Source organism: Pituophis catenifer, unplaced genomic scaffold (assembly GCF_029215685.1).
Source record: "Pituophis catenifer annectens isolate HBS135680 unplaced genomic scaffold, rPitCat1.0.hap2 SCAF_2, whole genome shotgun sequence".
In the NCBI taxonomy this organism is placed as follows: Eukaryota; Metazoa; Chordata; class Lepidosauria; order Squamata; family Colubridae; genus Pituophis; species Pituophis catenifer.
This window is the reverse complement of record NW_027256882.1, coordinates 171,349,886-171,484,363: the sequence shown is the minus strand read 5'-3', so window position 1 is coordinate 171,484,363 and position 134,478 is coordinate 171,349,886. Positions and strand designations below refer to the sequence as shown.

At 40.2% G+C, this 134,478-nt stretch overlaps 4 protein-coding genes across 4 annotated transcripts; 1 reads left to right on the top strand and 3 right to left on the bottom strand.

Moving 5' to 3' along the window:
- Positions 1-24,294: 24,294 nt before the first annotated feature.
- On the bottom strand, positions 24,295-45,843 carry COLGALT1 (collagen beta(1-O)galactosyltransferase 1). Its single transcript, XM_070935040.1, has 12 exons — positions 45,623-45,843; positions 43,637-43,747; positions 42,813-42,930; positions 40,298-40,432; positions 39,001-39,205; positions 37,693-37,812; positions 34,642-34,718; positions 33,615-33,721; positions 31,964-32,096; positions 30,162-30,289; positions 28,905-29,111; positions 24,295-26,708 (listed from the first exon to the last, which is right to left on the bottom strand). The coding sequence occupies exons 1-12, from the start codon at positions 45,841-45,843 to the stop codon at positions 26,441-26,443; spliced, it is 1,830 nt and encodes a 609-aa protein (XP_070791141.1). The 3' UTR covers positions 24,295-26,440.
- A 22,363-nt stretch (positions 45,844-68,206) lies between these two features.
- PGLS (6-phosphogluconolactonase) lies at positions 68,207-75,126 on the bottom strand. The gene is made up of 5 exons (XM_070935039.1): positions 74,684-75,126; positions 72,507-72,614; positions 71,679-71,780; positions 69,557-69,697; positions 68,207-68,755 (listed from the first exon to the last, which is right to left on the bottom strand). Exons 1-5 carry the CDS (start codon positions 74,984-74,986, stop codon positions 68,618-68,620), a joined length of 792 nt encoding a protein of 263 aa, XP_070791140.1. The 5' UTR covers positions 74,987-75,126; the 3' UTR covers positions 68,207-68,617.
- A 2,153-nt stretch (positions 75,127-77,279) lies between these two features.
- On the bottom strand, positions 77,280-114,847 carry SLC27A1 (solute carrier family 27 member 1). Its single transcript, XM_070938028.1, has 14 exons — positions 114,757-114,847; positions 111,739-111,811; positions 103,824-103,991; positions 97,862-98,256; positions 94,876-95,037; positions 94,430-94,499; positions 92,350-92,441; positions 92,108-92,217; positions 89,151-89,360; positions 87,430-87,556; positions 85,727-85,864; positions 84,505-84,669; positions 81,729-81,875; positions 77,280-79,227 (listed from the first exon to the last, which is right to left on the bottom strand). The coding sequence occupies exons 3-14, from the start codon at positions 103,988-103,990 to the stop codon at positions 79,070-79,072; spliced, it is 1,941 nt and encodes a 646-aa protein (XP_070794129.1). The 5' UTR covers position 103,991; positions 111,739-111,811; positions 114,757-114,847; the 3' UTR covers positions 77,280-79,069.
- A 12,275-nt stretch (positions 114,848-127,122) lies between these two features.
- On the top strand, positions 127,123-132,634 carry NXNL1 (nucleoredoxin like 1). The gene is made up of 2 exons (XM_070935038.1): positions 127,123-127,448; positions 132,340-132,634. The coding sequence occupies exons 1-2, from the start codon at positions 127,123-127,125 to the stop codon at positions 132,632-132,634; spliced, it is 621 nt and encodes a 206-aa protein (XP_070791139.1).
- The last annotated feature ends 1,844 nt before the right edge of the window (positions 132,635-134,478 follow it).

Here is a 134,478-nt window from a genome sequence, read left to right as displayed (position 1 = left end):
CAATACTGGACCAGGTTCTATTTTGAGTGTAATTTGAATAATGTAGGGCTTCTGACCAGAATTGTTTGCCTAAACCAGCATCCTCTAATGTGCATCTAATCATGGTTTGTAGTGTGGAATTCTTTCTCTCTGCAATCCCGTTTTGAAACGCAGAAAATGGATTGGACGTGAAATGTAGCATTCCCCTATCCTTTAACCATTGGGAGAATTCTTTAGACATGAATTCACATCCCCTATCTGTCATAATTTGTTTTATTCTGATATTATGTTGTGTTTCTATGCGTTTGTAGAATTCCTTAAATTTCTGAAAGGTTTCATCCTTGTGCTTTAATGTGTAAACAAAACCATAGCGACTATAATCATCCACTATTGTTAGAAAGTAACGTTTTCTATAGGTAATTGATGGAGTTAATGGACCAACTAAATCCATATGTACTAAGTCAAAAATATTGTTAGTTGATCTGTTAGATTTTTTTGGTCTGGGACTGGTTTTTAGTTTGGTGGATTTACATACTGAGCATTCCAAATAATTTTCACAATTTTTTATTTTGACACCTTCTGCGTGTTCAGTCATTTTTTGAACTACAGGAAAGCTTGCATGTCCTAACTTCCTATGTAAGATGTGAGCACACTCATCATGAATTGGTTTACCTATTTTTGGTTTCTTCTCATTGTGTGTATTTTTGTGATCATGAGATATTTTACATTCATCATTGTCACTGTTACTAACATTTTTATCATCTGCTTCAATACAATCTTCCATATTTGAATCAATGTTATGTAACCTTCTTTCTTTCGTTATCAGATAGGGTAGACCTCCTTTTATCATCACAGTGCCTATATTTGTTTTGTCCTTCTCTAAAGTTGCTTTCCCCTTTGAGAAAACTATATTGATGTCAGAATCTCTGCTTAGTTTTATAGCACTTAGTATGTTATGAGGTATTTCTGGGATTAATAATACCCCCTCTATTTTACCTAAACCAGGCAAGGTCACATTTCCTCTGCCTAATACTTGAACCTTTTCTTGATTAGCTACCTTTATCACAAACTTATCTTCTGTAAATGAAGATAATATACTTTTGTTGTTAGTGGTGTGATTGGTTGCACCAGAATCAATAAGCCAATTATTGTTCTCATTTTGTTGTGTTTTGGTGTTTTCTTGTTTGTTTAGTCCATTTAGTGACCCAGATTTTCTCTCTTTTGAATTTTCTCTACCCCCTCTACTTTCTCTGTAATTTGGTGGGCTTCTATATTTGTGTCTATCTGTGGAAGACTGTCTATAATTGTATTTGCTCCTATATTCTGGCCTATGTCTCTCCCTTGAGACTTTGGGACAGTCTCTTCTACTGTGTTCCCTGGACCCACAATTGTGGCATCTAAAGGCTTCATTATATTTTTCTTGGAAAGCTACTTTCCTAAAAGATTTGTGTTCTGTTTGATTACTGGAACGATTTTTTCTTGAATTGTCTTCTGCTATCAATTTGTTAGATAGACTTTCTATGGTTAAATATCCTAAATTAATAGTATCTAAGTGTGACATAAAGCTATCCCATGATGGATCAAGTGAATTGATAATAACACTTTTCATTGTTTGATCTGAAATCACTTCCCCCCTCAATTGCAGCTCAGCTCTTATTTTGTTTAGAGATATCAAATGCTCACTTATAGAAACCCCTGGTTTCACTCTAGAAGAAAAGAAATCCTTAGACATTCTTGTAGTTGTAGCTACGCTATCGCTGTGAAATAGATTAAACATGCATTGAATTATTTCTGACACAGTTAGGTTTGATTTGATGCTATGATACATTGCAGGAGATACGCTAGATATTATTATGAAAAATGCTCTATGATGTAAACAATCTATTTTTAAAGTCCAAGGTCTTCTTGGAGGACTAGTTATAAAGAATAGTAAATTTTCTTTCATAAAGACAACCTGAAGCTGTTGATACCACTCTTGTAAATTAATGCCATCAATTCTAAGTTTTGGGAAGTCACTGGGTAAGTTCCCCACATTATTTTGTCCATTACTTACAACCTGAGGCAGTCCGTGGTCTCGCAAGTGCAGGAAATTACAGAACGGCATGGGGATGCTCGCAACGAGTCTGCGCGGTTCTCTGGCCAGTTCAAGTCTTTCGGGGCCGTCTACGTAGCTTTGCACATGCGCGTTGCTCATTTCTTTCTTGGCGTCGTCGTGGAAGGTTCTCTCCATTTCAGCTCTCTCGTTCCGCTCCTCTTCAGATGAGTCGGTCTCTGGTTCGGTTTTAGGGGTTCTGGTGGTGGCGACAGCTCTTCTCTTTCTTTCGTGTGCGTTGGCACTTGATCCGGTCTGCGGTGTAGGACGGAATCGGCATGGCTCTCTGGGCTCAGGTGTCGTCGCCTTCGAAGTCAGGATGGGATCGTGCAGGTCTCGAGTTGTCGGTTTGATCTCTTGCTTCTTCGTTGGTGCCTTGGAAATTTTCAATCTTGGCCCAAAAGCAGCAAAAAGCGTTTTCATTGCTGACTTTACTTGAGACTTTGTTAAATCGTCTTCACTTTCTGATTCTGGTTCTTCTGAAGAGTTTGAGTCTTCTTTTTCACTTTCGTCGTCTGATAGCGTTTTTCGCGCCAGAAATTTTGAACTGAGCGTTTTGATTGGCTCTGCTCCATTCTCTTTTGAAGTTCGTTGAAACCAAGATGGCTGCCATTCAAAATTTCGCGCGGGATCACATCTTTTCTTTTTTACAACGACTTTCTCAGTATTCATTTCACTCACAGTTTTTTGATCTTTGGGTTTTTCTTTAACGACGTTTTTCTCTCTCGCTGCTCCGTTGTTCTTCAGCATTTCTTGGAGGTTCGCGATGAGGCTTTCATCGTTCTTCTGGCTTTTTAGTATCTTCAATATCTCTGACCTGAGTTCGTTATTTTCTATTTCGATTTCTTCCTGGTCATTATTTTCATTTATCAGTTCTTCTTCTTCAGTGGTGTATTCTTCGGATTCTCTCGAAATCGCGTTAGTGGATTCGTTGATCATCTCTTGTTCAGTTTCTATTTCCTTGCTGTAGGCCCTGGTGTTGGGCCTATCTTTCTTAGACATTTTTAATTATTTATTGAGTCAATTAACCATCCTCTGCTACCAGCTTGTTGCAATATTTTCAGGATCAGACTCAATAAAGATAATAAGAATTAGAGATTTAAATATATTTCTCTTTAATAATAATAGGCATTCTATATTCGCTGAATATTCAAGATAGAAGCAAGGAAAATGGTGAGGGTGGCTCCTTATATATACAAGGGGTGGAGCCAGGAATGGGAGTGGTAAATTATGAATACATTAAAATCCAAAGAATAAGTTAACCCCTGATGTCCCATATATACATTATTTACACAATAGAGAATAAGGCATTTACATCTGACATATATTATCTAATACGTACTTGACAAAATAAATAAAATAAGTAATTAAACAAACTGTTAAAGCTTTGGTGAGATGGGATGAACTAGAAATGGAAAGAAATAAAGTTCTAGGATGCTATTTAAATGAATTAAAGATCAAGACTTTAAATATTTATTTGATCAAGATTAAAATAGATATTTTATTTCTGGTTACCCTTAATGGACTTTTGCTGATTAGGACTGACATGATGATGGGATATGGATTTGTTTATAGATAAAAAATGGGACATAGAAGGAAGAGTTCATTCACAGTATTTAAGAGAAGATGATAAGTTACTAAAATTATTTGCAGTTGTAATGAAGGAGAACATCATTTATACACAGGCAGGAAAGTTGCATGTTCTACTATGTATTTTGGACTTGAAGTGGTTTATAGTTATTTTTTATAGTAATCATATTAAAAGTACAATAAAAAGATAAAATTAATACAACACTTAAAAAGTAAAAAAAAAAAAGTCGAAAAGAAAAAAGGAAGAAAAATAGAAAAGAAAAAATATAATAAATAAAACATATACATATTTTATTTACTTTTTTGTATTTTTCTTCCTTTTTTCTTTTCTGTTTTTTCTGTTTTTTTCTTTTTATTCTTTTATTTTTTTAGTGTTGTATTAATTTTATCTTTTTTACTGTAATTTTTAATACCATTACTATAAAAAAATAACTACTCAGCCACCTCCAGTCCAAAATACACCATAGAACATGCAACTTCCTTGTCTTCTCATTAAAAATAATAATTGTCTATCCAGAGGATTGATGTAACAAAGCTTATTAGCGAGATGTACCCTTTAAAAGTATACTTTATGTGACAGCACCATGGGGCCTTATTAAAACTTTGAGGAAGTTTCTCACATAAGGTAGGATGAGGGAAGAGAAAACTTATTTATAAATTCTCAGGGGAGGCCTCTTTGTTTTAAAATAAATAGGCTGGTTCCATGGATGCTAGAAAGACTGGTTTAATTTAATGAAGCAGAAAAGAGTTACAATCTGGGACCTTCACATTTAATAAGAAGATCCCATGCTTGTGTAGATGAAACTTTTAAAAATAAATAAAATTTACAATTAGCACTGACAGGATTTTATTTAGCAATTTTCACTGATTCAGAGTTACAAACTGTCTAAAACATTCAGGTAGATTTGGCCTAAAGCATCCTTTCTTTGAAGGATGTCTAATTCCAATCCTCTCCTGAAAAATGATAGAAATAAACTGTCAGATATAAATGCCTTATTCTCTAATGTGTAAATAGTATATGAACGGGGTATCAGGGGTTAACTTATTCTTCACTTCTTAATGTATTCATAATTCACCACTCCCACATATAGCTCCACCCATTGTATATATAAGGAGCTACCTACATCCTTTTCCTTGCTTCTATCTGTGAATGTTCAGTGAATATAGAATGCCTATTGTAAATAAAAGGAAATATATTTAAACCTTTAACTCTTACTAATCTTATTGAGTCTGATCCTAAAAATATTGCAACAAGCTGGTAGCAGAGGATGGTTAATTGACTCAATAAAAACTTAAAAATGTCTAAGAAAGATAGGCCCAACACCAGGGCCTACAGCAAAGAAATTGAAACAGAACAAGAAATAATCAACGAATCCACAAACGCAATTTCGAGAGAATCCGAAGAATACACCACTGAAGAAGAAGAAATAATTGATGAAAATGATGGCCAGGAGGAAATCGAAATAGAGAATAACGAACTCAGGTCAGAGATATTAAAACTATTAAAGAGCCAGAAGAATGATGAAAGCCTCATCGCGAACCTCCAAGATATGCTAAAGAACAGCGGAGCAGCGAGAGAGAAAAACATCACTAATGAAAAGGCTAAAGACCCAAAGATAGTGAGTGATATGACTACAGAGAAAACCATTGCTAAGAAGAAAAACGGTGATCCCGCGCGAAATTTTGAATGGCAGCCATCTTGGTTTCAACAGGCCTCCAAGGTGAGCGAAGCAGAGCCAATCAGGAAGCTCAATTCAAAATTTCTGGCGTGAAAGACATTATCAGACAACGAAAATAAAAAAGAAGATTCAAACACCTCAGAAGAATCAGAATCAGAAAGTGAAGATGATTCAACAAACTACCAAATAAAATCAGCGATGAAAACGCTTTTTGCTGCATTTGGGTCAAAACTAAAAATTACTAAAAAACTATCGAAGAAACGAGCGAGCAAGCCAATGCCTCCAGATCTGCCCGCTCCCATCCTGGCTACGAGAGCGCCAACGCCCGAACCCAGAGAGCCCTGCCGATACCGCCCTACGCCACAGACCGAAGAAAGCACCAACGCACTCAAAAGAAGAGGAAGAACAGCCGCCGCCGTCAGGACTCCCAAGATCGAACCAGAGACCGATTCATCTGGAGAGGAGCAGAACGAGCGAGCCGCAATGGAGAGAACCTTCCACGACGACTTCAAAGAAGAAATGGACAACGCGCATGCGCAAAACTACGCAGACGGTCCGGGAAGACATGAACTGGCGAGAAGACCATGCAGGCTCGTTGCGAGCATTCCCACGCCGTTTTGTAATTTTCTACATTTGCGAGACCACGGACTACCTCAGGTTGTAAGTAATGGACCCAATAATGTGGGAAACTTGCCCAGTGACTTCCCAAAGTTAAGGGTTGATGGCATTAATTTGCAAGAATGGTATCAACAGCTCCAGGTTGTCTTTATGAAGGAAAACTTACTGTTTTTTATCACTAGTCCCCCAAAAAGACCTTGGACTCTAAAAATAGATTGTTTACACCATAGAGCATTTTTCTTAATAATATCTAGTGTGTCTCCTGCAATGTACCATAGCATTAAGCCAAATCTGACTGTTTCAGAAATTATTCAATGCATGTTTAATTTGTTTCACAGCGACAGTGTAGCTACCACCACAAGGATGTCTAAAGATTTCTTTTCATCTAGAGTAAAACCAGGGGTTTCCATAAGTGAGCATTTAATATCTTTAAACAAAATAAGAGCTGAGCTGCATTTGAGGGGGGAGGTGATTTCAGACCAAACAATGAAAAGTGTTATTATCAATTCACTTGATCCATCATGGGACAATTTTATGTCACATTTAGACACAATCAATCTAGGATACTTATCCATTGAAAGTCTATCCAATAAATTGATAGCAGAAGACAATTCAAGAAGGAATCGTTCTAACAATCACACAGAGCACAAACCATATAGGAAAGTAGCTTTCCAAGAAAAATATAATGAGACATTTAAATGTCACTATTGTGGATCCAGGGAACACAATAGAAGAGATTGCCCCAAAATTTCAAAGGAAAGACATAGGTCAGAATATAGAAACAAATACAATAATAGGCAGTCTTCCATTGATAGACATAGATATAGAAGCCCACCAAATTACAAAGAGAATAGAGGGGGCAGAGATAATTCAAAGGATAGAAAATCTGGTTCACTGAATGGATTAAATAAACAAGACAACGCTAACGTACAGCAAAATGAGAACAATAATTGGCTTATTGATTCTGGAGCAACTAATCACACCACTAATAACAAAAATATATTGTCTTCATTTGCAGAAGATAAATTTGTAATAAAGGTAGCTAACCAAGAAAAGGTTCAAGTATTAGGTAGAGGGAATGTAACCTTGCCTGGTCTAGGAAAAATAGAGGGGGTATTGCTAATACCTGAAATACCTCATAACATATTAAGTGCCATAAAACTAAGTAGAGATTCTGACATTAACATTGTTTTTTCAAAAGGAAAAGCGACTTTAGAGAAGAATAAAATAAATATAGGCACTGTGATGATTAAAGGAGGCCTACCTTACCTGATAACAAAGGAAAAATGGTTGCATAATATTGATTCAAATATGGAAGATTGTATTGAAGTAGATGATGATAATATTAGCAATAGTGACAATGATGAATATAAAATATCTCATGATCACATAGATACACACAATGAAAAAAAACCTAAAATAGGTAAGCCAATTCATGATGAGTGTGCTCACATCTTACATAGGAAGTTAGGACATGCCAGTTTTCCTGTAGTACAAAAAATGACTGAACACGCAGAAGGTGTTAAAATAAAAAATTGTGAAAACTATTTGGAATGCTCAGTATGTAAATCTACAAAACTAAAAACTAGTCCCAGGCCAAGAAAATCTACTAGATCAACTAACAAAATTTTTGATTTAGTACACATGGACTTAGTTGGTCCATTAACTCCATCAATCACTTATAGAAAACGTTACTTCCTGACAATAGTGGATGATTATAGTCGCTATGGGTTTGTTTATACATTAAAACACAAAGATGAAACCTTTCAAAAATTTAAAGAATTTTACAAACGCATAGAAACACAACACAATATCAAAATAAAACAAATCATGACAGATAGGGGATGTGAATTCATGTCTAAAGAATTCTCCCAATGGTTAAAAGACAAAGGAATGCTACATTACACATCTAGTCCTTTTTCTGCGTTCCAGAACGGGATTGCAGAGAGGAAGAATTCTACATTACAAACAATGATTAGATGCACATTGGAAGATGCTGGCTTAAGCAAACAATTCTGGTCAGAAGCCCTACATTATTCAAATTACACACAAAATAGAACCTGGTCCAGTATTGTAAATAAGACACCATATGAAGTGATGTATAATAGAAAACCAAAATTAGCACACATGCACATATTTGGAGTCACTGCAGACGTACACATACCTAAGCAATTAAGAAGAAAGGGAGAAAACGTATCCAGAAGACTCAGATTTATGGGATACGAGACTGGCACTAAAGGGTACAGATTCATTGATAATAATAACAAATTTATAGTCTCCAGAACAGCTGTATTCCATGAACAGGCCAACTGGTCTAAATTACATCTTAACGAAATATTTCCAAATAAATATAAAGATACAAAATCTCATGAGAAAGGGGCCATAGAAGAGCAAAATATCAACAAATATAAGAACAAAACCAAAACTTGGACAAATAGCCAACACAAAATAAAGACAGACACACTAACAAAAAAGGAAGCAAGATATTTGCATGATAACGATAGTAAACCTGAAAAAACCATTAGAAACACCAGAAATCAAATGCCAAATAAATACAAGGATTATATAATGCATATGGATGGTGAGCCAACAACACCTAATACATATGAGGAAGTGTTAAAACTCCCTCGTGAAGAAAAAGAAAAATGGGAATTAGCTATGAAGAAAGAGATGGAAAGTTTGCAAGGATTAAATGTATTTACACCTGCAATTGCACCTAAAGATAAAACAATTATTGGTACCAGGTGGATATATAAAATTAAGAACTTAGAGGGAGGCAATACTCTATACAAAGCTAGACTAGTTGCACAAGGTTATGCACAGAAATATCCGGAGGACTATACTGACACGTATTCCCCCACAGTAAGAACAGAGAGTGTCAAAACAGCTCTAGTGGTAGCATCAGCACTCAATCTTGATGTATTTCAATATGACATACAGACTGCGTATCTACACGCAAAACTAGATAAGGAAATATACGTAAGAGCACCTCACAGTCAATACACAAACAAAAATGAGATCTGATTGTTAAACAAGAGTTTATACGGGTTAAAACAATCTGGTAAACGATGGTATGATTGTTTAGTAAAAGTACTTAAAACTATGGACTTCAACGCTACCACTGCTGATAACTGCTTCTTTGTCAAAAAGGGTGATGATTACATTGAATTTGTATTGATTTATGTGGATGACATTTTATACATAGGGAAACATAAAGAGAGAAGAGAAACTTTTGTAACTAAGTTAAATGAACATTTCTCGTTGAAATCTCTAGGCAAAGTAAACAAATATCTTGGTGTCCAAATTAATAAGACTAGAAGAGGATTCAAACTTACTCAGAGAGATAAGATCATAGAACTTTTAAATAAATGCAATTTAAACAATGCCAAACCTTGTGATACTCCTATGCAAACTGATTTTCTAAGAAATACTGATGAATCTTACCCCGAATTCAAGGATAACACATTTTATAGATCAATCATAGGTTCACTTCTTTATATATCTAATTGGACTAGACCAGATATCGCCTTACCACTCAATTTATTATCCAGACATGTCAGCAAACCAACAATGTATCACTGGGAAGCTGTTAAAAGAATTTTAAGATATCTGAAAAGTACACTAGACTTTTGCTTAATGTTAGAACCTAATGATGATAAGGAACCAAAAATTACATGTTATGCAGATGCAGACTGGGCTGGAGACACCTCATGTAGAAAAAGTACATCTGGTTATATATTTCTCTTAAATGACTGTCCAATTTACTGGTACACTGGTAAACAAGAACTAGTGGCCACTTCAACGACAGAAGCGGAATATGTTTGTTTATCCAAAGCTGCAAATAACCTTGTATGGTTTAATGATTTAATTTCAGATGTTTGGAAAAAACCTGCCTTGCCTTTTGTTATGCATGAAGACAACAAGGCAGCCATTGAAATATCTAGATCTGATGCCATTGGACAAAGGTCCAGACACATAGATATTAAATTTAAACATGTGAGACAATTATCTCAGGATGGATTTATCAAAGCAGTGCATTGTGATACTTCAGAACAATTAGCTGACATATTGACAAAGCCTTTACCTTCTAAGCAACACAAATATTTAACTTCCAAGTTGTATGTTTTGTATTGTCCTGAATCTGAGTGTAATTGGTGTTGCATAACGAATCGGCATTTAGAGGGGGATTTGTCAGATATAAATGCCTTATTCTCTAATGTGTAAATAGTATATGAACGGGGTATCAGGGGTTAACTTATTCTTCACTTCTTAATGTATTCATAATTCACCACTCCCACATATAGCTCCACCCATTGTATATATAAGGAGCTACCTACATCCTTTTCCTTGCTTCTATCTGTGAATGTTCAGTGAATATAGAATGCCTATTGTAAATAAAAGGAAATATATTTAAACCTTTAACTCTTACTAATCTTATTGAGTCTGATCCTAAAAATATTGCAACATAAACTTTATTTCTATCATGCGGGAATTTGTTCCAGCATTTGGCCCTACATTTAAGCACGTTTAGCCATGTGTTTAATGAGATTTTTTTAAAGAATTGAAATGAACCTAGCTATTCAATCGTGGCTATTGTATCTATCTGATCTATACAACACCCTGTGGAATACTGTGGCTTCATGCCTAAGGTGGGACTAGAATTCCTGGTCTCCCAGTTTCTAACCTGGTTTCTAAATACTACACCAAGCTTAGCTTCATCACTTTACATAAATTGGTAAAAATGTGATCAGTTGTGATCTGTTATAATGTACATTGCCACAACAGGATTGTTTCACCCTCATTAATTTATGAATGTTAATAAGTATAATGCCAAATAATGCTAAAACTGGAACGAATGGATATTAAGGATAGGGGTGAGCAATCTGTCATCAAAATGCTGCATGTACTGTATTTTTCGGAGTATAAGACGCACCAGAGTATAAGACATACCTTAGTTTTTAGGGAGGAAAATAAGAGAAAAGCTGATTGGTGGGTGGATCGGCCTCCCGGAATACCCTCAATCAGCTGTTCCCAGAGATGAATTTTAGCAATAGGTGCCTTGGTTGTGAGCTCTGTGCCTTGCCTTTTTTTTTTTTTTTTTTTTTGCTTTTTTTTCTGCCTCGGAAACTTCTGAAACTCGGTTTCAGAAAAAACTTTTTTTCTTGCCTCTAAAAGCCTCTGAAACAGAGCTTCAGAAAAAAAAAGTCTCTGAAGCTCTGTTTGAGGACTTCTTTTCTGAAGCTTCATTTCTGATGCTTTTTTCAGCCTCTGAAACCTCCCTCAGCAGGGCTGCATTCAGAGTATAAAATGCACCCAGATTCTCACCCTCTTCTTTAGGGGGAAAAGGTGCGTCTTATACTCTGAAAAATACGGTATGTCTTCTGAGACTTTGGGACAATTCCAAAACAATTTTCCTTCCTCATTTCAGTAATCAACAAGCTATGATGGCTAGGTAATGACATTATTGCTTAATAATAACATTTATTATAAGATATAGTCTTAAATTACAAACATTCATTTAGTGACTGAAGTTCCAACTACATTAAAAAATGACTTATAACTGGTCCTTGCACTTTTGACCATTATAGCACCCCAAAGTCATGTGATCAAAATTTGGGCACTTGTCATTTTTCTTCCGGTTTGACATCACGGCGAGACAGTCGGGGAAATAGCAGGCTCTGATGAGCCGCGTGAAAATCCCGGCTGCCGAACCACCACCGATGGATCTTTCGACCGGAACCGTCCTGCAGGGATGGGGATGGAAGAGAGGTGCCTCAGATGACCAGAGGAACCACATTTCCAGAATACATAACTTTTTATGCATTCTTCACATTTATGGGATCCCACTTCTCCAAAAGTGCATCATATGATTGTTTTTCTTCACACCAAATTTCAACTTCACCCCCCCCAAAAAAGGAACAATTTGTGGGAAATAAATTGAATTAGAAAGTGTGTGTGTGTGTGACTGGCCTATAATCACAACATATTTTGCACAGCCCTTTGGAGATATAAATCATAGCTCTCCCTGCTTCTAATCAAAGATTAAGTTAGGAGCAAAGAATCTGTGAACCTTCAGAAAATCTTGAAACATAGCAGAAGAAAAAAATATTGCAGTGATACAATAGGAACTAGGCTCTCCAGATGTTACTGCACTACCATTGCCCAAGCAGGCCAAATCAGGTGGAGGACTATTAGTACCTTTTCTCTTTTTAGGATGTTCTGCAATATAAGTTTAAGTATAAATTTAAGTTTAATGCAATTTATATGCCGCCCTATCTCCAATGGACTCAGGGCAGCTCACAACAATAAAATGCACAATTGCACATTAAAACAATATGAAATTAAAAGTCCAAATTAAAACAGTTTAAAATCAATTTAAAACTATTAAGAAACCCCACCCCACCATCAGTCCAGGCTATGAAACAACCAGGTCTTCAAATCACGGCGGAACAAGCGAAGGTCAGGGGCCATCCGGAGCTCCAAAGGAAGTTGGTTCCAAAGGGTGGGTGGAAAGCTCTCCCCCTGGGGGAAGCCAGCCGACATTGTCTGGCCGACAGCACCCTGAGGAGGCCCTGTATGTGGGAACGCACCGGGCAATTGGAGATTGTTGCTGGCTGCAGGGGGTCCGACAAGTATCCCGGGCCTAGGCCATGAAGGGCTTTATAGGTGATAACCAGCACCTTGAACCTCACCTGAAGGGCAACCGGTAGCCAATGCAGGTCGCGCAGGAGGGGTGTAACATGGGAGTGTCGGGACACTCCCATCACAACCCGCGCAGCCGCATTCTGCACCAGTTGAAGCCTTTGAGTGGTTTTCAAGGGCAGCCCTAGGTAGAGAGCGTTGCAGTAGTCAAGACAGGAGGTGACCAGTGCATGAGTATTGATGCGTAGGGCATCTTGGTCCAAGTAAGGGCGCAGCTGACCACAAGGCGGACCTGGGCAAATGCCCCCCTGGTCATGGTCACTACGTAATCTTCCAGAGACAACTGTGAATCCAGAAGGATACCCAAGTTGCGGGCCCTATCCACGGGGTAACACCTCAACACCTCACCCCCGATGGTCAACGATGGAATATCTCGATTGGACCTAGATGCCAGTACCCACAACCACTCGGTCTTGGCGGGGTTGAGTCGGAGCCTGTTCCTCCCCATCCAGGTCCGAACCGCTTCCAGGCAACAGGACATCACGGCGAGGATATCACTAGGCTGGTTTGGGGTGGATATAAAAAGCTGGGTATCATCAGCATACTGATGATACCGCACCCCAAAACCATGGATGATCTCCCCAAGCGGCTTCATATAGATGTTGAACAGGAGAGGTGAGAGAACCAACCCCTGGGGCACCCCACAAGTGAGGGGCCTCATAGTCGATCTCTGCCCCCCTGCCAACACCGCTTGCGTATAGCCCGAGAGATAGGAGAGCCACCGTAAAATAGTGCCTCCCACTCCCAATCCCTCGAGTCGTCACAGCAGGATACCATGGTCAATGGTTTCAAAAGCTGCCGAAAGATCCAAGAGGACCAGAACAGAGGAGTGTCCCCTGTCCCGAGCCCTCCAGATATCATCCACTAGTGCGACCAATACCATTTCCATGCTATGCCCCAGCCTGAAACCCGATTGGTACGGATCCAGGTAGTCTGTTTCCTCCGACGGTAGCTGCCAAGCCACCACGCTTTCAACAACCTTCGCAACAAAGCGAAGGTTGGAGACCGGATGAAAGTTATTCAATATGGTTGGATCCAAGGCAGGTTTCTTGATATAAACTAATCCTCTCTGGAATGGATTGCTTTGTGTGCAAGTCTCAACTTCTGTTCATAACTTCCAAACAGTAACCTTTCACAGGTATTAATTTGTGGGTACCAAGTCAAGATTAAGTTTTGAAAGCAAGCTTAATATAGACTTCTGGTTTGGCATCGTGGTGAGACAGTCAGGGAAATAGCAGGCTCTGATGAGCCCCGGGAAAACCCCAGCTGCCGAACCGCCGCCGATGGGTCTTTGGACCGAACCCATCTTGCAGGGACGGGGGAAGAAGAGGGGTGCCTCGGACGACCGAGAGGAACAGGCAAGTTCCTCAGAGGTCAGAGGGAACCCTCTGTGAGTCGGCAGCGGGGGGCAGCAGCCATGGTGGCTGCCACGAAGCTGGGACAACCGGGCAAGAAAAGTGCTGGAGGAAAGCAGAGAAAAACGGAGCTCTTTGAAGCCGGGTGAGTGACAACAGCCCAGGCTTGTAACAACGTTTGGAGCATTATTAATAATTAGAAGACCCCTAGTTTAAAACAGCAGCTAAGCAACAAAGGGGCTTTGGAAAAAAATTTAAAACTACAACATTAAAGAGACAAAGACCCGAGAAACAACTAATTTTGGAACAGAACTAAGAGAATTAATCTGGAGATATGGTTAAAAGACTAAACACTTTAAAATTTTGAATTGGATTTTAAAAAGAAAAAAGAAGATTTGATACTTTTTTAATTAAAAGAAGAAATAAATTGGATGGTTATATAATAATAAATAAAATGGAGTCTTGCATGACTAATGGAAAATGTGGATTATAGAGGGACACCATCTGGCATAAAGAGGAACTTTGTAACTTCTCTTTGTTATGGGAAACTCTGAATTTTACAGATAGAAATTACTGAACTCTGTGGAGGAGGATTTTCTTTCCTGTATGCAGGTGGTTTGATTATGGTGAAAAGAAAAGAAATCTACAATGGAACTCCTACAGTTGAAATAATAATAACTTAAATGCTGGCGCAGGAGTAGAAGAAGGATTAAGCGCAGCCTCAAAAGAAAAAGATTTGATATATCATATCCGGAATAAAAATAAGAAAAGAGAATTAGCTTGATTTATGGAGAACAAAATTAAAAACTTGGAAAATGGAAGGAAATATAAGTTTGCAGGCGAGGAAATGAAGATAATGTGATTAAAAATAAAATAAAGATGGATTGTAATAATAAAAGGGAGGTTTTTATAGAAATCAAGAATGTTAAAAGAAATTAATTAATACAGGTAAAGATATGCTTGATGCAAGAACTATGTTTTAATGTCAAAATGTTAAGGAAAAGAATAAGGATAAATATGATTAATTGAAAATGTTAAAAGAAATTTATAAATACAGTTAAAGATATTGAAGGGAAACAATAATAAGGATATAATAAATAATACTAGAATATGATATACTGATATACTAGATTCTGTAACCATTAGGTTCCTGTAATACATATATGCCTTTGTATTTGTATCACATATATTATGCCTTTATATTTGTATCTCCTGTAACAAACATATTCTTTTATTAGGCCTCTGTAATGTATCTGATATTTGTCAAACATATGTTCCTGCCATTTGATCTGAACCCATATCAATCTTCTTCCTGTTTTTCTTGTGCCATCTAAGAGCATGGTATGTATCTCAGTTGGAACTGCAGACATCATCCGAGGGATAATTTACACTTCAGCTCTAATTTACACCTTTGATCTGTATAAGCTCATTCCTTGCAGAACCAGGGGGCCAAATGAGCAATTGGGAGAACAAAGGAATGCTCAAGGAAGAGATAATGCTAATTGGGAGGCTTCTATTCCTTTGCAGGGCAACAACGAATACACAAACCTAAACTAGGAGGCCAGAATTGGGTACTAAGCTGATGTCTCTGAGAGTATAAAAAGGACGCCATACCTTCCCCAAGATGTATCTCCTCACATGCACTGTATCTGTATGTTCTGGATATCGTCCCACCCAGTATTTTGTTTTTCGCCATAAATAAAATCTGTTTGTGTTGTTTGTTTGTTTTTTTTTTTTGTTTTTTTTTTTGCAAGCCTCGTCTTTAGTCTCTCTGGCATTCTGGTGACTCAGGTATATTTTGGGACCTTACAATATGTTTTAAGCAAGAACCATGTCTCAATGTTAAAATGTCATGAATGTCATGAAAAAGGTTACAGAAAAATAAGATTATGTGAAAAAGCAATGCATAGAAGGATGGAAACAATAAAGAAAGGTTTAAGTAGAGATTGATAGTTAAACCAACTATGAATATGCTGTGTTTAACAGCCAAAAAGTTATAACATGCTGTGTTGAACAGCCAAACAAAATGATTTTGTAACAGCCAAAAAACAAAAATGAATATGCTGTGTTTAACAGCCCAAAAAATGGAATATGCTGTGTAACGGCCAAAATATAAAAATTAATATGTTGTGTTTAACAGCCAAACAAGAAAGGGCATGCTTTGTAACAGTCAAAAAAATAAAAAAGGATATGCTGTGTTCAACAGCCAAAACAAATGGTTATGCTGTGTTTAACAGTCAAGAAATAAAAATGATTGCTTTAACAACAAAGATAAAGACAATAATGCTGGGTTTTTTAAGGAAAATATAAAATGAGGTGGAATGATTAAAGTGAGGAGATGTATGTTGAGAGTGAAAATTCGTTCAACGTTTGCATTTGATACCGGAATTGATGCACAATACTGGAACAGTTTCAGTAAACTCGGAGCTGGCTCTTTCTTGAAAAAGTACGTCCACTTATCAAGGGATGAATCGCCCTGCAGATGAACATAAACTTCTTCTAAGGCAGAAATTTCATTGAAGAGTGTTGGGTGGAAGTTCTTCTTGCCATGGTGATAATAAGCAGATGTTCGTCATTTCTTCTAAAGTTGGAGGATTATTGTGATCAATTAGATTGAAACAACTTAGCGTCTCATATACTGAATCGGTGAAATTATACCACTTTTCTAGGTACGCAATGGCTCTTTGATACACGTTGATGGCTTCTTTCTTGAACTTTTGTACGGCATTCTCAGGCAAATGTTTTTTACGTAAGGCAAATAAAACTTTCATTCCAAAAAACTGCTCATCGTATTTTTTTTGCAAAGAATCACGCAGCTTACACATGATAATGTGAAGATCACATGCAAGAATTTTCTTGCTTTCCAGCTTCAGTAGGGTGTCTTGCATTATTGATATGAAGAAGTGCGTGAAATATAAATACAATTCTGAAATTGTTGGTTCATCATCCTTTGTGAGTTCATTTTTCGATCCGAAATAAGGTTCCAGATAACCTTATGGCATTCATCAGATCCAAGAGCAATAAAATACGATTTTAGAGGTATCCAGTTTAAAAGAAGTCTTTCGACCGCTTTAAACAAACTTAACCAATGTGTTGGAACATGGCGCAAAACTTCATGGAATTCTGACTTGCAAAACTCAAAAAATGATTTCAACTCTTCTCGTTTCTTCGCAGAATTCGAAAATTTGGCAAAAACCTTCAGCACTACATTTTCGACATCAAAAGATAACTGCTTTAATGCATTTTTTGCGCTGTTGTGTAAAATGTGATTATTGCAATGAGCATTCGATCTTTGTCTCATTCTAACTTATGAAAAAAAAGACAAAACGCAATTCTCCTATCCTTATTCTCTTAGACTGTACAGCTTTAGATTACATACCATTTCATCATAAAGCTTTTGAATAAAAAAAATGTCCACTATTTTGTGAAAAAAAATAGTGAACATAATGTGAAAAAAGTGGACTGTCCGCTCAAATAGTGGACACCTGGCAACCCTAAGCTCTGATCTAGAATTCTCAAAGATCTTCTTGGTGGCAAAGAAATCCGGAGTCAGATAGCAACTTTTCTGATTAACAACTTTTATTAAAAGTCAATTTTCTTAATTGCAGCTCACCATCAGATATGATAAAGAAGTAAGACTCAAAGGTGCTCTTTCCAAAGACAAGTGGGCTTTCTTTTCCTTGAAGACATTTCGCTTCTTATCCAAGAAATTTCATCAGTTCTGGAAGGATGATTGGGGATGGGGGGGAGATGGAAAAATTATTTCTGAGAGGATGGGGAGAATGGAAGGATCACATTTCTTTGCAGTCATCTGTTCGTTAGCACCCTCTCTGAGAGCCTGAGGCCACTTGGATGAGATGAAGATGAGATGAGATTAAGCTTCTTGGATGAGAAGCAAAATGTCTTCAAGGAAAAACAAAGAAAGTCCAGTTCCCTTTCAAAAAAAACACCTTTGAAACAACCATGACCTGGATGACTGAGAATCTCCATAGGCATAAAGAAGTAAGAATTCTTATAACGTGTAAACCGAAAAAAGACCAAGCAAGTGCTGCCATCTGCTGAGATGTCTTACCTACAACCAGATCACAATTCTCATTGTTTCCAGTTAGCATCAGAAATGTTAAGAACGAAGTTCAGCAACATCTGGAAATGCTAGATTGGGAAAGACTGCATTGTGGCAAGAAAGAGGAATCCACATTGTCTTCTATATGTCATTCAATTACAACACATAACAGCTTGGCCAGTGGCAGGAGATGCTGGAATATGTGGTTTCAACAACATCTGGAGGACCATAACTTCCTCTTGTATGGTTAGCTTTCCATTAGAGAAGTTCATTATTTTCAAGATTAACATGAGGGTGGTGCATAAAGCTGCTTGTTCTTTGCCCTTCAACCCTGATGGTTTCTTCCTCCCTAGCTGCTTTATATTCTGAACTTACCAGGGCAGAGGGGATCCATCAGAGAAGAGGCGTAGGAAGCAAGGATCATAGAGAAGTGGCTGGTAGCTAAACTTGCAATTTTAGCGGCTGAAAGTTCAGTAAGGAAAAGACCTCTCTGATATAATCTACAAATAAAGGAAACAGGGCTTGGATTATATATGTTTAACTGAGGAGATAAGATGGGGTGGGATGATGAAAATTTGAAAGAAGCAACTGATAGTCTTTACATTGTTATGTATAAATCAGTTATTTACACCACATTTATTCTGTTTGCTTCATAACTAACATAATAAAGTATTGCAGAATGAGCTGCTTCTCTTTGAAATGCCAAGTAAACAGTTTCAGGTACCTTCCACCAGCAATTTTCTTACCTCTTCCTGAGAATCCAACACCTACTCCACTTTCTCACTTTAAATTTATCTGATTTGGAGAATAAATCAAAACCACCACCCTCATCTCTGTGGCTGCCCCTCAAGTACTGGAAGACAACTATCACATCATCCCTAATCCTTCTGTTCATTAGGCTAGGCATACTTAATTCCCTTAACCATCATCATGTGATTTAGCCTCCAGATCCCTTATCATCATTGTTGCTCTTCTCTGCACTCTTTCTAGGATGTCGGCATCTTTTTTTAAATTAAGGTGACAAGAAGTGTATGTTCCAAATGTGGCTTCACTAGTGCAGTATTAGAGCAGTACTGTCACTTCTTGTGATCTTGATGCTATCTCTCTGTTGATGCAGCCTAGGATGGTATTGGCTTTTTGGAGGGGAGCTGCAGCACATTGCTGGCTCATACTTGATCCGGATGTCCCTGATCTGGATATCTACTAGAACATCCAGATCAGGGATGGTATTCAGCAGGTTCTGACCAGTTCTGGAGAACCAGTAGCGGAAATTTTGAGTAGTTCAGAGAACCGGTAAATGCCACCTCTGACTGGCCCTACTCCCATCTATTCTCTGCCCCCCCAGTGCCAGCTGATCGGGAGGAAATGGGGATTTTGCAGTAACCTTCCCCTGGAGTTGGGTGGGAATGGAGATTTTATAGTATCCATTCCCTGCCACGCCCACCAAGCAACGCCCACAGAACCCGTATTAAAAAATTTTGAATCCCACCACTGATCCAGATCCCTCAGAATTACCACTGTTGAACCAGATATTGCCAATTCTATACCTGTGCATTTGGTTCTTTTCTGCCTACGTGCAGGACCTTGCATTTCTTACTACTAAACTGCATCTTATTGGATAGGGCTCATTGCTTTAATCTGTCAAGATCCTTCTAAATCTTAAGTCTCGCTTCCAAAGTGTTAGAAATTCCCTCCAGCTTAATGTGTGCAAAGTTGATTAACTGCCCTTTTATCCCCTCCTCTAGGTCATTTATGAAGATGTCAAAGAGCCCTGGGTTCAAGATGGAATCTTAAGGCACCCCACTGCATGCTTCTCTCCAGGAAGTTCCATTGAGGTTACACACTGAGTACAATGGCCAGCCAATTTCAAATCCATAGGGTGGGAGTACTATCTATTCCAACTATCTTACCAAGAAGTAGGCTGTGGTCTACTTTGTCAAATGCCTTACTGAAGTCTGAAGTGTTCTTTTACTCTTTTTTTTTTTTTTTTGGCCTATTTTGATCTTCTTTCCTGTTCTGTTTCCCACAATACTGCTTTTTGTAGGTTAGACTATTTTTCTTTTTGCGGGAAGACAGATGCCAAGAAGGAATTGAGCAGTTCCTCTTTTTCCCTGCTGCCCATCACTGTCTTACCATTTTCTCCCATTAGTGGACCTATCATTTGACTTATTCCTTAATATCGAAACTTTTTTGGGCATTTTTTGACATTTGTTACAAATCTTAGATCATTTTAAGCCTTAGCTTTCCTGACACCATCTTTGCAGATTCGAGCTATTTGCTGGTATTCTGTTTTAGTTATGTGCCCTTCTTTTCCATTTTTTAAACTTGACCATTTTGTTCCTCAGTTTGTCAACTCTTTATGCAACCATGCTGGTTTTGTCTGGATGTCTTTTTCTTCTTTTTTTGTGGTATTGCATTTGATTGGGCTTTAATAATCTTGTTTTTCAGTTTTCCAAACATCTTTGTTTTTCCCTTCACCCTTGTGAAGTGCCTGTCTTGCCAGAAGCCCTTCTTGTAGGTAATGAAAACCATGGTCTAGAAATCCAAAGTTCTATTGATGGCGCCATCTCTTGAGCCAGTGGTTTACTTCTTAAATCTTCCGTTCCCTCATTGGAAACTTGACTACAGTTAGTACTATGGAAGAGAAGACTAACTGTGCCCTGTTTTGTTTTGCTTTCCTACTAAGGTGCTCATAGTCCCTAGATAGTATTTCCAAACTCTTTGTTCTATTGTTCATCCCATCATGAAAGAGGAGAAAGGGGTAATAATCAGTGGGCTTGATTATTTTGGCAAGACTCTCTGGTGCATTTTTGATCTTCGCTCCAGGCAGGTAACTTACTTCTTTTACTTCCCTAGATTATCTAGTTTATAGATTTCTGGTTCTGTTCCTCTCAGAAGTGGGGGAACCTATCACCAATACATACTTTTTTTTCTTTGGAGAAGTCTAAGCTACTGGAAGGAGATCCTTCTCCCAATGTTTGCATGTTTTTCTCTAGGTGGTGGTTATGAAAATTATTGTTCAGCTCCAGTGGTTGTGGGGACTGTCTTCCAGATTTTTTTTGTCCTACAAGTGACATGCTGCCAATGGTCTTGCTCTTTGGGTTCACTTTTTCTGGTATTTCTTCACTGCTTTGCTCAGTTTGGATACAGACCTCTTGGGGTTTATTTGTCCTAGTAGTTCTTTCTTTATTGCTTTGTTCAGTTTCAATACAAGTATCTGCCTTCACCAGGAGTTCATAAGCACATAATTCATAACCATGTAATAGGTGCTTAGATGCTGAACCACAATTCCAATACTTTCTAACCTTTGGACATAATACTGATGGGAGTAGGAGTCTGTTTCTATGTAGATACACACTCAACTTGTGCCAGGCATTGTTACCGTGCTTTGATGGTGGGTAATGAAATCCAAAATGGATCTGACTTCGCATATCCCTATATTGCTATATTAAAAGAATTAGTGGAAAGAAGAACATCCACTATCACTCAATTTCTGATTTAAAAAGAACTTCAGATTAATGTGAATCTGAATGTACCAGCGTGGTATAGGGGTTTTGGTGCTGGGCTGACATCTTGGAAACTTGTTAAATTCCCATCCCCACCCTGAGTCATGGAAACTCACTGTGTGTCTTTAGGTCAGTTACTGTGTCTCACCCTAACCAACTTCACAGGGCAATAGTTGTGGGAAAACACTAGAGGCAAGAGTTCCACATTTGCTATCTTGACCTCCTGCAAGAAAGGGATTATATAACTAACAAGCAAAGCAGCTCAATTTGAAAATGTTCAAAGGGAAGCACTGGAATGATAGATGGAATGTAACAATTAAATCAACCTTCCCTAAACCTACTATGGACCAGATTTATTGGGACTGCAAATTCTGAATTCTCAGCCAGCATGACCAATAATAGCTGGGACTCCTGGCAATTGGAGTCTTGATATAGCTGGTAGGTGCCCATTTGTGAAAATATACTAGATACATGCAACATTCATTCATTCATTCATTCATTCATTCATTCATTCATTCATTCATTCTACTTTATTGTTATTGCACCTCGTACAACGAAATTGAATGCCATCTTCAGTGTACATTATAACTATAAAAATAAAACACAAACACACATTCTTCACATTCTATACAATTGAATTGAAAACCCGATATTGCATTAATATTGCACTATACAGTAGAATTCAATATAGTTACTGCCCTGGGATAGAAGCTGGTTTTCAGCCTATTTGTCCTTGTTTTTATCATCCTGTACCGTCTGCCAGATGGTAATAGTTCAAAAAAAGGGTGCCCAGGAGGAGATGGATCTTTAAGAATGTTTTGAACTTTCTTAAGGCAGCGGGATCTATAAAGCTCTTCCAAAGAGGGGAAAGGGCAACCAATGATCCTCTGGGCAATGATGTTAACCCTCTGGAGTGCTGTCCTATCTGCCACTGTGCAATTGGCAAACCATACACAGGTGCAGTAAATTAAAATACTCTCTATGGTGCAGTGGTAGAAGGTCACCAGCAGTTTTTCATTCAGCTGTTGTTTCCTGAGAAGAGTCAGGTAGTATAATCTCTGCTGCACCCTTTTGACCAGTGCTGCAATGTGAGTGCCCCAGGTTAGGTCCTTTTTTATGATAATACCCAGAAACTTAAAACTGGCCACTTGCTCCATTCGGTCTCCATTGATAAGCAAGGGCTGGATATCTGATCTATTCCTTCTATAGTCCACTATAAGCTCCTTGGTCTTATTGGTGTTAAGGACCATGTTATTGTCTCCACACCACAAAAGCAACCGGTCCACCTCATCTTGATAGGCAGACTCATCCCCCCTTGGAGATGAGTCCCACCACTGTTGTATCATCTGCAAATTTAGTATTTGCAGTATTACTAGCATGAGTGGGAATGCAGTTATGCAGAGTATAGAGTAAGGGACTCATTCATTCATTCATTCATTCATTCATTCTCAATCCAAATTAATCCACAACAAGGAGAAAACTTTTAATTCCTTGCTAACATCATTGATATACCAAAAGTTGGTTCTAGTTAATACCCCTTACATTGAGTTATTATCTGCTTGGTGTGGTTTTTTTCCGGGAACTTGCTTTTTTGACAAATCCAATTAAAATCTCTTAGGGATATAACTAAAATTGTACCATCCAGCACAAGGGGAAGGTATTAGAGGCTCGAGAAAATCTTGATTGCTACAATCCATATAGCACTACAAAAATCAGGAAAATCTGATCACCTATACAGATAAAAAGGCATATATTGTCATATGAATGCCAGATTATTTTAGTGTATTGATTGCTCTAAAAAAGAGAACAATGGCAGAATATATGGGTGTTTTAGAACTTGCAAATCATTTTCACGTTCAAAAGAAATGTATTTCTTTCTAGCACGAGTCAACCTTCGTGAAAGCATTATTCTACAGATGTCATTATAAAAGCTGGAGAGAATGACTGCCTCCATTTCTAGGCCTTTAGCAGCTTTTAAATATTAAAAACTGTCAATCAGCTTCAACTACCACAGGAAAGAGAAACTAAACACCCATTCCCTTTGAAAAAGAAGAGACATGGATGGAAGTCCCAATAGCTCCACAGAACACTCAAGGGAATGCAGAGGAGATATGACCCAAAGCTGAATATTTTAAAGCAACGTTGGTCTTGCATCTAGAAAACTATCTCTTTGCCCAGTCATGTCATCTCATTCTAAGTCAGCTGCATTTGTTGAATAGGCAGCTCACTGATTTATCCAAAATTCTGTGAAAATTGTGAGAGCTCTGCATGTTATTTCTTCTTCAAATTAGTGGTCTATGCAAGCTGACGCAGAAAGTCCTGCTGATGCAAGATCAAACAACACTTGGGTGCTTGTTCTTCATACCAGTCTTCAGAGATACCAAATTTCTGGATTAGTTCTAGCTTTTGTTTTATCTGCACAAAGAAATGTGAGGTCAAAAGACATTACCGCCATCCCAAATTAGTCAAGGAATGATACAACATTAGATGTTTTTGTATTCCATCCCTCTTACATTTCTCCTAAATAGCTTCTCTGATATTTTTCCAAACAGGGCAGGCAGGTGCTGTGATCCTCCATCAGTCATTGAACCATAATCCCCAGCAGTCCTTATGCTGTAATAAGATTCTGCATATTATAATTCTCCACTTCTGCTGATGATGTAGGCTTCCCCCTTCCCCATTACAAAGCACTGTTGAAAATTTACTATAATTATTACCATCACTCGTAAGTTGTTTTTTTTTTAATAAATTCTGTGGCATCCAATTCTATTAATGTAACTACAAGTATCAAAACAAATTAATCAAAGGCTACTCCAAATATGTATATTAGACCCATGCATCATTCATTGCTGTACCAGCATATGTGCTAAAGAATACTTCGCTTAGAAAACAGAGGCAGGAAAAGATGGGTATGTCATTAAATTCTTCATATCACAAAGGGGACCAAGTGAGACATAACTAGAGGACTACAAGTTTGAGTGAGAATTTCCTCTCAGACATAAATAGCAAGAAGCAATGAGGCACTTAATGTGTGTGTGTGTGTGTGTGTGTGTGTGTGTGTGTGTGTGTGCGCGCGCACGCGCACGCGCGCAAGTACATGCATGCGTATCTTATGAGTAAGTAGGATGTTCAGAAATTTGGGGCCAGAGGCTTGACATATCATGTACAGAATACAGAGGCAAGAAAAACTGGAAAGAAAAAGCTTTATGTGAACTGCAGCACTCACCTGCATGTGAATGCCATGTCTGAGGAGATTTCTCTCAGAGGCCTCTGAGCTATATCATCTGCATTGTGGGCTGTCCGTCACACAACACTGACCGACCTTGTGACAAAAATATTGTTATAGGAAGAGCCACATCCCATACCACCAAAACCTGGGTGAGGCTTGCTAAATAAAGCAATCACACCTGCACATGCTGGGGCATCTGTACCATCACCAGAAGCTCAGTCCATGGTGGGAACATCAAAATTGTACCTTGCTTTATCCCACATGGTAAAGGAACAGCCAAACTGCCATAGAGAGAGAGACAGCTTTCCATCAATTCTGGATCCTGTGGGACTTCTACGTTCAGACAGGCAGGCAGGTACTAGCCAATCAATCAGACATCATGGTAGTAGACAAGGGCCAGAAGGCAGCGGTGGTGACAGATGCAGCAGTGCCAAGTGACAGCAACAGGAAGAAGGAGAAGCTGGAGAAGTACCAGGGCCTGAAGGAGGAACTATAGAGGATATGGAAAGTAAGACCAAAGTGGTCCCAGTAGTGGTAGACATTTGTGACTCCTAAGCTTGGAGAGCGGCTCCAACAAATCCCAAGAGCAACATCAGATCTCTCTGTCCAGAAGAGTGCAGTGCTAGGAACAGCTAAGATACTACGTAGAACTCTCAAACTCCCAGGTCTCAGGTAGAAGACTCCGGATTGAGGAAGATACGTACCACCCATAGGGCTGAGAAGGGAATTTTTAATAAACTGTACCAAAAGTCAGACCCCATAGACCAGGGGTATCAAACTGACGTCGTCACGGCAGCGTCACATGATGTATCATGACCTTTCCCCCCTTCCCTAAACTGGGTGTGTGTGTGTGGCCAGCATGTGACGCATCTGGCCCGCAGGCCAGGGGTTTCACACCCCTCCCATAGACAATTTACAACATAAATTATATTAAATATTTGAGTTGGTTACCATTCTCTTCTAAACACTTACATATTTGATTCATGACCTTTGAATGTTCCTAAGTATAGTAACATTTTCTCCGAGGAAAAAAAACTGAATAAAACATACTGTGGTTGACTAATAAGGCCTGACTTTTGGTAGCCCACACTTGAGACTTCAACACAACCCAAGGAACCAGGAGAGGAAAAAAAATCAAGATTCTTCCGGAAAGAGATATGAAACTGTCTTTGGAAGAACGTTTATATAAAATTAACCGAAATATTTATACTGCCTTAAACCAAGTGAAATGGTTTTGCCTGACATGGAGCATCATGGCATCGAAACCTGCTTAAGCTGAGCTGCATCTGTTCAACATGTCCCTCTCCCAACATAGAAAATCCAGGTAAAAGGCCTATTATTTAGAGAATAAAACTTCTCAAATGAGTATTGCCAGACTGCCTCTGCCCCACATTTGCACACAGAACAGGAGAGCAGGAGATGGTAGAACTAAGAAGATGGCACCATTTCCATATAGGGTTCCTCAGGTTGTAAAGGACTGAGGCTTTCCATAGGCACTGCCAGGAGGTATGATGCACCCCATCGTTGACATCTGAGAGAATCAACCCATCAACCCTGAGAGGAAGAGAAAAGCTTCCCCTTGAGCTGTCTCTCTCCCGGTCCCCCTTCCTCAGGCATCCACGCGAGGTCATAGCTCATCCCGGGCTGTCCTGTCAAGTGAGGACTGGAGCACGTCTGAATTCCTGGCTTCATTCCTCAACTCCTGCTGCTCCTTCATTTTCTGGGACTTGGCCCGGTCCCAGTCTGTTTTGACATTCTCATTGTTCCACACCACGGAGGTCTCTGTGTCGCTGACGTAGCCATCATCCCCTGTATAGTGTGTTGGATAAACCAGCAGGGGCTCCACGGAGAAGGCCAGCAAATTCCGGTTGTCAAAATGTTCCATGTATTCAGTTCTATTGAATAGGAAATGAAAGTCAGGTCTGAAAAATCTTTTCCGTGGATTTGGGATTGCTACAAGAGTGAGTTAAGAAGCAAGTGTAGAAAACTACAAAATAAACAAGGTATTTGGGGTGGGGGTGGGGATTGGCTGGAGGGACAAAGTGGCTGTGACATGAGTCACAGCCCATATTCATTTCAAATTACAAGGACAGTATTACCACTCTCCTTTTTGTGTAGAATTATCACGTATCAATCACCTTTCTGTCTAATTTATATGTCAAATCAGTCAGAAAGATATTTCATAAACTGAAGGGGATGAATATCAATGTATACCTTGAAGATTCAATTCATCCCTCCCAGAGGTGGGTTTCAGCAGGTTCTGACCAGTTCTGGAGAACCGGTAGCGGAAATTTTGAGTAGTTCAGAGAACCGGTAAATATCACCTCTGACTGGCCCCGCCCCCATCTATTCTCTGCCTCCCGGGTTTCAGCTGATCGGGAGGAAATAGGGACTTTGCAGTAACCTTCCCCTGCAGTGGGGAGGGAATGGAGATTTTAAAGTATCCTTCCCCTGCTATGCCCACCAAGCCACATCACACCCACCAAGCCACGGCCACAGAACCGGTAGTAAAAAAAATTGAATCGTACTGGTCTACAGATCCAGAGAGATAATGTTTACTCCTTTAGGAATTTCTCACCAACATTTAAAGTACTCTACTTGGTGCATGGAAAGTTTGGTTCAGCTTTGCTCTGAAATTACTTAGTAATTAGGACACCCTATGCTCTAGAAAAATCAGGATTTTTCCAAAAGACAAACGTCAGGAGGGAGAGCAAAACTTTATATTTAAGAGCGTTATTGCTTAACGCACTGTAAGCCGCCCTGAGTCTCCGGAGAAGGGCGGCATATAAATCAAATTAAAAAAAAAAAAAAGAGCCATCCGATAAAAACCTGAGAGCCAGTATGGTGCACTATTTAAGGTACCAGGGTAGAAGAATATGAATTGTAGTCCTATCTTAGACCCAAAGTCAGCTGGGTAATCTTGGGCTAGTCACTTTGTCTCAGCCCTGGGAAGGAGGCTATAGCGAACCACTTCTGAAATCTTGCCAAAACCCCCGCAGGGATTTGGTCAGGCAGTCACCAGGAGTCAGGACAGAAAAAAAATGAATCAATATATATGATATTCTACGTGTCCATTCTCAACAACACAGTAATCTACCACAAACACACACACACACACACACACACACACACCATATAACCAATTCAACTTTTCGGGCTATAAATTCCTTACAATAATGAGGAGAATCTGCATTTTCTAACTGGAATGGACAGCCATATCTACAGCATCGGCCAAAATTGTGGAAACCTTTTGGGAAAAGTGTATTTTTGAGGTTTGATGGCTAATAACACCACTTTTTTTGACTTTCAAAATAATCATATTCCACTGCTGGAATGGCCTGGGAATAGCCCAGACCTTAATCCAATTGAAAATCTATGGAGCCAACTGAAGAAACTTGTTAGCCAGAAGCAACCCAGCAATAAAACCCAGTTAATAGAAGCAATCATTCAATCTTGGTTTCACATTATAACAGCTGCAGAACTAAAAGACTTGGTTTACTTCATGGGAAGATGTTGTAAGGCCTTAATTCATGCTAAAGGTTACCCAACTAAGTATTAACTGACATGGTGATAATTTTTATATATCTCATTTTTTCTACATGTTTCACTTTTCTTCTTTATACTGTAACTGCTATTCTAATAGCAAATCCTTCATAAAAGTTATTGCATTACATTCTTCATTAAATTATCTGTCCATTGATATATAATTTTATAGTACTATGGTGGTATTATTAGCTAGTTTTAGAAAATACACTTTTCCCAAAAGGTTTCCACAATTTTGGCCACTACTGTATTTAGGAGCTTCCTCTCCTAAAGCAGGCAGAGCAAGCAGTGATAGGGACCGAATCAAATCATCCGGTCTGTTTCTAAAGAGCCAAAACTGCTATTGACAATGGCTTTTATGCTGCCAAATCTAGGAGATTCTGGGGGCTGCACAAATAGGGCAAGGAATGCTGATTGCACTGCCCATCCTGTCCTACCAGATGGAAGTCATAGGAAGATATCTTCTAGTTCCATTGTAAGAAATACAAAACTTATGCAAACTTCCATAAAGTCCCTGTTTTGTTTTTTGACAAAAAGGCAAGTCTTACACAGGGTGTTTGTTAAACATGACTGGAAGAAACTCATCCACTGGTAACATTTTGGAGAGGGGCTCAGCATCCAGCAGTTTCTTGGCCCCTTGGAGGGAGATGACATAGCCCAGGGTCCAGTAGGAGTAGTCAGCTTCCACCAGATTGCGGATGTGGGGCACAGCTTTCTCTGGATGCTCTACCTGCATGCGCTTCCGACCAATGTAGCTAGAGGGGGATAGAGAGCAAAAACTCAAGAAGCGTAGGCATACCGTACATTTTTTTTATTATTATTTGATTTATATGCCGCCCTTCTCCGAAGACTCAGGGCGGCTTACAATGTGCTCAGCAATATGAAGTTGTTGGCTTTAAAAGGATAAGTAGATGTCGCCAGCGACTGAAAAGTTCCTTTTGGACATTGTCTTGATTGTTGATAAATACAACAGTGGATTTAGGATTTCCTGATAACGCATCAGGAAAAAGGAGCAGTCTGTTTAGAACCAAAGGTGCTTTTTCAAAAGGCAACTGGACTGTCTACCAGAAAGTCCAGCTGCCTCTTGAAAAAGCATCTTTTTCAATCATGATCTGGATGACTGAGAATCTCCATAGACGTTTAGTCTGTTTAGAACTTAACTGCCAGACTCTCCTTTCCCTTAAGGTAATTATTAGGTTTGAAATTAATACGGTTTCATTCAAATTTTCATTAATATCATTGCATTATTCTGTTAATTTTTCACAATAAAATTGTTTCTAGTTTTTATTGCTATTTGACTGTTGTAATGACAATGTAATCATCATGTATGGTGCTACTCTGTAAGCAAAATGTCAGAAAACTGGTTGTCAACAACCTTATTTTGGTACAATTCCAATTCATGTGTTTTGGGCTGCAGTCTACAAAGGGGCTCTGAAATTCAACTTGTACAACCCCATATTAGGATTCTTGCTGTTCCCATGTGTGACTGAAACTGCCCTCAATGAGTTTAGGCTTTAATTCCAAATTTCAGCTGGAACCTTCTTAGAAAAAGTGCATTGCTTTGTCCCCACTATGGTTGATTTTAACATTTAAGGTGCCTATTTTAATCATACTCAAGTTCAGCCACCTGCATCCATAAGGTCACCAGTTCACTCATTCATCCCCCCCTCCCCCAATGATATAACAGATGAGGTTGTATATTTGCATAAGCAAGGAGAAAAAGAAATTATGTTCTGCGAGGAGGCAAAGGGCCCTACTGCCAAGATTTCCTAGCCAGCAGCAATCTCAGCATGTTTTGCACTCACATTAAATCCCAGTCCAGGCCCTCTTCCTCTAAGTCAAACATGAGGTTCATCATGCGCCGTTTGAAGAAGATCTCAAAGCGTAGGTCGTCCTCAAACACCATAGACTTCTCCAGGCCTCTCTCAACAACCTGTCAAAGCAACAGAATGATGCTTAGCTCCTTTTCTGAGGATTCAATGTACATAACAGAAACATTCTTATCTTGGCTTTCTCAGCAGGTTTAAACCATTCAGCTGCTTCTCCTCCCTCTCCCTTTATTTCCCAATTCAGTTCAATAAATGGGCTTGTCTCACCTCGTTCTGACACCAAAGGTCTTCTGCAGACCCTGTCTGTCAAGAAATTTCGGTTCAGAAAAGCTTTTTCTATCACGATCCTCTCCCACCCATTTGACCTTCTGAAAGGGTCTTAAAACTAGACTCTGCCATTAGCTTGGGGCCCTGATGAGGGCACTCAATGCTGAAAGTTATTGGTGTGGTGCAGTAACAGAGAAAATGCCACCTTCGCACTATCTGTGCCCTTAGTTTTAAATATTTATTTAACCAATAAAAGTAATTGTAATTCTTTTTTATATTTATGTTTTTATCGTATTGTAAGCTGCCCAGTTTGAAAAGTGAAGAGGGCAGCATACAAATTTAATAAATACATAAATAAATAAATCAGGTGTCCGTAATCAAGTATCTTCCACGTAGGCAAAATTACATTTCTCTTAATCCCTAGAGCTACTACCTAAAGTTACAAAGCAGCATACCAATTTATTTTATTTTATTTATTCATTAAATTTTTATGCCGCCCATATCCCCTACAAGGGACTCCTAGGTAGCTTATTTATTTATAAATGGATAAGTTGAAAATTCATACACTGGAATTTGGATACAATGAAAATTGAGGGACATTCAGAATAGGGAAGATTAGGGTACCCTTGCTCACTACATTCATGCATCTTGCAGTTAAAAACATGGGGACTTCTATTTGTCACTGATGGAATAACTTGAGCTGGCCAATAGATGGCAGCCCAAACCAAGAGAAGCAATAAGATTCAGATCCAGTGAATTAGTTCCTGAGTCTTCATGTATTCTTCTTGCTATTTTGGCAGACAGTGAGAAATCCCAACCACAGTTTGGCTTTTCTGCCAAAAAGAGCCAACACCCCAGCAGTGAGAGAACACCATCTGCAAAGGTTCTTTTCAGTGCTTACAAGCCTGAGCCTGAAACAGCTTCTTCTTCTTCTGTTAGCTTCCCTGCCTCTCTGCTCACTGAAATAGTTGACACAATTTATGTAGAAGACAACCAGAACATCCTAGATCAAAGATATTCAATAGCTCAAATTAAATTCATCCCCTTTTAGGCTGGTCTATGACTGTAACAAATATTTCATCTGATTAAACCCATTCATTGAAATCCTGATCCTCACTCCACAATGCAAAGGGTGGAATTCTGCAAATTGTTTTTGCATCATTTATTCTGTATAATTTCTTTTGCTTTGCTAGGCAATGGAACGATGCCTGGCTCCGATTCCCCAAACTCTGGTGGAATCCTACACAAGACTCTTATTCTAAGGTTTCTTTTTAAGTACTCAGCAAGCATTGCTACATAGTGGCAGTGACTGAATCATCAAGTCACAGACAGTTTTTTAAATGAACAATGGAGATTTGGGGGGAATTGGATATACAGCTATCCCAAGGCCCCATAGTTCTCACTGCATACCTATGTGTCTGTTTGGAGATGCACAACATACAAAATCCATCTTTAAAAAAAAAAAAGATAATGGTTTCTGGCTTTTACTTTGCAACATAAACACTGGTTACCTCTTTCCAAATTTTATAGTGGCTGAGGAAGCAACCCAATTCTCCCTTTGTGAGTGGACGTCCATGGTATGGGTCCTTATAACCCGGCAACATCTTGATGCCCATGGCATTCACTTGGCTGTTATTCATTGCCCTGAATCAAAGAGAATAAAAAAAAGAGAAAAGGCGTAATTGTGAGGAGAGGCACTACCTGAGAACTGGATGCAAACTCAGCATAGTTTAAATTTCTACCTCTGGCGCAGACACCTGCTGGCGAAACAGAAGTAATGATTTACAGGAAAGCAATTTTATCTAGATCAGCCTGGGAATTTTGGAAGGTGTCAAGTTGGAGAAGTCCACATATCTCAACTTCAGATGGAGCAGAAGCTTCCCATCAGTATAGAATTCTTCACCGAAGTAGCTGAATATCAGTGCAAAATTCAGGATAACACAAAAACGTGTGTGCTATTAACCACCTGAAGATCATTTGCCAACCACCATCTGCTCATGGGTTGGAGCAACAAGCTTTTGATTCTCTCAATTCAGACAAAGAGAAGACGTTGATGTTCATCAAGTTAGATGTGCCCCAAACGTTTTGCTCTTTATGAACTGTGGCTCAGAAGCCAACACTGACTTAGTGCTTCTAGCAACCCCAGAAAAGCATCTTCCATGGTGAAAACTTCTACAGGGCTCACCTACACCACAAAAAGGAAAGGGATGGTCTTCCTATCTGCTGATTGAGATAAAAGTGAGGGAATCAGCATAGGGTTTTCAATATAAGCAAGCTGGGAATCTTTCCCCTAGATTTGAGCTACTGTACCGGAGTATAAGACGCACCAAGATTTAGAAGAGGTAAACAAGAAAAAAAAAGTTTTTGCCCTTCCTGAGCCCCAGGAACACTCTGCAGGCCTCCCAAACTCTCTGTGCATCCAGAGGGTTTGGGAGGCCTGAAGAGTGCTCCTGGGGGCCAGGGAAGGCAAAACCGTAACGTGTGGGGGGTTTGGGAGGCCAAAAACAGGCCAGTTTTTTATGAAAAGGGGCCTGCAGAGGGTTTCGGAGGCCTGCAGAGTGCTCCTGGGGACTGGGTAGGGCAAAAACGCAATGCATAGGGGGCTTGGGAAGCCAAAAACGGACCCATTTTTCGCAAAAACAGGATGCACAGAGGGTTTGGGAGGCCTGCAAAGTGCTCCTGGGGGCTGGGGAGGGCAAAAACACCCCCGTTTTTGTGAAAAACAGGCCCGTTTTTGTGAAAAATGGGCCCGTTTTTGGCCTCCCAAACCCCCCATGCATCACGTTTTTGCCCTACCCAGCCCCCAGGAGCACTCTGCAGGCCTCTCAAACCCTCTGCAGGCCCCATTTTTGCAAAAAAACAGGCCTGGTTTTGGTGAAAACGGGACACGCGGAGCGGGTTTCGGGAGGCCAAAAATGGCTGTATTCGGTGTATAAGATGCACCAACATTTCCACCCTCTTTTAGCGGGGAAAAAGTGTGTCTTATTCTTTGAAAAGTACAGTTCTTGTTCTAATTGCTTAAAGGTTGCCTACTCCCATTGAATGATCTAAGAAGCTTCAATCACTGTGTGATTGAACTTTGGCTCCCTATTCTATTCTGGGGACAAAGTTGGCTAAAGCAGCTTTGTGTTCTCCAGCAAGGCTTCATGTGACGGCACTCACTTCCCATCCACGGCTTCAACAATCTTGCAGTCAATCTCCTGCTCGTAGAGGGCTTTCAACATCCGTTCCCGTCGATCTGTCCGACGTTTGAGGTTAATCATGAAGACCTGAGGAAAAGAAAAATGACAACATGGTAAAGAGAACTACAGAGCAAAAGACACCCCAGGCAAAACTAACAATTCAGTAATAATTAGGTAGAGGAATTCCACAGGAATAGGCTTCCTACAACTTTCAACAGCTCTGGCTGGCACTGGTAAGGGATGCTATGAAAGTCACAGCTTTCTCCTTCCCAATCCAGAAACCTTCCCAATGTAGCAATTTATTTGCAGGTGTCGCTTTTATGCAGAGATCCTCCCCATTTTAGTTCAATGATTATTATTATTATGTGTTTAGTACAAGTTGCCCAAGTCTAGCAGCCACAATTAGAATGAAGCAGTCACTGAGTGAAATCATAGCAGTGCTTATGATCTTACTTCAGCTTTTCTTTGTTTAGAGATCTTGGTTGTAAGGACAAAGATAGATCATATTTTTCATCTTAACTGTGAGTGGTCACTAAACAAGGCAATCACTAAACAAGGCTAACCATACTGCATCCTAAGGATGACAGACCTATATTAGAGGCATTTTACACAAATATTCCCCAACCTGAGATCTAATTATATAAACTCCAAAATATCTAAAGCAGGGGTCTTCAACCTTAGTGACTTTAAGACTTGTGGACTTCAACTCCCAGAATTTCTCAGCCAGTTTTGCTGGCTGAGGAATTCTGGGAGTTGAATGCCACAAGTCTTAAAGTTGTCAAAGTTGGAGACCCCTGATCCTTGGCCAATTCTATCACAGAGATATGAATCAAATCCCTATTCGGATCTGGCAACACAGCTCAAAAACATAATATAATGCACAGATATAATTTTAATATATCATGGTTCAGAGAGCTAGGTTAAGCAAATTAAGTTCTACTGATTTGTCTGTCCTAATTATTTATTTATAATTTCTATAAATCGTATCAGAATTCTGTATTTCTTACCTCATCAAATCCCATCTTATCTGGGATTTTGGGAAGCAGAGACAAATACCGAGAAAGTTCCACGGGAGGATTCTTAACTGTAGAGAAAGTCAATACAGTGAGATACATAGTCTCTTCCAAGGAGACATTTGTTTTTAAGGAGAAGCAGCTCCGCCCAGATTCTTGGTCCAATTTTAGGCATAAAGTAAGTAGACCAATTAAATCCTTCTCTATGAATAGTGATGAAGCCAAACAGCCCATGAGGCAAATTCAGATGAGATTTTAAAAAATGGATTTCCTACTCGAAAATTGAATTTTTAACTTCTTGAAGCTTGGGACTCTACCAGGGTTAGGTTTACGCCAGGACTGTAAACAGAACTTAGATGCCTACAATGAATTAAATTATGTACAAATAAGCAGTGAAATTTTACAGAATGTAAAATACAAGTAACATAAAATTATGTTGATACATTAAAAAAAATCCTGCAATTGGATAATATTTTTTATTAGGACTAATCAAAATGACACAAAAGTATGTACAAGTGCGTTTCAAACCAAATGTATTCCTATTTTAACTCGACCTTATGTCAGTATTTCATTTTCTCTCACATTCTGTCCACATTTCTCAAAATGTGGCTGTAATTTCCAGTGTAATTCATAACTGAGTAGAAATTTGAACGTAGGCCTCTTCAATTTAGGCAGGCTTTTAATGTGGACTAGAAACTTCGATGGACTATGACAAGGCTTACTTTTTCATTTGAAGATATACATTACCAAAAAAGGCTGCCCTCCCATAAAGGGGGAAACCTCAAACTGGATGGAGAATTTGTCCTTAAAGATCATTATCCAAGTGACAAAATACTTTCCTCAGACTGGAGGTTCTCCCATTTCAAAACAGGCTCCTTTAGCACAGACTTTCATAATGTAGATCGCACAATTTTCCCTTCCTTCTCTTCCTTGAGTCAAACTATTATCACCCATTATGCTTTTCTCATACCTCCCTCTTCAGTGCCTTCCTACCATGTGAAGTTATAGTTTTATTCAAACCTGCATGAATAAAAATCTATCCAATAATAAAACTGAACATCATCCCTTTGTGGAGATGTATGGACAAAACAATCTAGATGCATTAAAAAAACTGATTCTTTTCAAAGAAAAGGGTTTGAATACATGCCATTCATTCACTGCATGCTAAATTCTTTCACCTAAAATTAATACAGGTAGTCCCCCACTTACATCTGGTCACCTAGTGAACATTAGAAGTTACAACAGATCTTCCCAAGATTATTTATGACCTGAATTCAAAATTCCAATGGCCACCCTTCCCGGGATCATATGATCACATTTTGGACACCTGGTAACTGGCCTGCATTGATGGCCATTTGCCGTGTCCTGCAGTCATATGACTGGTATTTACCACAGTTTTGGCCAGAAACTGGCATTTATTTCCGGTTTCTGGCAGAGACACCTATTATGGACAATGGATTTGTTTAACGACCACAGCATTCACTTTACACCCATTAGATTCATTTCATGACTGCCACAAAAATTGGTGCAGTCACATGGTGGCCCATTTAATGACTAGAATGACTTCCTCTGTAATTTGGATTCAATTATGGTTGTGAATTGGAAACTACCTATATTGCAGTTTATTTATAAGCACAATAATAAAAGAAGCCTCTACATAGTTACATACAGAGACAATGGAACATTAAAAGCAACCTCCACTGATTGTACAATGAAGTCTATTAAGCTACAGAAATGCTCGAAATAAACAAATAGAGGAATGTCCTTTCATTAGTTTTGTTTTCCAAAAGGAACAAGTCTTTAAAAAAAAATTCCAACATCCCAGAGCTTAATTTTTTGCTCCCTGATGGTCTCCCAGGTTACATATGCAGAAAGGCTTGGACATCTGAAAGCTTCTGTGTAGCCTCACTAAATACATATATCTTAGAACAGGGGTCTCCAATCTTGGCAACTTTACGACTTGTGGACATCAACTCCCAGAATTCCTCAGCTAGCCAAGCTGGCTGAGGAATTCTGGGAGTTGAAGTCCACAAGTCGTAAAGTTGCCAAGATTGGAGACCCCTGTTTTAGAAAAAAATCCTTTGAATAGACTCCCTATCTACTGTGACTCAATAGGGTGACCTGTTGTGTTTAGACTTTGTGAATTCAATATAAACAGACAAAGGCGGGGGGGGGGCAATATTTGGCATACTGAAGCATCCTTTCAGTTCACAAAACAAACAAGTTCTCAATGAAAGGTGATTGTCCTTTGAGCTAGGTCCTCTTCCACATTGACTGTATTTTCTCAAGTGGTGGCAAATTCCCCTTTAAAGGCAGTTGAATTTTATAAAAGGACCATTGTGGAGCCAAGGACATACAAAGAATGACTGTGAGACATCCCCACAAGGAAAATTCAACCAACTCCTTCAGACAGCCAAGATGGTGGGTTGTCTCAGAGGCCTCCCTGGCAACAGAGGACATTCCTAGGATAGATCCAGACTGTCCAATGGCTGCCATGCTCTCTGGCCTGTAGATCTGCCAACTGGAGGTGGAGGAGGGACAGAATTGGCCCTTTACAGAAAAAGCTTGCCAAGCCCTTATCTAACCCATTGCATTCTTCCACTGATAAGCAGTCGAATTATACAAAACAGGAAAAATGGAAATCTTATCGGTCATATAAGCATGAATAAACAACTCAGCTTTAATAACAACAAACCTGAACTGCAGCAATGCCAGATTCTTATTCCTTGATCTTTGCTCCGTGGTCACGTGGCATTTTCTAGAACAGAAGTGGGAAACTATGGCCCCTTTATGACTTGTGGACCATGCTGGCTCAAGAATTCTGGGAGTTGAAGTCCACAGGTCATAAAAGGGCCATTGTTCCCTACCCCTAGTTCTAGAAGAACCAAGTGGTGATATCACAGTAGGGCTAGCTATCTTGCTGTTCTCTAGATGAAGCTTCATAACTACCTTTGTGTTGTGGAAAGGTGATGCTTCATAAAGGATCTGATTTCCTTAACTGCAATTTCCCCCTTTAGGTAAACTACTATTTTACAGCACACTCACCCATGACCTCCAGCTGCACATGCATGAAGCTCTCAATTTCATCACGCAGGGTGCCGTGAGATCGTAGTGGCACCGGGAGAAAGCCATATTCTTCTTTGTTGCACACGTACATCTGAACTTCTAAACAAATTGGGAAGGGTGGAAGAGTGAATGCACAAAAGCAGATGACATGAGGCAATACAAAATCCCAATGCTCTTTCCCTTGGCAGGACTGATCAACATCATCTTTCATCTCTATTTAATAAACTCGGGCAAATGATTTAAGTTATTCCCACCACACATAAAAAAAAAACCAACCCTCACTCGGATTTAAGTGGGTAGCCAATTAAACCCAAATACAGAAGCTACCATATTTCCCCGAAAATAAGACCAGGTCTTATATTATTTTTTGCTCCAAAAAATGCATTAGGTCTTATTTTCCGGTTAGGTCTTATTTTCAGGGAAATATGGTAGTTGAATAGAGAACCAGAACTGTTAAGGCTGGACATGAGATGCCATTCTGCAGGAGGTCATCATGCAAGTGCATGAGGGGGAAAAATCAGCTTGAAAATCTGTTTGTTTGGGGACTTTTAGCATGTCATACAGAAAACCCCACTGACACCGAGGTGAAGATTATAGTCTTTAAGATTTATTTTTTTTAAATTGCATTTGCAGATTCCCAATCAGCTTGGATTGATAGATATTTTTTAGAGGTTGTCCTAAACTGAATTGAGTGAGGCAGCAGATTAAGTTTATCCATGCTGCTCTTCACTATCCATTCTTTGCCCTTGCTGTTGCCACTCAGGTCTCACACTATTACAGCTCTCTCTCTCACATGCATACCTTCATCCAGCTAAAGCCAAAAGGTAACTGGGAAAACATAAAGATGTTTTGGCAACTGCGTTTCTTTCTCTTAGAAGGAGACCTGCAAGGTTTTAGATCCCAAAGCAAGACAAATTAAAGCCATCACTTGCCAGAATCCTGCTGTTTACAAGTGGGAGAGAATAGCCTCAAACTGCTGAACCATTTCTCCTATGACAGCCTTCCACAAGCTGAAGGAGGATGAGAGTTGTGAGACACCCCAAGAGAATTGGGGAAGACTGACCAGTTGCAAATGGACAAGATTGAGGCTGAGAAGCCAATTTAGCTTGGGATGACACTCATACGCAAAAAGCTCTGTAAGGCAGCCCTCCCAATCAAAGAGATGATTTGTCCTAACAAACAATGTCTCTGGCTTAGCTCCTGAAAAAGGGGAGATGCTTGTTCAGTAGATTGACCAACAGGGTTGGTGGTGTCCTCTTGACCAAGGAAAGGCAGCATTTTGCTCACCAGCCTGTCTGCAGGCAAAGGCAAAGACGATGATATCATCAAAAGCCCAGGTGTAATCTGGGTGGGGAGGGTAGAAAACAAGGTTTTGCGAGGCCTCTTTCTGTAGGTTGATGAGGAAGGTAGAGTGCACCATGGGTACAGCAAAGCAACCACGACGATCCCGCTTCCGGATGGGGATGTAAGCAGGGGTGCGCTTATAATAGCCCTAAGAGGAGAAGGAAAAATTCCAGGTGAGTTTTGCTGCAAAGAAACAAATGGGGACCCTAGCCTAGGACAACTTAACAACTCTTGTAACAGCAGCAACTGGAAAAGAAATGCAAAGCCTCATCATAAATGTAAATAAATAATATTTTAACACTATAATCTTAAGAATACGTAATTCAGGACATCTGCCAGCATAGGAAGAATCCACAGGCCAAGGTAGGCTATGGGATGATAATGTTCCAAAGCTATCTGGTTAACTATCATTTCTAAGCATCTCACAACCCAGGGCTATGTCAGGAAAAGGAGAATCTGCTGTGATTCCTGGTTTCATTCTAGAGTGGCTTACTGTCCTTGAGGCATCACTGAGGTCCATATGAGCAAGGATGGTGGGGTTTATCGGGTACCAATTGTCCGCAAATTACTTTGCAATGAGGCAGCACAATCAATCCTGCAAGGTCTCCTAGCATGGAAAATTACACCCTTGTCTAGTGTTTTACATGCTTGTAGCTGACATGGAGAATTCAGAACACATTAGGGCTGTTAGGGCCTTTTGCCAATTCTGCTTCCCTATTAGATGAGCTGTTAGTCTCTTGAGTAGCAACGGAGTCCTTAGGACTTACTGGAACTGGTGGAGTTGGACATTCATGGATGGCAGATCTATCAAGGAGAATTAATCTTTGAAAATTCATTGTTATCTCCAGACTGGAGACAGCATGCCTTCATACACCATATGCGGGGGAATCACAACAAGAGAATGCTACAACTCCAGGTCTGGCTTGAAATAGCTCAGAGGTATTTGGCTAGCCACTAGGAGAAACTGGATTAAGAGGACCCAGCAAAGCTGCTCTTGTGTTTCCATCCAAGGGTCATCCTGAGGAATCCCTGGTAGCCATGAAAGCCACAGGTGAGTCCAAATAGGTAACTGAAGGAACTCTAGTCAGTGAGCATTGGCTTGACCTTGTATTTTGTTGGAGAAAAGGAGAACACAATCTGATTAGGTCTACATTGCCATCATTAGCTGTGGCCTCAGCTGCCAAAAAAAAAAAAAAAAAAGAAGACTTAGAATTCGGCCATAGCTTCTATATCTGCATACCTGTGAGGTCATCCCGCACCAGAAGTTTGAATAGGCTGCTCGCGAGTCCAGCATTGGTGCCACGATAGTCTTGTTCTCTGCTATCAAAAGGCCCAGGGTGTCGGGATTTGTTAATAGATTGTCTGCATCCACAAACTGCATATCGGAGCATACAAAAAGAAAGCAAAGTGAATTCGACATCAGCGATTTCTACTGACAGTTACAAGTTTCTGTAATAACTGATCAGGATGCAATCTTAACTGATCAAGTATAGATTAAGTAAGTAAGATATTGGGCTAAGAGCAGGGAGAGCCAGGTGAAGTCTATCCTTAGTCACCATGTGTTAAAAATACACCGAACTGGTCTTGAACCATAATAAAGATACTACTGCTATTACCACTACTATTACATTCCTGTGGACCAGTCACTTTTCTCAGACCAAGCTACCTCATGCATAGCTTTTCATTAGGCAGTATGGAAACAAAGGGTTACAAATGCCCAGAAGGATCTCTCTCTTCAAATGTGGAGTAACAGAAATACATGATTATGTTGCAGTTCAGCTGTAGGGGATACCCTGCACAGCCTGTACATAAATCTCAGACAATGAAAAATCATTCAAGGATGACGCAATGTAACCAGAGCCCTGGTTCTGCTTCCAGAAGCTCAGTCGCAATGTGCACAATGGGAGTTCTATCAAAATAAACCCGCCAGTGTGAGTTCTACACAAAAAAACCCTCAAAGAAACCTGCCAGCAGATCCAGATACAATTACTGTAGGTACTACTGCTTTTCACTCATTGGCAGAGAAAACATAATCTGTATTTAGCCTCAGTGAGAAAGATCCATTTATGCAAGTTATCCACTGCCAACATTTCTGGGCTGGAGACCAAGTCTTCATTCCAGAACGGAAGTATCAGTCATGACCAGCCAAGAAGCCGACCCCATCAAGGCCAGCTGTTCTACTGGCTCCCCCTATACTCTGAAATTTCAGGGCAGCTGCTCTTGTTGGGAAAGACAACACAGAAAAAGAATGGGAGGCGGGAGGGGAGGGGAAGGGAGAACACACAATGGACAGGCTAAGGAACCTCAACTGCATTCACAGACCATGAAGTGTCAGGCCCAGCCAGTTTCAGAAGGTAATATCCAAACCAAAGGGAAAACATTCAGCCTTCAGCCCTGAGTGATATTAAATTCCGTATATTGTGAAAGTTAATACCGCCCAATACATGCACTTGTCATACTCTACATCTGATAGTTTTCTTTCGGATGATTTTGATGGTATTTCAGAAAACATCAAATGGGCAAAAGGAATGAAGTTGTAAAAAGCACCATGAACATAGAGGGACGATGACTAACGAACATTAAAAAGAGACGACAGGAGGTTTTAAATTTTATTCCCATCTTCCACCCTCAGGCATTTTCTATCTCCTTCACTCTCTTTTTTTTTCTGCATGGCAAAAAAAAAAAAAAAATGAGCATCCTGGTGATACTTGAGAAACACCTGGATGAATTTGGCTTCCTGGCCAGTTAAAGAAAACAGGTAAAACACAATACAAAATAGAAGATGGATTTCAAAAATATCCACTCTGTTCCAAGCAAATATATTTATTCCATTCCAAAGCTAAGATCTCGAATTAGTTAGGAAAACTAGAGTCCTTCAATTATTTTGGATAATAATTCTTATAGTCCCTTACTGCTGGCCATAGTATTTGCAGCTAATAAGAGCTAAGTCCAAAATAACTGCAGGCTACTAGTTCCTTCTCCCAACTTAAGCAGAAATTCAAGATGCAACAGACTGAGTACCCAGCTCCTAACAAATCTCTTTCTCAGTTGACATGTCTTCTCTTCTTTAACTAGGGTCACATCAAAGGGTGCTCCTATTTAAAGTGGAAGCAAAGAAGTGTGTGAACGCATATGTGTAACACATACAGTCGTATTACTGAGAACTGCAAATTGGCAAGCATCATCATGGGAAGCAGACCCAGGAGGAAGGACTTGACAAAACCTTTGCCTCTGACAAAACCCGCATGCAAAAAGCAACAAAACGCACTCTGGCACCAGAAACTATTTTGGACCTTACACAAAATGAAACAGCTACGCAACACCCCACCCCACTCCACACACATATACATCTGACTCAAGGGCTGAGTTTACACGCTGAGCCCAAATTAGGATTCTTTGTGGCTCAGTGAGTTGTGCAAGCCCAACCTTATTGGCATGATGCAATGACCCTAGTACTTACTTACAGCTTAATATCTGACAAGCAGTGGGCAGAATCTAAACAGATAATGTAACGGAATGAACTATAAAAATTTACACATTATTTTAAATGTGGACAGGTCCCAGTGCCAAATAGGGACAGTCTGGAATCTCTGAGCCTCTCAGCAATCACCTAGCTGAGCAGAGGATCAAATACAGGATTATACAAACCCCAGGCCTACAACACAACCTGTGCTAATGATCCCAGAAAGACAATAATCCAAACCGATCAATGCACTCAGTCCTGCCACTAAGCTTCCTTTCTGAACTTTCCTTACCAGGATGTAGTCAGCCCAAATGTCTCGGGCAGACTGCAAAGCTGCTTGTCGGAGCTTCATGACATAGTCATAGCGTGAATTGGACCAGTCCTTGGGACCTTCCTCATCTGGGTAGAACCTGCAAGGAACAATGAAGTTTGAGGCTTTGGATGCATACGGAAGATGTACATTTATGTGTACTTTTTAAAGTTATGCTTTTAGCTCTCATGGCCACATATTCACTTAAAAAAACTAGTAAGAACACCTGCTGAAATCTGAGAAATGAAAAGAATAGTTTAGGACAATTGGCAATAGCAAATTTGACAGTTAAAATACATTAAGCAAGAGAACACAAATTATAGGTATATGTGCAAAATAAAATGACCAAGATACATACTAAATCACTTAATGTATTTCTACAATGAGTTTTTGTGGTGAAAATGCAATTACTTGGCATTCAGATGTGCTTCAGTGCAAGGAGCCTTTCCCAAATAATCCCATGGAACTTGGCCACTCTCTTCAATTCACTCACTGCTATACACCGAATAGTTTTTGGATGGGATGGGCTACTGGTAATCTCTGGTTTAAAATCTTGTATTCCTTGTCCACAGGTCCCTCAGTGTAAAAAGGTGCTAATCCCAATCTGTATGTACGCAATGTTGCCATTTCTCTTTTTGCAGGTTATCCATTCCAACAAGGCTATTGAAACTCTAACACATTTGCAGTTATTTCCGTTTCTCCTTCAGAACTACCATAGTTCCATTTTGAAATCCACCCTCCATTTTCTTTTTGCCTTCCCTGCATGCTAAGAGGCCAATTCCTGTGCCATCCACCCCCAAGCTCACCTGGGATGATCCATCGGCCGCCACTCCACTGAGTGATACATGCTCTGAACGTTCATGAGCCATTCCCGAAGCACTGCGGTTGTGTTATCCACATTGTGATCCGTTGCCACCCTAAGGAAAGAGGTTTTGAAAGATGAGATACCATCCTGCACTGAGCAGTTTTGCAACTTACATCAACTGCCAAGGAGAAGCTTTTTTTCCCCCTCCGATCTCCATGAGGGTCAGATTTAATATCCGATTTGCTTTATGCGATTCTGAGCATCGGATGTAGTTTGGAGGGCATGCCTAACTTCGCTTTGAACACAGTCAGGCATGTAGCATCCGTTGGCAACACTTCTCTGAGATCATGTAGCATCTGCAAAGGTCAGCCATACAGTCCCAGGAAAAGATGTACAGATAGTCCTCGACTTATGACCACAAATAAGCCCTTGATGCTAAGTGAGTTTTATGACTTTTCTTGCTAGAGTTGTGAATTACCGCAATTAAATTAGCAAAACAGTTGTTAAGTAAATCTGCCTTTCCCATTGAATTTGCTTTTCAGAAGGTTGCAAAAGGGGATCACCGCTGGACACTGCAACCGTCATAAATATGAACAAGGCATCCCAATTTTGATCACATGACCAAAGGGATGCTGCAACGGTCGTAAGTCTGAAAAATGGTCATAAGTCACTTTTTTCAGTGATGATGTTAACTTTGAATGGTCACTAAATGAACTGTTGTAAGCCCTGTACTACCTGTACAGGAAAAACAGACAGACATTGTCTGACTACCGTATTTCCCCGAAAATAAGACCCTGTCTTACATTTTTTTGAACCCTGAAATAAGCACTTGGCCTTATTGCTGTGTGCTCACAAGCCCGATTGGGCTTATTATCAGGAAATGTCTTATTTTGGGGGAAACAGGGTAGAAAGACAGGAGATACAATAAGGGAAGGAATGAGATTCATGCTACTCTTTAAAGCCATTCCTGGAGACTAGATGTGTCTCTCTAGGGCAAGGGTGTCAAACGCTATTTCATTGAGGGCCACATCAGGGTTGTGTCCTTCACTGTTTCCAGGGCAGCCCCGCAGGCCAGATCTAAGCACCCCACGGGCCTGATCTGAACCCCGCACCTTGGGTTTGACACCCCTGCTCTAGGGGAACTGCTGTTTTGCAGGCTTATTTTTAAGCCTTTCAAATCAGCCGTCTCACCGCTCAACAAACTCTGAAGAAAATGCATTTCTACCTGTCTTTACTGACACACCTTAGACACGTGGGGGTCCTTATTGTTCTCTGAGCTTGCTTGTTTTTCTGGCAGACTTTTCATCACCCAAACTAAGCAACATCATCACTATTAGCTCATCAACCCTGAGCTACCAATTTTTATTAGTACCAGACAAGGAATAATGAACTGAAAGTGATCAAGGAGAGATTCAACCTAGAAATAAGGAGGAATTTTCTGACAGCGAGAACAATCAACCAATGGAACAGAAGTTGCCTTCAGAGGTTGTGGGAGCTTCATCACTGGAAGCTTTCAAGAAGAGACTGGACTGCCATGGGTCTGAAATGATGTAGGGTCTCCTGCTTGGGTGGGGAAAGGGGTTGGACTAGATGACCTGCATTGTAGGTCCTACAAGGTCCCTTCCAACTCTGTTATACCTTGGACGCGCATTCCTGAGGGAGGCCAGCTTCAGAGAGGCAAGTCTAGAGGATCTACTGATGTTAAACTAGTGCTCTAGGGTCTCGCCAGCGAGCAAATCTTTCTGGCCCCAAGTGGATCGCCGCGATCCAAGGGAAGAGAGAGCTGGAAAGGCTACACGTGGAAGGTAACGTCATCTGCAACCTCTGGGAGAATTCCAGGCTCGGGTGGAAGCCGCCACCCCACCCCCCAACTCTCACCCTCCTTCCCCCACCAAAGCGCAGCCTTCTGGCGCCGAGGCATTGGGCGAGCAGCGAGCTCAGCGTCCGCCCGCCAGCCAGCCAGCCACTCACTCACTCGCTCACTCACCAGAGCGCGATGCGGTCCTTGGGATAGCGGAGCCTCTCCAGGCAGCCCAGCGTCGCCGGCAGCGAGTGAGCCGCGTTGCGAGCGAGCAGGGCCAGGAGGACGCGCGGAGGCCGCATCGGGGATTCGGGCACCCAGCGCTCTTCTGGGAAGTAAGCGCCCGACCGGCGGGCGCTCCATGTCGCCAGCGCCAGGAGACAGAAGCAGAGCCACCGGGGCTTCATTGCCGCCGCCGCCGCCGCCGCTCCCTCGCCTGCCCTCCGACAGGAAATACGGCCTTAAAGGGGCAGAGGAGAAACTCCTCCCAATCCTGCCCTCCGACAGAAACGTGGAAGGAAAGGCTTTGCCGAGGGCGGTGGGCAGATCCTCTGAGGAGGAGTTTTGTTCGCCCCGAAGCGGTTCTTCCAGCTTTCTCGTCTCTCCTTGTTGGCTTCTTTCCTCAAAGTCAACCGTGCAGACTTTTTGTTTTGAGGCTTTTTTTGGCTGCAAAAGCCACGCTGGCAGGAAGGGAAGGAAGGAAGGAAGGAAGGAAGTCTCGAGTAATTGCCCTGTCTTTAATGAGTTTTAAAAGAGGTCGCCTTTAAAACCACTCAAGTTAGTGGCTTTCAGCATGTCTTGGTCTTGTGAATTTCTATTTTTTTAGTCACGTGTTATGTGGAGTTCTTTTCAGTTCAAAATCTCCTTTCAGTCAGCTTCTACTGGATGGTAGTGTTTTGAAAGATTTATTTATTTATTTATTTATTTATTTATTTATTTATTTATTTATTTATTTATTTATTTATTTATTTATTTATTAGTTCGATTTATATGCCACCCTTCTCTGGAGACTCAGGGCGGCTTACAATGCATTAAGCAATAGACTTCATACTTTTGTATATACCTGCTTAGTAGGGCTTTCGGGGCCCCCTAAGCGGTGTTCTTTTTTATACAAAGTCAGCTCATTGCCCCTACAATCCGGGTCCTCATTTTACCTACCTCGAAAGGATGGAAGGCTGAGTCAACCTTGAGCCTGGTGAGATTTGAACTTGCAGTAATTGCAGGCAGCTGGCAACTAAGTGCTACTTTAACAGCACTTAGTCCACTGTGCCACCAGGCGAAAGATGGAGAGAAACTTCTATTTTCTTACTGTCCACATTTTTTTTTCTCCCTCCCTGTTCATTTTCTCCACGCCGTACAAGGTTTTGCACACTTGGTAATGTTTTCCCCACAGTCACTTGTTTTCTAAGCATGAGTGTTCCAAATCTTCAAACTTCTTCTCATAAAGAAAGTTCTCCAGCCCGTGATTTAGCCTCCATGATGAATCCTGACATTGTGTTCAAAACAGGTCTCTAGAGGTGCTACAAGCCATTACTGAAATAAAGAATGTCTTAAAACATCTTGTGAAGCCTGTTTCTAACTCCTTCTCAAATCAAGACATTGAACGAGCTTCAGAAGAATTCAGATTGAAAGTTGGTCTGTTTCAGAGGAGTGCTGCTTCAATCTGAATATCTCTTTGAATCAGCCTGATTTGATTCAGCATCAGGTTCAATACTATTTTTTTTCTGATTGGTGAAAGCTGTCCGCATTTCAGGAAGCAAATTGTCTTTTTCATCCTCATCCCTTTGGCTGGAAATGTATTTATTTATCCAATTTCTGTAGCCACCCATCTCAATTCAATTGACTCTGGAATTGCCAAAAATAAATCTGGGATCCAGTGTATATAAAGATAGGCTCCATCACTGTGATGAGGCATTAATTCACAATTAATATATTTTTGTACATATTGGACCGGTTAATATAAAATATTTAACAACAGATGATCCCCAACTCCAAGAATTGTTTGAATTCTGCAAACATGCTAATGGATTTTGCATCCAAGTCCAGAATCTGGAGAAATATTCCATTGCTCTAAAATTTTGATGCCAATAGTCTTGTAAAAAACTAACTGAAAAAAATACAGGATTTGAAACTGACCCTCTGCAAATGTGGACCTTGGGTTCTGGCGCATTTAAGATTTCGTCTTGCTTATAAAATCTTTTAATTAAACATTTTTCTGTTTTCTGCAACATCTGTATTGTTAGGAACTGTCAACTAGGCATTTTCAGCCTCTTGATTCATTTCTTGGAATTATTTGGTGGCAGAAACTGCAGCTGCAACCAGCATCCCATAATAAACCCAACCCCAGTTAATCAGGTGGGTAGCAAAGCCATTGAATCAGATATTATGAGCAAAACAAAATCATAGTTGACCTATTTGAACATCTGGAGTTGCGTCAGAACAAATTTGTGTTCCAAGCACACTTTCTCCCAGGGCATTCATAACAATTTCCTTATTCAGCCCCTGGAATGACAATATCCTAGTTATACACATCAAAAGGCTGTCCTGTCCAGTGCCTGTTTTTTTACAGTTTAAAACTCAAAAAGTATTTTGAGGCATAATGAACTATTTATCTTCAGCTAGTTATCTTATTGTATGAAAAGTCTGCTCAGAGGGAAACTACATTCTTAATACTTTGTCCTGCCCGTGTTTAATTAAAAGTAAATATTACACAATTTAAAGTTGCTTTGTTGTAAGTCGAGGACTACTTGTATATGCACTGCATCAGTGGTGGGTTGCCCCTGGTTCACACCGGTTCTATAGAACCAGTAGTAAAACCAGCGGGAGACTCCACCCACCGACCCCGACATCAGCAAAACACTTCTGCGCTTGCGCAGAAGAGTGCATTCTGCGAACTGGTAGTAAAGGTAAGTAGAACCCACCCCTGCACTGCATGGAACATAATAAATGCATCCTGTAGAAACATGGGACCTTACTTTAGCCATCCTTGACGAATCAAAGCTGATTATCAGGAAAGATTTCAGTGTCCCGAACAAGGTGATGTAATAGAGCAGACAATCTCTGGCTTTCTCCTGTTCCAAATATATTGGATTACAATTTGCAGAAGTTGGCATCATTTGAGTAAGGATGTCACACAGAAGAACAAACTTGCACAAATTGCACTATTTTGTGTGATGATACAAATGATGTCATTTCTGTCATTGGAGTAATGACATTATTATACGAATGGTGTAAGTCACAACAGAAATGCTTGTCCCTTGCAATGTCTGTGACACTGAGGTACAGTAAGCCATGGTTTCAATGTACTCTTGAGCGAATAACGTAGTTGCAAAGTCAGTGGTGTTAAGTTACATAAAGCATTTCTTAAGAGTAAAGAGCTAATGCATCTCTCCTGTTATTTGCCATAAAGTAAAAGACAGAAGAGCAAAGTGGCACAAGGAGGAGACGGAAGAAGGAGTACACTTCCAGGCCTGCCCTACTGTTAGGCAGAGTGAGGCAACTGACTTACTGTAGGTGGAAGATGCTGGAAGTGGTACATACCTCTCCTCATTCTGCCTGAATAGGTTACCCTGCTCTGTGCCCCCAGTCAACTATGTAAGGTAAAGGTAAAGGTTCCCCTCACACATATGTGCTAGTCGTTCCTGACTCTAGGGGGCGGTGCTCATCTCCGTTTCAAAGCCGAAGAGCCAGCACTGTCCGAAGACGTCTCTGAGGTCATGTGGCCAGCATGACTAAATGCCAAAGGCGCATGGAACGCTGTTACCTTCCCACCAAAGGTGATCCCTATTTTTCTACTTGTATTTTTTACATGCTTTTGAACTGCTAGGTTGGCAGAAGCTGGGACAAGTAACGGGAGCTCACCCCATTATGCAGCACTAGGGATTCAAACCGCTGAACTGCCAACCTTTCGATCAACAAGCTCAGCGTCCTATCCACTGAGCCACTGTGTCCCTAGTCAACTATGTTGTCCTATTACTAATGCTAGAATAAAATTTAACTGACCCTGTAGTGCAGATGCATTTTTGCATATAAAATTGGGTGTATTATCTGCCTCTATGCTTTGGACAGCAAAATTTGAAGCTAGTTTGATCTAGTGGTTAAAGGCACCTGGCTAGAAAGCAAGAGATAGTGAATTCATGACCTGCGGCAGCGATGAAAGCCAGCTGGGTGACTTTGGGCCAGTCACTCTATCTTAGTCCAGCCCACCTCACAGAGTTGGTGTTGTAGGTAAAATAGGAGGAAGGTATGCTGGATATGTTTACCTTACTTGGAATTATTTGTAAAATAATAAAGGTGGGATAGAAATAAAATAAATAAATAAAATGTCTTGGGCTTAGCTCTGTGAAAATGCCTAGTTTGGAAGAAAAAGCATTGTTTCAGCTTCATGCATTTAACATATAATTCTGACTGAGCCACTATTCTGTTCATGGTATCAAAAGTTGATACCATCTTCTAGAATAACTATGATTTCCCAGTTTATGTTCCCACCAAAAGAACCAGCAGATTCTATTTTTGAATCAGCATGAGGCTATTAAAGGTTTAAACATTATAGCAAACAGAGAGGAAGCTTTAGCAATGTTTATGAGTGGGGAAGGCAGGGTAAATTCAGATAAATCTGGTAATCCTCAGTGAGAAACAAAAGGTGAAAACACAAAAAGTTCCTTGTTTCTATCTTCAAAACATTGGACCATCTGAGCTTGTGCACTTTGCACTTCCAATTAGAAGTCAAGCTCCTTCCAAAGGAATCTTTTTCAAGAAGATTATGGCTCCGTAGCTTGCTTTCTTTTTCTAACCAGTTATATCCTAGCCAAATTCATCCTTGGCACAATATTATGGTTGAAAAAAACACATTGAGGTCAGTTCCATTATACAACAAATAAAATTTGTTAGTAAATCTGTATTTTGGACTTCAGAGAATTCTGAGTTTAGCAATATTTTTATGCTGATTTTTAGCCATAATGATTCTTGCACTGTAATCAAATTAGAATTATAGACAATATTGGCTTGCTAATTATGGATGGCTTAGGTTTTTTGGCATCGAGAGGCGTTCTCCAGCTTGAGGCTTTTCAGATATATTTGAGAAGAACATGCCTTGGCACTGGAGAAGGCATTTCCTTAACATCTTCCTGCTGGAGGAAAAGCAGTCCTGAAGCAAAATAAAATGAATCTCTTTCTTAAGTCATCTTTTTGGGGAATAGGTGTCAAACAAATTTTTGCTCTTCCTCCACCAAAGATGATCCTTGGTATGCTTTGGAATGTTGTTTCCAATAGTTTTGCTCACTCTGGGCAAATGGCATCACTGTTATCTCATTTCCATTGCTACCATTTAACTTGGCGCAGGACAAGTGGTTTATAATTGGAAACTGGTTAGATTTTTAGGACATTCACATTCAGAGGGGAGCACATTGGCGAAGGTGGGTCTAAGTCAGTGGTGAGTTGCTCCCGGTTCAGTCCGGTTCTTGCGAACCAGTAGTAAAAGTGGCAGGAGGCTCCGCCCACCCGCCCGGACGTCAGCATGGATGATCTGCGCATGCGTGCACTCCCGTTGCAAACCGGTAGTAAAGGTAAGTAGAACCCACCCCTGGTCTAGGTGGCTCCTTAGGAAGAACCAAAGAGCACCTCAGCCAAACCAATTGAAGGGAACAACCATCTTTTTCTGATATAGTCATATGTTGATGGGCATTAAGAGAGATCAGAGCCATCATAATGGAGGACTGCTCATAGCTCAGCAGAAAAGTATGCTTTGCATGGACACATTGCTGGGATAAGTTTTAGTCTCTGATGTGATCGAGGCTTTGAAAAGATGCCAAGCTGGTCCAGTATTTTGATCATACTTCATATTTTCCTATTCAACAAAGGTTCACGTAATTGAATCCTGAAACTTATAAACATAATTATCCCAAACTAGCTATCAGATGAAGGAAATGTAGTGCTCTCCTGAACATACACATAAATATTCCCATCACCAACATCAGAGAACATTTTATTCCAGAAGCTCGCAGCTACAGTTTCAGAAGCAAGTTAATCCACCTGAAGTTTGCCACCTTTTTGGCCAATTGTGAGAAGCAGGCCCTCCATTAGATTCCAATTATTCTAGACTGGCATTTTGCAATCAGAAATGTAACTCTTCCAAATCGTTACATGATTCCATGATGAACAAACATGTTTCTACAATGATGTGCCACGAGTCAAAAAAATCCTAGAAGAGTACACCTGGCTGGCTTTCCTGCAAAAATACAGGAATGGTTATATACTGATTGTTTAAAAAGCTATAATTTTGTGCTGTTTGCAGAAGTAAACCCTAAATGTGCATCTTTGTAATTTTCAACTTTTATGATTATGCCAAAGTGATTGGTACCAGATGATTCATAATTGTATGGGGGAGAGAAAATGATTATTTTTCACAAGTGCCTGAGGCCATCGTCCAACTTCTGTCATCTAGCAGTCATACTTTCCTATTTTCTATTTCTATGCCTAGGATAACTTCAGCAATTCAATGTTCACATTTGTTAATATTATTACAGCTAGTCCTTGACTTACAACACTTCATTTAGTGATTGTTCAAAGTTACAACAGCATTGAAAAAAGTGACTTATGATCGTTTTTCACTGTTACAACCTTTCCACCATCCCCATGATCATTTGATCAAAATTCAGATTCTTGGCCACTGGTTCATACTTATGACCATTGCTGTGTCTCAAGGTCATGTGATCCCCTTTTGCGAACTTCTGAAAAGCAAAGTCAATGGGGAACCCAGATTCACTTAACAACCATATTACTAACTTATCAACTTCAGTAATTCACCTAATAGCTGAGGCAAGAAAGGTTGTAAAATGGGGCAGAACTCACTTAACATGTCTCACTTAACAACAGAAATTTATGGTTCAATTATGGTCATAAGTCAAGGATACCTATATTCTGATGATTAAGAAATTATATCCCATTTTTTAAAAAACAAAAGCTAAGAACCCAGGCCAACAAAGAAATAATGAAAAGCAATTTACTAGCAATCAAATAACAGCAGTTAAGAAGTAATAACTTATCATTCCAATCATTTTTATTCATTATTATCACTTCATAATGATAGTAACATACTGCCTCCATCAAACTAAAATAGGTGCTAAACTGTACAGGATACTGAAGAAACAATTTTTTTGCTTTAATAACATTCTGTTGTGTTTTGGAGATGTTTATTTTGCTGCATATTTTCAAACAGCGAGTTCCAAAACAGAATATCTTTTCAGGGTTTATTATTATTATTATTTTAAGTGGGATTGGCTTAATATCTTAAACCTTAGGGAAATGTTTGTCAAGGTCGTCGAAAGATACCAATGCTATTGTTTGTCATTTACACCAAATGTAACTACCATTTGCTACATTTCATGGCTATGAAATGTTGCAAATGCAACATTTTAGTTTAATATTAAAAGAAGCCAAGACTGCGCTGGAACTTTTTTTAATGCATGAATCCTCTTTCTTCCAACAGTCACACTTGGAAATAACTTTACCACAGAAGCCATGAGGCATACACTTTTAGAATATAATTTAAGCAGAATTAATAACCACAGTTTATGGTCTGAAATGTGTTGTAGTGCTACAAAAGAATACAAAGAGAGCAAGTATATTGTGCTTGCAAGACTCACTTAAAATATTCAGTGAGACTCCCTCAAAACACAATTCCATATTTTGGGCACTAATACCACTACAGGCCAATGCATTAAAATAAGTAAATAAGGACTGTATGGGAGGTAAACTTGATTTATGATTAAAAATGCATTTAAAAATTTCAAAGCATCCAATAGGAAAGCTACAGCATTTATAATGCAGATTGACACACAAAATTAGCACATCTAATTTTTACAGTTGTAAGATAGGCAGGAATTCAATGAAATGAAGTGGTGTCCATCCCTTTAACGCCAGAGCCAGAGAAAATTCACCCATTGTATTTTTGCATACTATAAAAGCAGCAGAATTCACCTTAGGCAAATGTTTTAATATCCATTGTATTTTCCATTAATCGAATTTCGCCTTTCCAGTTTAAACAAATTTAGCATCTGAAATTTATTTATTTTTTATTCTGTTGATTACAGCTAACGGTGTATTGCTGCTAGTCTCCAACCATTTTAGTTGCAAGTGAGTTTAGTTGCATTGCTGTCCTACTAGAACATGGAAGAGAAAACAAAGCCAGAGGAATCCATAAATCTTTTCCTTAGTTTAGCTTGTAATAGATTCCCATAATCTTCTATGATGCTGTTGCATAATGGGAATTAGGAATGTAGGCAATATAGTTTATGCAAGGAAATGATAATATTTTTAACGCCTTGTATAAGACCTAATTTTCTTGAGAAGTCCATAATCCTGGCAAAGGTGGAAGGAAAGGGAAGAAGAGGCTGACCAGCAAAAACAAAAAGCTCAGTTACAAGCAGGATCCATGTGCACCATTGGAAGATCTGAAGGATCTGAATGGAAACAGATCATCTGTAGCAAATCTATCTATCTGTTCGCTAAGCACCAATAGCAATTTAATGGCATATAATCAAATGGCATTTTAGTGCAGCCCCCTTAAAGAGACTACAATATACTGTGGAGAAATTATAGGAAGCAGAAGGAGATATATACTGTATAAATGGAATTGAATTAATTGGGTATGATTTGAAAAGAAGGATGGCTAAAGATAAACAGGAATCTATCATCCAAAGGGTTTAGCAAACATGAAGTCCACTAATGGAAAATATTAAACTAAATAAATGTCAACAGTGGATACTGATGCCAAGTCATTACAAACTGTACAGCAAGATAAAGTAGAATTGCCCAACAGGGTCATCTGGTGGCCAATGGTGGAAATAAACAATTATAAACTTTTAGAGGGGCAACCTGTATTTAATATGTTTTAATTAAAATTGCCCAGCTGTTACTAAAAGTGGAGGGAAAAAACCATTTTTTTCTGATAAAGTAATTCGACGGTTTTACCTAACAAAAAATCAGGAGTTTGGTAATACATTTTTGGTAAGGCAACAGCTCAGTTCATCAAATTCATATATGTAACTATAATGATGTAGGGGATAAATTGGGATGGCATGGGGACAAAAGGGGGAGAAGGGGAAGTTAAGTGGATTACGTGGATGTAAGTTACATGCAAGATTTACTATAAATCATATCAGTTAACAGTTGTAACATGTTAAAAACTTGTGTCTCTTGAAATCCGAGATTGCCTGAAAGTTTTTGATATATTAGTGAAGTCAACAATTCCTTGATTAATTATGCTGGTAATTTTGTAAAACAGCCATTTTGAGGTTGCTGTGGAATGTCCTAGTAAGTTGAAATGCTCTGATATTACTGTGTCCTTGTTTTGAATTCTGATGTCAACTTGTCCATGTATCCTTTTGTGCAAAGGGTATCCTGTTTGTCCTACACAAAATCCAGAGAGGCATTGCTGGAAGATGATGGCAGATAGCATTTTTAGAGAAAGAGCAGATGTGAGGCCACTTATAATATTGTGTGTGTACTTGCTGTGGCCTGTGATGGTGCTGTTGGTATAGATGACGGACAAAGGAGAAAACTGGGTTTGTTACACGGTATTTTGAGGATGGAGTTTTAGATTGTATTCAGCAATCACTCTTGGCAGGGCAGAAATTTTGTAACATAAAATAATAATAATTAAAAAGAACTAAGAAGTAATCATATTTTTAGAAAGTAATGTGCTATCCCAGAACATTTACAGTGTAACATTAACAATATCTATAACATGAAAATCTAATTTAAAACACACACACACACACACACACGACAAAGTGAGTCTCTTGAAGGTTGGGATTTTTTTGGTCTTATTTTTCTTTCTGGCCTTTTGGTAATTCTAGGGTAGTCAATTTAAAAAACAAAAACAAAAAAACACCAGGTTCTTTGCCTTAGAAAAATCCCAATTGTGTAAAATAATTACCATGATTCAGTAGGGAAAAACATTCTCATTTGTCTCATACCTTTCAATGAATCTGCTCACAAGGAAAATAGATTCTGTTGCTGAGCCTTAAGTCAATATATCCTTTCTTACAAGGGGTGGGTTCTACTTACCTTTACTACTGGTTTGCAACGGAGCCGCACGCACACACTTGCTTTGCTCGCACGTGTACGTTCTTCTGCGCATGCACAGAAGCATTCTGATGACATTGGGGTCGGTGGGCGGAGCCTCCTGCCGGTTTTACTACCGGTTCTATAGAACCGGTGCGAACCGGGGGCAACCCACCACTGTTTCTTGCCAAGAAAGAAGGAAGAATGTGGGTTCTTAAAAGCCAGGGTTAAAGTATAGTGAGGAAATATTGGCTACGCTCTCAAGCACTGTGATGGGATTCACATACCATTCAAAACCAATTTTCATTTAAATTTTGATCAGCTGTAGAGGCTTGTTTGGACCAAATACTAAACTGTCATGAGATTAATCCAAAAACAAAACCACATTATGGTTTAACGCATGGTGTGAGCTAGATGAGCGGCATCATGTATTCTTGATTTCACTTTTCACTTAATAGATTTTTAAACATTGGCAGCTGCACACTTCTCCCTAATATTCTTAGCCCACAGAAATAAGAATGAACGATGGTTTTGTAGCTCTTTTTTCTTCCTGCCACGCAGGGCCGGATTTAGATGAAAAGAGGCCCTAGGCTATTCCACTTATGAGGCCCTTTCACCTATAGTGAAAGTGTAATTTTAATTTTGCTAACAATTTGAATGTAGGCCCCTCTTGATCTTGAGGCCCCCTCTTGATCTTGAGGCCCTAGGCTGAAGCCTAGTTAGCCTATAGGAAAATCCGGCCCTGCTGCCACGTCACATTTTTTGACCTGTCTGTTGCATTTATAGGTAGTCCTTGACTTACAAGTTTGTTTACTGACTGTTCAAAGTTACAACGGCACTGAAAAAAAGGGACTTATGACCGTTTTTCACAGTTGCAACCTTTGCAGCATTCCCATGGTCATGTGATCAAAATTCAGACACTTGGCAACTGGTTCATATTTATGACCTTTGCTCAGAAGTGGGCTGCTGCCGGTTCAGAGTGGTTCAAGCGAACCGGTAGTTCTGACCAGCAGCTGGCCCCACCCATCCGCCCTGGCGCTATCCCGTCCTTTATAATTGCCATGTGTTTGATGCCGTGTGCATGCGCAGAAGGCGTTTCGCGCTCACATTTTTGGTTCTGGGCTAACCGGTTGTTACATTATGTGACGCCCACCTCTGCCTTTGCTGTGTCCCAGGGTCATGAGATCAACTTTTGGGACCTTCTGAGAAGCAAAGTCCATAATGAAGCCAGATTCACTTACCGTATTTTTCGGAGTATAAGACAGACCTTTTTACCTCCCAAAAGGGGTTGAAAATTTAAGTGCGTCTTATACACCGAATGTAGCCCTGCCCACCCACTGGCCCCCACCCTTTGGCTGTGCCTCACAGCAGTTACCTTCTTGCAAGCAAACAGCAAGAAAAAACAGCCCCTTTCAGCTTCAGCATAGATTAATTACCACACGTTGATTAGATCGGCCTCTCGACTCTCAGCTGATTTGCTCTCAGCTGTTTTGCACAGGGCTCTCCTACTTGCTGCAAAAAGTGCTGGAGCAGATTTTTTTTCCCCTAAATATGCTGAAAAAACGAAACTGAAAGTAAAGTAGGTTCTTTGCTGCAATGTGACAAAATGAGGCAGAGAGAGATTTCTTTTTCTTTTTTCTCACCAAAAAAGGTAGGTGCAAACAATGGGAAATTTAGAGCAAAAGAGGAGAGTTCAAGATTTTAAAACACAAAAGAAAAAAAGCTCTATTTAACTAGGGAATTGTAATAATTGAGATACTATTAATTGTATATTTGTGTTGAAAGCAGAAATGGTTAAGTTGTGGTTTGGAGGAATATATGGGGGAAATTATTTAGTTTATTATTATTGGTAAATATAATTAATTGATTTGTAAGAAATTGGATTGCATGGAAATAATTGGAATATTCATGTTTATATTGATTAATATACAAAAAACATAATTATAACTAATTGAATTATATAAAAATTTTGAATTTGTATTAAACAATTGTAATATTAAATAATTAACCAATGTGAGGAAGGATATAAAAATAGAAGACAATGGGAAGGGGTATAATATAGAACAGAAGGGAAAAATTGAATTTGATTAAGATTAGAGATGAGAATGAAGGGTAATATTGGTTTTTTTAAAAAAATAGATGAGGAATAAATATGGCAAAAAGGAAATATAGAAATTGTAAATTTAATTGAAATAACTAAACACTGTTTAAATTTGTGAACCAGCCAAACACTCTGTTCAAAGAAAGTACATTGTATGTTTGTATGTGTGTTTGTCTAAAAAATAAAAAAAAACTTTAAAAAAAAAACAACCAAAAAAGATAGGTGCGTCTTATACTCTGGTGCGTCTTATACTCCGAAAAATACGGTAACTGAATTACTAATTTATCAACTGCAGTGATTCACTTAACAACTGAGGCAAGAAAGGTCATAAAATGGGGTAAAACTCACAAACATCTCACTTAACAATAGAAATTTGGGCTCAATTGGTGTCGTAAATTGAGGACTACCTGTGCTTTTAAAATTATATATCTGGGATGTTAAAATGTGGGTGCCCACTAGGTGGCAGCAATGAATTAGGATTTTCTGTATCTCTTTGCCGCTACACAATGGTCCATTGGATTTTCATAGTCCAGATGTGGTAGCCCTGAAGAGACTTGGCTTCTGTAAGCTTCATCTTCCATTCTGCTGTTGGTCCTTTGTGGAGATGCAAAAGAAGCCTAGGAGACTACCATGCAAATTTACCACAAGAAATATAATTTAAAATTATAAATCCTTGGAAATACATAGGTGTCAACAATTGACTCCTGTTTTGTAAATATTTACTTGAGGCCATATATTAAGATCTAAGATTTCATTTCCGAGTCTAGTATTTTCTAGACTCTCCTGTCCAAGCACTCACCAAGGGCACCCCTTCCTGTGGAGAAATGCTAGATGTTGCTATGGAATATATAATTACAGTTGAAGGGAAACAATAATAAGGATATAATAAATAATACTAGATTCTGTAACCATTAGGTTCCTGTAATACATATATGCCTTTATATTTGTATCTCCTGTAATGTATCTGGTATTTGTCAAACATATGTCCCTGCCATTTGACCTGAACTCATATCAATCTTCTCCCTGTTTTTTCTTGTGCCATCTAAGAGCATGGTACGTATCTCCAAGGGATAATTTACACCTCAGTCCTAATTTATGTTTGATCTGGATAAACTCCTGCTTTCCAGGGCCAGGGGGCCAAAGTGGCCAATTGAGTAAACAAAGAAATGCTCAAGATGGCTAATTGGGAAGTTTCTATTCCCCCTTGCAGGGCAACAAGGAATACACAAACCTAAATTAGGAGGCCAGAGTTGGGTACTAAGCTGACGTCTCTGAGGGTATAAAAGGATGCCATACCTTCCCCAAGGTGTGGCTATCTCCTCGCATGCATTGTATCTGTATGTTCTGGATATAGTTCCACCCAGTATTTTGTTTTTGGCCATAAATAAAATCTGTTTTTTTGCAAGCCTCGTCTTGAGTCTCTCTCTTTGGCATTCTAGTGACTCAAGTGTATTTTGGGACCTTACACAGTATTGCATTTTTTAGCTTTTAGCTTAATATATTGTGCAGTTCCACCACAGACTATGTAGCCTCTCTGACTAATGCTCGGTAAGTTCGTGACAGTCTGGACTTGTTACATGCACCTTACGTGACTTATTTCAGTTTGCTATGAAAACCCAGAAAATTGGATTAACTCAGTAAACCATGTTTGCAGTTCTGCTTAGGGTTTGTAATGCCTAGATTTAAATAAATAGCTCTGTTAATCTATTGGTTCACAATCACTTTCCTGACAGTGGAAAGCTGGGATTCTCCAGATTAGGGGGTTATAAAACTTTTTCAGGCTGTAGAACCTGTATTGTAATTTAAAAAAATAAAATAAAATCTTGGAACACCTGATCAAGAGGCAAAATGCTAGTAATAGAAAATGGACATTTGAATTTATTATTTTTAATTTTTTTTGCTCTTTGTCTCTTTCTAATGCAATACTATCAAGTTGTTATAGAATCCTAGGATGTTCTGGAATGCTGTCTAAAAACCCTTTCTACATGCTAGACCAGTGGTTCTCAACCTTCCTAATGCCGCGACCCTTTAATACAATTCCTCATGTTGTGGTGACCCCCAACCAGGGGTGGGTTCTAAATTTCTTTTACTACCGGTTCTGTGGGCGTGGCTTATTTTGTGGGCGTGGCTTGGAGGTCATGTGACTGGGTGGGCGTGGCTAGCTGGTCATGTGACCAGGTGGCCATGGCTATGTGTATAGGGACTACTCAGAGGGCTGAAAAAAAGTCATTTCTGACAGGTCCTCGCACTTTTGACTGGTCCTCACACTTATGACCATCCTCACATTTATGCCTGTGCAGCATTCTTAACAACCATGTTACTCATTTCACAACTGCTTCTCTTCAACATGGTATAAGATAGGGCAAAAAACGTAAAATGTGAGGACAGTCATAAATTCGAGGACTGGTTAAAAGTGCGAGGACCAGTCAAAAATAACTTTTTCAGCCCTCTGAGTAGTCCCTGTGCACAAAAGGACTACCCAGAGGGCTGAAAAATGTGATTTCTGACAGGTCCTCGCACTTTTGACCGGTCTTCGCAGTTATGACTGGTCATCATTTATGCCCATTGTACCATTCTTAACAACCGTGTCACTCATTTCACAACTGCTTCTCTTCACCATGGTGACAAGATAGGGCAAAAACATAAATTGTGAGGACAGTCGTAAGTTCGAGGACTGGTCAAAAGTGCGAGGACCAGTCAAAAATAACTTTTTCAGCCCTCTGAGTAGTCCATATGCATAAAAGGATACAGCAATAGAGAGGGATGAAGGAAGGGAAGGGAAATTAGAATAGGAGTGAAGGTAAGAGAGGGAGGAAGAGAGGAGGAGAAGGAGAAAGAGGAAGTAGGGAGAAGAAGAAGGGGGGGGAAGAAAGTAAGAAAGAAAGAAAAGACAGAGGTGGTAGGTTTGAGGAGAAAGATTGCTGTACAATAAAAAAGATGAAAGGGAAGAAAGCCAACCCCAAACAAATATAAAGATATTAAGATAAAGAATGAATTGTTAAACTTTAAAGAATAAAAGAGAACAAATAGGAATAAATAGCAATAATTAGAAACACACATACAAACATACAACATATTTTCTTTGAACAGAGTATTTGGCCAGTCCACAAATTTAAACAGTTGTAGGAGGTTAGCAGCCACCCCTTTCCTAGAAGAATGAAATATTTTGGGAAATATTAAAAAGGCAGAATATTATATTTCCCTGGATGAGAAATGGAGAAGCATATTTTACAGACAAAGCAGCTCCCACCTTCCTGCCCCCCACCCTTTGTTAATGGGCCAGAGGCAGAAAGTCAATCCTTTGTCAAAGGACATTTGCAACACAATAGCAACAGAAACTAACACAATGGGCCCCATCAAGCCATGTGATCATGTCCACTATTAAAACATCTTTCCAAACAGTCTCCATGTTTCCAGTGTCTTTTTCCCCACTTGGAGCAGAACCCAGAAGGATATTTCTTCCAACACAGTATTTAGTCATTTCAATTAAATTTACAATTTCTATATTTCCTTTTTACCATATTTATTCCTCAACTATTTTTTTAAAAAAACCAATATTACCCTTCATCCTCATCTCTAATCTTAATCAAATTCAATTTTTCCCTTCTATTCTATATTATACCCCTTCGCATTGTCATCTATTTTTATATCCATCCTCACATTGGTTAATTATGTAATACAGTTGTTTAATACAAATTCAACATTTTAATATAAATCAATTAGTTATATAACTATCTTTTTTGTATATTTATCAATATGAACATGAATATTCCAATTATTTCCATGCAATCCAATTTCTTACAAATCAATTAATTATATTTACCAATAATAATAAACCAAATAATTTCCCCCATATATTCCTCCAAACCACAACTTAACCATTTCTGCTTTCAACACAATATACAATTAATAGTATCTCAATTATTACAATTCCCTAGTTAAATAGAGCTTTTTTTCTTTTGTGTTTTAAAATCTTGAACCTCCTCTTGCCCTAAATTTCCCATTGTTTGCAGTTTTGTACCTACCTTTTTTGGTGAGGAAAAAGAAAAAGATATCTCTCTGCCTCATTTTGTCACGTTGCAGCTAAGACCCTGCTTTCGCTTTCTCTTTTCAGTATAGCTAGGGGGAAAAAAACTTGCTCCAGGAATTTACCTCTTTGAAGCCCCTCGGCAAGAATTTAAAGTTTTTTTCCCTCTAGCCATCAGCTGGGACTCCGGAGCAGCAATAGATTGGGAGTGGGCGGGGTAAGCGAACGGTGACCGGGTGATCCAGCAGAGGCAGAGGGTGAGTGAAGGCGGGGGGGGCGAGAGAGGGCTTTGGCGACCCCTGGGAAATGGCCGTTTGACCCCCAAAGGGGTCGCGACCCCCAGGTTGAGAACCGCTGTGCTAGACTAAACATGCAGCATCCTTGGCCATTTGCTCAGCCGCTTCAAGTGGAAGTTGGAGTCCATTATTATCTAAAGGATTGTCGACATCTGTCCACGGAGGAAGTGGGTAAGTCATAATATAGGATGGCACTGGACAAAATTGTACTTGGGTTTGAAGTAGGCTCTTCTCTTCTGCTTTTTGACAGGTAAAAACATTTCCAATATTGCTTTCTTTTCCAATTATCTTTTAGGTCTTCCTAAACAGGCACCAAATTGATGAGATTGCTTGATGAGATTGCTTTGAATAGTAGTTCATTTAAAAAAAAAAAACCTACATATATAGTGCATTCAGAAAGTATTGCGACCTCTTTCACTTTTGTCAATTTTGTTATGCTGCAGCCTGATTCTACAGTAGCTGAAATTAATTTTTTTACTCATTCATCTACACTCAGTATCCGGTGGTGGAATTCAAAATTTTTTACAACTGGTTCTGTGGGTGTGGCTTGGTGGACGTGGTGAGGCTTGGGTGTGGCTTGGTGGACCTGGCAGGGGAAGGATAGTACAAAATCTCCATTCCCACCCCACTCCAGGGGGAAGGATATTACAAAATCTCCATTCCCACCCCACTCTAGGGCCAGCCAGAGGTGGTATTTGCTGGTTCTCCGAAGTACTCAAAATTTCCGCTACCAGTTCTCCAGAACCTGTCAGAACCTGCTGTATAGAACCCCTCTCAGTACCCCACAATGGCAAAGTGAAAACAGAATTTTAGAAATGTCTGCAAATTTATTAAAAACAAAAAAACTGAAATATTACATTGGCATAATATTCAGACCCTTCACTCAGTACTTTGTTGAAGCACCTTTGGCAGCAATTACAGAACAAAACCTTTGGGGTATGACATGACAAGCTTTACATACCTGGATTGGAGGATTTTCTGCCATTCTTCCTTGCAAATCCTCTCAAGCTCAGTCAGGTTGGATGGCCACCATCATGGGACAGCCATTTTCAGGTCTCTCCAGAGATGTTCAATAGGGTTCAAGTCAGGGCTCTGGCTGGGCCACTCCAGGACATTCAGAGTTGTCCCTAAGCCACTCCGGTGTTGTTTTGGCTGTGTGCTTGGGATCATTGTCATGTTGGAAAGTGAACCTTCAGCTCAGTCCGAGGTCCTGAGCGTTATGGAATAGGTTTTCATTGAGAATATGCCTGTACTTTGCTCCATTCAGCTTTCCCTCAACCCTGACCAGTCTCCCAGTTCCTGCTGCCCCCCACAGTATGATGCTGCCACTACCGTTTCACTGTTGGGATGATATTGGGCAGGTGATGAGTAGTATCTGGTTTCCTCCAGATATAACGTTTAGAATTGAGGCCAAACAGTTCAATCTTGGCTTCATCAAACCAGAGAACCTTGTTCTTCACAGTCTGAGAGTCCTTCAGGTGTTTTTTTGCAAACTCCAAGTGGGCTTTCATATGTTTTGCACTGAGGAGAGGCTTCTGTCTAGCCACTCTGCCATAAAGCTTAGATCGGTGGATTGCTACAGTGATGGTTGTCCTTCTGGATCTCTGTCCCATCTCCACAGGATCTTTGGAGCTCAGTCAGAGTGACCATTGGGTTCTTTGGGCCCTTCTCCACCGATTGCTGTTTGATCGGGCGACCAGCTCTTGGAAGAGTCCTGGTTGTGCCAGTCTTCTTCCATTTGAGAATGATGGAGGCCACTGTGCTCTTAGGAACCTTCAGTGCAGCAGAAATTTTATTGCAGCCTTCCCCAGATCTGTGCCTTGCAATAATCCTGTCTCTTGAGCTCTGCAAGCAGTTCCTTTGACCTCATGGCTTATGCTCTGCTACAAGTATGCATTGTCAGCTGTGAGGCCTTCTTTGGAGAAGTGTGTGCCTTTCCAAATCATGTCCAATCCATTTAATTTACCACAGGTCAACTCCAGTTAAGGTGTAGAAACATGTCAGCAACGATCAAGAGAGATGGGAGGCGCCTGAGCTAAATTTCAAGTGTTGTTGTTGCAAAGGGTCTGAATACTTATGCCAATGTGATATTTCAGTTTTTTTCTTTTTAATAAATGTATAGACATTTATAAAATTCTGTTTTCACTTTGTCATTATGGGGATAACTGAGTGTAGATTAATGAGAAAAAAAATGAATTTCAACAACTGTAGAATCAAGCTGCAGCATAATAACATTGACAAAAGTGAAGGGAGTCTGAATACTTTCCGAATGCACTGTATATATATTTTCCTTTATACATGTGGTGTATGGAATACTTGCTCTATATACAAAAGTAAACACAGCTGTTTTAAATCTGAGACTCGTAAACTATTCTCTACCATAGAAAAAGTGTGACTGTGTATAAACCAAAGAAAAAATTGTACCAATTCTTTACCAATTGTAAAGAAATCCTCATTCTTCTTCATCAGCCAAACTTTTGTTCGGCAAGCTTGTTTAGGAATGTAATGAGCTTTTAAGTACCAGAGTGGGAAATGTCTCCTGAAAACTGGACTGAAAGCACCAATTTGAGTAAACAGCAACAAAAATCTAAGGCAAGCTTGGATTAACAATTTGGAAAGACTGAACAAGATTTGACGTTGTTTCTCCCAGGAAAATATAGGCTTCCTGCTTCAGAGTAGCAAGTAAAAGCTTCAACCAAGCCTGAAGAACACAGAATATAAATTGGGTGCTCCTTTATTTCTGCCTAATGCAACTTTTTTCTGTATCTTTTCCCTTAACCTGCAACATTTCCTGTTATTTTAATGATACAAACTCCTCTTTTACATAGGAAAAACTAGAAGGAACACAATAAGCACAGAGCAAAACTAATAAAAAGCTTAGCAGAATTACTTGCTTACAAAGGAAGTTGTTGCATCTCTGCATGTTAATAGTCTCATTATGATTCTAATAGCATACCCAGATAAAAGTTGTTTGCTTATTTAATTTACTAAAAGCATCTGAATCTCATTCTTCATCCAAAAACCTCTTGGACAAATCGGTCAGTTAGTTAAGACAGTCAAAACATACCTTTGACCATGTCTTCACTTCCAAAAGATGTTTGAAATAATGGAAATTAGGATTTAATTGTGCATAAATTATTTGTTTTCTGCAGCAACTTTTACTTTTGTGTGTGTGTTGGGGGGGGGAATTAGCTCTTGCCAGAATTACAGGTAGTCCTCAACTTACAACTATTCATTTAGTAACTGTTCAAAGTTACAGAGGCTCTGAAAAAAGTGACGTAGGACTATTTTTCACACTTAAGATAGTTGCAGCATTCCTCTGATCCTGTGATAAAAATTCAGACTCTTGGCAACTGGTTCACATTTATGACAGCTGCATTGTCCCACGTTCCCATGCAGGGGTGGGTTCTACTTATCTTTACTACCGGTTCACAATGGGAGCACGCGCACATGCTTCTACACGTGCGCAGATCATCCATGACGATGTCCGGGTGGGTGGGTGGGTGGATGGAACCTCCCGCCGCTTTTACTACTGGTTTGCAAGAACCGGACCGAACCGGGAGCAACCCACCACTGGTCCTGTGATCCCCTTTTGCAAAAACCTTTTGAGAAGCGAAGTCAATGGGGAAAGCAGATTCACTTAACAACTGTCTTACTAACTTAACAACTGCAATGATTCATTGAACAACTGTGGGAAGAAAAGTCGTAAAATGGGGCAAAACTCACTTGACAACTAACTTGCTTAGCAATAAAAACTTTGGGCTCAATTATGGTTATAAGTCAAGGACTACCTATATCCATGATGGCGAACTTATGGCACGCGTGCCACAGGTGACATGCGGAGCCATATCGGTGGGCACATGAGCTCAGCTCTGGCACACATGCGTGCACTGGCCATCTGATTTTCAGACCTTCTGGGCCCACCGGAAGTTGGCAAACGGGCCATTTCTGACCTCCGGAGGGCCTCTGGGGGGTGGGGAAGGTCGTTTTCACCCTCCCCAGGCTCCTAGAAAGCCTCTGGAGCCTGGGGAGGGCAAAAGAACAGACCTAACAGGCCCACTGTGCCATCAAGTGCCAAAAGTGTGTGTGTGTGTGTACGGGGGGGCATGCACATAGAATTATGGGTGTGGGCATGCACATGCGTGACCCCCCCCCATGCTCCCCCCATTTTTGGTACACGATGGCAAAAAGGTTAGCCATCACTGGCCTATATATTACTCTTTATATTAAGGATAGGAAATGTAATTCTGCTGAGGTTGTCGAACTGTAAATCCCAGCAGTCTTTTCTAGCATAACCACTGGTGAGAGATACAATAACTGGGAATTTATTCAGTAACATTTGCAGGGCCTCAAATTTTCACCCCTGTATGTTCCCCTGTGAAAAATTCCATCACTTTCATATTCCACCCTTATACAGCTTATGCCCTCATCGTCCTTTCTCCTCACAACAAATGAGGTAGATTTGACTGAGGAATAGGACTACCATAGTTTCATAGTTGATTGTGGTTTTGAACTTAGGTTTCCAGTTATAATGCAACAATTAAATTGCCACAGAATTATATTTTTAATGCTCAGGTGAGATATACCTGCCCTATATTACTGACGTTTGTTGGGCCTGTGTGACCTTCTATGCTATGAAATATGGTATTCTCCATTACTGTGTCTTATAAACAAGCAACTATTTGAATTTTAGGTTCTAACCTACAAGTCTGGAAAAGATTGACCATGTATTTCTGTGGCCCTCCAAGGTTTCTGGCACATGCAAGTTTTCCATCACAACCAAAAACATTTCATCAGCAATGAATAGTTGGGACTGTGCTTTTTGTCTAAAAGCCTTGCATGTATAAAAAGGCACTGAACTGGATGGTACTTATTAATTTTCCATTACTCAACTGCTAATGAAATATATATGCAGCCTCACAGACCAATTAAAATAATATTCCCAGAAGCTGCCCACCATTTTAATTCATTCTTCCTAGTCTAGTTTAATTAATTCCTTTTGTTAGGAGTCCTTGAAAGCTGCTAAGCAGCTAATGAAAAACACTGATTTCCATGCTCTTTAAAGCCAGCTATTTCCATGTTTCTCAAGAACATTTCAGGAAGCACTACAACTTGGACTTACAATGAACCAAATCTAGGACAGCTTTTAGTAGACCAGCCTTTCCCTATGCAATTACCTTCCAGAGATGCTGGATCTGAAATTTCCTAGTTGAGTCAGGGAATTGTGATATTTGGTCTAACAAATGTAATGCTGCTAGTGTAAGTCTTAGTGGTCTTACTTCACTCCCTTTATCAACTGCCTGCCCATTATTTTTTAAACAAAATTATACTGCCTGTATTATGTTTATAAATAACTCAAGGTGATAAACATACCAAATACTTCTTTCTCCTCTTATTTTTCCCCACAAAACAACCCTGTGAGGTGAGTTGGGCTGAGAATGTGACTGACCAGCTTTCATGGCTAAGGCAGGACTAGAACTCAGTCCCCTGGTTTCTAGCTTTGTGCCTTAACTGCTGGACAAAAGTGGCTTTCAACATTTTCTGGGATCTTTCTGTGTTAGGGGCAGGTCTTGAATATTGGGCCATCATATATGGGCTTTAAACATCTATTCTATAGTCACCAGATGGTAGCAAAAAAGAGGTAGAAAGTCTTAACTTTTTTCTGCTGTTAACTATTATCCAGATTTTTGAAGTCCAGATAGGATAGCTAGATGGATGTATCCATCAGGACCTGAACTTAGTTTGTGGGAATTTTTATTTTTGCTTTAAATAGAACTTGGCTGAAGGAAAATGGATATAAAGATGACACAGGAAATTTATAGAAGAATTAGTTGCACTGATAGTGTTCGGAGGAAAGAAACAGGCAAGCTTACAGGTATGCTGAAGTTATGAGACACAAGTCAGTATGACACAGGGCAGTTTCTTCCAAATTCACTTTTTTTAAAAGTCAAAATTTGGAATGGAATATAATCGAAAATGCCCAAGCAACCTAGAGAAGCATCTGACAGGATTTCTGGAAGGTAGACGCATCCTCCAGATAGGTTAAAGTACAATTGTCATGATTCCTAATCATCATTCAGATTCAAAAATGGAAGCTGTGGCCTAATCCCTAAGGAGTGCATAGGTGAGGCAATATGCTAATATGCTGAGTATTAAATATCTACAGATCCAACATAAAAAAATCTAATCTGCCATGGCAGATACATCCAAAGAATAGAGTAGGCCTCATCACTCCCGTTATTTAATAATTAAAGAAAAATCACAGAGAGAAGAGGAACACATTGTGCCAGCACTGAGTGACTTTAATTTATACCTTTAATTGTGCATCCATTTTACACCACATTGGACCATTCACATGATAAAAGACTGTAACCAACTCTCTTGATACCTAGTAGCTGGACCCAAGCATTTCCCATGTCACACTTTGCCCTAGTTAAGCAATAATCATATTTGTTACACCGTGCTCCACAAACTTACACTTCTTAAAATGTAAAAAAAAAAAAAAATCAGGGGAGGGGGAAGTAAAGGAAAAAAGAAAAAGAAAAGAAAAGACAGTGTTAGTTTAGTGCTGCTCCTGAGCGCTATGACCAGACGTGGAGACCGTGACCTGGAATGTTAGAGGGTGGGGCTCTACCCACACCCCGTACTTGGTGGACCTCTCCCAACCCGGAAGGCTGCAAGACATGAAGCTCCTACAAGATGGAATGCTTCTCAAAGGGAATGGTCAACTCTTTTGCAGCTGGCTCATCCAGGAACCAGTAAAGCTTCCCAGTATGTGGCTGGACGAGGGCAGCTGGCAGTGGGTTTTCCTCGTTGCCTTCCAAAATACGCTGTGGCAAGAAAGAAAAATGGTCAGGCACCCATGCTTTCAAAGTCTACACTTTGCATATGGTATTCAAAATGCTAGCAGAGGGGACATATTTTAAGTTGTGAGCTGCCCAGGATCCCTTTGGAATCAGGCAATGTGTAAGGAAATACATACGTACATAAAGGTTCCCCCGCCCCTTTCTTTGCTAACAGACACAGGGAACTGTCACAGGTGAACTACTGCCAAGGGAAGAACTTTGCTCTTTCTTAGAAAATTCCACAACAGAAAGAAAGAGATGTGCAGCCATCATTAAAAAGCAAATGTGTGCACTGGACAAAGCCACAATTCAATTCGAAACAAACCAGTTTGATTCCTCAGTGTATTAGCTCAGCATAACTAATTACTCTCCAGCTCGACAAGCCAAGGAGGAATGAACAAAACCTTTGCAAGAAACTTTTCAGAGCAAAATTGAAAAACAGGAGTGGCAATCCCTGGCCACAAGCTATATTTATATCCTCTCTACAGCAGCCCCTAGAAATTTTGTACCATCAACATTTGGGGACGTAATGTGAGAATTTGATGGCATGTTATTGTTGTTGTTTAAGGAGGGGGGGGGGATGCCTGAGACAATAAAGTAAAGGCAGACTAAGATTTCAGGGGGGTTTACAAATTTTACTCCCTTATAAAAATAAACAGTTCCAAAAGGCTGAATATTTTGCCCCTTCCCTTATGATGAAAACACTACCATATCACCAGCAGCAGTCAAAAGCTGGGGGGGGGGGGGAACGGGGGGACGGGACACAGCCCTTCCAAAGGAAAGTACCTTTATCACTGCAGCCTTGTTGTCCCCTGTGGCAACGAACACCACACTCCTCGCTGCATTCAGCACAGGTAAAGTCAGTGTGATCCGCTCTGAGGGAGGCTTTGGGGAATCGCTAATGGCAGCCACAATCTTCTCCCGCTCCTGACCCAGGAAAGTAAATATGGACAGTACTGAAGGAAGGCAGAGACAAACCTTGGAAACAGCATGAGCCCCAGAGCTAGGTTTACTCCATCTTTAGCCATTTGATGCTCTCCTGATACGTTGACACTACAACTCAGAATTCCCAGGCCAATGCATGAGGACAGGCATTAGGTAATGACAGCTAAGCCCAAAGTACCAAAAGCAAACTAGTTCACTAGGAACTCGTCAACTCACATATTTGGACAGATACAAAGCACAGTATTTAATTTTCAAAGTCTTACACAGAACACATTATCTTGACTCAGATAATTTGTCAAATTATCTTGACAACGTTGACTCAGCCTTCCATCCTTCCGAGGTCCCAGATTGTTGGGGGCAATATGCTGACTCTGTAAACCGCTTAGAGTGGGCTGTAAAGCACTGTGAAGGGGTATATAAGCCTAAGTGCTATTGCTATTGCTATCTTACAAGTATGCAACGCATTCAAAATTAAGCAGTTCTTGGAATGTTTCATTTTCAAATGATCCTTGACATAGAACATCTCTGGGTTCCCCATGTCCATAAGTCTTAAAGTTGGCAAACTTGGAGACCCCTGCTCTAAGGGGATTTTCCCTTGGAATATAAGTATAGATTATCAAACACTAAACAAGGTTTAAGGAATTAAAGTTGTTGTTTAACCAATTAATGCTTTAACTATTGGAGGGGTCAGTCTCGCCTCTAGCCGATGTACTAGTTAACTACACACTCATAATACTGGAAGCCATTTCAATTTTACTGTGTTATCATAATATGGAACACACATTTTTCCCCCTTCTAAAAAGTAATACAATCACCTTTAATTTGCCCGACCACCACTTTCTTCAAAGGTAGTTACATTGAAGCTCCGATATCTACATTTTAATCTAATTTATGTAACACTTACAGGATTGAAAATTAAGCAATCCATCTCTAAATTGGTCAGTACCAAATATTTCCATCTCAGTAGAGTCTAAAGGGTTGCTCAAATCGGATGAAGAAAGGGACCAAAATTATAGGAAGAGATGACGAACAACCAAAAGGAGAGCATGGAAATGGACTTTTTTTTATTACTACCCACAAGAGAAGCCTATCCATGTCTATTTCACAAATCTTTATGGCTTCTCCAATGGTTGGGTATTCTACTTGCCACTAGATTGGTTTACTTGCACCTTTGAACCATCTGTGAAAGAAGTGCAGGGAATCAATTGTGCTTATTTTCACAAGATGTTATGTTTTGCCATTTATTACTTTCTTGATGGTCCCAGCTAGAAATAGGCATCAGCATGCTAGGATAGGCAACTTTTTGGGTTTGGAGAGCATGATGACTAGAATTTGAACATTAAGTTGTAAGAGCTCCTCAAAATGGTCCTCATGACAGGAGGTCTTGCCTATTCACAAGAGCTGCTCTGGGAAATGTGGCCACTGGCAAAACCCCTGTTTAATAGAATGCAAATTGGGGAAAATGCTCTATTCTACCCTGCCTTTCTCTGGCTATTCTTTGGCTTTCTGTCCCATTGTTCTCTGTTATGAGTTGGGAATTTAACTAAGGATAGCAGAGGCAAAGTTGTCTCCTATATCTCTCCCAGACAGATCAATCATACTGACAGATATCTTGATACTTCACCATAGCCACTAGAGAGCAGTTCTGGCTCTAGACATCTTTATAAAGCAAGACTCTCAAAATTAAGGATAGCTCTTGTTCTCTATGTTTATTTGTCCAATTAATTATTTCCTGCCCAAGGAAAATCTATTTCAATGGACTGTAATAACATCACTTTTTAAAAGGATAATCTGTCACAAGTAAATTATAATAGACTTTAATCTGATTACTGTGAGCTTCCTCAGAATAGCCAGTAGGATTTTTGCTCCTTTAATCTGCAACAGCCATGACTCCATAACAGGATCTTCAACCCAAGTAGCAGCAGACAAAAAAATTCAACTACAGTTTTTCTCTTTGGCTCACCTGTAATAGGGGATGATCTGGGAAGAGAGAGCAGGTATGTCCATCTGGTCCTACTCCTAAGATCAAAAGGTCAAATACAGGCATATCTTCACCCTGGAAGGCCTGTGGAATTAAAAAAAAGTACTAAAATATGAATCAGTTGGCATTATTGTGTTAAGAGTTTCCATGATCTAGCTATTATGAATTTTAATCCTTTAAGACAACTTGTTTTCCCACAATCTGTCTTCGCATTGTAATTGTCCTGAACTTGATCTGAGATTGCAAGCATTTGGAGGAATTGTCCCTATTTGCACTTGTTAACTAGTCCCAAGTAGTCTGATTGAAAAAGACAGGGCTTACCTTATTCTACCACAGCATCATATGGAAGATGCTGTAGGATTACAGTTTCTGGAACTCAGAGCTAAAGCGCTAAACACAGCATAGCTGAATTGTTGTAATAACTTCGTTCAACATACTTTCATTTTTATCTATATTGATCAACTTGCCACTAACTGTTCAGTTTGTCCAAGGCCTTTGAAAGGACATCAGCCAGAAATTTACAATGAGCAGGCCTTTTACAAGTCTGGGCTCAAAACTGTGTCATGAATATATATTCAAAATTAGTGGTTCAGCAACTTTTTGTCAAACAACGGAGAAACTTTTATGAGTACCGAATGGCAAAACAGCAGATCAAACCAAGAGGAGCTATTGAAAATCGGGAATTCTTGAGAAAAAAAAATCAGTTAAGATTTAATCTCATTTCCACCCACTGTGCTTTGCCTTTAAGTTACTAGCATTCTGCAAGAAAATCTGACCGTCAAATAAATATACACCAACTCCCAGCTGTACCTTTTTCAGCTTTTCAGCATAATCTGCCGCTGCCTCTTCTACTGGTAGCGAAGGATTGATAACAACTATTTGGTCATCAGGTATAGCAATTTTAGAAAGGAGGTATGTCTGAAACAAAATGCAAATCACTATTACAGAATGACAAGAATAACTCTCATAGAAAGGAGGGGCCGCTGCCTCAATTTCACTAGCACAAATGGGTGGAAAAATAGAAGGCATCTACTGCATTCCCTTTATACCCCACCCCCACCAAGAACCACCCCAGTGGCAAGGAGGACTCTTTTAAGAATAGGAAAAGAATGTGGCAGGGGTTGGAATGGGATGAAATAGATAGGAGATAATCTTCATCCACTGCTGAGAGAATTCTATGCAATCTCACAGTCTGTTTCCTCTGGCAGAATAAAAGCAGGCTCAGATCTATGCAATCATCATCTGACATGCACTTCTTCCTGTTTCACTTCCCATTTTCACTATAATTGTGAGCTCTGTGAAACTTGGGTTTGATATTTTCCTGATATTTCCTCCTGCTTGTAGGTGCCATCGTTCTAACTCATGTAATAAAAATAAGAAACTAAACACCCCTACAAATGAACCTTCCCCCATTACTGTATCTCCATGCTAGCATACGTTTCCCTTGTGCCAGTGTGATCTCCCATGCATCGATTAAAGATATAAGATTCCTAACAAGAAAAAAAAAATGGGTAACTTTGCCATGGTCATCTACAGGTAGTCCTTGACTTATAACAGTCCATTTGGTGACTGTTCAAAGTTGCAAAGGCACTAAAAAAACTGAGTTATGATCATTTTTCACCCTTACGACTGTTACAGCATCCCCATGGTCACATGATAAAAATTCAGACACTTGGCAACTGACTCATATTTATGAAAGTTGCAGTGGCTCTCAGATCATGTTATCTCTTTTTGTGACCTTCTGACAAAGTCAATGGGGAAGCCAGATTCACTTATCTATGTTACTCACTTAACAACTGCAATGATTCACTTAACTGTGGCAAGAAAGATTGTAAAACGGGGCAAAATTCAGTCAACAAACATCTCACTGAGCAAAAGAAATGTTGGACTCAATTGTGGCCGTAAGTCGAGGACTACCTGTACTCCTAAACAGAGCTCCTGGAAGGTCCCTCCCAACTCTGTTATTCTATGTTCTATCTTTTACACCTGGGAGTATTGGGTTTATGGAAGAAAAAGGCAAATCTTCCTGAATCTGGGAAGGTCTCCTTCAGCAAATGGTTCAACCCAATTATTAGATTTATTAAACAACAGAAATGATTTCCTACTTTTCCACAAAAGTCGACGGAAAATAAACTAGCAACACCATCTGCCCATCGATCAATATGTTTGACAGTCAATTGAATCCCCAATCTGACAAAAGTCTCAAGGCTATTTAGACTGACGTGAGCATCCGTATGCTAAATTGCTAAATTTAGCATGCTAAATTAAACAGATATCCCTACTCTTCAAATTGCAATACCTATAAGCAGATACAAAAAAAAAAAAAAGGAGAAGTCACCCAGGGAAGACAAACTGAAGTCAGCCCATCCAAAAAAAATAAATAAATAAGCAACCAGCTACAGACACTCCTTTTCCAGTACAAGGCAGATTACGTACAGCTCCATGCATGGCTTGAGTTTGCGGCTTTGTATGACCCAAACTCATGTGGCATTAATCTGTTCCAGCTTTTTACAGTGAAAAGCAGAAATTCCATTTAAAGATGGTTGCTGGGGAGGGGCGGGGGGGGAGAGGTTGGGAGCGTCTCAGATAGGATGCTGAACAAAGGAGATTTCGGTCCAGCTCCGCAAAGGCGTTTGCAGCACCAAAAATAATCATAATAAATTAGTTATTATTTATGGGTGAAGAAGCAGCGCGGACAGGTATCTGCTTGGTTAAATCGCAAATCCGCGGGGACTGCAGGTGGGGGAACAAAAAAAAATGAAAGATCAAAGCCGAAAGCAGCCAAGCAGCCCATCCCTGCAGGTTTACCGACCCATCGTCACCCGAGGGAGTTCACGCCCAGCCTTCCTGCCGGGAAGAAGAGCCGCGGCCAAGGAAACACGCCTCCCAGCTCCCCCACCCACCCTCCCTCCAGCAACACCCCGGGGATCAGCCCCAGCACCCCACCCCCACCCCAGCCCGCCTCGAGGCCCCTCCTGGAGAGACACCTTGTAGGCACCGAAGTTGCTCTCGGGGTCGTTCAGCGGGACCCGCCGCTCGTCCACGAAAGCCAGGAGCCACCGGGCAGGGCAGGCAGCGGCCGCGGGCAGCTCCTGAGCCAAGATCCGCACTAGGCTTCCACCTGACAGGCCCAGGGAGAAGCGCCCACCCGGCCCGGATTGAGCTTCCCGCTGCGCTACCAGCTGGGCCAGGGCCGAGCCCAGCTCTTGCGGCGAAGGGAAGACCGAGATTTGGGGAGGCGGAGAAGCTGCAGCGGCCGGACCGCGCCGTGGCACCGAAGAGCCGGGCATGGCGAGTGAGGTGAGGCGGCAGCTGAAAGGTGGAACGAAAAAACCCGGCAGCGAAGCCGAGAGGGACCCATGGTGAGATGGCGAGCAAGGCCGGGCGGAAGGGGCCGCGGTCGTCGATGGCACGCGGGCGGAAACGCTCTTCGTAGGAGGAGGAGTTAAAGGCGGAAACATATGCAAGAAGCCACCGGAAACCGATGAAGCCAGCACTCCCTCCCCCTTTATTTATTGGCAGGCGGAATTCTGACGTACTGCAGAGAATATGAAGATAGAACTTATTCCGTCGGGACCAAAATATTTTCTTATGGTTGCATTGCGAAATGAAATAGTGGACTGCAGGTGGGGCCATGTTGGAGGTCCTTTGAGTTTTTTTTCATTAGAGGTCTAACATGGGGCGGGAAATCAAGGATGACAGGCAAAGATGGTAAGAAAAGGGGATTTCTTAAGGTTTATAATAAGACTCTCTCTCTCTCTCAGCTTTCCTGACAGCTTTGTAAGGTTGAATAGGGTTGAGAGATGGCCCCAAAGTGGGTCTGAACCTAGGTGAGCCCACCATTACTGACCAAAACCTTAATCACTTCACCAGAGTGAACGTCCTGGAATTGCTCCAAGGGTTTTCTTATTTTAATTGGATAATTTTCTTTGATTAAATAGATCAAATGGAAACCCCACCAAAATTTTAGCAGGGTTGTGCTGTGAAGTAGCCAGCTGATCATATTTTTTTTGAGGTTGTCTTGTGATAGGTAGCTTTTAACTCAGAGACTGACTGAATTAGTTATTAAAGCCCTTTCATCACTAGGAATAATTTATCATGACAAGAAACATCAGGCTATGATTTTGAAGGCTCTAGTAGAACTTTCTATGTCTTCTGATATTTATATTTAAGCCTATTGTGCTGTTAAATCTTAGCTTCTGTCATCAGTTTATGATTCTGGATATTGGTGAAATCCAGAAACTGGATTGAGTAAACTATGGTTTACTTATGGTGATCATTGGTAAATGGGCAGTATATATAGCCTGTGTTTGAAACAGCAGTTCTGTAATAACAGCCACATCAGGCAGCACAGAAAATTCAGGGTGACTCTGATTACCTATGGCGTTTTGTTTAGTTATAGTTTGCATCCAGTTAACAAATTTCAGTGATTAGATATTGCTATATTATCAGATTGAATAGGGAACATATCTGTAAATGCCTTGGAAATAAAAAGAGAAAATAAAATAAACTGTCCCTAAGCAAAACAGGTACATTTTGGAGAAACACTATGTTGAGAAGGATTGGGAAAGAAGACTTAAAAGTATAGTTCAAAGGTTTTATAAGTTTCAAGTTGCACAGAATCCTATAAATATATACCCTGGAGTGGACAACTAGTAATTCTCTGTTCTTATGGCTCTCAGAACCTCTTTTGGCTAGAACTGAAAATTTTTAAGTGTGATTGTATCTACTGAAATGCTGTTTTCCTTGATGTACTAAACAAGCTTATTCAATTTCTTCACCCAGAGTCATCTTGTTACCAATTTCAAACAGCTCCCCCAAACTAGGTTTATATGGATATGCTTTTGATCTTAAGATAAACACAGGGAGGAAGGGTTTATGTCTCTCAAGTGTGGTAAATTAATTGTGCTCCATTAAAGCAATGTTGGAACCAGATTAACAAAGTAATTGAGATCAATGGGACTTGGGCAGCTCAGAAAAATGCAGCATCATTTCAATAAAATCAGTTTCTTGAGGGAAGTCTAGAATAGACATGAATCCTTACTGGGCAAAAAGACTATAGAAAATCCAGTTTGACGGAAGAGTGACATGTTTTGCTTACGTTACAGTTATGTCTATTTTTATTTGGAAGTAAGGCTTGTTGATTCCAAGAAAGTTTACTCCCAAGAACTGGGGGCTATTTAGTTGCCAACCAAAAACTTCTGAAATAGATGTGAAGTCAGATGCCAAAGCTGTGATATTTACTTTGTGTCAATCCATTGTGCAAGTTATATTTCTTGGAACAAAAGATTAACTTGGAGATGGACATCTTGCCCTTGGAATTGCAACATGGATTGGGCTGGCAAGAATATAAATTATTGCCCATCCCTGTATTAATGACCTATTGTATAGCTTGAGGTAAATCCTTTAGTAAAGTTATATTTTTATGCAAATTAGGGAGATATAAGAGCTATACTGAGTGGTGAACTTTTTGCTTGGCCAGGTTAATAAAACTGAGAGAACAAACAGCAGACACTGGAAAATGAAACAACAAACACACTGAACATTTTCATTAACAGAGTAGGTATGCACATAACTCAGATATGTTTTTTTTAAGGTTCTTTATTCTTATAAAGTTTTTCTCAAATCAATGTTATATTTTGGCAATAGTAACTCCAATAACAAAATGTAACATTGCTTCAAAAAATTCAGTTAGACAATGCATGATTCTTAAAACCAGGAGCAAAATTAGTTTTTGTTTGCTTTTTTAAACAAACCTTTTTCTCCAGATCAAATTCAGTTAGCTGTAGGTATGTTTATTTATGCAAGAACTAATACATCTTATGTTCATAACAGAATTATTAACTTGTTTTAACTCGTTCTGAAGAGAAGTTGGAAAAGGCACATTCTGGGTCTTATAATTAAAAAAGGGAAACAGATGAGTCCCATGGCTTCTGAACAGTTATTTATCAATTGCCTGGCTAGTACAATACTTGGTGTACTCAGAAATACAAAATAACATTGTTCTGTACATGTGTTTGTAAAATACTCTTACATGAAATTCCATTTCTGCCAAAGAGAAAAATATCCTCAAGGAAAATTAATTTGATCTTAAGTGATTCAGGGTACCTGAAACATTCCATTCACAATCATATTGCAGGCCAGTAGTATGTACATTGGTAACAGAATATTTCCATATTACTGTATCCCAAGAATTACAGCTTCTTTGAACAGGCAGGTAGTCAATCAAAATTCAAGCAATCCATTTGTATCGTCTTTGTGTAAATTCTTAATGCCATCTACCCAAATGGCACTAATGAAAAGAAGCGCAAAGTTAGGAATGTCCAAATCAGATATTGCTGGAAGATCAGTGTGAGAAATGTGTTGCAAATGGTCTCTGATGAGCTGACAGGCTTCCTATGTTGATCACAAGAAAGTAGCAAGACCAAAGACTGAAAAGCATCAGATATCCACTTGTTTTGGGGATTAATGGAACTGTTTTTTCAAGATTCTGGAGCAGTCAAATAATTATTTGAAATATCCCATTCCTCCAAACGAACATTTGTTTTAAATAAGATGATTTAAAGTAGATTAACAGAACATACATCAATTATTTTCCCACATGGGTGTAGTATATAACAGCCAATTGATTTGCTGTAGGTAAGTGGAATTTGAAGTACCACAATACCTTTCTGCTCAAAAAGCATTAAAAGAACCTTTCAAGCAGAGTTTCCGAACCAACTTATTTTCAATATACTGTACGTATATATCTTTTTAAAATAATACTGTTATTTCATCTTATTAGTCCTGTTTCTGGTTTTTCTATTCAAGTTTCTCTACACATAAACTCTTGCATTTTGACAGTCAGTTCCTTAAAGCTACAAATAAAGCTACAAAGAAACAATCGGAGGAACTCTAAATCTGTATATTTGGAACCTGGAAAGTCTAAAGCAACTGAAGGCCTTAGCCTAAGCAATTATTCTCTGCTTTAACGCAGTGAAATATAGCTAAGTAACACACAAGAAAATAATTTGATCAGTTTTGCTACAACAGGTTTAGTCATCCCTGGTATACTGAGGACATTGAATATATAATAATGCAGATCAGAAACCATTTCCGTTTTCACATGGAATTCCCTAGCACAATAGTTATAAGGAAGAAAAGGTCTTTCTAAAAACTGAACAATACAAAAAGAGCTATTCTCTTTGCTCTGGAAATGGTTAATGTGCTTTTTTTTAAAAAAGGGGAGGAAAACCATCTTGCTCTCACACTATAGTGTAGTTTTTCCCTGTTGCATATTAAAACCTTGCTTTGCTTATTTATTCAAGTCTATTTCTCTACCAAAACAAGGCCTTTCGACATCAGGCCGTTTAGGAGTCGTCTCACCAATTAAATCAAAGAGAAATTTTTCCAGTTTGGATCCTCTCAAAAATGCACTCATCTATTGGTAGGTACTTGCCAAGTTTCACATCCAAAAAGTATAACCGATCTGACATCTGGTGTGGATTGTAGCCTTCTCTTTGTAAACGGGTCTTCAGAATCTTGAAAGTGCCTATTGGGGAAAACGAAAGAAGATAGAAACAAATTGTTGGTAATTACATGCAAAAGGCAAGGCGCCACAGTCAACTCGCCATGAGACAATTCAACACTATATTAATTGTTTCACCTTCCTGCCTTTTGCGAACCTTTGGCTGCACGCAACAAAAGCAGCAGAAGTCTTTGTCTCCCCCAAACTCCACTAGAAATGAGTCTTTGTGAGACTTGTTGCGCCGCCACAGCCTCTTGGAGCAGGACTTGGCAAAGCTGCTTGTGCCATCATTGCGTGCGTGAACAGCAGCACCGCTGCGAGCTTCATCATACCGGTGCAGCTGGTGTCCTGCTGCTCGTGGCTGCGCCGGTATGTCAAACTTTGTAGTGGTGTCACCGCTCGCGGGCGCAACGGCACAAGCCTTGCAGCAGCTTGCTCCAAAAGGCTGCAGCAGCGCGACGAGTCTCACAAATACTCATTTCTGGTGGAGTTTGGGAGAGAGAGAGAAAGAAAGAAAGAAAGAGAAAGAAAGCTGCTTTTGTTGTGTGCAGCCACAGATTCGCAAAAGGCAGAAAGGTGAAATGACAAACTCAACCCGTACTCACACCTCGTGTATGGGCCGCCCCCGAGTGGGGTGGGGGATGGGGAGTCCACTGGAGGAGCCCTGCACGGACTCTGCCTGCTTCAGCTTCACCTTTGCCAGGGCAGCGGGTGCTAGAAGAGCGCTGTCCCAAAGCCTTCCGGCTCCTTGATTTGGGGCGGATGGTGCCTGGCAGGCCCAGGTGCGGTGGGCAGGCAGGTGGATGAAGTGGAGAAGAGAAATGGTGGAGAGGAAACCCTTTCAAACAGCATTGCCTGCAATTCTTGTTACTCCCCTCCGTTGTTTCTCTTCTCTCTCATTCTCTCACACACACACAGACATTTGATCGCTTGAAAGGGACAGGCTGGGCTTTGCTTCTATTGAAAGCATGCACTTCCCACAATTGCCTGTCCTTTTCTCAAGCAGCAGCAGGGTAGAGGCGGGGGGAGCTGATTCCAACGGGCCGCATGGCTTTCTGCCTCATCGTAGCAGCAACCTAAGCAACACCCGAGCTCCAGGCCTGACGGAGCACAAACCGTGCTCGCCGCCTGCTCCATAACCACAAGGTGAACTGCGGAACAGAGGGGCCCTCGGCTGCAAGGTTGCCTGGTGCCATGGGCAGGGCTGGGGCTAGCAAGAGTGCATTGGAAATATCTCCTGGCAGCCGGAGAGACAAAACTCCCAGCCCTCGCTGGATCAGCTGATCTGCGGCCCGCGGTTAACGGCCTCAGCAGCCATGAGGTGACCGTGCTCGCCGTCTCCTGCACCTCAAAAAAATAATACCTCCCCGAAAATAAGCCCAAGTGCTTATTGACAAGCTTAAAAGAAAATAAGACCCGGTCTTATTTTCGGGAAAACACGGTAGTTACTTTAGATCAGTTACAGTACTTTAGCGAAGAAAGAAAGGAGATGTTTGTTTAGTCTGCACAAAGTATTTGTTAGAAACTGGAGGATAATGTAAATCTCACTGGTGGACTTCCTCTTCCAAGGGATTCCCAATAAAATAATTATGATATGCTGCCATCAGACAGTGAACTTCTTCTCATACTCTTGTCTAGCTGAGGAGTCTTTTGCCCTCCTCCCTTCATCCCAGCTCTCCAAAAATAGAAAGTGCTTTCAAACTTCTTGTCCAAAGCCCAGAACAACAAATCTAATGCCAATTCACAAGAGGTGAGTATGTAATTGCATGATCTTTCATGCAGACACTCCCTTACAATTCCTTTCAAAAAAACAAACTAAATGTCTGAGTTTATTAAGAAAAGGGGGGAATACAGGAAAGTGACATTCACATACAGACAGAATAGCTAAACCTGCTCTTGAATATCAGCACATACTTCATATTCACTGCAGATCAGATAATCTGGACATCCTATCTTAATGATGTTAGGTGGACCCTCCTTTTTTTCCCTTCACATGTCTAGAATACCATCTTCAGTTGAAAAGAATATGAAAGATAATTAAAAGACAACCTCTTTGTGGAGTCTAGTGCTTTGTCCAATCAAGGAAAATACTCCATATCTGATATCACCAGACTATCTAGTAAAGTAGGAAATTATCTAGTTCTGAACAGTTTCTGACTTCCTTCAAGGTTTATTTCAAAGACCCATACACAGCAAAACAATTAGCAATGTTTAGAAGTAAAAAAAGGTTGGACATAAAACACATGCTAAAAGATAGTTAGTAGTAATAATAATAGACTAATAATAGATCCCCCTCTCCCATTTTGCTCCTCCCCTCCCATCTTTTAATTATAATTTTGTATTCTTATTGTAATGATTTTATCACTTCTAATATTGTAAACCGCCCAGAATCACCTTGTGGTGACATGGACAACAAATAAATTTAATAAAAATAAATAATTACTTTGTATTATCTTTTTAGTCTATTTTATATTCCATCTTGGTCCTTTAGTTTAAACTTAGGCACCTTTTTCAGTTTGTGTTACCTGTGGTGTCAACCTCTGGCAGAAATCGGAGGAAGATAGGCCGTGCATATGGAGGTAGTGCTTTCTGTATCTCCAAAAACAGAACGTTAGGATTCAGTTTTGCTTCTGGGTCAGCAATAGCTGCCATTCCAGCCTTGCCTTCTACTCCTAAAATTTAAAAAGGAAATAAGCAAAATGTTATTATGGTCATAGACCAGCAGAAAGCAAAATGATAAAGACTGCCCATTCTAATATGTACATTTTCACAAAGAAGGCATTGGCAGCTGCAGATCCAATCCAGCTGAGGAATGGGACTTTTCGGCTCGAACTCTTGGTGCTGCCTCTTTCTCCTCCAGGGTTTCGCCTCTGCGTTATTACGCCCTGGCACTTTGGGCCATGGCCCCTCCATCCCAGTCACTTCGCCGCGGCCCATTCGTCAAAGTACAGTTCCCATTGGCGTTTTAGGTGCCCAGGACAGTTTGCAGCAGTGGAGGCTGCAGTTCAGAGGAAGGCTCTGTCAGTTTGGAGCCTCCCATGGCGCCGAGAGCAGCATGGGGGAGCGATCCAGCCACAAAAGACAGGGGGGAGGGGGGCTGTAGAGGATGAGGGATCCATCAGGTGGGGTTCCCAAGGCCTCTCCCTGTGGAAGAGGGGGCTGGGAGGGGGCAAAGTTATTTCAAGAGCAGCACGGCATCCCGGCGGCTTCCCTTGGGCAGCAGCACCAGGAAGAACCCTCATTTTCCTCTCTGACTTCAAACACTGTCCCTCATTGCATATAGCTCAAAATCTTCTGTTACAACCTCAATTTGCATATCTTGCCATCAAGATATACAGAGGAAATGGTATAAGAGCGCCCGGTCTTCCCCTGGACTTGAGTGGGAAGCCTGGCTGGCATGCCTCTAGCCCTCCCAGGGATGTTTGGGGAAAGGAATGTGAGCAGAGAAAGAGAAAAGGATAAACAATTGGAATTAGTGTTGCTCCTCACTCCCCTTCATTTCCATCTGTAAGGACCAATAATAATACGTTTAAGATCATAAATGCCAAACAAGAAACTTAAACAGAGGCTACACTTCAGAGAAGGTGTAACTTCTTTTGATACAGTCAGAAACATCATAAAATAACATCCTGACTTCCTAATTAGATTTGTGTATTCCTGCAAAAAGGATAGAATACTCATTAGCCTTATCAGTCTTATCTCTTTCCTTTGGCCATTTGGCCCCCTGGTGGTTGCAAAAGCCCAATCTGATGGATCCCTCGCCCTCTACAGACCCCGCCTCCCCCTGCGCTGCTCCTGGCAGCTTCGGGAGACTCCAACCTGACAGACAAGGGGCTCGTGGCCAGGGCATGTGTGTGTGTGTGTGTGTGTGTGTGTGTGTTTCAGAGCCCCAAGCATTACTAACTAGGGCAGCCCCAGTCGGGGTAGAAATACCTTTGCCTCCTCCCAGCCCCCTCTTCCACAGGGAGAGGCCCTGGGAACCCCACCTGATGGATCCCTCGTCCTCTACAGCCCCCCTCCCCCCATCTTTTGTGGCTGGATCCCTCTCCCATGCTGCTGTCGGCTGCCTCGGGAGGCTCCGAACTGACAGAGCCTCCCTCTGAACTGCAGCCCCCATGGCTGCAAACTGTCCTGGGCGCCCAAAACCCCAACATGAACCATACTTCCATGAATGGGCTGCGGCAAAGGGACTGGGACGGAGGAGCCGTGGCCCAAAGTGCCGAGGCGTAAAAACGTGGAGGCAAAACCCTGGAGGAGGGAGGCAGCGTCAAAAGTTCGAGCTGAAAAGTCCTAGACCCATCCAGCTGTGCACTTCATCTCCCCAGCAAACGAGCCTAACTGCAGAGAATAAGCACTGGGGGGAACCTTGCTTTTCTCCTTTTCTAAATAACTCTCTTCCATTTGTCAGTGGACCTGTGACTGCAACAGGAAGACTTATTTGGCTAACACCAGCCAGCTATTGCAGCAAACATACGTGAAATGATTTCAACAAGCTGCAAATATTTATTGCAACTTGTTTCTCTCTCCCCCCCCCCCCACCCCTTTCCTACCTGGCTTCCCTTTTGTATTCTCTTATTTAAGTTCTTAGTTGGTAAATCACCAGAGAAGATCCTGGGTCTTCCATTTGTGCATGGTACCTGTTCGCCATTAGCACACTGTACTAATATCTAATTTATATGAGTGAGTCTTTGTGGCTAGAAAGTGGGATAAATATTATACCTCAGCCAAATAACATCAAATAACTCATCTAAGCTGTTCCCTGTCATACATTCTCCTTGTGGAAGGTTGAAGCAGCTTTACAAAACAAAACAAAGAAATCTCCTATGTTGCTGTTTGCTCTAAGACCAAAACTAGTAACTATTTGTTCAAACAAGTGAGCTAACACAAAAAAGGTTTCTGAAGGAGCAATAGATGTTGGTGACACAGCAAAGTAAAACACCTTTGCTATTAAACAGAAAAAGAGGTTCAACTTCTCATTCTACTAATGGTCATTTTTGCCTGTTTTACATCTGTTCAGACAGCTGCTTCTGCTCAGGACTCAGAATGAATACCAAATAACTGGAGTTCCTGTAATATATCTGTTGTCATAAAAGTTTGCACCCTTGTCTCTCTATCACTATGGCTATTGCTCAAGATATTTTTTTTCAGCCTTAACATCAATATAAATGAATGGTTTTCAGGTGTTACATAGGTGTATGTTTCGAGCTGCCTTTCTCGTTTCTTTTTATTATATCTTCGAACAGTATCAACTGATTCTGAACTTGATAGACCTGCTTGCTAAGCTTTTAAATTCTAGATTACCTGGTACCTCTACTCCATAAACTGCCACGTCTGTCTTGCTGAGAATATGGCTGAGAATTCCTTCCACTTCGGTGGTGGAAACGTTCTCCCCACGCCAACGGAATGTATCCCCACTGCGGTCTTTGAAGTACATATAGCCAAGATCATCCATCACTAGGACATCTCCTGCAGAAGAATAGGATTTCAGTATGTATCAAGAAGACTGTGCTTCTACCAAACTGTTATCTTCCAGCTGGGAGTTCAACAAATGAGGATAAAGATAAAGGTTTCTCTGTCCAGTTGTGTCCAAGTCTAGGGCACGGTGCTGATCTTTTTTATCTTTTTGCCTGAGGGAGCCAACGTTGTCCAAGACATATTCTGTGGTCATGTGGCCAGTATGGCTACACGCCAAAGGCACAAGGAACACTGTTACCTTCCCACCAAAGTGATATTAATTTTCATTCTTTTGAACAGCTAGGTAAGCAGGAGCTGGGCCAAGAATGGGAGGTCATTCTATTTTGCGGCACTTGGGTCTTGAACCCGGGCTGTCAGTTTTCCATTTAAAAAGCTCAACGTCTTTAACCACTGAGCCATCACACACACACCTCCAACAAATGAGGACTAGAATACAATAAACATATTGTTTCCTAATTATTGATACAACAGATGGATCAAGAACAAACATGTAAAAATGGTTTGGTAAATGGAAGAGAAAGATCATCCATGTTATACATAAACTATCTCCCAGGAATGATGGCCAGAACCAAATCAAGAAACTCCTTGTAGAAGAACAACCCACCTCCATACTGGAAAGTAATTCTGTTCGTCCCCAAACAGAGCAAAAACAATAATGTTGATAATTAAGCTTAGGCAATAAAAGTGTTTTATTTGCACTGCATTGTGCTTTTAAGCCATTGTCAACAGTTTTAAGTAAAGAAATAATATTGGGAGCACGTCTATGTTTATAAAATACTGCTTCCCTGAATCATGCATGTATAAGAAGCAACAACTTTGAATTCATCATGGCATTAAGTGATTTTATTCAAAATATTATTTGTTGCTAAATACTACTACAGATCTATGATTAAGAAAGAATTTCAAATATTTGAATATGTCTTTAGTTTCTGAGGAACTTATATTACTATATAATTTTATAATTTTGACTGTAATATATGAATAATTCAAAATTACAAAATTATCCTTCCAGGACACAAAGGGACCAAGACATCAGCATAAAGAATACCTGTAAGATAGGCTTGATCTCCTTTCTGGAAGACATTATAAGCTATTTTCTTGTTAGTTGCATTCTGATTGACATAGCCATCAAATCTCCGCAAGGGGTCTTCTTGGTTTATCCTGCCCACAAGAAGTCCAGGTTCTCCTAAATAAAGGAAGAATTCCAGAAAAAAAAATAATTAACATATTTTGTTGTTATAGCAGTTGTGGATATCTGCATGGATTTTTTATGTGTGCTATTACCTTTGGCACAACTTCGCAGCAAAAATTGAGACACAAATATATTTACTACTTTTCATCTAGCAGTTCTATAACTGATCTGATTCTTATTGAATATTCATTAGATTTAAATTTTGTCTCTTACTATCCTAACACATCTTTTAAGTCTTCTGCAGCAACACTCTAGCTGAAAATTGGAGGACTGAAATAAATGCTGAATTTTTAAAAAGTGCATATTCAATATAAAGTGTTATTTGATTCCATTATAAAGTAGGAATTTTTAAAAGGATTGTGTATTTGTATTTTCAAGCCTATATATATATATATATTTCTAAATGTGTCTTGTCCTAAAAATACATTCTCTTGTAATGGTTGCCTTTTGAACTGCCCCCCTCCTCAAAAAAAGAATTAAAAAGAAAGTTATATTCTGAACCTCAATTGGTGATGGACATTCAGATCAAGATTGTCTGCTTCAAATGCAACCCAAACAAAATTCATGAGTATCTGTAACCTGTAAACCAAGGTACAGGTTACATAATCTGTAATTAACTAATCTGCTAAGCTGAATAGCTAGTTATGTATGGTAACCTTTTCTTTAGTATTTTCTTAGTTTAATTGCTTTTATCACTTTTCTATATGATACAGTATTTTCTATGTCTACTCAGCCTGTTTTCTTTAGGCCACTCCTAAATATGTTCTTTTTTGTTCTTGACTTTCAAATATCAGTGATTAACTTTGTTGTTTTACAAAGGTTCCGTTTGTCATTTGCTTGTCTTCGTTTACGCATTTGTTTACCTACTTACATGCCACCTTCCAACTATTCAGGTTGTGTAGGTAGTTTTAAAATTTGATTAAATATTGTTCATGGTGAATGGGCAAGGCTTGTACCCTTGAACAATGCTCTATCATTTCCTCTCTTTAAAATGGCAACCACAGATAGTCCTTAACAACCACTCATTCAGTGACCAAAATTACATCTGTTATGTGATCACGAACTGGGAGTTCGGTGACTTGCTTGCAACAACAATATTGCAGTGTCTGTGGTCACATACACTGATTGCCATTCGCAACCTTCACTGCTGACCTCTACCAAGCAAAGCCAGTGGGGAAGCCAGCAGGAGGTTGCAAACAGTGATCATGTGATGGCATGCTTAACAAAACTATGTGGGACTTGCTTAACGATAGCAACCAGACATGCAGGAACTGTCATTGTAAGTGGTGTGGTAATGTGCCATCATACTTTACAACCACATCACTTGATGAGAGAAATTCCAGTGCCAATTACTATTGTTAAGCAAGGACTATTGTATTTGCCTATGAAGCAGGTCAAAAAGGAGCCTGTAAATTCTCCTTGCCCTTGATTAAATTGGACACAATCATTAATAATTAACAATATCCAGGTCAGCTTAACTCCCAGAGAATTGACATTGTGTAGGAACCTCTATTCTGCAAGTTACAATTAAAGCATAAAGCATTGTCAGACTTATTTACCTGGTTGGCAGGAGATACAAAGGCCATTTGTGCCACGTATTAGCTCCATGGTATCCTCATTAACTTTCACCAAGCGGATAGGATATACATTTGGCAAAATCCGGCTATGGAAGCCACAGGCTCCCACCTGTCAAGAGTAAAAAATATTAAAAGCAAAGGAGGCCTCCAAATGCTGCATACATTTCTCTAAGGAGTTTATCATTTGGTAGGAAAATACTCTGAATTTCCAAGCTCTACAGAATGGTGAGATGTCACTTGAGGGGAACAAGCAAACAAGAACACTGGGACTGGTCTGCCCCACTTGCGCTGGCAGAAGGGGCAGTCTGCAGACCCCATTGATCAAGGAATTCCGGCTGGCAGAATCCAGGAGAAGGAAATTTTCTGCCGTGGTTCCTACCTTCTGGAATATCATGCCCCTTGAGGTGAGATCTGTTCCTAGCCTCTTGGCCTTCTGTAAGAACCTCAAAACCCGGCACCGCCAATTGGCCTGGGGCCCTGATTGGGGGTATTCCATGTTGGAGGTGGTTAGTGGAATAGCAAAAAGATTCTAGCTCCAACGAATAGTATTCATTTTTTTAAACATTTAATCTCTGTTCATTTTAACATTTAATGTTTTACTATTTTGTCTTTGTTTTTATGATGTTTGTAAGCCACCCAGATTTGCTCGATAGTGTGATGGTAGAATATAAATTAAATTTATTTATTACATTTAAATGCTGCCCATCTCACTATTGAGCATCTCTGGGTGGCTTATAGTATCTTAAATAATACAGACAATTAGAAGGTTAAGCATACTAAAATGGTGGGCATTAAAATTAAAGATTAAAAATAGCAAAGTAGCAAAGTAGATAAAAAGGGCTAATGCGTAAACGGGGTGGAAGTGGAATCTTTGTCTAATTTATTAGCCACCTCCAGAATGGGATCCCTCCATTGGGGGCCCAAATTAGCCTGCTCAGGCTCTTGGCAATTTGTATTTAAAATCCAGGAATGGGATGTAAATTTGAAGGAGAATAAAACAGCAAAGTTTTCTCCTCCTTGTATTATATAGGGATTTTGGGAAAGGCAAAAAAGAACACTTTGTTTTTCATTTTCTGTGTATCAATAAAACATGCAGGCTAAAGTTTCTAGTGCTACAAGGCACAGCCGAGGAAAGACTTGAGGTCTGGCATGAGGAAAAAAAAGGTCTCCATGGTTCCTAGACTTCTAATCAGGAACATTAAGGGACAGAATACATTGCAACATATTACTGCAACCCCAGTTTTTGCAATCTGTTAATTAAACAAATACTGATAAAAGCCCACAGCGTTAGAGAGAGAATGCTATTAGCTCTGAACTGGCAACAAGCAGTACAGGGTAGTAACTGAACTTGCTGAGAGTCAACAAATTGTTGTCATATCTACAGTAATCGTGACCTTCTCTGTGAAGGGATTTTCCTACTAATCCAATCACTTCTTCAGTGACTTTAAAAGCCCAGCTGTCTTCCTTCATACAGTCACAGCACTGTAGATCTGACATCCAGCCAAGAGGTTTTAAAGGGCACGCTCCTTCATTGCAGATAGGTAGCTATGCAAAATATCGTATGTTCCCAGATGCAAAAATGAAGCTGAAAAAGCCCACATGCTACAGATTTTCCAAACATTTGCCCCATCCTTGCATGAACAGCTTGGTTTAAAAAAAAAAAAAAACTATCCATAGTACAGAAAGACATCTTCTCAATTTACCTTTCCATCTAGATTAGCAATGCTGCAGTTACACTCAGTAGCGCCATAGAACTCTCCAATCTGTTTGATTCGGAACCGCTGTGTGAAGTCTTCCCAAATGGTGGGCCTCAAGCCATTTCCAATAGCTAACCGCACCTGGTGCTGCATTTCTGCTTCCCGCACTGGTTGGTTCAGCAGGTATCTGCAAATCTCCCCAATATATTGGATGATCTTTGAAAAGCAAGGAAGACATGATTTTAAAGAGTAACCTGGCAAAGCCCCAAGGAAATTGGATAATAATACAATATATTCAAGGTACACTGCATCTTGATCCAATCTGCTTAAGTTGTTTTCCTGGCTTAAAATGAAAAAAGTAATTGAGTTTGAAAAATGCCAATAGTTCTGTTTTGTTTTTAAAGCTGATTTGTTTATATAATTAGAATATTTAGAAATATCTTAAATGTGATTAATCAGAAGCAGCAGTTTGTTTAAAAAAGTATTAATGAAATATTTGCAACTCATAAATTGAAACTACTGTCTTAGAAACAGAAAGCTTGCTTTTTCTGAGACAGAATTTGTTGATACAGCTATGTATTCTTTAAACATTTTCTTTTTCTAAATTAAATTTCTGTTCATATAATTAAAAAAAATTCTAGAATGTGCAGAATTAGATAAATTAACTAAAGAAATTAAGGGGAAAGAATAATCAAAGTATTATAAGGTTTGGAGTAGATGGTATGAATGGTTGAAACATAAGGAAATAAGTTGAATGAAGAAAGGAGGGGGAAAATGTGTATGATCTTTTGTTAGTAAAGAAGAAATGATATAAAGTAGAAAGTGAATGTCAAATAAGTATATACTTAAATATTTATAAATATTGATGTATAGAAAGAGCAGACCGCTGTGTATAGCTGAAAGAAAAGTGATATTTTTCTTTTTTGTGTTACTGATTGTTGTATGTATATGTTTGATTTTTAATGTGTTTTTAATGTGTTTAAAATAAAAAACTTTTTAAAATAAAAAAAAATAAATTTCTGTTCATATATCGATAACTAATTAAAGATAACATGGCTGACTGTGGAATCATAAAAAATAGTACTGCTAAGGTTCATATGAATGTATCAATGTTTGCATTCTCCATTTGAAATGCACAAAATAGTTACAAGCTGATGGGAATGCCATTAAAAAATGTTTTTTATGTTTTTACTCTTATTACTATAGTGAACTCTGCCTAGGGTTATGCCATATGAGATGGGCAGCTAAATAAATCTTTTAAATAAATTATACAAGTTAAATGATTTAAAAGTATTAGTAACCCTGTTTTCTACAATCGGCAATAACAGTGTTAGACTCCAACAGGTGGAAGAATCCCAACTTTTCCAAACTGCAAGAAATGTTTCCTGCTTCTTACTTAAAGGCAATCTTTAACACCCCGTTAAACAAAGTAAACTGCTTTTTTTTTTTTGTTTACTAGGTTATTGTCCAAAAAAGCATGCTAAAATTTGGCAATTGACAGAATAAGTAAAGACCAGGATTAAAGTACTAGAATAGAGGTTACTTCTTGTTTCAAACCTCAAACCTCCTTAAGTTTGTGTTATCCAAAATGGCCAAATCTATGAAAATATAGCCCGAAAATCAAGGGATTTCCTATAGCAGGGGTATCAAACTCAACTTCATTGAGGGACGCATCAGCATTATGTTTAACCTTGGGGGGCCAGGGTGGGTGTGGCCAGCTCAACATCACTTGTGTCAGGGGCGCCTGTGGTGGCCCGAGCGCTATGTCACAAAGATGGGCTCCCAAGCTCCATTTTCGCCTGTGATGGCCTCCTGCAACCCTCTGCCAGCAAAAACGGAGCTTCGGAGTGCCGCCCACAGCCCTCACAAGCTCCATTTTCAGCTGTGACTGCCTCCTGCACCCTCTGCCAGAGAAAACGGAGCTCGGGATGGCTGCATGCAGCCCCCGCGAGCTCCATTTTTGCTGGCAAAGGCACTGCGGGCCGGTCCTTCGCTGTTTCCAGGACAGCCCCGCAGGACAGATCTAAGCACCCTGCGGGCCGAATCCGGTCCCTGGGCCTCGAGTTTGACACCTCTGTCCTATAGGAATCTTTTTTGCAAAGAAAAAAAGTAAGTTCCTATTAAATCTGCAGATTGAAGTGTGGTACCCAAACTACAACAACAATAACAAAAGCTTAATGACATCTAGGCAGGAAAAGAAGGTAAAACTGTTCATCTCCACTCCAGAAAACGAAGAGGTGATCTCTCAGTGCTGTGAACTTGGCGGCATCTGAGATGACTGTTGATCTGCTCCTGAGCCATAATCTACTGAGTTTCTGGACCTCTCACTCTGCCACTGGTCATTAATTTGTTTCTGCAGCAGGTGTATTTATTGCATAGGTTTAGTAGCATTTACAATAAATGATTTCTGGTTATGCCTCAATTCCACTTCATGCAATTATCTGAGCAAGAAAGCTTAACAATAGCTGAGAATCAATGATTTAATAATGATTACCCTTCCATGGTTGCTATTGCTTTTAGTCTTTCTAAATCTGGTTGAGACACCAATTGGCAAGAAGCTGGACAAAGAAGTTTTGGGAATAACCTATTAAAGTGTTACGTTGAATTGTAAGTAAGATATAAAGCAGTGATGAGCTTTCAAACTGAATGGCCATGGTCTAATTTTCTTTTGCCCTGACCTTTTGCCAGCACCTATGGCTGGTCAGGGCAAAGGAAAACTAGTTTACAGCCATTCAGCCTGAAAGCACATGACTGCTTCATTGATGCCAGCTATGAAAGACTACACCAGTATTTCGTAAGCAAAGCAATATCTCAATTTGCCCTCATCCCATTACTGCCGCCTTTTCTTGGTTCTTTTTTTTTTTTAAATGTGTAACTATGTTGCCAAGCAGCCTTCCCCAAGTTGCATTTGCTCCCACCAACTACTAATTGTGGTGTCTACAAGAGTTCAGAGATCTCCTTACTGTACACTTGTATTTCACACAGTCATCCCAGAAGCGACTGGCAGAAAATTTCCTCCTAATCACTACCGTCAGACCATGAACCACACACTGGCCAATACCCATGATGTTTCCTAAGAGACAGAAAGAGAAAAACGGTCAGCAAGATATGCTTGCCAGGAACCCCGGGAAACATTAGCAGAGTGCCCCTGGTAATACCCAGGCCAACCTCCATCCTAAAACATTCAGCCATAATGCCAGCCTACCTGCTGAGTGGTACAGTGGTAGGCAGTTATAGATTATGTCATCTGTGGTCACTCTGTAAGCATAGTAACCAAAAGCAGCAATTCGGTAATATCTGCAATAAAAGGAAAAAATAGGTATCAATAGAGTTATACTTAATTGGTACTAGATAACACAAAAGATTTGTAAAAATTCTTCTAGGATCAAAGGGCAGTTGCAGAAAACCAGTGATTCAAGTACTGGCCTGCAGTATAACAGTACTCAGTGGTCAGTTGGCACCTCGACTGCAGTGCATGAATACATCTCAGGGAGAAACTACAGGTCCTCACTTCACAACAGTAACTGAATCTGGAATTTACGTTGTTAAGTGATGCAGTCGTAAAGCGTGATATTCTGTGACTGCATCGCTTAAGCAGTGGCAATCTTGGGAGTTGTTTTCTCATCGTAAGGATGGTGGACCATTAAGCAAGGACCTCACGTGACTTGTGAATTCCTGCCAGTTTCCAACAAGCAGTCAATTAGGGACCACGGCAGGAAACTGTAAACCTTGGTCACAACAAGCCTTCCTTGAAGCGGCTTACAAGCAGGCCAACAGGCAGGTGAATGTTATGGGGTGTTGCAGGATGGAGAAAGCGGTTTTTTCCTGATGGAGCATCTGCCACAAGGCCAGGGGGCAGGTAGCACAGTACAAGAGTGCCTGGGCAAGTGGCTATCTGCCCCCCTCCCCCTTCCAGGGCTCATACACCCTACTACCTGGGGATTCCTCCTGGGAGAAAAAGCAATGGGAGCGCAAATGACTTAGGAGAATGACTTGTGACCTTCCTTGCCAGCTTTCCCATTGATTTTTGCCTGTGGGAAGTTGGCAAGCTAAATGAGTGGTTGTTAACTGAGAACACCTGTACACTCAATGACTCAATTACACAAAGACAATGGGAAGATTATTTAAGCTCTCAAGTCACCCAACCTGATGTTGCAAGATAGAGGGGAAAGGTTGTTTAAAAAAAAAAAAAAAACCCTCTTTTTCGATGAGTCACTTTTAAATTATTATTTAGTTAAAACTTCTCTTTGTCCTTTTAACTCTTCATCTATTTACTTTGCTATTATTCTTCAATTAGCCCTTTATCTGTTTCTTTCTGGGTAAAGAAATACAGAGCCGAACCAGATTTCGTGAACCGAACAAAATAAGCCTCTCTCCCAAGGAAGTTGCAGTTGTACTTTTATACAGGGCAACTGCAGCTTTTCCCTGTATCCTCCAGTGTCCCCCCACTGTGAGTGAATAATTTTTTTACATACATACATATTTTCTTCAGGAGCTCATGGCTGTATAATGATTAGGAAAATTAGATTTTGTGTGAACATAGCATCTCTACTATTCATTAGTTTTCCTCCTTTTTCAGGCTTTTGGAGAAATTTCGAGGCACTGTTCATTATTGTGACTCTCAAAGGAGCCACACTATTTTTTTTAAAGTTTATTTAGAAGCCCGGAGGGGGGGGGTAAGGGGGGGAGCTGCAGTATTAATGAATAGCAGAGAGGTGATATGCTCATGCTTATGTGAGGTTTGACATGTTCTTTAAAGTTATTTTTGAATATTGCTGAATTTATGATCTTTGCCACTTATTCTCTCCTGTTAAAAACCTGTGAAAAAAATAGACTAAGAAACAGCTATACTTCCAATGAGTTATATAGTAGGGAGTTAGTAATAGTGGGGAGTTATAATTACAATAACTAAGTGGGGATTTGAATAGGGGTCTCCTAGAAGTAATCCAATGCTCTAATTGCTACGTTGTCTGATCACATTTGAAGTCACAGTTCTAAGAGTTCTTGATTCATTCCCAAATATTAACTTCTTTAAAGTCCTTTTGCTTACATAATAGTTCTTGCATACTTCCATCAAGGCTATTTTCCTTACTCTCCACAAAAACAAAATGGTAATACCAGGGGCGTTTGCAGGTCTGCATGTCTGTGCATGCATGCATCTTCCTTCAATCGGAGAGGTATCCACACCCCAAGGCCTCCTTCATTTGTCCACATATTAAAAATCTCCAGAAATAAAAATATTGAATATTGACAGATAACAACCAAGGGCAGGTACTGTTCCTCACCTACTGTGCACCACAATGGCAGCTTTTGGCATTCCAGTTGTTCCAGAGGTGTAAATGTAGAACAGCCGATCTAGGAAGACAGCACAGCAGCAAGGCTGAGTTCAGTTTCTCTTTGTTATTTCTACTTGACAAATTACCCATCTCAGGGAGACAGCTGCTTTAAATGCAGAGCACAGATCCAAAAGCTAGGAGGTTAGGAAATCTCCCCGAAAATAGTTAACAGCCCAGGTTGTCAGAACCTGTTTTGCTCAGCTGAACCAAGTACACGGCCCTAAAGGTGAATTGTTTTTTTTTTTAACCTCCACTTCTCTGTGGAACTAGGCCAGGACAACTAATAACATGAATCCAGAGGAAAGGTCACATAAAACCTCTCCCTGTACCACACCTCAACACCCTAGGCCCTTTTCTCTCCTCACCAAAAGAAGGCTGATTGCAAGGAAACATACCATCTAATCCCTTGGTTGAAACATGAGTTGGAGGAGATTTCGATGCCTGCGCCAGCAGAGGGTCCAAGTGCTTGGTATCTGGAGGGCAGGATTCAGGTCTAAAGTCTCCAGAACAGAACTTGGTCATATTTTTTCCCAGGATGCCATTCACTTCAGAGATTGCTGCAACATAAAATCAGTCCTTTTTATTACAATTTTAAAATCAAGGGTGCCCATTTCTCTAACTATAAGAAAAAAAATAAATAACAGTATTCAAATTATGATGACCCCCTCGCAGATTACATCCTGTCTTGCAATATTTTACCACCGTACCAAATACTACCATATCCTGAAAAGTTTTGTCTTTTTAAAATTGGGGTATTCTTGCTACTCTTTTCCAGCGTGGATTCGAACTGTCTGTTTTCGAAAAACAAAATTTGCAATGATTTCTGTTTTTCTACATGCAGATTAACATCACAGTTCTTCATGTGGTTACTATTACAGCTAGTCCTCATCTTACAACAGTTCACTTAGTGGCCACTAAGTTTGAACTTACTTCGAACCATCAAAGTTACAATGGCACTAAAAAAAAGTGACTGGTGACCATTTTTCACACTTATGACCATTGCAGCATCCCCATAGTCACATGATTTACCATTCGGATGCTTGACAACAGATTGACATGACCGTTGCTGTGTCCCAGGGTCATGTGATCCCCTTTTGCAACATTCTGACAAGCAAAGTCAACAGGGAAACCAGATTCACTTAACAACCGTGTTACTAATTTAACAACTACAGTGATTCACTTAACAAATGTGGCAAGAAAAGTCATAACAATGGATAAAACTCACTTAATGAATTTCTCACTTAGCAACATAAATTTTGGGCTCAGTGGTGGTCATAAGTTGAGGACTACCAGTATCTAAGATTGAATAACTACCAGTAAATGTTATAGTTCTGTTTTAGTTATTATTCTTTCAAGCCATGCAGGGACACACATAACTGTCTAAAGTTCCATACTGGTCCATATGGAAAGAGACTGTTTTGAGTGTTTTATATTCTTTCTAAATCCATTTACCCCAAAAAGCATGCAGTAATGTTAGGGAAGAAGACATACAGTGCATTTCAACCAAGAGGACAACAGTCCAAATTTAACAGAAAATGAATTTATGTACTGAATGCTTTGTGGGAGATGTCTTTGGAATCAAGATATACTTTACATTCAGGGACAAAGGAAATTGTATTTCTTTCCCTGTTAGTTCCCATTCTTTTGCCATAGTTGAAAGTCAAACATATGGCCCTATTTTATAAGTAGTCCTTGTGTTAATTGGGATTGGAAACAATTATAAGTTGAAGTGCCCACATAACCAAAAATTATTTTCTGGCCTTTTTCGTGATGGTCATTAAGCAAAAGCCAGGGTTGTTAAGCAAACCCATTCACTTTAATGGACACTTTTTGCCAGAAACTGGAAAAAAAAAAATGCTGGAAACTGGCACACCATGACTGGTCCTAAAGCTGACCCATATGACTAACAGGAGGAGCATGAATATTTACAAGAGTTGGGGATGCTTTATATTCCGTAGCCATTAAGACTACTTGTATTTTCTTTTTCCCTAATCACTTTTTTTCTCCCAGGGATTAACATGGCAACGATTTTTTCCCCCATGTTTGCTGTTTTTATTTCTGTGATAAAGACTATGATAAATCTAGTCTTCCCCTATCTTTTGTTATTTTTTAAACAAATAAAATATCTGATACAGCAAATCAAAAAGTCTGAATTTCCCTTCGTAAAATTTTGAAAACCCTCCTTGGGAAAAGAGAAGAGGCCTAACCTTGCTATGGAATCTCAGAGAACCCCCTTATAAGCTAGGTTTTATAACAGTATCTTCAAAGGTTTATGCTAGCTAGCATACATTTCATTTTTAAAGGCAGATCTTTTACAGCAGGGCTGTCAAACTCACAGCCCGTGGACCAGCTGCATCACGCAGTGGCTATGCCACGCTTGGTTTAGCAAAGGGGAAAAAGTCCCGATATGTCACATGACGCCGTCGTGACGATGTGAGTTTGATACCTCTGTTTTACAGTATGTTTTTAAAAAACTGTGATTTATTTATTTTGCGATAATATATAACATAGGGCACTTGGTAATTTCTCCCTATCTTGAAGGAATAAGAGGTATAGATCCATTTATAACAATGACATCAGATATCTCATATTGAAAATCTTCTAAGCAACTAAATATATTAATAATACAGAATATGTATTTGTGTGGTGTGAGAGGCAGTCTGGTTTATTGGTTAAGGTATTGGTCCATTAAGTTGGAGACACTGAGTTCTAGTCTTACCTTAAGCACAAAGCCAGCTGAGGGGGCCTTGGGCCAGCCAGCCAATCTCATTCAGCCTTAGAAAGGGCAAACCACTTTTGAAATAATGTAAAGAGAACTTCTGGGACTTGTCCAGGCAATTGTCAGGATTCAAGGCTGAGTTGAAGGGCACACACACACACACACACACACACACCTCCCCTGTGCTGACTGGTCTGTATTCTGGGAAGCAGAGTGGAAAACTGTTGTCTAAGATCTTAGGATGCAACCATCTGGTTTCCACTTGCTTCATGATGAGCAATATTCACACGAATAATGTAGAATTTCTCCCCTTTCTTCTGCTATATCAGTGAGCATATGTCAGCTTTGCTTGAAATTAATATTTCATGATTAATTCCCCAATTCAATCCTAAATGTGCTTTTTTCATGTTTTCTTCTTTGAAAAAAATTCTCATCCAAGAACCTTTTTCAGTTCTAACTTGAGTTAGAACCATGACTTGAATGACTACGAATCTCCACAGCCATGTCCAATAATGACAAGTGCAAAGAGGTAATTCACTTTGGCAACAGGCATTTTGTCTAGAAAAATTAATTCTGTTCTCCTCACCATACTAGAGTTTCTCAAGGCAAGGATGAAAACAGTGGAGGTTAGGAAGTCAAACCCAAATTGACATATATCATACCTGCTGATAGCTCCCCACCAAAGATGATGACTTTTGCCCCTGAAGTTTTCACACAGTAAGTCAATGAATCAAGTCGCAAGTTGAAGTTGATGAGAGCTGCCTCAATACCCACTTTAGCCATCCCTAACCAGAAGCCTACAAATTCTGGTCGGCTCTCCATAAAGATAGCTATTACATCACCCTCACGAAAGCCCTGCTGGTAAAAGAAGTTGGCCACACAGTTGGAAAATTCATCCAGTTGCCGGAATGTCCATTTGTCATCAGTAGCTTCATAAATCAAGGCCACTTTGTCGGGATATTTCCTGACAATCTTCTGGAATACCTTGGGAATATTACTTTTGGCTTTCCTGTGATGATACAGTTCATATTTGACCCGCAAAAGCACCGAGAGACCTCTGAAAAAGGGATAAAGAAGTATTAATTATTATAGTGCTTTTAATTGTTTGAGGCATAGATGTAATGCATGAGACATCTGCTTGGTCAGATCCTCAGCCATCCTGACAAAGAATCTGATTTTATATAATTAATACCTCTTATATTGTATGTGGCCTACAATCATATCCAGGCCAAAGCTAATGGTGTATCCAGGAAGTCTCCCAATAGAATACATTTTAGATAAATTTGCAGAATTCTTGTTTTACTCTATTTATTCAAATTTTATTTTACTTCACCAGGAGAAAAAAAGCTCAACCACCCATATAAACACTGATTTAGTCATCTATTACTATGCAGTTTCAAACATATTGTGGCAATTCAAAGGACTGAAAACTAAGGAAGAAGGGAAATCAAGATGCTCAGAATGTGATGCAAAACTCACATTCCTGAAATTAAATCAAGCTCATTTCTGAATGGATGGATTTATTGCTGCATTTTGAAAATATCTCCTAATGAAGCCAGGCATTAAAAGAATGCTAATTGCTTGCTATCTGGGAAAATCTTTCCCTGTGATGAAATAGAATAGAAGCATCCAACAAATTGATGTATGGGAGATAGCTACAGCAGATTGGTTGGTTGGTTTCAATTTATCGTATATAATCATTCATCTCACATTTGTGACTCTGGGCAGCTTCCAATTAAAATATAAACAATACCAAAAAAAAGTAATAAAACAAATATGCCATCCATACAAAATGTTAAATCAATAAAAACAATAAAAAGCATAGAATACAATCACTGGGATAGCACGGTAATTCAAGAGCCATACAATGATTTTATGGGCTTCACACCACTTTCTAGTTTCCAGATCAGTTAGAAAAACCACAGAGGCACTTCTTGGTAAGATAGAACAATGTGGGATAGATAGTATCACCACTAGTTGGATTCATAAATGGCTGACCAAACACACTTAGCGCAGCCGTAGACCTCAATGGAACTACATCTACATGGAGGGAAGCATGCAGTAGGGTACCTCAAGGTTCTGTCTTAGGCCCAGTATTCTTCAATATCTTCATAAATGATCTAAATGAGGAGATAGAGGGTGAACTCATCAAATTTGCAGATGACACCAAGTTGAAGGGAATAGCTAACACTTTAGATCACAGGTGTCAAACTCGCCATGTCACATTGCTGCCACATGACATTTTGCGACGTTTTTCCCCTTTGTGGAGCTTGGGTGGGCATGGCCTCTGTGTGACGCATCTGGCCCGCAGGCCGCCAGTTTGACACCCCTGCTTTTGATGATAGACTCAAAATTCAGAAGGACCTTGACAGATTTGACCATTAGACCCTATCCAACAAAATGCAATTCAGTGGTGAGAAAAGTTTTTTTGCCTACACAAAGGCAAGAAAAACCAAATGCACAAATATAGGTGGTACCTGGCTCAACAGCAGCAACTGGGAGAGAGATCTAGGTGTGCTAGTAGACAACCACTTAAGTAAGAGCTAGCAGTATGCTGCAGCTGCCAGAAAAGCTAATGCAGTCCTAGGCTGCATCAACAGAAGGATAGTTTCAAGATCACCGTTTACACTGCACTGCTGAGACCATACTTGGAACAGTGCAACCAATTCTGGCCACCACAATATATTAAAAAAAAAAAAGATGCTGAAACCCTAGAAAGAGTGCAGAGAAGACCAACAAAGATAAGGGATCTGGAGGCTAAAACATAATGAACAATTGAAGGAACTAGGTATGTCTAGTCTTAAGAAAGAGAACGACTGGGGGTGATATAATAGCAGTACTTGAGAGACTGTCACAGAAAAAGGAGTTAATTTCTTCTCCAAAGCACTTGAGGGCAAAACAAGACGTAATGGTGGAAGATCATCAGAGAGGGATCCAACCTAGAACTAAGGAGAAATTTCTTGATAGTGAGAGCAATTAATCATGCTTGCCTCTGGAAGTTGTGGGTGGTCCATGACCTGAGGTTATTAAGAAGAGACTGGATCACTATTTGTCTGGAATGGTATAGGATATTCTGCCATGGGCAGGGGGTTCGACTAGAAGACCTCCTAGGTCCCTTCCAACCATATTATTCTATGTCCTATGTTCCAACTTCAAGCCCTTCCAGGAGGTAATCAAGGTCAGGGCCAATCAGTTCTCAAGGGGAATAATGTTCTATAGGGCAAGTGCAGTGACAGAAAAGGCCCCAGGTCTCATCAGGTGACACTTTCTAGTGTCACCTGAGTTCAGTTGACCTCTCAACAAGCCTGCTGAACACGATAGAATGAGTAGGTGTCGCTGAGGAGAGTAGTCCCTCAAATAACCCAGTCTCATGCCATGTAGGGCTGAGATTTAAAACCACTTTAATTTTTGAATCTGAGAAAGAAAATCTTGGGAGAATCTTGCTGCTTCTAGCAGATGAAAGTGGACTAGCTGAAACAGTTATTATTTGGGGAGGGGGGATGACTAAGCACAGACAGCAGCTATGCTGTGTATTTAGAGAAGCATTTCTGCTTTCACCATGCTCTATTTATATACTTGTAAACAAAACTCATAAGGACAAGACAAAATCTCTGATGTTCTCTCGTCTAAAGGAATTTAAATTCCAAAAACTGCCACTGGAACTACTCTCAATACACATGGCATAAATAGACAGTCTAACGTGTACGAGTACTCAGATTTATGTCAGTGTATATAATTCTGCAGGAAACCGATTAAACAATTCTTACATTAAAAGCACACTCCACAGCTTGTCTATCCCTTTCCTTCTCGTAACTACAATTCAGAGCTATTGACATATAAAACCAAGCAACGAAAAAACCCAAAAAACTTCAGTCTAAATTCAGTGTTGTAAGCATCACATTCAAGACTATTTTCAACAATGAACAACTCCAGTGATACAAACTAAAAAAAATAGAAGTATTAGGCAGTTTGTGAGAATAAGAAATGTGACAAAAAGTGTGAAATGAGTTACATGAAAGAGGCATCTGGGTTTGTTTACCTTTTTTTAAAAAAAACACTCATCTGCAACAATAAACTTAAGACTTTTGGGAAAATATTTGCAACCAATTATTGTGGTTGCCACCTCAACTGTGACCTCTGCTTGCCAATGCTACATGCTACATGTAGAAAAATCACTAACTGGCAGGTATTATTGGCCTCACTTTTTCTATTTGTTCCAGCCAAACTCATTTAGCTTTATTCTTTCCATCTGCATCTATATCTCTGTTCACTAATCAAGCAAAAGGTATGAAATACCATGGAGGAAAAGAATTCAGAACACCCTTCATCCCAAATTGAATAAGATCTCAGATTCAATTCCTTATAAAACATGACTGGTAAAGCCTGTGGTCCAGAAGCTGTAGAGTTTTGATTTGTTAGAGAAGGCAATTCTTTATCAAGTGGACTGTGACTCATTTGGTAAAAGGCCATTTTAGACATTCCCATGGGACTGAAACACACGTCTGGTATAACTGAACAAATGGAAGTAAAGCATATTATAACCAATGCAACATCCACGTCTAAACATCAAGCAATCTGTCTACATTCGATATATTTAGGTATCTATAAATATGGTTTTCCTTAATCACAACTATCACATTGCACAAAAAAACCGTGTGTAATTCCCATTAACCCTTCACAGAAAATCTTATTTGCCTGTCCACATTTTATATTTGTTTTGATTGATGTGAAAGATCAATCAGAATGAAAACGTGGTGCACTTCAAAAGCTGTATTTTCAGTGTCGAGAAAAATATCACAAAAACTGCCACAAGGTCAAGACAATAACTAGCTGTACTGCACTTAGCACATTTATTTTCCTCAAATATGGGGTAATAATAGAAGATGTATTTTTATGATTGGTTAAAGAAGAGCATGGAAGATTCCACAAGGGACCAAGCAGTAGGGGAAATAAATGACCTCTTAAAAACTGATCTATCCCTCCTCATTGTGAATGTCCTAATCAGGAGCTTAGGCAGATGAGGAAAGAGAGGCTGGTTTAGTAACAGGCTCTTGGCATGATGCCCAGCAAAGCTGGCCTATCATAGTGACCCAAGCTGTGCCAGGAAGGAAACAGAGGAGCCTTTTCAAGAATGAATTGCCCTTTCCATATTCTTAAGAGGCGCTTTATTCTCTGCTGTTATTTCTCACTTGCCATGCAACTGGGAGGAAGTAGAGATCCAGAGGGCACTGACAGTCACTATAACAGCCTTTGTAAGAGCAGCAGCCCTAAATCCTTTTAACAAGAAAAAAGACCCTAAGGGGACATGAAAAAAACTAGATGCCAAATTCAGCTACAGAGCAAGAGGAAAGTGAAGTGTTAGATATAGGAAAGGTATTGGGAAGATTTCACAGAGGACCAAGCATTAGTAGACATAAATGACCTCTTAAAAGTTCATCTATCCCTCCCCACTGTGAATGTCCTAATCAGGAGCTTAGGCAGATGAGGAGAGGCCCCAATTAAAAAAAATCATCTGTGTAGAAATAGTAAGAAACTAATTTAGTACATATAGGTTTAGACACATAGATTTCATTTCCTAGGTAAACATAGTCAATTAGTGAAATCCATTCCCATCTTGACACAGGCATATGTTTTCTACAATATATTAAATAATAATTCTCTGCTACTGGCTGAGCATGAATTTTACACTATGAATAGTTACAAAATTCTTCAAATGTACACAAGTCTACAGAAAAATCAAAGAAAAAGCAGCTGGTAAGGTGTTTGTTTAATCTTGTTTTGGTTTTCCCTCCCAGAAAGAAAGCAGATTGAGAATGGTGGATTTAAACAAGACCTAGCTCACATATCATATTAAACTATAATACAGTTTACTTGATTCATATTTAGCATGTTGCATATGCTAGCATATACCCAGCATATCTAACGTATTCAATTATGAATATTCAGTCAGATATGACTAACTGAATAAGCATGACTATGCAAATTGTGGCTTCACATAATGTACATATTCAGCTCCAAACATGTCTCCTGCCCTTCAACTTTCAGTAAATGCTTTTCTTTTTTTTTTTTAAAAAAAAAGCAAGATAGCTGATCACAATAGGTATGGTATGAGGATTAGCACTTTATTAATATTATTTATACTTTTTCAATATGTGTTTCAACAACCAGCTTCCCTGAATCCCCAAAAAGAGCCTTTTTCTTTAAGATGTATATAAACATTATAGTATTTGGCTTCTGGAATAGACTGGTAAATCCTTCACAGGATGTTTTCTTGCTTATTTTAAACCCAAAAGATTTAATAAACAGAAAACTATGACTTGGAGTTCTATCATTCCCAGCCTTCTTCTACTTAACACTGGCAACAAAGTCTATTTACTATAAGCATCCATTTATACTTCTGTGACTTAAAAACTTTCATTTGGGAGGATAGTTGGGAAGAGAAGGCCAAAACTAGTTACAGTAGTATTTTAAAAGAGTAGTTATCAGAGCTCTTGATCAGGGGAGAATTCACATCCTCATCCCATGAAAGGACTGAGGTTTATACAGATTTATTATCTAAGACAACAAACATTTTGATGAATACAACAATCCTGATATTATACCATAAGAAGAAATTGTACTTACAGTAAATCTCTCAGGGCTGTCTTAAAGATGATGCGGAGGAAGTTCCACCCACCACTGCCAATATAAATGCCCAAAGCAGCTGCAATACTCCATGTCCAGGACATGCCAAAGAATCGCATGAGGCCCAGTGAGCCAAGGGAAGCAGTACAAACCCCAATTGTGTGCATTCTGGAAAAAGAGATAAGCTTCATGTAAGCTACTAGGGTAATTTAATTGTAAAAAACAGTTAAAATAAACAGAAGATGATCACAGGGAGATAGACAAACTGGACATATAATACAGATGGGACAAAGGTGAAAGGAGCAAATGAAAGGGGCAGGCTAAAGTCTTTATTTATTTATTTGGTTTACATTCTACTTTCCTCTAGTATAGGTGATCCTCGATTTACGACAATTGAGCCCATAAAAATCTGTTATTAAGTGAAACATTTGTTATGTGAGTTATGCCCCATTTTACAACCTTTCTTGCCACAGTTGTTAAGTGAATCACTGTAGTTGTTCCAAATTACTAATATGGTTGTTAAGTGAATCTGGCTTCCCCATTCACTTTGCTTGTCAGAAGGTCGCAAAAGGTGATCACATGACCCTGGGACACAGCAATTGCATTGGCACATGCATTGGGCCTTCAGACCTGCCACAGAGTCATAAATACAAACCATTTGCCCAGAGTCTAAATTGTGATCATGTGACCATGGGGATGCTTCAGTGGTTGTGTGAAAAATGATCATAAGTCACTTTTTTCGGTGCTGTTGTAACTTTGAATGGTCACTAATGAACTGTTATAAGTCAAGGATTATGTGTATCTCAAAACAGTAGACATAATACTCTTTCCTCCAATTTTACCCTAATGGTGATCCTTTCAGAGAAGCTGAAAGATAATACCTGACCCAAAGTCACCCACTGAACTTCCATGCCCAAGTGGAGACTTGAACCTGGCCTTTGTCCAGCATCCTCATTATATACCACATTTCTTTATCAGAGAAAATAATAAGTACAGAACTATCAGAATAAATTCAGAGAGACCTTTCCGGGACAAGTTACACTGCTGTAATGTACTAAAATTGTGGTTCCCATTAAAAATTATCCAGAAAGTTAAACTGACGTTGTCCACTGTAGTTTTTTCAAAAATTGAATCGTAGTTATTTTATTTACTGCAGTCTTTTCTGTGTGTCTGCAACAACTTTGGCAAGTATCTTTCCTCTCTACTTTATAATATTGTTATAATGTTAATGTAAGTGGGTAAATAAAGGTATGTGGTAACAAAACATGAGTTTAAATAATACATTTTAAGAAGATATTAATGGAAAGCATAATACAGTAGAGAAGTATGAACAATTTGAGAACAGGACGTAAATGATAGAATAGATGGTCTTTGCCTGAAACCATATTCTCCTATTCTTTCCGACTTTTCTTAATTGAAGTGAGAGGCCAAAGTCTAATTCAGGGGTGTCAAACTTGCAGCCCATGGACTAGATGAGTCACGTTCTGGCCACGCCCACCCCTGGTTTAGCAAAGGGGGGGAAGTTGTGATATGTCATGTGACGATGTGACAGCGTGGGTTTGACACCCCTGGTCTAATTTATTTTCAAACACTTTTCTGATCGCATAGGGAAGCATTCACCTTTCCTTTGCTGCAGAGTTGGCTAGTGTAAGGCTTGCAAGTTCTATTTTATTTTTTGCCAATTGCAGCTGTACTCAAAATAATGCTCAGTTTGTCATACATATGCTGAAGATGGAGGGAAGATACAATTGAGCACATGTTCAGCACAGAAATTAATGGTCCTCCCACAAATGCTTTTATGGAGAAATCCACTCCTACTTTTTCCAAGCATTACTTTTCAGTAATCTAGAAAAATGTTTTTTAATTGCAACTGTCACTAAGAGTTCACCTCCGCCCAAAAAATGTAATTACTATTTTCATCGATAAACAATGCAGAAATACTAGTCACTCAACTGCAATTTATCCAGAAAGTGATCAGTATAATTAGCTTGTCCTTCCTTAAATTTTAATTATTGAATGTTTAAAGTCATGCAATCTGATTTTGATCACTTCCCTAATCTCAGTTTCAGTATAATATGCAACAGGGATGCTAGAATAGCAGCAATAGAAGTGCTTCCTCAAAGAAAAAGAGAAACCCAGGTACAGGTAGTCCTCAATTTACAAACAGTTCGTTTAGTGATGGTTCAAAGTTACAACAGTACTGAAAAATGTGACTTATGACCGTTTTTCATAGTTACAACCTGTGCAGTACCCCATGATCATGTGATCAAAATTCAGATGCTTGGCAACTGGTTCATATTTACAACCTATGCTGTGTCCCAGGGTCATGTAATCATCACCTTTTGCGACCTTCTGACAAGCAAAGTCAATGCGGAAGCCACATTCACTTAACAATCCTGTTAGTAACTTATCAATTGCAGTGGTTCACTTAACAACTGTGGCAAGAAAAGTAAAATGGGGCAAAACTCACTTAACAAATGTTTCACTTAACAACAGAATTTTTTGGGCTCAATTGTGGTCGTTAAGTTGAGAACTACCTGTGGTCTAAGCAATGTGATCAAAGTGCTGGTTTCAATATTCAAACCCTAAAAGAAACTAGAGACCATTTTATTTTTTAAAAAGGCTCTAAGATCATCAAGGGAGTACAGACTCACATTTTGGGATCAGAAGATAACTGAATAAACAAGAGTCTTTACAGACAGGACTTTCTGTAAAATCCCAATTGAGACAGGTTTTTGACAAATAATTTATGGTATGTTCTTTGCAAAAGAAAGATCCTCTGGAATAAATATTTGGTCTCAGGTAATTGAGCAGTGAATTGAGGCCAGGCACTACTATTTAGACAAGTAAACTATTGTCTTTACTGCAAAACCCCTTGTTAAACTGCTAGGAAGGAAATGCATTTTTAAAGAAAATACATTCTGTAAACCCAATCAGCAAAACTACAAGTCAGATAATTGCAGTCATATCACATAGTAAATACTAAGAAATGATATCAAAAGCAGCAAGAGTAAATTATCTGGTGCCTTCCAGTTTCAAATACAATAAAACTGATGCAACATGGCCAATCAGCATGGACATAAGGATTGGGATGGTACCCATTTGGCCTACTAATGAGAATTAGTATTATTCTGCTGAGATGTTTCCTGCTGCTTCCAAAAACACTTAACTAGGAAAAAAGGGACATTGGCAAAATCTGGGCCAACAAACCTAGGTGTGTACAAATCCTTGAATGAATTTTGAGAATGTCTGGTATATTTTGTCACAATAGCCAAAGAATGATCTGAGGAGATCAAGAAAGTTGTTCATTTAGAATTTTAAAAGCAAAACTTAAATATAATTTAATGCAGTTCTTTGATTTTTGTTATAAAAATAAACTTTATGAAATTTATAAATATATAAAGTTTATCAATATTTATTTACAATGTTTGTAAAACATCCCAATCTGAAGACCCTAGGAAATATACTATTAGTCCTTCTTTTGTGACTACAACTGGAACTGGCAAATCAGTCATTAAAAAAATGAAACTTTGTGAATATTGGTCAAGGTTACTTTTTCATCACCATCATAACTGCAAACTGTTGCTGTACAAGACAATCACTAAACAAGAGCTACCTGTATAACAAAGCAATTATACAACAAGCAGCACCATAAAAATAATCAACTCCCCAAGATGAACGTTCAACATGTATTAGGATTAAAAGGAGAATGGAACAAACTTGTTTTATCTATGGAATGCCAAGAAGGAAGATGCTGCAAGAACCTCTTAGGGAAATGAAAGCAAAACAATGGGGGCCACAATGGAAAATTCCTGCTTTCTATTTCCACATGGGTGGAAACTTTTATATACTTTCTTACTAGGCCTTCTCAAAATATTTGAACCAGCTGTGCAAATTCAATTATGGTAAGATGGCCCATGACATATCCAGGTGATATGCCACCCAAGACCTTAGAGGTGATACTCTGTACTTTTGAGCTGGATCTGCCTACTGCTAATCAATGCAGGAATTTCAAGGAGGTTGTTGCTCGTTGTTGACTTGCCAGTAATTTATGCATCATATTCTGGTCCAGGTGTGGATTTTGGGTCATTGCCAAAACTGTTCCATGTGGAGGATACTCTAGAAATTCAACTGTAATTAAGGTCTGTGCTAGTGTTGCTAGAACACTCTGGTTCACATTGGGCTATTAGAGGTGCACCATCAAAGTTGTGCAAAGGCCCACCTGGACACAGCACTCACCAGCTATTTGTGAGGCTATAAGCATAGAAGTCCAACTATTCACAATCAACTTCTCTAGGAGAGCTCAACCTTATCAAGAGTAATTATTGCTGTTATCAGATTGCACAGATGTTTACTTGCATATAGCAACTCAATTCTTACAGGATTAAATCTGAACTTGTCATCTTATCTAGATCCGTTCCAGTCGGGTTTCAGGTCTGGGCACAGCACGGAAACGGCATTGGTCGCGTTGGTTGATGATCTCTGGAGGGCTCGGGACAGGGGTTGTTCCTCTGTTCTGGTCCTATTAGATCTCTCAGCGGCTTTTGATACCATCGACCATGGTATCATGCTGCACCGGCTGGAAGAGTTGGGGGTGGGAGGCACTGTGTTGCGGTGGTTCTCCTCCTTTCTCTCCGACCGGTCGCAGTTTGTGTTGGCAGGGGGGCAGAGGTCGACCTTGAGGCCTCTCATCTGTGGAGTGCCGCAGGGATCGGTCCTCTCGCCCCTTCTGTTCAACATTTATGTGAAGCCGCTGGGTGAGATCATCCGTGGCTTCGGGGTGAGATACCATCAGTACGCTGATGACACCCAGTTGTACATCTCCACCCCAGGCCACCCCAACGATGCCCTTGAAGTGATGTCCCAGTGCCTGGAGGCTGTGCGGATCTGGATGGGGAGGAACAGGCTCAAGCTCAACCCTTCCAAGACTGAGTGGCTGTGGCTCCCGGCATCCCGATATAGTCAGTTGACTCCATCACTGACTATTGAGGGCGAGTCTCTGGCCCCCACTGAAAGGGCTCGCAATCTGGGAGTCCTCCTGGATAGGCAGCTGTCTTTGGAGGAACATCCGACGGCTGTTACCAGGGGGACCTTCTGTCAGGTTCGCCTGATTCACCAGTTGCAGCCCTTTCCCGATCGGGATTCCTTGTGCACAGTCACTCACGCCCTCGTCACCTCTCGCCTTGACTACTGCAATGCTCTCTACATGGGGCTCCCCTTGAAGAGCACCCGGAGGCTCCAACTGGTCCAGAACGCAGCAGCGCAGATAGTGATGGGAGCAACATGGCGCTTCCATGTAACACCGCTCCTGCGCGAGCTGCACTGGCTCCCGGTGGTCTTCCAGGTGCGCTTCAAGGTGTTGGTTATCACCTTTAAAGCGCTCCATGGCATAGGGCCTAGCTATCTGCGAGACCGCCTGCTGCTACTGACGACCTCCCATCGACCCGTGTGCTCCCACAGAGAGGGCCTCCTCAGGGTGCCATCAGCCAAACAATGTAGGCTGGTGACCCCCAGGGGGAGGGCCTTCTCTGTGGGGGCTCCTACTCTCTGGAATCAGTTGCCCCCTGAGATAAGGAGAATCCATGACCTCAATGCCTTCCGTCGTGCCCTCAAAACCCATCTTTTCCAGCAAGCCGGGCTGGCTTAAGAAGAAATTTATAAAATTCTTTTAATCAGTTTGTGATTTCTTAACTTTCAGGCCAAATTTATATATATTTTTAACTGTTTTTAATATTTGTATTCTATGTTCTTATCTTGGCTGCACACCGCCCTGAGTCCTCAGGGAGAAGGGCGGTATATAAATTGGAAATTAAATTAAATTAAATTAAAATCTCCTTGAATTTCAATTTGAAACCCCTTGAGTTTCAGCCCTTAAAGGAAGCAGTTGTAAGTCCCCTCCTTATGAAGCCTTCCCTGGATCCAGCAGAATTAAAAAACTTTCATCCAGTCTCCAACCTACCCTTTGTGGGAAAGGTTGTAGAGAAGGTGGTGGCACTTCAGCTCCTGCGGTCATTGGATGAAGTGGATTATCTGGACCCTTTTCAGTCCAGTTTCAGATCTGGCTATAGCACGGAAACTGCCTTGGTCACGCTGATGGATGATTTCTGGCAAGCCCGAGACAGGGGTCATTCCTCTATCTTGGTGCTACTTGACCTCTCAGCAGCTTTCGATACCATTGACCATGGTATCCATCCTTCTGGGGCGACTAAGGGAGCTAGGAGTGGGAGGCACCATGTTGTGGTGGTTCACCTCCTATCTCTCTGGTCGATCACAGTCAGTGCTGGTAGGAGGACAGAGGACAACCCCTAGGCCCCTCGTTTGTGGGGTGCCTCAGGGCTCGGTCCTCTCTCCCCTCCTATTTAACATCTACATGAAACCACTGGGTGAAATCATCCGACGACACGGGGTGGGATATCAGCAATATGCTGATGATACCCAGCTGTATATCTCTACCCCTTGTCAGTTCAGTGAGGCAGTAGATGTGATGTGCTGGTGCCCGGAGGCTGTGAGGATCTGGATGGGAGTCAACAGGCTCAGACTTAAGCCAGACAAGACCAAATGGCTCTGGGTATTGCCCCCTAAAGACTATGTCGATTGTCCATCCTTGGTTCTGGGGGGTGAGAAAGTGCCCCCCTCAGAACAGGCTTGCAATTTGGGTGTCCTTCTAGACTCACAGCTGACACTGGAACAACATCTGACAGCTGTAGCTACGGGGACCTTTGCACAGGTTCGTCTGGTGCTCCAATTGCGACCCTACTTGGATCAGGAGGTTCTCCTCACAGTCACACATGCCCTTGTCACCTCATGGTTGGATTATTGCAACACGCTCTACATGGGGCTACCCTTGAAAAGTATTTGGAGACTACAGTTGGTCCAGAATGCAGCCGCGCGAGTTATAGTGGGTGCAGCTAAATATACCCACATTGCACCAATTCTCTGTGAGCTGCACTGGCTCCCTATTGGTCTCCGGGTGCAATTCAAGGTGTTGGTCATTATTTTTAAAGCCCTATATGGCTCAGGGCCAGGCTATCTTCGAGACCGCCTTCTACCACATAGCTCCCAGTGACCGGTAAGATCCCACAGAGTCGGTCTCCTCTGGGTCCCGTTAGCTAAACAATGTCGGCTGGCGGGCCCGCAGGGGAGGGCCTTCTCTGTGGCTGCCCCAGCTCTCTGGAACCAATTACCTCCTGAGGTCCGGACCGCCCCCACCCTATTGGCCTTCCACAAAGCAGTGAAGACCTGGCTCTTCCAGCAGGCCTGGGGCCGTTGATCTCGTTATAATGATCTTGCGAGACCCGGCCACGAATTGGAGTGCATGTCTTTTAATGTTTTTAAAGTTTTTAATGTTTTTCTTTTTAACATTTTTTATGGGATTGTTCGCATTGTTTTATTCTTTGTTGTAAGCCGCCCAGAGTCCCTTGGGAGTTGGGCGGCATAGAAATGCGACAAAATAAATAAATAAATAAATCCCATTCAATGTATGCTGTGATTAAAAAAAGAATATCAGACAATCCTAAGAGAATAAAACATCCAAAACTTCAGCTTCCTTTCTATAATCTAAAGATGAACCTTCAGCTTCTCAGAAGAATCGTACCAGAATAGAACAATATTTCAAACGTTCAGATATAACATCTTGGAAAGGTGTTAAGTAAATTTCCGGAGGAAGAGAAATAAACAAGTGATCCATACAACTTCCCATAATTTACTATTATTCCCCAAAGTTGAATTCTTAAATTCAGCTTCTTTGTTTGCTCTCTTACCATAAAAAACATCAAGGCTGAAAGCAAACAAACTACAAATATGTAAACTTTATGGAATTTATTCTGTAAATATCAAGTGCAGATAGTGGAAGTCTAAAAGACGTGTGCAATTTGCATAAAGTTATACAGTATCTGCTCTGAGAAACTTCACCCACCTTAGCTGATCTCAAAAAAGCTGGAGATTTGAAAGAAGCAATAAAGTATGTTCTTCAATGGCTCCTCGCTAATCTGAAAAAAAGTAACAAATGGAATAACACAGTGTTCTGCTCTAGGCGCAATACTGAGCTTTATAGATACCGTAATCTGAATAAAGGAGGAAAATGGATGTTCATTAATTCTGCAAAAGAACTCAAAGTGGACAGGGGAGTTCCATATTTAAACAGTCAATTGCATAGATCCCTGATGATTGACATCTTCCATGACAGCAGAAGAGGGTGTGAAAAAAATCTGGGCCATTTAGCACAACACACTAAACATTAGCACCTATAATGTGCAGTGACTAAAATAAAAGGTTCCATTCAATTGTGCTTTGGTTAAATTTTACCTGGAGAACTGCATGTATTTGTGAAGACTGTAATTTTAAGCAGAATATCGACAAATTGGAAAATGCCCAGTGCAGAGTAACATAAATCGTCAAGGCTAAGTACTTTGTGGAAAAGTTAGAGAGACTGTTTTGTGTGACAAGTACATTTAATTTGGAAAGAGAACTAGGAGACGACATGATATTTATCTCTAAATACCACAAGGCTGGCAAATTTATTTCTTTTCATCCACAGGATAAGATCAGAATTATTAACTTCCAATGACAAAGAAAAGTACTTAGATTTAGTATTAGATTTTAGTATTTAGTATTTAGATTTTCTCTCCAAATAAGTTTTTCAAATGGTTGAACAAGCTACATAATGGGAAGTACATTTCTTTGTTGAAAATTTAAAGGACCTTGAGAAACATGTAATTACCTACTTCTACTGCATAAGATGATATATGATATTTGAGGATGGAAACATGGAGCTTCCATATTCAGAGGCAGCATTCCTATAAATAACAGATGACTGAGCCAAAGACAGCTGTTATCTTAGTACACTGCTCATAATATCTCAGAAGAATTTATCCAAACAGAATGCTAGATCAAATTGGACTTTAATTCAATATAGTAAATTTCCTAATATTCGTAAGAAAACATTAAAGTCACTTCTGTAATTATCTAGGATTTTGCTATTTTGGCCATAAGAAACAAGGATCAAATTGATGCCTATATTCCCAATTAGATAAGTTTCTGCCAGTAAAGTTTATAGCAAACCATACGGACATTCTACTTTATTATAGGTAATAGGAGATAAACCAAGTTGAAACAGGGCAAATTTTCCACTAAATATCTTGGAACAGTACTTGAAAGCAACGTGCTATGATACTCCGGGCAAAATCCAACAAGCACAGACATATATAAAGTTTCAGAAAGAGATATACATCTACCTGAAAAAGACTATCCATGCCAAAGTAGTGAACTGCTCTAAAAACATCAACAGCTAGATTTCTAATCCAAATCAGATAAAAATATCACCTCAGATTTCAATCGTCCACCCCTTTGAAAGAGCACAAAGAGCAAAACATCCTCCATAAACTTGTTTTATATATATAATTTTAATAAATGAATCTTAACATCTTGTGCTTCCGTATCAATTGCGTTGCAAGCCCCCTGCCCTTCTTTTGCTCATTGCATGTAAAATAAATAAAATTTCAGGACCTTATTTTTCTGCTCGGAGGTGATCAATATCTTTCCCTGAGGCTGTACCCATCTCACATTCAGCACATTGAAAGCAATGTGCTATGATACTCCGGGCAAAATCCAACAAGCACAGACATACATAAAGTTTCAGAAAGAGATATACATCTACCTGAAACAGACTATCCATGCCAAAGTAGTGAACTGCTCTAAAAACATCAACAGCTAGATTTCTAATCCAAGTCAGATAAAAATTTTCACCTCAGATTTCAACCGTCCACCCCTTTGAAAGAGCACAAAGAGCAAAACATCCTCCATAAACGTGATATATATATATATATATATATATATATATATATATATATATATATATATATATATATTTATAGTGTTTTACCGAGACACCTGGTCTACTCCAACATGTGGGAGAGAGCATTCTGCTCTCTTTTGCCTTTCAGCTCCAACCCAGGAGCTCTCAAGCAGTTGCATCCACAACAAACCATTTTTATACCAAATATATTTTACTGATAAAATATATTTCTTTATCAGTAATACATATATATATATATATATATATATATATATATATATATATATATATATATATATATATATATATTCCGTATCATTTGCGTTGCAAGCCCCCTGCCCTTATTTTGCTCATTACACATAAAACAAATAAAATTTCAGGACCTTATTTTTCTGCTCCGAGGTGATCAATATCTTTCCCTGAGGCTGTACCCATCTCACATTCAGTAGCTGCAAGAGCACCGTTCTTTGGAAGCCATTTAGTATTTTTATTCAGGATGCATTTAGCTCTAAAGGCAGGGCAAGACCTCCTCTCCCACCACAGCAACCCTGTGAGGTCGACTAGGCTGAAAGCGATCGGCCTCCACCGCCCCTGCCCAGCTTCAGTTTCCATAGCTTAGAGAGGGCTAGAATCTTAGCTCCTAATGAAAACTTCCACCATCACCAGATCCTCAAAGAATCCTCAACGAACACCAACGGATTCTTAAGGCACCCGGTTAATCGGAGAAAAAAGCAGCCCTCAGCCTAGGCTGCTTCTATGACAACGTTACAACCCCAGGGATGATATTTTACGCGCAGGTCCTTTCTTTCTAAGGATGAAGACCGCCAGCTGACTGGACACCACAACCGGGATCGTTCTGGTGTCTTGGCCAGCGGCCCCCACTTTTTTTTTTTTTTTTTTTTGGCGCCAACCTGGGCATGAATTTCCATCACCGCCACATGTTCCCGTTGCCAGAGCAACGCTCCGATTCCTCGCTCCCCTCCCGCCGCTACGGTGCTGCGACGCTTACAGCTTCTTCTCCATCTCCCGGCCGCCCCCCCCCCCGCGCCCCCCGTTCTCAAGGTGGCACCACTCACTCCCGTCTTCTCTCCCTCCGCTCTCCGCCGCCAGGCTAACTTCCCCACCTCCTCGTTCCCGTACCTCGCTCCTTACAGCCTTGACCCTCGGAGACTCCTACACCTCCGTTCCCCTTGGCCACCAGACCGCTTCTCCTCCTCCCGCTGTGGCCGCAAGTGCCCCTTCGAAGCTCACTGGAGGAGGAGGACCTCAGGCAAGGAGAACTCCGCCCCCCCCCGATCATAGAGTTGCAGCGCGGCTGCCGCAAAAAAAAAAAAAAAAGCCACCCGTTTACAATAGAGAGGGCGAAGGGGAGAAAAACAGAAAGAGCGCCGAGGCCTCCTGGGAAAGCACGCTCTTTTGCGAGGCTCGGTGACCATGGCAACAAGGAGGGAGGCGTTGGCGTTCATTCGCCACCGCCGCCGCCGCCGCCGCCTTGAGTTTATTGCGAAATTCCGTTTTTCTTTCCTGCGGTTTCCAACTACCGTATTCTCAGATCGCCGAGTTCCGATGTGGCTTCTGATCCTGTCGGGGTTGTTTGTTTTCAGTCACAGAAGTGGATTCAAAACGTAGCCAATTTCATTGCGGCGCTCACTTCATCGGATGCCGTGGGGCGGCTGGACTTGATGTAGGGCTTGAAATTGGGGTGAGGCGGAAGGGCGTGAGAGAAAAGACAAGTTGGTTATGCCGATACACGTTACATAAGTGTATTGGGGTTATTAGGTTAGTTATTAGGTTAACACCTTTGCGGTATTAACCGTTGTCTGATGTGCTAAAGCCCCCCCTCCCCCAAAATGGGTTTGCTGAGTTCTGAGACTGCCTGAAGCCTTTGGATATATGTGACTTCAGCAGCCTCTTGCTCAATAGCAATAGCACTTAGACTTATATATACCGCTTCACAGTCCATTTCAGGCAGGGGTGAAATCCAGCAGGTTCTGACAGGTTCTGGAGAACCGGCAGCGGAAATTTTGAGCAGTTCGGAGAACCAGCAAATACCACCTCTGGCTGGCCCCAGAGTGGGCTGGGAATGGGGATTTTGCAGTATCCTTCCCCTGGAGTGGGGTGGGAATGGAGATTTTGCAGTATCCTTCCCCTGGAGTGGGGTGGGAATGGAGATTTTGCAGTATCCTTCCCCTGGAGTGGAGTGGGAATGGAGATTTTGCAGTATCCTTCCCCTGCCACACCCACCAAGCCACACCACGTCCACCAAGCCACACCCACAGAACCGATAGTAAAAAAAAAATGGATTTCACCACTGATTTCAGCCCTTTCTAAGCGGTTTACAGAGTCAGCATATTGCCCCCAACAATCTGGGTCCTTGTTTTACTGACCTTGGAAGGATGGAAGGCTGAGTCAACCTTTAGCCAGTCAGGATCGAACTCCTGGCAGTGGGCAGAGTTAGCCTGTAATACTGCATTCTAACCACTGCTCTTATAGCTGCCTATCTCAGGCAAGTGATTTTGAGTGGTGAACTATTCTAAATCAGGTTTAAAAGGTTTTTCAGATAGTTTTCATCCACAACTATTCAAAGTTAGGATGGTAGTTGGGACTTATGACTAGTCCTCAAGGTTGTGTCCCGCACAGTGCCTTTGTAGGCAGAATTACAGAATGGATAAAATGGATATAAAGATGTTGACACTCTAGAAAGAGCGCAGAAAAGAGCAACAAAGATGATTTGGGGACTGGAGATGAAAGCATACGGTTGCGGGAATTGGAAATGTCAAGTCCTAACGAACAGAAGGACTTGGGATGACATGATAGCAATCTTCCAATATTTGAAGGCTCTCACAGAGAGAAGGAGGTCAACCTATTCTCCAAAGCACCTGAGGGCAGCCAGGACAAGACATGGATGAAAGCTTATCAAAGAGAGATCAAACCTAAAATTAAGGAGAGCTTTTTGGACATTGACAACAATTAGTGGAACAGCTTTTCTACAGAAGTTGTGAGTGCTCCATCAACTGGAGCTTTTTAAGAAGAAATTAGACAACCACTTGTCCGAAATCATAGCCTCCTGCTTAAGCAGGGAGATGGACTAGAAGATCTCCAAGTTCCCTTCCAACTCTGTAATTCTGTAATATTTACTGTACAAAAGATACCACATATAATGCACATTCATATGAAAAATACGGAAAATGAATTGTCTTTTTAAAGTAAGTTTACATATACTGTTTCGTTTAGATATTTTTATTAGAATATATATTTTTGTATAGATTTTCCTGGTTTTGCTTTGAATTTTCATTTGTAAAGCAAAATTATAAATATAACTTCTTTAAAAAAAACTATTTTTATAAATCTTTTTCAGATTTGTCCTTTATTTTTTCCAAGAAACATATGTCATTGTAACTGTAGCATGCTCCAGGAGATTAAAACACTCTTGATATTAGTTTAACTTTGGTTTGAGTCCTGATGTCAAATTTATGTTCATTAATTGTTTTGTGCAACATGATCCTATTTGTCCTATGGAGGATTCAGAAGGACATTGTTGACATAATGGCATATATCTTATTGCAGGGTACCATTATATTCTTGTGCAAGTATTTGTACCTGTAATAGTGCTGATGTTGAGATAGACAGGAAAAGGTGCTACAAGATTCCTGGTATTTTTTTGCCACTATAGAGTAACACTTATCTCGTCCTGAAATTGTAGTTTAAGGTAAATTGACTAGCTATAGATATTCCTTATATTCAATTACTTAGCAACTTTTTGGAATTATGACGGATCCCCAAAAGTTACTTACAACCTGATTCCAAAGTTCCAGCAGCTGCCCATCCTAGTCATGAAAGTGTATTTCAGTCATTTGGCATCAGCCCGCATTTACAGCTATTTGCAGTATCCTGTGGTCACATGACTGTGATATCAGTTTTGCCAAAAACTAGTGTTTACTGTCGTTTTTTGGCAATAATACTTCATAGAAAATAATAGGTTTGCCTAACAACTACAGAGTTCACTTAATATCCACAGAGTCATTTCACAACAATGAAAATTCACTTAACTACTGTTGCAAAAAAAGTTTGTAAAATCAATCGGTCATATGATGACCTACTTTACGAGCATTATAACTATGACCATAACAGGCAGGCTCTATTAAGGTCATAAGTTGAGGACTACTATATCACTTTTGCTTGTAAACTGCACAGTCATTTAGACAGTGACTTAGATAGTGAGATGGGCAGTTGGAGCCCTGGTTATAATGCAGTATTGCAGGCTAACTGCCTACAGTCTGGAGTTTGAGTCTGAGCAGCTCGAGGTCGGCTCAGCCTTCCAACCTTCTGAGGTCAGTAAAATAAGGAGCCAGATTGTTGGGGGCAATATGCTAATATTGCAAACCACCCAGAGAGTGCTGTAAAGCACTATGAAGTGTTATATATCTAAGTGCTATTGCTATGGGCAGTATCTAAATTTGATAAATAAAATTAAGTAGAAATCAAACCCATCACTACTGCTAAAAGTTCTAGAACTACAAATATTCTACCTAAAACTGTAGCTTCCTGCACAATTTCCTTCATATCTACTGAGTTGGTTAGAGTTGTACTCATCTTAAGTCAAGATCCATAGGATTGCAAGTAATATCTCAATTTTTGTATATTTCTTCATCTGATTTTTGTAGTACTATTTATTTTATGATTAAATGTGCCACATGCCTGATGGAAATTTTTACCATTACTATTTCTTTCTGTCTCTTTGTTTTGTCATTTATTACACTCAAGGGATTGCCCATTTTTATCCTTAAAGCAACATTATCTGATAGATATGGTTGAGTAATGTTGATTTTTTAAATTAATTAATCTTAATCGATTAAGCAAACCTTTGTTTATATAATTATCATCAGTTTGGCTGATGTTTGATTATTTATCAAACATCATGATTATTCATACCTAGGATTCTCAAGTCTGTGCAACAATTTAAAACCAAGACATAAGATAGTTTCTGTTACGACATAGATACACAAACATTTTGGGCCAAGGGTCACATATAGGCCTGGTAGAATTTGTCAAAGCCAGATCAGGGTGAAAAATAGTAAATACTGCATATGTTTCTTAAGTATGTTTACGGTTTTTTTTTTTTCTAAGCTTGGAGTGTATAGCATTAGAAACAGATTATTATAGACCCATTTTACGTCCATGGTCCACAGACTGTTTTTCCTCAGTTGCCATAATACATAAACCAATACTGTGGCTATTATAATTCATTGTAATTTGAAATACTGCACTTTGAACAAGTCTTCTAAATAAAGAATATTTTGAAGGGGCATTTATTTTCAAGAGAATGTGCATATTTCTTTGACAGCATATTAGCAGCGATATTTTCTTTACCAGAACAATTGCAAAACTTTGAAAGAACACAATGTTCAGGTTATTTTGTTTTCAGTTAGAATGCAAAGAATTGATGACATTCCAGTAACCTTTACTCTAGTTCACTTCAAAAGTACTCCTAATTCCTATTAGTATTTATTGTTTCAGGATTCATGATTTGTTAGGGCAAAACTTTTCCCAATCTTACATTATTAAATTCACAAAGAACTACACTGTCCTCTTTGTAGTCCAGGACTGTTAACAAAAAAAGTAACTGTTAGCCATAATTTGCTGTGATAATCTCCACTGTTTAACGCAGTCAAGGAAATTTAAAAATAATTTCCCTCATTTTTATGTCATGTTCCCAAGTACAGGATTTTATATGACTTATACGGTAACTCTCTTGGGGCAGGGGGTTGATTTTCTATTTTTACACAGTGTATATCCTGTGTGGTGTTACATTGCTCTCCAGGAGGTACCACATGACCAGTGTCATTCTATTGGGATATGTCAGGTATGGGTATCATCAACAACATATTACACTTGTATTTTGCCTGACTCTAAACAACTCTGGGCAGCTCACAAAAATCAAACAAGGAAATCAATAAAAGATATAAGATAAAACATGGCAAGCTCGACAAAGTGAGAGGATCTTACTTCCCCTCATCAAAGATTTGGATGAAGAGCCAAGTTTTCACAGCTGTTCTCAACAATAGCAAAGTGGGAGCCATCTGACTCTCAGGGGACAGGAACTGTTAAAGAGAAGGCATGCTGCTAGGGTTTGAATACATGACATTTGTCTATGGCCATGATGGCGAACCTATGGCACGCATGCCACAGGTGGCATGTGGAGCCATATCGGTGGGCACGCGAGCCATATGGGTGGGACTTCCGGAAGTTGGCAAATGGGCAGTTTTCGGCCTCCAGAGGGCCTCTGGCGGGTGGGGAAGGCCATTTTTCTCCTCCCCAGGCTCCTAGAGAGGCTCTGGAGCCTGGGGAGAACAAAAAACGGGCCTACCGTGCCTTCGCGTGCCAAAAGTGGGGGGAGCGCGGGAGGGTCACGCACACATGTGCGGGGGGGGCAGGGCACATAGAATTATGGGTGTGGGCATGTGCATGTGTGCCCCCCCGCTTCCCCCACTTTTGGCACGCGATGGCAAAAAGGTTAGCCATCACTGGTCTATGGAGTTTCTTAGTCATCCAGGTTATGGTTATCCCAAAGGTGCTTTTTTTCAAGCACCTGTAACAAAGTTTCAACAAGATGTTGAACAAATCACAATAGCTAGATTCACATAAGATGCTAAGCAGCAGTCAGATTTAAGGCCCAACTCCCTGGTGGGCTTGCAACCTAAATATCTATTTTCTTGCTTGAGCCTATCAATTAAAATGATAATTATTGGATGCTATTTTAGGTATCTCATATATAAAGGTAAATTGTTTAGAAAGAGAAATATTTGTTTGTTTAAGCTTATCTGCTGCTTCAATCACAGCTATAAATCTAGGCAACTTGCGTAATATATAATATAATATTATAATTAATTATAATATAATTAATATTAAACCACCACACCCCAGATTCTTCTCTCCGTTATCTTGCACAGTGGAATGGGAACATTTCCTTTTCTTTTTGATGTTCTTCTGGATTTGTTAAAACATAATTTTCTTATTATTATCAGGGACCACAAATATTTATTTTTTTTAGTTTATTAAAATTTATATGCTGCCCTTCTCCCGGAGGACTCGGGGCGGCTCACAACCATCACGTAAAGTAAAAACAATAACAATAACAATAAATAAAGTTTAAAAAATACAATTAAAATCCCAAAATTAATTAAAAACTCCCAACAGATCAGACAATTGTTTAAAAAGCCATGTCTTCAGGTCTTTGCGGAAAGAACGGAGGTCAGGGGCTGTCCGGAGCCCAGTGGGTAACTCATTCCAGAGGGTCGGTGCGGCCACAGAGAACGTCCTCATCCTGGGTGTCGTCAACCAACATTGTCTGGCAGATGGCACCCGGAGGAGGGCAGTCCTATGTGAGCGCACTGGACGGTGGGAGGCTGGTAGAAGGTGCTCCTGCAAGTTTCCCAGGCCCATGCCATGAAGGGCTTTATAGGTAAGTTCAGCACCTTGAAGCGGACCCGAAGGACCACCAGCAACCAGTGCAGCTCGCGCAGGAGAGGTGTTACCCGGGAGTAATGGGAAGCTCCCATAACAACCCGCGTGGCCGCATTCTAGACCAGTTGGAGCCTCCGGATGCACCCCAAGGGCAGCCCCATGTATAGAGCGTTGTAGTAATCCAAACGAGAGATAACAAGAGCGTGAGTGACTGTACGGGGGGCATCCCTATATAGGAAGAGTCGCAACTGGCACATCAGGCGAACCTGTGCAAAAGCCCCCCTGGACACGACCGCTAGATGATCCACTAAGGACAGCTGCGAATCCAGGAGGACACCAAAGTTGTGAACACTATCAGAGGGAGTCAACAACTCCCCTCCCATCAAAAGTGATGGGGCCACTCAGTGGTGGGATTCTGGGGGTCCTAGGGGGTTCGGCCGAACCCTTTGTTAAATTGCTGGCTCGCCCCGCCCCTTGCCCCGCCCCTCCGCACTACTATTTATTCCAATAAATGGGGCGAGTGAGCCAGCAATTTAACAAACGGTTCGGTGTTTTTTTGTAATTTATTGGCCCCGCAGCACACTGAACCGTTTATTAAATTGCTGGCTCGCCTGCCCCTCGCCTCCCACCCGCGCGGCGCCAGCCTACCGTAGCCAGGGGTAGGCAATTGTGGCTCCTTTACAACCTGTGGAGTTCAACTTCCAGAATTCCTGAGACAGCTTGGCTGTCTCAGGAATTCTGGGAGTTGAAGGCCACAGGTTGTAAAAGAGCCACAATTGCCCACCCCTTCCCTAGCCTGAGTTCCACTGCCTGGGATCCACGTGGGCTGCCACGTGGTTCCCCACCAGCTCCGGAGGCAAAAGAGCAGGATGGAGAAAGCAGCTTCCATGCCTTCACTCACCCTCACTCTCTGCTCTGTTGGATCGCCGGCCGTTCGCTTACCCCACCCACTCCCAATCTATTGCTACCTCCGGAGTCCCAGCTGATGGCTAGAGGAAAAAAAAACTGCTTAAATTCTTGCCGCGGGGCTTCAAAGGGCCGCCCTATAGCCAGTGGTGCAGCCGAACCGTTTGTTAAATTGCCCCTCCGCCCCTCCGCACCACTATTTATTGCCAATAAATAGTGGTGGGCGAGGGGCGGGGGAGCCAGCAATTTAACAAATGGTTCAGTGTTTTTTTGTAATTTTATTGGCCCATGGAGCTTCAGCATAGGCTAATTAGCCCCTTGATTCTATCGGCCTCCCGGCTCTCCGCTGATTTGTCTCAGCTGTTTAGCTCACGGCTCTTCTGCTTCCTTGCAAAGAGTCCTGGAGCAGATTTTTTTTCCCTTAGCTCTGCTGAAACACGAAACTGAAACTGCTTTGCTGTTGCTGCAAGGTTGGAAAATTAGGCAGGCAGAATTCTTTTCTTTTTCCTCACCAAAAAAGGTAGGTGCAAACAATGGGAAATTTAGGGAAAAAGAGGAGAGTTCAGGATTTTAAAACACAAAAGAAAAAAAGCTCTATTTAACTAGGGAATTGTAATAATTGAGATACTATTAATTGTATATTTCTGAAAGCAGAAATGGTTAAGTTGTGGTTTGGAGGAATATATGGGGGTAATTATTTGGTTTATTATTATTGGTAAATATAATTAATTGATTTGTAAGAAATTGGATTGCATGGAAATAATTGGAATATTCATGTTCATATTGATTAATATACAAAAAAGGTAGTTATATAGCTAATTGATTTATATTAAAATGTTGAATTTATATTAAACAACTAATATTACATAATTAACCAATGTGAGGATGGATAAAAAAATAGATGACAATGGGAAGGGGTATAATATAGAAGGGAAAAATTGAATTTGATTAAGATTAGAGATGAGGATGAAGGGTAATATTGGTTTTTTACAAAAATAGATGAGGAATAAATATGGCAAAAAGGAAATATAGAAATTGTAAATTTAATTGAAATGACTAAACACTGTTTAAATTTGTGAACCGGCCAAATACTTTGTTCAAAGAAAATACATTGTATGTTTGTATGTGTGTTTCTAATTATTGTTATTTATTCATATTTGTTCTCTTTTATTCTTTAAAGTTTAACGATTCATTCTTTATCTTAATATCTTTATATTTGTTTGGGGTTGGCTTTCTTCCCTTTCATCTTTTTTATTGTACAGCAATCTTTCTCCTCAAACCTACCACCTCTCTCTTTTCTTTCCTTCTTACTTTCTCTTCCTCCCCCTCTTCTTCTCCTCCCTACTTCTTCTTCCTTTCTCCTTCTCCACCTCTCTTCCTCCCTCTCTTACCCTCCCTCCTACTCTAATTTCCCTTCCCTTCCTTCATCCCTCTCTATTGCTGTATCCTTTTATGCATATGGATTACTTAGAGGGCTGAAAAAGTTATTTTTGATTGGTCCTTTTTATTTATTTTTATTTAAAGTCCTTTTTATTGTCTGGCTGTGCACCGCCCTGAGTCCTTCGGGAGTAGGGCGGTATAGAAATCTAATAAATAATAATAATAATAATAATAATAATAATATGGGCTACTCAGAGGGCTGAAAAAGTTATTTTTGACTGGTCCTCGCACTTTTGACTAGTCCTCGAACTTACGACTGTCCTCACATTTTACGTTTTTTGCCCTATCTTATCACCATGGTGAAGAGAAGCAGTTGTGAAATGAGTGACATGGTTGTTAAGAAAGCTGCACGGGCATAAATGTGAGGATGGTCAGAAGTGTGAGGACCGGTCAAAAGTGCGAGGCCCAGTCAGAAATGACTTTTTTCAGCCCTCTGAGTAGTCCCTATGCACATAGCCACGCCCACCCGGTCACATGATGAGCTAGCCATGCCTACACAGTCACATGACCAGCTAGCCACGCCCACCCAGTCAAATGATTGCCAAGCCACACCCCCAACTAAGCCACACCCACAGAACCTGTTGTTAAAAAAATTGAATCCCACCACTGGGGCCACTAGATCCTGGGATGCCGGCATCCACAGCCACTCCGTCTTGGAGGGGTTGAGTCTGAGCCTGTTCCTGCCCATCCAAACCCCCACCGCCTCCAGGCACTTAGACATCACGGAAAGGGCATCCCTGGATTGGTCCGGGGTGGAGATGTAAAGCTGAGTATCATCAGCATATTGATGGTAACTCACCCTGAAACTTCGAATGATCTCACCCAGCAGCTTCATATAGATGTTAAAGAGCAAGGGGGAGAGAACTGAACCCTGAGGAACCCCACAAGGGGCCTTGAGGAGGATCTCTGCCCCCCTGCCCAGACAAACTGTGTACAGCCCAAGAGGTAGGAGGAGAACCACTGTAAGACAGTGCCCCCCACTCCCAACCCCTCGAGTCATCGCAGTAAGATACCATGGTCGATGATATCAAAACCCACTGAGAGGTCAAGTAGGACCAGAGCAGAGGAATAATCCCTGTCCCGGGCCCACCAGAGATCATTTACCAGGGCAACCAATGCCGTTTCCATGCTGTGTTCACACCTGAAGCCCGATTGGTAGGGGTCTAGATAGTCCGCTTCCTCCAGAAATTGTGGAAGGTGACATGCCACAACGGACTCAACAACCTTCGCTATAAAGCGAAGGTTGGAGAAAGGACGAAAGTTGTTTAAAGAGGCCGGATCCAGGCCAGGCTTCTTGAGGAGGGGTCGAACCACCGCCTCCTTAAGGATAGCGGGGAAGACTCCATCCCTCAATGAAGCGTTAATAATCGCCTGGATCCAGTCTCCGGTCACCTCCCTGATTGCCGCAATAAGCCAGGAGGGACACGGGTCCAACAAAGAGCCTTGGTAGTACAGTGGTCTAAAGCACCCTGTTATTAAGAACAGCTGCCTGCAATTACTGCAGGTTCAAATCTTGCCAAGGCTCAAGGTTGACTCAGCCTTCCATCCTTTCTAAGGTAGGTAAATTGAGGACCCAGTTGTGGGGGCTATAAGCTGACTTTGTATAAATATACAAAAGAATGAAGGCTATTGCTTAGCACATTGTAAGCCGTCCTGAGTCTCCGGAGAAGGGCGGCATATAAATCAAATTAAAAAAACAAACAAACACGTGGCACTCAATCTACCCACAATCCTGTCCACTTCATCCGAGGATACAGGGTCAAAGTCAACCCAGATGTTACCTCCAAAACTTGCTCCCATCTCCTCGTCAGACCCTGCCCAGTTAGAGTCTAAACCCATCCGGATCTGAGCAATTTTGTCTTGCAGGAATTGAACAAAATCCTCAGCAGTGCCCTGCAAGGGGTCCTCCCTCACTCCCTGATTAAGGAGGGAGCAGGTCACTCGGAACAAGGCTGCTGGGCGATTCTCTGCCGATGCAATGAGAGCAGCAAAATAATTACATTTCGCTGCTTCCATCGCCACAAAGTAGGTTCCTAATGTAGGTTCTTAACTGTGTTCAATCAGATTTGGAACGGGAAGATCTCCAACAGCTCTCTAGGCGTCTCTTCCGACGCTTCATCTCTCTGAGCTCCTCGGAGAACCATGGAGCTACTCGGGATCCCTGTCGGAGGAGAGGGGCGATTTGATCCAGTGCCCCGGTAACAGCCCATTCCCAGGCATCAACCAGGGCCTCTGGAGAATCGCAGGATAAGGATGTGGGAATTGTCCCAAGCTTCCTCAGGAACCTGACAAATATAAGCTGTGTATGTGAGTCTGACAGAGTTTATATTTTTTATTTCTTGATTTTGCGGTTTTATATGCTATTTCATCTCTTAGCCTGATTTTATATTGCTAACATTTTTAAAAACAGCTCTTAATGAATGCTAGTTGCTTTTTATGTAAAGGAAAAAATTTAATGTTTTAAAGTAATGAATTGATTCAATTGTGCAACAGGTTGCCAGCATTAAGAATAAAAATGCTAATGAAAAGTGCAATGGTATGAGTCATTCGCTCATAATCTGTTAGCATGATAAAGAGATTTATGATAAGCAAATTCATTGGTCATATTCTTTCCAAATAGCTACTGTAAGAAGATTAAAGCACTGGCTATTTCTTCTATTAATAGGTGGGGAAGTAGATTCAGTAAGATAGGTTATTAGCACCAGCCATGAATTAAAGTATGGGAACAAAATTACTGCCTTTTAGACTGTGAAGGATCTTCCCAGTGGTCTGAAGACCCGAAAATAACAGCTTACTACCTTCTCGACAACGAGGTGGCTTTGAGGTGAGACAAAATCAAACTGAATTAAAGCAGGAATGCCTTGTTAATTTTTGCAGAAACAGCAAGGTTTTGTTACACCTGGCATGTTTAATAAATATTCTATTTTAAGATGTAGATATTTGTTTCTCCTATTGACGAGACCTAATGATTTTCAACAGCCTGCCTGAATACCATAGTACCAGCCAAACCATTCTCTCTAGTAGTTACTCTCATAGAATAGCTTTTCATAGGGACATTTATAATGATTTACTTTTCCTGACACAATCATTTTAATTATTGTTAGTGCTGGGCAGCAAGAAAAAGAGACCTCCATAGAGCTGTGCCGAGATTTGAATCTGGGTTTTAGTGCCCTTTTCACTGTACTTTCTTTTGGGATTAAATTTTGGAGAAATGAAGCCCCTCTATCTCTTTAGCTGAAAAAACAGCAGATTGCCAAGGTGATAGAACAAACTGCCATGTTTCTTTTTAACCGCTGCACAAGTAGAAGATTAGCAGAGCAGGAGAGGTTGGGTTATTTTTTTTCTTCAGTGATGCCTTGTTTCTTTCTTTCTGATGACCAGACAATTTTTTTCATTTAAAAACAATGCTGCCTTCCTGTGCAGTGGGGCTGGCTGCTGTTTTGTGTCCCTATCCCACCCCACACAGACAATAAAGCCTGTTGACAGTGAAAAGGCATGTCACTGATTAGTGTACACTATTGGTTTTTGGGTTTATCATTGTACTTCCTGAGCCTTTAGTGCAGGATATACAGTTAAATTGTTAAATAAATGATGGGGAAAATAATTGACAAATGTTGTCTCCCTTTTTTCTTTTCAGTGCTAATCTGGGGCAGAGCCTAAAAATGATTCTTTAAACGTTGTAGCCCTCTTGTGGCCATGGCTGCCCTTTTCTTCCACAAGAGCCTTGTTGTGAACAACAAGGACAATGATGAGCTGGAGCTGGAACGGGAGCTCACCCGAACATTAGAGAACAAAGTAATGCTCCTCTATTTTGGCTCTGGTGAATGTCCTCGATGCCAAGAGTTTGCGCCCATCCTGAAAGAATTTTTTGTGAAACTCACAGATGAGTTTTATATGGAGCGAGCATCTCAACTAGTTCTCATCTATGTGTCACTGGACAACACAGAGGAAAAGCAAGACAAGTTTCTGAAGAAAATGCCAAAGCGATGGCTGTTTTTACCTTTCCAGGATGAGTTCAAAAAGTAAGGATCTGAGAATTTAGTTAAGAAAATGCCAGAACTGAGGCTGGGCTCACAGGCATATTAAGCCACAATATGGCTTCACTGGGTTTTAATTCAACCTTTATAATCTATAATCTATATTTTATAATTAGCATTATGTCAGTTGTTTGTTAGTCAACAAATTGTGATGTGAACCTGCTTTAGATGAATTAAGCATATTTAATGTGCGTAGTTGATTGATATCTATCCAATCATTGTAGATATACCAGCAGCATTTGGGGATATTAGCACACAATAGTTAGTCTTTTTTAAAATAAATTTTATTAAAAGATTTTAGGAGAACACAGAAATTAATACAAACCAAGACAGGATAAAGAAAACAAAGAAAAATGCAGATTGAAAAAACAAAAAGAAATAGAAAAGATTTTTATTTCCTTTGCAACAAATACAAGTATAATTGCAAATGTATCTCTTACTTTACAATATAAAAAAGGTTTCTTTTTTCTCTTATCTAATTTTTTCTCATTTACAAGTCTATAAACTAACTATAAGCTATACGTGCATTTCTTCTGTTTCATCCAAAAAGTCTACAAATGGTTTCTAGTCAGTTATAAATATAGATATTGTCTTTTCTCTGATCAAGAAAATTAAGATAGCCATCTGCAAATTCCATCATTTTCACCAACCATTCCTCCATTGTGTGTAGTCTAGAACATTTCCACTTTTATGCATGTAATAGTTTTGTTGCATTTGTCATATATAAAAACAGGGTTTCTAGTTTCTAGTTAACAATGGATTTTATAAAAAAACCTTTTTAAGGCTAGAACATGATATAAATTTAAATCCTTTGAACCACTTATTTTCCATCTATCCATTTATATGTTATAGTCAATGTTTAAGTCCATTTTATCATACATTCTTTCACTTATTCTTCTCTCTCATATTTCTGCAAAAGTATATATATATATTTAGCAATAATATGTTCATCCTTAGTACACAATTCTATTTCAAACTCAATCTTACTTTGTTTAGATCTATGCAATCTTTTATTCACTTTAAACCTTCCTGATAATTGTACCTTAAGAAAACAATTGTCAGGTATATACTTCCATTATCAAAACTTCTTGTGATTTTGTTTTGCAATCCCCTTGACATCACAGTACATGATGATGAAGTAACCATTTATATTTTCTTATCATTTCTCATCTATGTTTCTTATGGAGAAAGCCACAAAGATGTTGTCGAGCACAAACTAGGTGTATATTTATTCCATATACTAAGAGTAACCTGCCTAAGATAATGATTTCTTAAATCTACATTAATCTTAGCTTTGTCATACCAGAGATATCTATGCCACCCAAATTTCACATCATGTCCTTCTGACTCCAGTAGCCATCTTTTTTTAAAAACAATACCCACTCTCCCGTTCAAGCTAAGCAGGCAGCAAAGTTTCATATTTTTCAGACTATAAGACACACCGGAGTATAAGACGCACCAAGATTTCAAAGAAGTAAACAAGAAAAAAAAAGTTTTTGCCCTCCCCGGCCCCCAGGAGCACTCTGTGGGCCTCCCATACCCTCTGTGTGTCCCGTTTTTCGCAAATGTCCCGTTTTTCGCAGAGGTGGGACTAATCTCACCTCTGGTTATATTATTCCCTGGGGGGGGAGGGTAATGTTCCAGAGTGCAGGGGTTATAACATTCTGTGCCAGCTGAAGTTTCTACATGTTCTTCAAGGCCAGCCCCATGTCAAGTGCATTACAGTAATCCATTCTGGAGCTGACTAGGGCATGAGTGATAATGAGTACAGCCTAACAATCCACAAATGGGTACAACTGGCACACAACACAAAGCTGTGCAAAAGCCCTCTTAGCCATGACTACCACCTACTCTTTGAGTTTGATTCAGTGACACCCAAGAGAATGATCATGGCCCTGGGACTATGAGTTCTGTTACCTATTAGACGCAAATCTTTCCTGATTGGTTAAGACTTCCCAAGAGATCACAAGCAGTTGGGCCCAAATAATTTTGAATGCTTTCTTGTGGGAGAGGGGGAGTCCACCTGACTTTAGTAGTTCTCCTTCCTCTGAGAATGGTTCCAGCTGTTGGGTGTGTGGGAGGTTCCATTCCTAGGTTTTTGCTTCATGGTGTGCCACAGAGCTCTTTCCTCCTCCTATTTAACATGAAAACTAATATTATGTCATCTTTCAGCCCAGGGTTAGGAAAGTTGAGCTTTAACTCTGCTCTGGGCTTCCAAACCATGTTGCAAGTTGCTTTCTCAGTACTTGGAGGCTGTGTGGGCCTGGATTGGGAAGAACCAGCCTCAGCTGAACCCTGACAAGACTCCATGGCTGTGGGTTTTAGGGTCCTAAGTATTTAGTGAATTTGATCATTAACTCTGAATGGGGTAACACTACATTCAGTGGTTGGTACATAATCTGTGAGTTGTCCTAGATTCATAACTCCTGCCTGAGGTGCAGGTGGCGGCATTATCTAGGGCACCTTTGCACAATTACATTTTGTGAGTCAATTGTACTCATTCCTAAACTGGAAGCCACTGCTCATGGTAACTCATGCCTTGATCACCTTCCAAGTGAACTATTGTAATATGCTCTACATGGGGCTATAATTGAAGAGCATTTGCAAGCTTCAGTTGATCCAGAATGCAGTGTTACTTGCAGTATTGGGCACAGCATAACATTGCTGCTACATGAGCTGCAGAGGCTTCCATTGGGTACAATTAAAGGTTGCCACCTGTAAGCTCTGCTTGGAATGGGGCCAAATTACTTGCAAGACCACCTATCCTTGATGGTTTCTGATCATCCCAGTAGATCAAGCAGAGTGGGCATACTCTGGCTGCCATCAATGGAGCAGAGCAACCTAGTACACCACAAGAAGTATGCCAACTTTGTCATGGTGCCCATCTTGTGGAAAAGCCTCCCTTTCCTTAAACATAGATAGCCTTGATCCTGCTGGCTTTCCAGAAGCTATCCAAAACTGGATCTTCTCCCAGGCACAGGGCTTGGGAAGTTTCTGGAGTTCTGATGTGGATGTCGTTTATCTGAAGAGCTGATATTGTGCTTTTTAGGGGCTTCAACCCAATTTGTTTATTGGATCTGTATGGTTGGTTTTTATATCTGTTTGCCATGAAAAGTTCCATAAGTAGGTAGATAGAGATAAGCTCAGAGATGTTGGTGAAGAAGTTCATTAAGCAACCTTGAGAAGCAACCCTATTCTGGATCCTGGCTATAATACTGGACTTCCCGGCTGGACTATTGTAATGCTCTCTACATGGAGCTCACCTTGAGGAGCACTCGGAGGCTCCAGCTGGTCCAGAATGCAGCCGCGCAAGTAATAATGGGGGCGACTCGTCGCTCCCATGTAACACCCATCTTGCGCGAGCTGCACTGGCTCCCGGTGGTCTTCCAGGTGCACTTCAAGGTGTTGGTTACCATCTTTAAAGCGCTCCATGGCTTAGGACCTGGTTATCTACAGGACCGCATTCTGCCACCGATTGCCTCCCACCGACCAATATGCTCCCACAGAGAGGGCCTCCTCAGGGTGCCGTCAGCCAAACAGTGTAGGCTGGCGACCCCCAGGGGGAGAGCCTTCTCTGTGGGGGCCCTGGCCCTATGGAATGAACTGCCCCCGGACATACGAAGGATCCCCGACCTCCGTGCCTTCCGTTGCGCTCTGAAGACCCTATTATTCCAGCAAGCTGGACTGACAGGATAAAGGTTTTTTAAATTGGGTTTTGATAGGGGTTTTAAAATGATCTTAGTTGGATGTTTTAAATTTGGCCGATTGATTGAATTATTTTAATAAGCTTTTAATTTTTGTTGTCCATTGTTTTTACCATGGCTGTTCACCGCCCTGAGTCCCTCGGGAGAAGGGAGGTATACAAATATAATAAATAAATAAATAAATAAATAAATAAATAAATAAATAAATAAATAAATAAATAAATAAATAAATAAATAAATAAATATGACGCATAAGGACGGGGTGACAGCTCTCTCTACCTGTTGCTCCTTTGTTACACAACATTGCTCAGCTGGAGCCTAGCTGTTGCTTAATCAAGAGCTTCATGCTGGATCTCTCCAACTGCTAATCTGAATGTTTTCTTTTCACTCTTGCTAAAGCAGGATTTATTCCTTACAACAGGGATAGTAGGAACAGACAGCCTATTGCTGAAAACAGGATCTCTGTGTTGAGTTATCTGGGCCATAATATAGTAATAGCATATTTTGCATTTCCCTGTCTCTTCTCTATATTGTTGCTGGAAGCAGGAAGATTAATTATATGATGTCGTCACAGGGCTAAGTAAGAGATCCAACCTGTTATTGGGGAAAGGGAAAGAAGTTTACAGATAAATGCTTTAGGGAAGGATCCAAGGGTGAGCTGGACCCTTATCATGCTAAATTTGGAGAGATTATCAGACTGCATTGTTAAAAATACAGTCTGGTAAAGGTAACTTTGAGACATTGGAAGATGGCAAGGAAAATGTGATGAGACCTAAAGAAGGTCCTACCCTCAGACTGGGAGCAATAATCGTTTTTAATCTCTCTAAATTCATTTATTTTCAGAACAGAAAAAAAAAAGACGAAAGAACCAGGATGTCTTTGTTAGACTACTAATAAAGACTTTCCTCCCCCCCTCCCCCACTTTTGCAAGTGGAAAACCTCTTCTTAATAAATTGACAACACATGTTTGGGACTTGTATATATTGATGATAATGTCCAATTGTTGTACCTGAGTATAACTATACAAACAAATGAATAATTGTAAAAAAACTAAGAGTTTTAGGTCCCTGATACCTCTTTCAGCTTTCCTCCTACGAAAATCTCAATATATTCTCCACATATTCCAGCTCAGAACTTTCGAAACTTATTCTTTCTTTCTGCAACATTCCTAGGGAGCTGACATTAAGATTTTCAGTGACCCATCCCCCTGTGGTGGTAGTTTTGAAACCAAATGGTGAAGTCATTGCTCCCAATGCTGTGGAAGAAATCAAAGAGCAAGGCACAGATTGCTTCAAGAACTGGCAAGAGGCAGCTGATTTGGTGGATAGGAACTTCCTTTTATCTCAGGACTCTGAGGATGTGACCTTGAGAAGTATCACTGATCCCATTCGGAGGTTCAAGTACAAACTGGTTAAGAACCAAAAAAAAACAAGAAGCAAAGGTGGTGATAAGGGTGAAGTCTCCTGATGAGATGTTTCTTCTTGGAACGTCAGGTTGGTGAATGTGAGTGTTCCCAAACCATCACCTATGAATATTAGATATCTACAACCACACTGTGGTTGGACACAGAAATTGTTAATTGTGGATGTATTTCGAGATTTGAAAATCTAAAATATTTTTTTTCTAAAAGAATATGCAGCTATGAAATTCTTAGATATCTATATAGTGTTTATTGTAATTGGAACCTGGAATGAACATATGTCATTATGCATTCAAGGTACTCAAAAGGGCTGTGAACACTTTGAAAATAATTTGGAAGAGCTTCAGACCTCAATAAACCACACAATCTCTCTTTTTTTTTCAGACTTTCTGATGAGCCTGGAAAAAAAAATCTTGTCTATTTGAAAGGGTGAAATGTTTAAAGACACAGTGACCCTTAAAGAAGCTACAACTTTTTTTTTATGCTTTAGGGCTTAGGCAGAAGTCTGAAATGAGTAGATGTTTTAATGAACAGCAGAAGTGCTGTGCTCGCACTTGCCTCAGATCTAAATCACTTCTTCCAAATACACTGATTTTATAAGCATGCCTAGCTCTAGGAGACCATCGGGGCTGCACGGAGCTTTTTTTCCTGAAATAACAACAGAAACCACACAAGATAAAAGTAAAAATAGCTTTGTTTGCATACTTTATCATAAAATATTTTCCGAGCAGATCTCCCTTTTGAGAGAATCCACCAGCATTTTGTTGTCTGCAACAGCTCATTTAATTATATTGGGAGGGGGGAGAACCCTTTGTCACCAACTCTCAGCATTTCTTTTGATTTTCTGGCATCAAATTATCCCCTTGCCAGGCTCCTCAGGTGATATTCCTTGCCAGGCACCTCAGGTGATATTCCTCAGATGATATTCTTCCTAGTAAGCAGTTATTCTTGGGCAAGTTGCCACCAACTCTTTTAGCAGGAGAGAAAGTTTTTCTTCCCGGCTGAACCAGGAAGGCTCTGTCTGTTTTAAAGTCTCAAGTTTGAAGTGACTCTAAACTTTAATTGCTTGCCTTGCTGCTTAAGGGACTAGCCCTGCAATGGGCAGTATAGTCAAGCATTTTTTAAAAAATAAATCCAAATACACGAAGCCTTATTGATGACCTAATACCATCCCTTCTTTACAATTTTCTCTATTACCCTTTTTTTAAAAAAGAAGGACTTTCCCACTTTTTCTTTCAGTCATTCATTGGTCACTCTCAACTTGCAAATAACTCTCCTAACTACAAACATCCTTTCTTAGGGACCCGATGAAGACAGAAAATTTTAATTCTATAGTACCATCACCAGTGGTGAAATCCAATTTTTTTTACTACCGGTTCTGTGGGCGTGGCTTGGTGGGCGTGGTGTGGCTTGGTGGATGTGGCTTGGTGGGCATGGGAGGGGAAGGATACTGCAAAATCCCCATTCCCTTCCCACTCCTGGGGGAAGGATATTGCAAAATCTCCATTCCCACCCCACTCTGAGGCCAGCCTGAAGTGGTATTTGCTGGTTCTCTGAACTACTCAAAATTTCCGCTACTGGTTCTCCAGAACCTGCTGGATTTCACCCCTGACCATCACCCATAGCATAGCAATGCTATATTTCAATCAATGAAAAGCTAACACTTGCTTTTAGAGACTGACTATGCATTTTACTTTATCTGAAAATAGAAACTATCCAGAAGCAGGGGTAGACAGAATTTGGACTGGAGAAGTAAAAATAGTATATTATTGTTTCTTAACAAGCAGAAGTGAAAAAAGAAACATAGATAATATTAGTTTTGTGACCTATGGAATAATGAGTGAGAATTGTTACTTCAAAGAAATTTAATAAGTGGCACATTTGACACATA

Excerpts from the sequence above, each read along its gene's own strand:
- NXNL1 (XM_070935038.1), top strand. The coding sequence starts at position 127,123 with ATGGCTGCCCTTTTCTTCCACAAGAGCCTTGTTGTGAACAACAAGGAC. Across the intron at positions 127,449-132,339 it reads TTCCAGGATGAGTTCAAAAA|GGAGCTGACATTAAGATTTT; the intron begins GTAAGGATCTGA and ends CAACATTCCTAG.
- SLC27A1 (XM_070938028.1), bottom strand. The coding sequence starts at position 103,990 with ATGCACACAATTGGGGTTTGTACTGCTTCCCTTGGCTCACTGGGCCTC. Across the intron at positions 92,218-92,349 it reads ACCACTGTACCACTCAGCAG|GAAACATCATGGGTATTGGC; the intron begins GTAGGCTGGCAT and ends TCTGTCTCTTAG. Across the intron at positions 87,557-89,150 it reads TTGCTAATCTAGATGGAAAG|GTGGGAGCCTGTGGCTTCCA; the intron begins GTAAATTGAGAA and ends TACTCTTGACAG.
- PGLS (XM_070935039.1), bottom strand. The coding sequence starts at position 74,986 with ATGCCCGGCTCTTCGGTGCCACGGCGCGGTCCGGCCGCTGCAGCTTCT. Across the intron at positions 72,615-74,683 it reads GCAACTTCGGTGCCTACAAG|ACATACCTCCTTTCTAAAAT; the intron begins GTGTCTCTCCAG and ends ATTTTGTTTCAG. Across the intron at positions 69,698-71,678 it reads CAGATCATCCCCTATTACAG|GAGCGGGAGAAGATTGTGGC; the intron begins GTGAGCCAAAGA and ends TTCCTGGGTCAG.
- COLGALT1 (XM_070935040.1), bottom strand. The coding sequence starts at position 45,843 with ATGAAGCCCCGGTGGCTCTGCTTCTGTCTCCTGGCGCTGGCGACATGG. Across the intron at positions 33,722-34,641 it reads ATAAGATGGGATTTGATGAG|GTCTTCATGATTAACCTCAA; the intron begins GTAAGAAATACA and ends TCTTTTCCTCAG. Across the intron at positions 26,709-28,904 it reads ATGTTTAACAAACACCCTGT|AACTGAATACATGGAACATT; the intron begins GTAAGACTTGCC and ends CCTATTCAATAG.